The 144,179-nt window shown below is 37.0% G+C and overlaps 1 protein-coding gene across 1 annotated transcript; it reads right to left on the minus strand.

Annotated features, from left to right (window-relative positions):
• Window positions 1-22,725: 22,725 nt before the first annotated feature.
• Window positions 22,726-82,793, minus strand: AHR (aryl hydrocarbon receptor). The gene is made up of 11 exons (XM_040090892.1): window positions 82,680-82,793; window positions 74,856-75,043; window positions 43,804-43,919; window positions 40,238-40,327; window positions 38,333-38,456; window positions 34,009-34,139; window positions 32,971-33,173; window positions 31,247-31,356; window positions 28,495-28,636; window positions 26,445-27,714; window positions 22,726-23,282 (listed from the first exon to the last, which is right to left on the minus strand). The coding sequence occupies exons 1-11, from the start codon at window positions 82,733-82,735 to the stop codon at window positions 23,127-23,129; spliced, it is 2,586 nt and encodes an 861-aa protein (XP_039946826.1). The 5' UTR covers window positions 82,736-82,793; the 3' UTR covers window positions 22,726-23,126.
• Window positions 82,794-144,179: the final 61,386 nt, after the last annotated feature.

Below are 144,179 nucleotides of genomic sequence, written 5' to 3' on the forward strand. Positions count from 1 at the left end.
GCTGAGTGGTGCCCAGGTGCCAACCTCCCCCCACCACAGCCACATCTCCCGGGCAACTTGCCTGGCTACACCTGGCACTGTTCAACCCCACGTACACTGGGGCAGGCACCCCAGATGATGGGCTCTGGGTGTGCCCGGGGCCACATCTGCAGGCACATGGCACATGGAGAGGAGTCTGCCCATAAAGAGAAGCCTGATCCAAGACATGTACAGGAATTCAGAGCTGGAGGAATCAACCTGAGATTACATGTTTTTAAAGATGACAACACGTGGTGAAATACAGACTGAATTTATATGTAGTGAAGTAAAGCACGTACTTTATAACATAATCAAGCAACTATTGCCATGATTTTACACACAGTGGTTCTCACACTATTTCTTTTTTATTGCCTTCTGTTACCTGTAGCCATGCATTGATGTATAACAATGATATATGGGCATAATGAATATTTGGATGGTCTCCTTTATGGCATGTCACTGAAGGGAGCAAAATCAATGTAAAAGAGATAAAAAAGCAAATTAGTCTTAAAGGCTGAAGCTCTAAATCAACCTTGTGGAAAGTGCCAGTTAGATTTATTTGGTGCTTTTACTGCAAAAGTACATGACTGTAGGGACTGGCTTGCATGGGGCAGAATAGCAGGTAAGGCGCACAACCGCACCTTTGCCTTTGCTGTCAAGGTCTGCCTCCACCAACACAACTTTGCTCTGACGTACTAAAGGTCTCTTTTTTAATGTTTCTCTATCTTCCAGCACCCTGGCACCTGCACCGGGGTGGGGAGGCCCTGGCTGTGCGTGGGAGCCAGCAGAACCCTGGAAGACTTCAGAGAAGATGACCTCACAGTAGTGCTTTCAGGCCATGCTGCCAGGCTAGTTCACCCTCTGTTTCACAAGAGCATCCTCCTTCCACTTTCCATGGTGATGTAGAGGTCCAGATCTGTACCACACACTGGTCCAGGCGGGGCCCACATACCCCTACAAACTGGATTCAAACTTAATTCCAGCACCTTTACCAGGAAACATAGTTTTCCTGCAGGCCTGACTAGGAAAGGTAAGTGTAGGTCTAGGCTGAGTTCCCAGATCCTGAAGATAACCGCTGGGTAAACAGAGGTGCTTTTCTGCAGCTCGGGTAAGTGCTTTATCCCAGTCAGCGAGCAGGGGAGCGCTGCCAAGGGGCCCCTCCGCTGTGGCAATGCTCAAAGGGACGTGTCAGTCACGAGTGCGTTCGGCGTGCTTTGCAAATGCCTCTCCAGCCATGGCCCGTCGGGGATTTAGGAAGAGGAATGCCTGTATCCCCAGCTCCCAGCTGCTCAGCCCTGTCAGAAATGGGCCCGTCCTGGTGATGTGCTGAGATGTGAACCCTGGCCCCAGGGAACTGTGGCGAAAGAGGAAAGCATCTCTGGTGTTTATGTGTCCGCAGGCTTCTGCAGCAGCTGCGTGCGCATATTTGAGTGCTGCATTCACCACCCAAATTCTGCTCGAGACCCCCAGTGTGAATCCAGGGTCTGGATCCACTCCTCTTGGGGTGCATTAACTGGCACACAGAGTAATCCCTACTCTTTCTAAAAAGGGTCTTTTCTTCTCTGTCTGCTTATCTTCCTTTGTTTCACCTCTTGTTGACTCCAACCCCTCCCCTGGCCCCTAAACTGGCCCTCCTCTATTGATCTGCAGGTCTGGACCCATCCTGACAGCTCCCAGTCTGTCCTGCAAGCACCTTGTCTGAACCCAGGTTTTCTCTCAGCCTCCCTCTCCAGGGCCTTTCCTGGCTCTGGCCAGGCACCGCAACTGTGGCTGATCTGCCCCAGATTATTCCTCAAACATCTCCCTATTTTCTCTAAGGCTGCAATCAAGATCCTTCTGTGATCCCAGTGACAACAGCTGCTCTTCACCAAAACTGTGGGGCAAACTTTAGTTTCCATAAAAAAAGGATGATTTTATGTGTGAATTGTAGAGAGGGGGTTTGTTGTTTTTTTTTTAAAAAAACACTTCTTTCCTGAAAGTCTTCTCTGTGAAGGGCCCCACAGGTAACACGCGGCAGTGCATTGCATAACCTGGTGCAATTATGTGTTTGCTCTGGTAAACAAACAGGGTGCAGAACCCAGCCATTTCCCAGATTTCATTCTTTCCCCAAATATCTTCACAGAAAAGAATTCACATTTCACTTCGTCTGTTGTTGCAGAGGTTCAAAGCGTTCATACTTGGCATATGGTTTTATTTTATTTAGAGCTTTATTTATCCTTTTTTTCCCTGAGTATAGAAGCCACCATAACAAAACTGTTCTGTAATTCAAATGTAAGTATAACTACATAGTGAAAAAATGAAAAGGGAATTGAAACAAAAAGTAAGTGAACTCAGCACTAAACCACAGCATATTTCCAAATGATACCCCACAGAATTGTTACATTCCCTGTGTGGTGGGATAAGATGAAAAATACCTCCATGAGTGTTTTTCAGCAAAATGACAGCCATGACTATGTAAATATATTTATAGGCATATATAGATATATGTGTATAATGTAAAACTGGCTCATATCCCTTGAACTTTATTCCTCTCTAGAGTATCCTTGTTTACACAGAGGTTATCTTGGATTTATATCAATCTGAATGAGGAAAGGCATACCTACCACTTACAGACAATCAGACCATGATAGTCTCAAATGTAACCTCTGTAACAAGCATGGGTCCATCATTTTTTTTTTTTTCCCTTCTTATACTGAAAGCTTTACTTTGTATTTATCTCTGTTTTGATTTTTTCTTTCAAAGTATATTCTTATGTGGGAAGGATGACTGAGCTAATTTTGACAGCTGTTGAAATTTTCAAAAGACAAAAAATATTTATTATGTAGTATAGCTTTGAACTAAAAAGATAATTATGTCCAAAAATTCATATTTCTGAATTGTTTGGAAACAAACTGTACATGACACAAAAAAAAACCTCCAAACAAGGCTGAATAATAATAATATAGATAAACCCACATTTTAACTTAGATTTTAAAATTTGGGGTAAATCTCTGTGTGAACTCCGTATATTAGAAAGAGAATACTTTTTGGCTAAAGTAACATTAGACATGGGATTTTTTAATGCAGGCTCATATCAGTCATTTACCTGAGCTGTTATTATTCCCTTGAAACTAAATGCTCAATGTAGATTAATAGAATTCTTAACAGTCACAGAAAACACCACTTTCCAATTAGAGAAGAAAAAGTTGACAAAATATGGGAGTGTCATATTTAATCTCATAGAGAACAATGAGTTCTTCAATAAAAAAAAACAGGGAGTATCTGCACTGCAGCAATTTTATATCCCCCATTTAAAATTTAATAATGATCAAACAATTTGCTGTACAGATGCATTCTCATTGCATTAATTGTGGCAGGGTGAACAAGTTCTAATAATATGGTCATTAAAACCCATCATATTTCAGTCCAGAGTTGGAAGGTTCAGGTAGTTAAGTACTGCAAGTCAGTACCTTTCATCTTTTTGTAGCTGGCTGGAGGCAGCCCATGTCAGTAGTAACCCAAAGGTTTTATTGTCCTGAATAAAGATCTACTGGTCTGTGTTCTTGGTGAAATGAATCAAGTTTCAGTTCCATGTGCCAGTACTGCTCCCACTGTCAACAGGGCCTTTGTGGGCTGTCTCAGTGCACCAGCAGGAATTCAGCATTCAGGACTGTGAATTTAGATCTCACCCCTAGGAATATTCACATGAAGGACAGGTTGGGAGAGCTTGCTGTGGGAATGTCTGAAGGAACAGACAGTATGAAAGTCACCCAGGCTAAATTAACATATAAAACATACTAATTGTTTCAAATACTTGTATGTTTTTATTTGACAGGTTGACAGCAGCTACAGACCTGCTGCAGACCTGCTGAGCATCTTTAGAGGCTGCAGGAAATGTGCTTACTCTAAGTCTCACGCTGCATGATCTTAACATCAAACTGCAAAGCGTAGGAAGACTCTGCTCTCGCTGCACCTTCTGCACCCTTTTTTGGTTAGTCTTTTGTAAGAGTTATATTAACACTCAGTGGCAATCTTGTAGTGCTTGTGCCTGAATTTGAACCAGTCAGGAAAAAGTCTGTGCTATATTTAGAGAGAAAGCCTCGCTTTCTTTCTCTATTAGTGTAAATTATTTTGCTCTGAGTCAAGAGCTGCCAGACTCACAGGAAATTATAAATAGGCCTCTGTTTTACATGCAGGAGAAGAAGGCAGGAGGGAAAACCCCTCTGATTTGTTTGTATGAATGGTAGCATATCTCTTTTGCACGGTGCTTGAGGCAGACTCGTTGAGGAGCTGATGTTTCAGTTTTGGAAATGACACTGTAGCATCTAAGCATATCTACAAATCTGGTGGCCAAGAGAGGGATGGCTGATGGGCAGGAGCTGTGCACATTCCAGTGCAAACAGGTACAGGACTGCTGCCTCAGTAAAATATAGTCCTCAACGTGGTGGACTGAAACAATTTTTTCACCCAATCCTGAATCACCCAGGCCTGTGTAGATGTTATTCCTCCTACTGAGAAATTCTCTGTGGGACTGCTCAGGCAATAGCTGAGTAAATGAATTAAATCTGTGAAACTGAAACATATAGTCAATGCCACAGAGTAAATGCAGGTCAGACTCAGGCTGCCTCTTTGAGTAGTCTAGAATAAGAGATATATAAAATCAAATTGGAGTGAGAGGGAATTATTTTATAATTGTTCTGGAACTAATCAGTTAAATTTTTGCACTGCATGTCTGATACTCATTCTCTTCTAGCTTCAGTTTCTGTAAATATCTTCCCAAACAAAACAAGCTTGTATTCCCACAGATCTTGGGATGCTTTCAAAGAATTACTGAAAAACATCACTTGTGGAAAGGACTGCTTATGACCCTCTGCTCTCCAACTTCAGTCTGAATATGACCCTGCAAGATTTTCCCATGTGCTGAGAAAACCAGAAAGTTCTAGAGCAGACTGCAGCTTGCCCTTTTGCTTTTGTCTGTCACATAATGTGCCCTGATGACCAAAGGGGAGGAGGGAGGGGAGGCTATGAAGTTAATTCTGTAAATAATATATATATTGCAAGTATCACAGGTAGGAGTTTTAGAGACTGATTTTTGCTTTTGCCCTTGAACAGTAGTAAAAGAACATTTCGGACAAGAGAATCTACTTGACTACATTCAAAGTTCAAACTGTAATTTTGGAGAGTTGGGAAAGAATAATAATAACTCCAGGTTCAAGAAAAGTAATCTTTTGGAATATGAGCAAAGCCCTGGCAGTCTTGAGAAACATAGAGTTTTAAGAAAATAAGCCAAACTAATATACAAAAATGTTTTGAATGTTGCTTCTCGTGCTACCAAAAAAAGAAAATCAGAGAATCACTTTGCACACAGGACTATGTCACTTTCTATCAAGGAACTGCAAATTGATGAAGACTTTTCACTCTGAAGGCATGAGTCTGAAGATGCTTTTTTATTGTGCCAGCAATTAACTTAACCTTGGGCAAGCATGACTTTGATTATAAGAAAGCTGACTGAGAGGAAATCAGAAAAATTAAAAGGACACAAATTAGAACTGTTCTTGCTGCAAATGAACCAGGTTTTGAAATCTAATGGATTCTAGTTTGTCCATAGTGCTGTGTGCAAACTTGAATTGTTACGTTTCATGTACTTGTAATGGTAGGTAAAAGTTATGTGTTTATTAAAAAAAAAGCTACAAGGCTTAGCCAATATACGATCATCCTAGACAAAATCTGATTCACTTTGGCCCAAGGGCAGAATCACTGAGATAAATCCTACTAAGCGCTAAAATCAGAAAGAATCAAAGCTACAAATCTGGCATGCAAGAGCTTTAATCCAGAAGCACTATATACATTGTATTATAGTTTTGATTTTAATGTACTCATTGCTTGAGGAAAACCCATCTGCTTTACATTATGCCTGCAGTGCAGAGTACATAGATTTCATCACATCTCAGTACAGAATAACAATAAATGGACTGTGAACCATTCTTCAAATATCTTCTTTAGGAATACAATAACTGGTATAATATTTCAAGGTATGAAAACACAAAGAGAATGAAACAGAATAACTGCAAAAATGCACATTGAAAGAATGTTTCAGAAGGTCTTGGTCTTGTTCCCCTTTTATGGTCCATTTTGACAGTTGGCCATCTTCAGCTGTCACTGAAAAGATCAGTTCAAAGCTTTCATTTTATTCTTGCTTTAGAGATACTAAAATAGTAAAACAGTTATTATATTTATAAGATATACTTATCTTCTGCAACATGAAAAGTGCTGGAAATATTCTGTATTTTTTTTTTCTCACAAGAAAGTTATTAGTTAAAACACTAAGGAAAAAATCTACAGAACTTCAGATTTTCAAGAATAGGTTAAGACAGCAAACTTTTCTAGGCTTTAAAAATATCTGGGATTAAAAAAAAGTTGACAGGTTGATTTCCAGAATGGGATTTCCATAACAAAATAATATATAAAAAAATCCCAAAAAAAAACCAACAAAAAACCACAACCAAACAAAAAAGCATGGTGCTCACAAGTGTTTTCCAAAAGAAGTTAGTAATCTGTTTTTACACAGAAGTAAATCTAACTATCTGAAACAGTCAGAAAAGCAGCATAGATGTGATGATGATCATAATGTTACACAAGCTATATAAGTTTGCAAACATTATCTACAGCATAAGGTAACATACATGGTTATTATGGTTATTACCAGCCAGAACAAAGAAAGTTCAAAGGATGAAGTAACAAGGTAGAAGTAAATACCAGTCAACAGCTCAGTTTTCCACTGTTTTGATGAAGAATGTATGCTTGCTCCATGCAGCACAAGGCAATAGTACTATAGCAGGAACTCATCCAGAACAAATGTCAGGTAAGAGCCTGAAACATCAGTAGTATCTAAAGCAGAACTGATCTGGTATTATGGGACTGCATCCTATGAGGAGCAGACCCTCTGTTGCTCCATCACTGTGTGATCTAGATTCTCCTGCTTTGGAGAATAAATGATCATTGCTCAGCCACAGTTAGCCCGGTAATTAGAAAATTTGTCCTATCAGAAAAAGGCAGTGGTGCTTGATAACTGTGTGTGTGGGGTGATATGATCATATTCCTTTACCACCAAAGATCTTGTGCTGGTGACCTGGAAGTCCTTCTCAACTGATATCAGAGAGCCTTCGTGTTTACACTAGACCAGACTCTAACGTCTGAATCACTCTCCTGATTTCAGTTGACTGTACGTTGAGATCTTTGCTGATAATAATAATTAAAGTACTGACATCAGGCACACAAGTGGATGCTAAAATTAGGCTGGTGCTGACTCTACACCCTTTCACTCTGCTGTTGTTTCTGTTGCACTTTTTCAATTGTGTGAGTCAAGACAGAACTATGGTCATGCAGATTAGCCAGCACAGATTGTTCTAATTCATCCATGAATCTGTAAATCAAAAGAAGTTTTAAATGCTCTATAAAATAGTCTCATATGCTGAGGTCTGCATACATAAAATATGAAAACATTTTTTTTAACTCAACTTTAATTAAATGAAATGTATGTATATTTAAGCAGGCAATCTAGAAAGGAGTTACATTTTATCACTGGGGTAATCTCCCGTGCTTTGGGCCAGCCCCATTTCATGATTCAGTGCTTCACAAGTCAGCAACCAGGAGTGCAGGTTCTCCATTTCCATCAAGATCTAGTCATTCTTATGGGAGAAGGTGAGTGGATCATTTTGGAACAAAATCTGCCACTGAAAAGGCAATGAAACAAGTAACCTTTCCATGGGAGCCCACTCATTCTCCGTGCTCAAATCAGAAAGGTCCATCTCTAGCAGCTTTTATGACTGCACCTGACGGTGTCAGGGGAAAATGGACTGGAGCTCTTCTGTGAGTACATCAAAGAAGTTCCATTTCTTTGAGTCTATTTTGATGTATTTGCAAAGACAGAAAAGACAGGAAAAGTATCACAAAAGATGAAATATTAAATGGGACCCCAAGCGAATCTACATTTACATTTGTTACTTTACATTTTATTTTAACCTGGGACTGAAAATTGTTTGGATGCAAGACATCATAGAACCATAGAGCATCTCAAATTGGAAGGGGTCCATAAGGATCATATACCTTAAGCCTTCATTTTTCCTGTTTGTGAACAAAGTACATTTCTTCTGCTGCAGTAAGCAGAGGAAGTGACCATACATTCTAGTTCCCTTTTTGGTACCTAAAAGAAGACTATGAAACTAAATTAAATCATACTAGCACTTTGTCTGGTGTGACATTGTGTATATTCTTTTCTTCCTCAGTGTAATTCACTGTCTTTCAGCATACAGCAGAATCCAATTAAACATAATAAATCATGATAAACATAGCTTCTAGTAGGAAAGGGGGCTTCCCCAAAACAAATCAAAGCAATAGGGAAAGACTATTAAATGGGTCAAGGGGATAAAGCAAAATATTATGCTGTAATTACACTAAATACAAAGAAGGAGTCTGAAGACCTGACCATACCTAGCATCTGTTGCGACCCAGATGTCAAAACATATCTACAGTGTTCTGCAATGTTTAGAGTCTGGCGCAAGTGGTCAGTGGCTCTATGACTTCAAATGACAGACATCCCCAAGCAAAGTATGCAGTACAGAAAAAAATCCCTTAAGTAAATGAGCTTTCTGGAAAATATCATGTTGATTTTTTGGGTAAATCAGACAGTCTTTTATAAAGAAAAATGCAGTAAAACCTTAATGAATGCCTCTGTATTTGGCAAAAAGCCAAAGAAAAATGCTGTGCCACTGCTTTTCAGAGAAAGTGAAGATATTATTCACTTCATGGGTGTGGGATAATTGTTATGTTCTTCTTTGAAGCCAAACTTTTTCAAAGGTAATTTAAAACATCAAGTAAATTGCATGTGCTTTAAAAATAAAATACCTCTTTTATTGACAATACAGACATTTGGCCAGGAGGAAATCTATAAAAGGAGCAGATTTATTGGAAGAAGTGATAGGAGGGTTTTCTGAAGATTAGAACTCCATAAGATACAAATTTTTTTCCGTTGTTGATTCTTACTGCAACGATTCTAACAAGACCATTTCAGTGGTAATTTGGTTCCTACGTATGTATGTGTGTATGTATGTATATATGTATGTGTCTATCTATCTATCCATCTATCTAAAACTGCCTGATTTCCCCCACTATCAGCCCAGACCTTGGTAAAAGCTAGTTCTCAGCCTTATTCACTTCATAGCGGACATTCTCAGTACACTCTTTGAAACCTCTCTGCTCATATTTTAGACTTATTTAAAGCCAAGTCTTCTCTTGGATAGATAGTCTGAATTATTTAATCACTTGTAACCACTAATATGAGGGTTTACATTCTGCACATGTCCCAGGTGAGTCTTTTCACATAGTTCTTGGAATTTTTTGAGTCATAGATCAGTTAGTTTATAAAACTGTGAAGAATCATCCACAGAATTTTTGGCCTGGTTAGCAAGCTTGTCTTTAGCCAATTACCTCATCTGAAAACAGAAAGTCTCTTCAGAATGAGAAACAGGAGATAAGAGGGGATCAGTTATGGCAGAGAGAAGTGGATGCATCAGCTATGAAAAATATCCAGCACTGTTCCAGATAGCTGATACTACCCAGAATATTCTTAAGACATATTCTTAAGGGATCACAATCAGCTTTAAAATACTTTGTTTGAAAAATACTTCTTAAAAAATGTTCTTCCTCCTCACCAGGCCAGAGATCTGAAGAAAAAAGAGTAAGCATAGAAAAGTAAGCTGAGTGCCAGCAGTTCCAGCAGAGCTTAAGTGCTGGGATCACTGCATCTGGCTTTCATGCCTGCCTAAGGCAGCCTGCACTGATTGCTGTAACACCCACTGGTACTAGCAGACAGCTGGCATCCCTGTCACTGTAAAAGCTTTCTGGTGGACTTTCATATCCCCTGTCACAGAGAGGGGAACAGGCAAGTTGCCACTGGTAGCAGCAAATGGATGATTCCCAAGGACTTCTGCTCGCAGAATACTTACAAGCAGGATGCAACTTTGCTGAATGTGTTGGATAATTGATAAAATGAGTTTATATTGAAGGCTGAGCACCAGAGGCCAGAACAGATGCGCTGTCATGGGATCACATTTGGACATAAGTTCTGCGTTTTCCTTAGCGAGAGGAGATTGGCAGTTTCTTGTATGTAAAAGGGTAAGTTGCTTCTGCATTCCAGATTATGTGGTGATACAATTAAGTCTTTCCAATTTTAAAAAGTTTCATTGCAACAACATTGACCAGTTATGAGCACAAATGGACTCTGACCTAGGGGTAGATTAGAAAGACAAGAAGTTGCTAAATTCAGTTTTGCCCTCCTGATTTCCATGTCTGTGAGATGGTGTATAAATCAAACTGATTGCCTATTAACATGTGAAACAAATCCCCATGCTGATCATGTCAGAATGTAAAAGGGATGTTATTTATTAACTTTTCTCCTCCTAAGTGCTTCTCAACAACATGTAGATGCCCCAATATGGTGGTGATTCCTTTATCAGGAATAGCCACCAATCTCCCATGGCCTGCCAGCTGCTTCTGTAAAAGTTGTGGAATTGCTTATGTAGATATTTTGGATAGCCTAAAGCAAAAATGGCACTAGATGTCTGTGTTTCAGTCCTTGTATATCTTCCAGTGTGTCATTTATCAATGTGCATAGGAAATTGAATTTAAGAATTCAGAATTTTGAGATTTATTTGTGCAACCACTAGCTGTGTACACCTGGAGAAATTAGATGGCTGATCTTGATCTTATACCTTAGTCGTGCTTTTGATATTCTGTAAAATACATAATAAAGCTACAATCTAGCATTACATCTGGTAACAGATCTGTTCCATTTTCAACAATGCAGTATTTCAAATAGTCACTTTTCATTACTCTGAGTTAAGAGCAAAATGGATGATGACATTATCGCTGAGCGAGGAGGAAAAGATGCATACCAGTAAGACTGTGTCAGTAGATTGCTAATTGCTGCGTCAGTAGATTGCAAAGGTTTCAATTTCTCAGTGAAGGGCAGGGATTACATTCTTTAAAACTACACAGATGCTGAGGAGAGGCTGAATGGCTGGGGAAGAAATAAAATAGAAAGGATGTACAACACAAAATCTGATTTTTCCACTTGTAGAAAAGATAATCTTCCAAAGGAGTTTAGAAAATAAAATACTTTTTTTGTTCTATTGCTTCAACCTCTTCAAATAGTATATCAAAATTGATGAAAAACATCTGCCAGTAAGTGGCAGGACTGAAATGTGGAAAGATCTGTGGTTTTGTCCTTTTGTCATTATTTCCTACCTTCCCTTCTTTGATGCCAGTATAGCTGTAACACAGGTCAGAAAACTAAGGTTAAACAAACCCCACAGTCAGCGTTTTAGGAGCTATAGACATAAGAGCTTTTCTCTGTTTTGCATGAATGACAATCACCTCCAGCTTCAGAGGCAGTAACTATTCCTGCTGGGATGGGGAAAAAATTAGGAAACCCAGAGGTGACATTCAGAGCAAGAGACTGCAGAATTGTTTTAGGTGTATATGGACAGTACAGTTACTTTTGCAAATATGTTCTGTATTTTTCCACACAAACAGGCAGAAGTGATCTCTATCCTGAGGCACAGAGTTCCTAAGTAAGGTAAGCCACTTCTAAACTCACCTGTCAACTTTAAACGAGATAATTTTCTTACTTTGCAGACTGAATAAATCCACTGTGACTGGGCCTCCAGGTGAGGAAAAAGGGTCAGGGTACAGACACTGACAGGGATAGAGGGAAAGACAGAAACTGAGTGGGTAAATCTATATTTATCTCTTTGTTTTTTTCTCCCATAGGCAAAAAGGATTCCACAAAACATTGTAAGAAATATTTAGAAGTGGCGAACACAGGATTTCCCTGCAGTTTTTTCAAAGAAGCTCAGATAACTTATGCTGCAATTTGACAAGTTCCATAAGGTAAAAGAATATCCTGATCAAAGGAATATGTATGCTCAGCTGCTGTGAAAGCATCTTGATGGTAGCTGAGAACTCCTCCTGCGGGCTGATACGACACACAAAGTCTGTCAGCTAGGGAGGAAACACCTTCCTTTTCCAATTCTTGTGGATGGATTTTGAAATGTTTGTGTGAGTAATTTCCAAGGTTTTGTATGAATGTCAAAAACACATGAAACCAAAAAGAAAAAGAAATTTGGCAGGCAGCTATGAGCCCTTTAAAAGTACACGAGCAAGCATCCACTCTTGAGCTGTGCACACATATTTTTCCCACAGAATGAAAGGCCCCAGTCATGGACAAAGCAGAGTCATGAATAAAAGATCGGAGAAATCCAGTAAGTCATATAAATTGTTTGCAGAGTACAAGCTAGCTCAGTCTAGGTCCGAGTGTCCAACACAATGGCACCTCTAACTCCCAAGGGACCATCACTGGATGTCTTATTACTCCCCAAGCTTCCTTAATATTTTGGCCTTTCTTCCATGGTTTTATCCAGCAGCTCCCTGTTGCATCCTCTTCAGTCAGAACAGATCTCCCTTAACTTTTTATCTCAGTTGTTTGGGAAATGTAGACTGTCAACTTTTCAAAAGTACAAAGAATAAAAGGAATTCTTAGTGGTGGAGAAAGAGACATTGGATAGAGACAGATGGAAAACTCATTTGACATGAGTTTTCGACATAATGTTCAGCAAAATAAAAGCAACATAAATCTGGCATGCATAAAGAATTACCTCATATAAAGAAGGAGGCAAGAGATTTTCCCATACATGTATGCCTCTAATATAATGAACAATCAATTCAAGTAATGTCTCTTTGTCCAGCTCTAATATAATGGACTACATTCACTTTGAGAAAAAACTAAAACAAAACCCTCAAACCTCCTAAAAACCCCAAGCCCCCTAAAAACCCAGCTTGTTGAAAGAAAAGGATTTCAAAACACAATAAAAACAATGGGCTTGTGTTACAAGGGGAGGTTTTTATTATTGAAGAATTATCTTGCCAAGAAAAATATAAGAGCTGGTCACCTGCCACTTCTGCTGAATCATTCTATTTCTTTTTTCTCTTCCTACAAATTATTTTATACCATGGTGTATTGGCAATACCAGTCGCTGAATACATACTGTTCCAATTGACTAAGGGTGATGATCATCAAGAACTATTTTGTCGTGTGCCTCTCTGGAAGGCAGTTTCTTGAGATAACTATATAGAGATTAGAAGGAAGAAATGAAGAGGAGAAAAATATAGGACAAATGAAGGGAAATCCTTCCCACAGGGAGAGCTTCTGTAGGTCTGCTGGGTTCTTGCATTAATGGGAGGTACCACAGTCACCCGAGCCAGACAGTTGAAGCTTTTCTACAATGAGGAATCCTGTTCTGTGAGTGCAAGGAGAGAGATGATATAACAGATCTTTGCATCATTCTGGGATCCATTAGCAATGTTTCTGTTTATTGATGCAGTTGATTGAAGTTAATCAGATTATGCACTTCTGCAACAAGCTCTGCAGTGAACTAGCAATTTTGAAGGTTCCTGACTGATAAGCAGAGATTGAACAGTTTGACCACAAGCTATAGAAAACTATAAGTCATAGTTGTTTATGCAGCTCCCCAGGAAACACTCAGCAGAATGATGATAAGACTTTTCATGAGCAGGGTAAAGAGCACACTATAGCTGTAATTCACAACACTTGACTGTTTTTACTTTCTAGTGCTTAAAAAGCAGGCTTTGATACATTAAGAATCAAAAAAACCCAGAACAGGATGTAATTTATCTTGCAAGGCCAAAAATGTTAGCCTAAAGATCTCTTTAATGTGATCTTAATAGCACTCTGCTGACATTCATCTGATGTGAATGATTTTATTTAGGCAGACTAACAAAAAAAAAAAAAAAAAAAAAAAAAAAAAAAAAAAAAAGGAAAGAAAAGAAAAGAAAAAAAAAGAACAACCAGAAAAACCCACCACCACCAACATTGAAAGCCACGGAGCCTGCACTGTGGTTACAAAAGAGTATGATCCCAGAAGCAGATAAGTAGCTGATTTGCTCCCAAATGTGCAGGATCTCAAAATACATTAATGGTGTGTGAGACTTTTTTAATCTCCAGCCAAGAGTTACTATTTTTTCTCCTTCTGCTACTAGGCAAGATGTGCCTGGACATTTTACAGTGTGTCATAAATTAAAGAACACCAAAGGGACCTTTTGTCTTTATTATAGCAATCTACACTAAAACCACAGTGTGATTTTTTATTGTAAATAGAATAACATATCTGGTTTCTAATTCCAGCAAGCTGAGCAGCTAGTTGTTAAAGTGGCACTGAAAAGGTATTTCATGCATGACTTAAGAAGCTGAGTATAGATAATTGTATCTGAAATTATACCAGTAAAAATATAGTATGGTAAATGAAAGGTCAAATACTAGCTCTTGAGGGATGGAAGAAGGGTCCTTCATCAATCATTGCATACAATTTTTAAAGAAGCGTTTCTCAAGTTTTAGATTACAACTAGGAAGTTATAAAGGTTTCAAAGACATAATTCCTCTAATGTGGGGAGTGACAAGGGAACATGAGTGGGCTGTAATACCTGTCTGGGTATGCCTATCTTAGTCAGAGAATTGCTACCTACCTCTCACTGCTGGCAGTGGCTTGAGTTCTCCTGGGCAGGAGAACTGACTCGGGGCTGCATGAAGATTGACAGCCCAAAATGTTGAGAAAGATTGCTTTGAGGGAAGATGTGACTCAGAAGCAACTGGAAAAGAGAGAGCAGAACTACTGCCAGGTTCTCAGCACGCAGGGGGCAGAGGAGGAAGAGTGATGACAAGGGACAGTCCCAAGAAAGGTGTTCTAGTTGCCGAACCTGCTCTAAGACAGTTAGTTATGGCCTACAAAAAAAAAAAAAATCATCTCCTCTAAAGCAGAATAGGGGGCTGATATGCAACAATTCCGTCCTTTATGCTGCAAAGCAAGAAAAGCTGTTTAAACTGACACACATAAACATGTACGTTAGTTATCTGTGTTATTTGCACTGCTCTGGGCTGCTGTAGCAGGAACCACTCACTCACCAATATGCCACAGGTAAAGATAGCAGCTGCCAGAGCAAGGAATGGAGAGCAATGAGAAGTTGCAAAGAATGGTAGCAAAGAAGTTTGTAAAAGCTACAAAAAGCAGATAAACAACTTAGCAGCTGTTCAAATTGGGTCATGTTACCCAATAGATTTTATCAATTGAGGGCTGCTGCTTAAGTGGTATCTCAAAGTGGATGAGAGTTGACCTAGCAGTTGCCACATCAGAGGAAAACAGATTCTAAAATAGTGTGGTATTTGCTTTAGGCATTAGGTGTTATAAATCATCCTGTTTAACCAACTTATTGGAATTTTCTTTCTCACCCCCCTCCCCCTTCCCCTTTAAATAACAACTGCTGGGTGATCTGCAAGCATGGGAGTGAGCTCATTTGGAATATCGAATAATTCAGATCAGTTACTTCAAGTTCCTGGGCGGAAGCTCCGCCGGTGTATTTGTTGTGAGGATCCACATTTGAAAGCAATCCTTCCCCCTGCCAGCTGAGCCCTGGCAGAAGGCTGGTCCTAGAACCACAAGGCTGTTGCATAAGAGGGAGTCACCAGTCTGACAAGTCTGGTCTAGGAGTTTACAGTTGGCTCTGGTCCCTGTGGTGTGAAGAGCACTTAGCACTGCGGATCTCCCTGCAGTGCCCGTACAGGAGTAAAACCTTGGCAGCAATTCTGAGCCATATTTGTCCTTTGTATATCCTGTTAGTAACGTCAGCTACTGTGCAGTGCTGCTGCAGGAGTCTGGATACCTTGCTCCCTGACGAAACGGGCGACTGCTCCAGCCATGAAGCAACTGTTCTTACTCTACTGACTCCCACAGGCTAAATTCTTCACCTGCCTTTGCCATGTGTCAAAGCAATTCCAAGGCTTTCTCACAGTACATTTCAGCCCTTACTGCAGAAGATACACAGAAGCAGCAGAGACTATAAACTCTACTGATAATATTTAAACAATAAGCTCAAACTGGTCTCATTCTACTGGTACCTATTGAAGCAGGTTCTGTAAGATTTATATGACCCCTGAGAGTGGGCAGGTGTGTCTATTGATACTAAAATACTCTCGTTCTAAAAGTAAATAAAAGCAATGAAAAATGTTCCAGTGGTACATCCACTCAGATCTGGATCTTTTGTCACATATTTCACTTTTGTCCACATTCTAGCAATGGGCATGCTGACTTCAATGCACTTTGAACTTCCACAAGTTTTGAAGTCACAGCTGAGTCAGAAAATCTGTATCTTTCTCATCTGTAGCAAGAAACATTTTAAATGCTAGTTTTAGATATATGCAAAAAAAGGAAGGAATGGAACAAACTTGACTTCACACAGTTATATTTAAGGGGAAGTCAGAGCTTAGAAGCATTTGATGATGTTTATCTACATTCTTTAAACTGATCATTTCCACATTTTTGCTGCTTAATAATAAGATTTGTAGTCGGAAGTTCCTATGGTTGTTATTTTACTTTGCAATATTAAAATTAAAATATGAAGTTAGCAAAATTTTCTTTGCCTGAGAACTTCCTTTTATTTATTTTATTAAGAACTAGTGAGGGGCGGAAAGTAGATTTGAGCCATAAAGCTTAGTATATAAAAGTTTATGTACTGATTATAAGTCTAGGTCTGAAGTTTAACGTCTATCCTTCTTTATACTGAACGAGGTGTCACAGGCTCTTGTTAGCCTTTCAAGTTTTGATTAGATGCCAATATAATTAAAACATTCTTTGGCACACAATCATGTTCCTTCATGATTACAGGCTGCTCTGTGTGTGTGCACATGCAAGTTACACAGCACTGCTACCACCACCCACCAGGGACTCACAAACGCTACACCTTTTTGTTCAGTAATTTTAGGTACCTCTGCAAACAAAGGGCTGTTCTAGTTTTTTATAGTGATTGGCAGTACTGTGAAGTCCTGACCAAGTCTTGTATTTGGAGCTCCACTGGCAGAAAGTCATTCTGCACTTACTCTACAGTTCTGTTTATAATTTGGAAGAGAAACTTGCACCTTCTGTAGAAAAACATCTGAGAGACAGTTATAAACATAATGTTGTTGAGAACTTTTAATATTTGTGCTTTAGAAAACATGAATGTATATCAGTATGGACAGCTAAAATCAAAGAGAATAAACTCTCCAATGAGGCCATTTGTCACATATTTTAACTGCAGAGATCCTTCATCTACTGCAGATGTAAAACCAAGTACAAAGGTCATACTAGTTTTTAATTTTGTTTGCAGACTTTTATGTCTAAACCTCCATCCAAAATTGATTACATTTCTCCCCTCAAGAGCATGAAAAAGATGTTGATGAAGAGCTGAATAAATGCCCTAATTGCTGGGCCATAAACTATCCTGGAAATCCAGCACCACTTCCTGAAGAACCCAGCTCTCTTAAGCGCATGTCCTAGATCCTAGACCAAAGCCTACATCCCTTGCACTCTCACTCTCTCTGTTATTTATTAACTACTTGCTCCAAGTGGAATGGCTTAAAAGGAGAAACTTTTTCATTTCAGGATATCCTACGAACCACTAAGGAGACCATTTCACATCCAAACTCCAAACAAGGTAGAGGATGGAGCTAACTTGTCTTGCTTGCGTGTTAGCTCCTCTTGACAGACTTTCTGGCTGCTTTCTGTTGGACAAATTTTCTCGGTATGTTCTGAAAACACTTACGGTTTGGGCCCCACAGAGACGCAGGAAACACCTGACATGCAACTTTGAGGGCTTGGTAGCCAAGTAGCTCGATATTACCAGGATCTGAGCAGTTACAGAATAATCAAGCCAGCCAAGTAAGGACTCTGATGATTTAAATTTTCCTCTTTAAAATAGTGCAGATTATGATTTAGAAAATAGAAAATAATACAAATACCTTCAAACATCTTTCAAGTCCACTGACAGTGACACCATCCTTTCTCTTCCTATACTTCCCCCTCAAAACTTTACTGACAAGTGTCACAAATTAGTTTCATAGTTTCTTCTAATTTAGCTCTTACTTTTACTAACAAGGAGTTGAGTTCTTCTAGTTCATACCATGTACCAATAGATATTCACTACTCTGTGTTGCGGGAAGCCTGTCTGTCCAGAACAAACAAAAAGGAGAAAATGCAATAAAAAATTTTCATTCTGTAAGAATAGGAGGAACTTTTCCATTTATTATTATTAATATTCCTATTATGGAGTATGAAGGATTCCAATTAGTCCAAACATCCCTCAGGCATCACCTACTTTTTTTATAATTTATTTTTTTAATAATGAAACTTCTAAAACCTATTTTTATAAATTTCAGACATCCAAATGATTAGGATCATATACAGCCTTCAAAATGTGTTAAAATATCTGTTGAATATTAATTTTGAAGTTAATTTAGTAATTAATAGAAGTCATAAGCAGTGTTGCTCATACTTTTATTTGCATCCAGGCCAGATTCAAGAGAAGATAAGAGCCTGTTAGCTTCAGAATAGATTATAAAATAGTTTAAGGTTGAGGGACCTCTCCTTTTCTCAAAGGAGACTAAGCATATATAGCTTTATTTAATACTAATAATGTGTGTTGGACGTTGAATCGAAAAGTCAGGTTAGTAAGAAGAAAACATAAGACTGATCACATCTCTGATTTCATGTATTTGGTTGAATCTTTGAAATTTTTTCACTTAGACACTGATGCTTTAATACTATAGTTCTTCACCTCTCAGGAAGACAAACTTCAAGAGATAAGAAGACTTAGAGAACGTGGGTTCACCAGAAAAATCAATGCACCGGAACTTGCCAGAGTAAAAAAATGGATGTCTCTCTGCACACCTGGCTCAGATTCATTGATAAGCAATCAAAGAGAGCATTGCTTCCTAGAGGGAACAGGAATGAAATAGGTGAAACTAAACAGTGTCCCATGCTGGAAATTACGTGTTTAGATTGTGCAAAGTATACAATGGGGGGAATTTAATTTTTAGTTTAGGATGTCAACTTCTATTTTGGATGTCTAAAGATGTTTTTCTCTTGTATTACTTAGTTAGAAGTATACAAGTGTCAGCTAGTAGGGATGCCTGGGCAGAGAGGAAACAAGGCAGAAAGACAATTAGCTAAATTAATCAATACACAATAAAAATATTAGAAGTAGAATCAGGCTCTTACTCTAGATAGCAGAAGTAACTCTACTTAAAAGGCCAGTTCTCAGATAAACAAAATCACCTGAGAATAAAACAGCTCTCAGTTTAAGCGTGTGAGTGGAAGACATGGTTCCTCACTAGGAAGATCTCCAAAGCAGCTATTTGGAAATCCTTCCCTCTGAAAGAGCCTTGAGTAAGATGATGGCTTCTGCCAACAAATTGCCTGAGTTTTTGATGCAGTACCCTACTGCTAGTTTGGCATCACCATGGTTGTTAACTTTTGTGTTGAATTAGGGCAAAGAAGAAAAAGCTTCATAAATCATAAAGAAAATGTTATTTCTCCAAAGAAAGTATCTCTTTTCCTTCAAACAAAACTAGACATTAAGGTTCTATACTTCTGCGAACGGATTGATACGTGACTTGAAGGCATACTTTTAACGAATGCAACAGACTACAAAGAAAAGGATGAGCAGTGTTGCTTATATTATTGCTTGATTATTTCCAGATGTCACATTATAGATTTGCAGTCTTGTTGAATTATACTTGTACCTTAGCATGTCTATTGTGCAGTGCAAGGAGAGTAAGCAATAGGATTGGCATACAGAGTTCATAGCCTAGCATTGATTCCAGAGGAGACATTTGTCTCAATACATTTTACAGGACAATGGTATAGTTCCAACCAATTAAATTATTGCCCATCATAGCACTAAAAAGAGGAACTATTGTATATTTGGTAAACTGTATAGGGAATTACAGTGAAACCTTTGATTTAGCATTATAATTTAAAAGATTATCATGCAAAGCCAACAGAGCACACAGGAAACAGTAATATTAGCAAATATTATTAGAAATAAACTAATTGTTTTCTTAAGGTCTCTATACCAACATAATGTAAGTACCAATTGCCAGCTACAGATCACAAAAGAGAACATGCTTCTTTTCAGCAGCATCAATGCAGAAATCTGTTTCTGCCTCAGTACTGTTTAACTGTGAATTTACTGTGACTAAGCAATGAATATAAGAGCCTTCCAACTACTAATTGTGGCTTGCTATTTACAAACTTTATTTATAAACTCATTTCCATGCAAGTATAAAATACTAATTCCATGGACAAATACACATTTGTTCACCGCTCTAAATTATATACATTGTATTTGCATCTAATATTCAGAGAAGTGCAAAGTCCACAGTGACGTAAATAACAAGTTTTGTAAACTATTTTAGATGACAAGCTCTCAAAAGATATTAGTAACAATATGATAACGTATTTTTGTATACTGCTGAAATCAAACATTTTTGTAGTAAAAGAACATACATTTCAGCTACATTCAAGTGAATATTTTATTACCATGTATTTTGTCTTACAAAGTTTAGTGGAGATGAGCAAGAGCGCTACAGAACCATACCTTAACACAAGAGGTGTATTGCATGGTATGTGCAGGCATAGCAAAGGAGAGAGAACTGGAAAGAAAAACAAGGTAAGAAAACTTGTACAAAAATGGACAGTAATACTGACTAACACTGGGTTATAATCTTACTTAATACAGACCTGAAGGGTTAATAGAGATCCAAATTCAGAAACACCTGTGCACTGTAGGTACAGTTTGGTGCAGATCAAGAGTGCACTAATACAGTCAATGTTGTACGCATAAGATAATGCACAAAATACGCTGATATGCATATAAACAACTAACTTGTTTACATTAAGTAGGGCAACACAGTTGTAGCACTGCATCCTTGGCACTTAGTGATAGGACAACATGTATTTGGTTTAACTAAATTCATAAACAGGATATATAACGGTTTGTAAGATGGAACACATACATTATCCCTTTTCAACCTTCTGGCTTTACAGCATTTTTCTAATTTTCCAGTTCAAATGCACACATGACACACTAGCTAGATATGGATGATGTTTGAGATGTTGGCTTAAAACATCACCTTCAATTAAAAAAAAAAAGAATCAAGGATTAATTCAAATGATAGTAAGTGAATTTGTTACTATTGTCTTGTGCTGAAAACAAAATCTGAGACATTAAAAAAAAAAAAAAGCAACCTTAATACAAACCCCACAATGTCATTATGGTCTTTTCCTGAATAGCAACTGCTTCCTTAATGTCCCTTTCACATATACTATTTTCACTTAAAAGAACTGCTGAACTTATTAATCTGAAAAGTTGGAACTGTGTTAGAAGTTTGGCCTAATGTATCACATCACACAGAATGGAAGAAAATATGCTCTTCTTCAAAGAAAGCATGTTTCAGCTATAAAAGGATTCTGATTTTAAGTGATTGTCCTTTATTAAACAATATTAACAACTATCTGGAGGGAGCCAATTTACTTATGCCTGTTTCAAACAAACTGGCTAAATTACCATTTTACATTATATATAACAAATGTAATAAAATTGTTCTTAACATATAATGATGTCATACTTTAAAATTAACTGTTTAAAATATTTTACAAAGACATTTTATTATATATGAACTATACAACACACAAGAGTATGAAATATTTTGAACATATACACATTTCTGTATTTTTCACATAGATTATTATTTTGCACCAAACATTGGTGTCTGCAATTTTACAGTCCTCAGATGAAAGCAAAACAAAACCCCAAAACGTTTAGTGGATATGTTTAGTTTGGGTTTTTCCCTGAAAAGTAAACCTATTGCAAGGAGAATTTCTCTAATGATTTTTTTTTTCTTTCCCCAATTTCATATTTTGCACAAAGCTTTTGAAATAGATCAACATGCACAAGAAGAATAACCTCTCTGTTCTTTGCAGTGCAATTTGCCAGGAATAAAACTGAAACCACCAAATTGACCCTTTCCCCACTATTAACATTGAAAATTGCAGCCAATGTCAATGCCAATCACTATTGAGACTCCTTTACCCCTTGTATTGAAAATGCAATCCTTTTCAATATCCATTTTAATGAAAATATTTGCATAGAGCAGCCTTGTATTATTTCTAAAGAACATTATGAGCATTTTAACACAAGATAAGGCACATGTTTTTCAGCATTAATAATCTAAAACTATCCTGAGGATCTGCTCCTCCCCGTCAGCAAAATCTGCTTTTTTAATATACCCTGTATTACCTGAAGAAAGCAGAAAAGCAGTATAGAATAAACTCAAATTCTTTAGCTGAACTAAATTCAGAACAATAACAACTCCTGATAATAGTGTAACAAATCCACAGATGAATTAAGTCACTCTCTAAACAAATAATTGTTAGAGGGAAAGAAACAAAGAAACAGCCAGTAGCACTGTTACCTAAAAGTTCACACACTAGAGATGACATTTATAGTGAGTTTTGCTAAAATAAACTCCCATCAGAAACAAGGTAGCTAAATCGTGAGGCACTTAAGGTTGACATGAAAAGGAGGATGCAAGGGGTCTGTTTCATAGAAAACCTGAAGTTGCATATCATATCCTTGTATTAAGCCTTCTATTAAAGTGCTAGAAATGGAGACTTAAAACAAAAGGATTCAAATATAAAATAAGTGATTACAGAGCTTAGTATGCATTAAAATTAAGTGCTTTTGATTCTTATGAATTTAGAGCTTTTTAATAGTTTTTTAAAAATAAAGTCTGGAAATAATCCATGTGTGTAGTCACCTTCCTTGTGCCATCAATGCTATTTGTAAAGTGCCCAATTATTTTCTAAACAACAAAACCATTTGCCTTATCTTATGTTGTATAGCATGACATAGTCTGCAGTATGTATGCAATCCATACTGCAAGGACACAGTCAGCTTGATGGAAAACAGCACATGCATACTTCTAATCAGAAGATTTAATTCCACCTGTCATTCTAAAAAGCCAGGTCTTGAATTACATGTCCACCCGTATATAGTGCAACCAACCTCATATTCTCAAAATGTAATTTAGCTGTGAAAGTCTGATGCTCAAAGAGACCTATCAAGCTTTTCCTCAGAGCAACCTGACACCCAGACAAAATCACAGATGGAGCTCTAGATCTGAGTCACATAAATCCACTAGATGCCAAATCTGAGAAGGATCTGGGTTCTTTTGGATGATGAAGAGGCTGAAGATGTGTGGCAGTCTGTGCATTACTGATCACATCTAACTGAGAGGGATATGATTCATTTACATTTCCTCCATTGAAACCATTTTGGAACTGGAAGGAAAAAATGAAATATAAATGGTTAGTACAGGAAACCAATTTATTTTTAAGTATTTAAAAATCCTCCTAAAAACACATTGGATGAAATAATCTTAAAATACATTGATTAGCTTTAATTGCTTTTAAAATTATGATTAATGAGAATTTAGTTTGCATAAAAATAGGGACTGAATCATCAGTGAATCTTACCCATGCTGAAGTCAATGGGGGCCCTACTTCTGGCTAAGTGAAGAAATAATTCCATTTTCTAAAGTGCAATACATTTTCTGTTTCTAGAAAGTACAGTCTGAGAACTCCTAATTGTCACATCCAGCTGTTACATTTTAAAAACAACCTATCTACATCTTTCCATGCCTGCAGTGGGATCCAGACATAACAGCTCCTCCAGGAATGCAAATGCAGTCCTATCCCATAAGCTGAAGCATGATGTGTGCAAACCACTGGCTGAAATGTTGCAGGGTGGGCGTTTTGGCAGTCTTCATATTGATAATGCCAAGTAAGAGCAATGAATGGCTTTCATCAGTCTTAACATAACTGTTCAAAGGATTATTTTAATCACCTAATGTAATGCTTCCTGTCATGCTACGGAGTTTATCTACAAAATACTCCATTCAGTCATGCAAAGAAAATACAACAAAGTATTTTAAACATTTCCATCATCTCTTGAGGAGTAGCTTATATCGTAAGTACTCATTCCTTCAAGGTTTGCCTTTAAGAACACATCTTATACATTCATTCATCCATTCATCTATCAAATTACGCTGGGTATTAAATATTCTTTTTTCCTCCCGTGCAAACATTGAAATTTGACTAACTGTGCACAATTCTTCTAACTTTTTAACAAGAAGATTATAGCCATGTAAATCACATTTTCAATCAAAGTTGACACACTTCTAAGAGTATACACAAGGATTATTTCTGACAGAAGCAGATTATTCCAATATTCTTCATTAGAAGATGACCACACTTATAAAATTTTTTAGGAATGCTCTCAACATAGAATTGAATACTTAAGAAGGTTTCTCCCGCTTAATAAAGGAATACCGATCCTACACAAGCAGCCAAATGATCACAGGCTTTTCTGTCCTTCTCCACCATTGAAAGTGATTTTAGATGACACAGGCTATGCCCCTGCCACCATTATAAGGTAGGCAGAAAGTCAAGGCGCATGACCACAATAGACCTTTCTAATTCCGTAGCCTTTTCATGTAGAAATTGATGGGAGTTTGAAGTCTGAAAGATACCAGTCCTGGCTTGTATAACAACATCTGTCCTCTCACCACTGACAGGGATGTCAGTGTGCTGAGCCCAGCCACCAAGACTGCCCTACTTTGGTTTGGCTGTGTGAATATGGGCCAGACAGCACTATCCTATCTCTTTAGTCACACGAGGCTTCTGTTTACGCAGGGCTGACCCCATGCAGCACAGGAATACCCTAACAAAAGGGGCTGAATTTGCCTCCAAACAACTTAAGTGAGGACAATTTTTCACAAAGTGGACTTTGTCCTTTTCCAACAACAAACTAAATGTCCTATTATTATTGCAGCACAGCATTCTAGTAAATATGAAGCAATAGACAGAATTTTTTCAGAGGTGTTGTCTTAGCCATTAAATTTTTATAGACAGATGTGAAGAAAATGCAAGGAAGAAAATTAAAATATAGGGATCATAACAAAAATTAATAAGGAAGTGTAACAACAAAATAATCTGCAAAATAAATGCAACTGAAATTAGCCATTAAAAATAAAGACATGGAATTGCGAATGCAACAGCTGTTCAAAACTGATGCATTACTTTAGTACAGCTTTTGTGAAAAGAGTAGTTCTTTGTTTTTATAAAGACAAACCTGGATGGCTCTGGAGCTGCTCTGCAATCCTATTAAGAAGCACTCAAAAGACTAAACACCGAGCACAGCCAGGCCACGCACAGCCGAGCCGGGCTCAGGTTTGCACAGTGCAGTTTCTCAAAGTCACTTCATGCACTTTCAACCGTGGGCACTCAGGGAAAAGCCGTTCATCTAGCTGAACGGTGCTATATTTTAGGGAAATTTCTGCAATTGCATGCTTTTCAGCAGTGAAGCAGTTTTAAAAAGGGAATGTTTCATACTTGTGTTAAGCATGTAAAAAAATGGATACATTCTAATTGCATTCCTCACCTTTGTCTTGCATAGGTTAAATGCCAATTAATACTTTAATTCTGTAAATGCTTATGCATGTGCAGAAGCATTTGCAGGAACAGTACTTCAGAACATTAACTCCTTGAGCTAAAACAAAAACAAAAATAATTTTGGCTCTATACGTTAGCAGCATTTACAAAAATAAAGAGTTCAACAGAAAGAACTTCAACAAAAGTTATTCAGAATCAGGAACTCGTAATTGAATTATATTTCTAAGTTAATTTTACCAATAAAGAGCAAACAGTGTTTACAACTGTAATCTGTGCTACAGCCAGGATCCTCTCTTCTACGGCTTTTATTGTGCACTTTCCTCAGTGAAAAAGGACCAGCTTAGCTTGCTGTGATTGTAACTTTTTCCAACTCTTTTTTCTTCAGCAGTTGATTTAGACAGCAACTTGAGGAACAAGCTGGCTTTCACTTATAGAAATATATAAAAACTTTTTTCAGTAACATTTTGTATAGGAGTGAAATAGTTCATATTTCAGGCCATTTTTATGATACTATAATCCTTTCACTAGTCCTAAAATTATTGAGGAATCTGAGTAGCTAGACAATACTCACACTTCAAAAACAATTTTTTTTGATCTTTACAACATATTTAATGAAAATGAGTGTGCCAAGCAAACTCAACTCTTCTCTAAACGGTCTATTTGCAAATTCCAAGACTTGGACCAACCTACTTTTCTCCTGTTCCTATCAGGAAAATTACAGGTATAGTTCCACAGACTAGTTCATTCATTCTTGATTAATACTGCGAGAGAGAGATATCAGAGTGCAGGTACACATATGTGTACAAACTTGGCCAAAGGCAACTCTCCTCCTTCTAATGAACAAATAAAGCAAAGACATCCACACACTGCTAAACTGTCCATTCCAAACTCAGAAATTCAGTCATGACAAACTCTGCCTCCCAGCAGTCACTCAAAACAATATAAACTCGATTCAAAATGCAAGCAATGCAGCAGTGCTGTTTACCATACCTTGTTCCCCAATGTTTGTTGTTGCTGATTTGTCATCATAGGATCGTACTGCATTTGATCCACGCAGCTGGGCTGTGCCTCCTGCGTGCACGGGTACATAGAAACAGCGCCTGCATAGCACGTTTGAGGAGGGAGCATAACTGACTCAGAGTTTATCCCACACTCAAGGTTTTCAGGGACTTGCTGCAAACAACTGAGAAAATCCTCAAAGTTGGAAGAAGCAGAGTAGGTTGATACATCAAAACCTGCTGCAGGAAAATCCATTTGAGCAAAATTAGAAAGCTGTGGCATCATTGCTGTGGGTTGCTTGTAAGGAACAAAGTCTTGCCTACACTCATAAGGAGAAGCGTTAACTTCTGATTTGTAGGAGAACTCAGATGTACTGGCATGCATGCCAGGGAACACGTATTGCTGGGGCTGCTGCTGTGAGCAGCTAAGAGGCATGCCAGAGCTCCAATTCGTGAACATTCCATTGACTTGCATATGTTTCATCTTTTGACAGAGCTGCTGTTGCTGCTGCTGTTGTTGCTGTTCCACAAGATGTTTCTGGTGTTGATGAAGTTGATGTGGATCTAAGTCTTGCTGTACCATGCAACCTTCATTCTGGACCAAGGGCTGCTGCTGGTTACAGTCTGAATATAAGAAGTCAGATTTATTTAAGGAATCCTGAACATAAGTCAGGATTTCATCAGTTATGTTGATGTCCCCAATATCATCCACATCAGATAATTCAGTTTTAAAAAACTCCTCATCCTGCTGAATACACTTTAGATCTTCAAAGTCAATACCCAGATTTTTCATAATGCTGTACAAATCACTGGTTTTGTTATCCTGAAAGAGTGCTGCACTGTCTTCAGGAAGTGGAATAGTACTGTCCTGGGAACACTCCATCAACTCCCGTTTGAGAATGCTGTGATTTCCAGCAGGTAGGAGATTGTCTGTCCAGCCACTGCTACCACCACCACCTAGTTCATCCCTACTGTCTGCAAAGAAATTCCTCTCAAAAGAAAGTTTATGTGATGCTGGAGGGCAGAGATAAACAGACTCGTCTTGCCTTAACATGACACCTAGGAGGGAGTTTGGATCCACAGAATCATCATGTAGCGTTGCTTTGGCTCCTTTTCCCACTGTGCTTTTACTCTTCAGTTGAGAGGGGTCCATAAGGCTCGACATAGGGAAAGATACCTCATACAACACAGCCTCACCAGTGGCAAACATGAAGGGCAACTTCATGTTACGCTTCCGTAGATGTTCTGCCCCTTCTTCATCTCTGAAAAAAAAAATCAGATATATAACATGGTACTGCAGTACTGAACAGTTACTCTAATCTTTTTGTCCCCTGGAATTAACATATGCCTATTTGTAGGCATTTTTCAAATTCCTACCTATTCCAGCTCAACTTGGCTGAGTTAAACCAAGAGGCAGATTATGAAATAAGGAGCTTATGACTGTAATACCACATTTACATATTACATTTGTAATTAAATCTAGATAGCATACACCATTTTCTGTGCATTATGGGCTGAGGTGAAAATAAGTGGGCTTTGTTCCATGCATTAACCTTTTCTTGGAATAGCAAGTAAATCAATACTTGAAGTATCTCTCTCCATTTTACAGATACCTTAGCAAAAATTATTTATTCTATTAACTATTTAACAAGGCTGAATTCTATTATTATGCAGAACTTAGTTCTGAACTAAAATTCAGGACTGAATTTCTTTGTTATTTGCTGTTCCTTCTACACAACTGCAATTAGATTTCTCAGGCTTTGCTCATTGGGATTGAATAAGGTGGATGGAATAACTTCATGCTTTTGTTGCTGATCTTGTTCTTATAAGAAATCATATGTCTAAAGTTTTATGCAAAAGGACTATGCCACAGGTTCTAAAATATCAGAATTCTTTACATGTTTGTAAGCAAAGTGAAAGAATTTTGAGTATTTGGAATATAAAGGGTAATAATTTAAAAACAAAAATTCCTTTGTGAATATAAACAGCCTCAAACTAGTTTCAGTTTTTGAAGCATACTACTTTATGAAATGATGACTTACGTAAGAGGTCTTTGCGTGGCAATGATGTAATCTGGTCTTCCATTTTTGTAGACAAGACGTGCATTTGCCTGTACCCAGGCCCATCGATTTTCTTTGGTTAGAAGCCTAAATACAGTCATTCCACTCTCACCTGTCTTCATCACTAAAGAGTAAGCATATTGATTACTGTCCAGCAAACAAAATCATGAAAAACCTGTATATCGTGAAAGGAATCCATCTATAGAGAAATTTTACAAATCTCATGTCCTCAATCACCCAATTTGGTCTGGCACTAATGCATTCCTAGTGAATCAGGATGACTGATCGCTTCAAGATGTCTAACTTACTCATAAAATAGAAGTCAAAACTGCAAGATATCTGCTACAGATTGGCAGCATTCTATATAGGGCTTTGTCCATTATTTCCTCAATAACAGAAATTAATAAATACTAGAACATGTAAATGACAAAAGCCCGAGTTTCTCTTTCCTTCAAAAAGTGACTATAACAATTAGAAAACACATTAGTTCTGAAACCAATTCTTTCACATTTTGACTGGTTTATGCAGAGGTACTTAAAAATACTATGTTTCATTCCAACTACCACTAGCAATGTTTGACAAACGTACTCAATTTTCACAATTTATTTCTGTATTTGGTTTGTGTGGCCAGGTTTTGATAGTGGCAGGGTGGGCTACAGGGGTGGCTTCTGTAAGAAGCTGCTAGAAGTTTCCTCCATTTCCAGCAAAGCAAATCCCTGGCAGATCCAAGCTGGACATGGTGCTGGGCAAGACTGGGACAATTAGAAATTTTGATAATGCCGCTGTGATAACATAAAAGGAAAAAAAAGTTATTGTGCAGATATAATTGTGGCCAGAGAAGAGTGGGTTGAGAATATGTGAGAGGAACAACTCTGGAGACACCAAGGTCAGTGAAGAAGGAAGTGCAGGAGATTCAAGAGCTGAGATTCCCCTGCAGCCTGTGGCGCAGACCATTGTGAAGTGGCTGGGTGCATGCAGCCCATACAGAACCACAGGGATGCAGAGGTCCATCTGCAGTCCATGGAGGACACCCATGCTGGAGCAGGTGGATGCCTTACAGGAGACTGTGTACCCATGGGAGGCCAGTGCTGGATCAGGCTCCCAGCAGAGACTTGCAGACCCATGGAGAGAGGAGCCCATGCTGGAGCAGGTTTCCTGGTGGAAGGTGTTTTTAAGGCCTTATTTTACTTCTCATGATCCTGCTCTGGTTTTGTTAGTAATCAATTCAGTTAATATGCCCAGACGAAGGCTGTTTTGCTTGTGACAGTATTTGGTGAATGATCCTTCCTGATCCTTATCTTAACCCATGAACCCTTCATTATATTTTCTCTCCCTTGTCCACTTGTTGAGGGCAGAGAGAGAGAGATGCTTTGGTGGGTGCTGGTGAGAGGCATTGGTGGGTGCCTAGCCTGCAGCCAGGATCAGCCCACTACAGTAGTTTTGGCACTGAAACCCAGGATCATGAGGATTTTCAAATAAGGATAGTAACCAGGAGAGGTAACAGGCAAAAAGAGCACTAAAAATTGTTAGAAGATAGAATTATCATGGGGAAGTTTTGTTGTAATTGTTGTGAAAGGACAGGGGGTGGATTTTGTGCAAATTGTCCAGTTTTGTTCTGTGTTGTGATATGGTTATCTTGGTTTTTGTGTGGGGAGCTTTAGTTTAGTTTGGCTGGTTTTGTTGTTCTAAGTGAAGGCTGTGTGATGAATGTGGATTTTAAAGATAATTCTTAAATATGTTGATTCTCAGAGGCAAGGGGTGGAAGTAAGACAATTGCTCAAAACCCCTGCATTTCTAGACAGAAAAATTAAAAGAGTGTATTAGGAAAGTCTAAGAATCTAAACAAAAATTCTTGCTATAAAACTTTTTTTCTTTATTTTAATCTTAGCATCAAAAATGTGGCAAAACCGGTTTTAAGACACAGTTTCAAGCCATTCAAGTTTCATCCTCTTCTACTCTGGAACTTTCTTTCTTTACAAAAGAAACAAAACCACTGATAAGCAACAGTGATTGAGCTACACCTGAAACAGAAAATGTGCTTAAATAGGTTGAGAACAACCTGCTTAGGGGCATTATCTAACTGTCTGTGAAGGGATAAAAGAAAAAAAAAATGAACTTTTCAAGAGAGTTCAGTAGAAAAGAAGTACCATAATATTCTGAAGATGATTCTGTAAGTTCCAGAGATAACTACATTATAACTAAGAACAAAGGCAAAAAACAGAGTCCCCTAAATAGTTAAACATCAGATAGCTGATGCTTATTTCCTTAACACTATACTTCTCTCCATAATTTTTACTTAAAGCAACTCAAGCTGCCAAGATTCAAACCCAGAAATGTTTGGATGCTAGCATGTTAAATCTGAGATTAATTTCTGGTAAAAACCAATATCAAAAGAAAATGCTTTATTTAACTTGCTAACAGGAAAGCTATCTTTGGTAGTCTCCTCACCCAAAGAATGTTGTTGAAATAGCGGAAGTTGGGTTGAGCAGAGAAGGAAGTGAGAAGAGCAAGATATGACAGAGACTGGAATATTTATCCTAAAAGGGTCTAAATAGGAATATTAAACATTTCTTCTACCAGTGTAAGTTTTTAGAAGGACAGATAGAACATATGAAATGAACAGTGTTCCTTTTGTTAAGAACCTCTTTTTTTTTCTGTAATTCATATTGCATTTAAACTGAAAAAATACTCCATGCTTTGATTTTTCAGCCTTTCTTTAGGGAATGAAACTTACTTCGGATGTGATTTTCAGCACAATAAAGCATATCAGCTGCATGAATAAACTGGTATCCTGTTCCTCTCATACACAGCTCTGCTTCAGTGTATCCCAGGACAATCTTTCCTCTGGAAGGTAAAATCAAAAAATTGCAATGAATGAATGAACCAACTCACAAAATGAATGTCATGCAAGTTAATTATGGCTAGAACATTTCTGATGCAAGTTTGTTGCTATATCAATTGTATGCGGAAACAGAACAGCTCTAATAAAAATAGAGTCAACAAATCATAAAATTTTAACTAGTCTGCCAGGTTGCCTTCAGTGACTAGGACTGGGTTCACAAAACCATTAGATCATAAAAAAAAAAAGAATGCCTACAGCTGAACTCTCAAATTCCATACTACCGAACATATTCGCTCCTAGCAGGCAGCTCCCATTAGTTCCAAAGAAGGGCCTTTTTTTCTTAGCCCTGTTTCTTATCATTTACCTAGAGGTGCTTGTGTGTAGAATTAAGTAGGGATTTAACTTTAGTCATCTAAAACTTCTTGCCTAAATTAGAACTTTTAATAGCTTAAAGTTCAAACCCAGATGTATTTCAGAACTACATCCCTTTTGCTATTGAGTGGTTTAGGACCCCTGTGTTTGCATTTAAACAAGATATGACTCAGAGGACCACTAGCAAGAGTCATGTTTTACCCTGGCAGCTAAAATTAGAGTACTTTACTAGAGGTTGGAGAGATGGAAACACTTAACAGTATTCACATGACCTCTGATACATGATAAAAAGACATAGACAAAAAGAGACCTAAACAGGACTTGAAACAAAGAAATGGAGATTCAAAGACAAAAGGTAAAAAAGGAGGAAAGCAGGCATGGGGAACAATATAAATAAAACTAAAACATGACAAAAACTAAAAGATTCAAGTGACTAAAAATATCAGAGGAAAGAAACACTTGTGTTAACATTTTGTTAACTTTCACTTGCATAAGCTTAGAAAAATAAAACATTTTGGTCTCTCAGAAGACAAAATACCAAGTAATTCAATTCTATCCTGTAAGTAGGCATGGAAACCCATATGAGAGACTCCACTGACAATGAAAGCATTGTCAGTCAAAAGTAGGAGGGAGAGGAGAAGGAAGGAGGCCAGAGGCTTTTATTTTGATTAAAAAGTATCCTAATGGGCTTCTTGCCATGTTGATGCATAGTAACATTATTTTGATCTAGTTTCCAAATTTTACATAGGGAAAAGAATGGTTTGGAAAAGGGTAAAGTTATAGCACAAAAAAGTGTTTAATTTATTTTGAAGAAAAAAAATTCCATTGTATTTTATACCTATTCAAACTGACAAAGAAATGTGGAATGAAATGAAACACTTGTTTTATCAGTTCTAAAACCAAATTTCAAACCAGATTTAACATGAAAATTTTCTTCCCTAATAAATTAGTATGCTGTCTTTTTGTTTTTCTATTTTATGGTGGTTTTGTGGGTTTTTGCTTTGTTTTTCTAACAATTGAGAGTCAGACAGCAGTATGCCATTTCAAGGAAATAGACTGTGGGAAATCCATTTCTCTTTACTTGACAGCAGGGCTGGAGAGAAAAACCTTAACAGCTTCTAAACAACCATCACTGAAACAGCTGATATACCAAAAGAGTAGCCTGCCTTATATTTCAAATACATACTTGAAACCTATTTCATCGGCAAATTATTAAACAATTACAAAGAATAATTTACACCTACTTTGCGTCACAGCCAGTAGGTGTGAAATCCAGTTTGTGTTTAGTTCTGAAGATGAAGTTTTTGGTTCGTATCTCAAGGATAGATGGTGGCTGCAGGGGAGTAGCTACTGCAAACAGTGCAAGCTGAGGAGACAAAGTAGCACCATCCTTCCCTTTCTTGTTTTGTCCATGGAGAAACTTCAGTCGTCCTTGAAAATTCATAGCCTTAGGATGAGGAAAAAAGTAACTGCTATATGCTGGAGATACTTAAAAGCAAGATATTTCTGTTATGATGCCAAACATGCATTTTTCATTTTTCTTAAAATCCCTCAGATTCAAGCTTTATAGGATGGCATACATGCTATAGCTAACAAGTACAGAACACTGTTATACTCCTGAGTGTGTCACTTTAATATCTACTAATAAACTTACTGAAAAATTAATTAATGGAAAGATTATTGGGAAGATTAAAAACCAAAAAAAACCCCAAACACATAGTATCAAATATCAAGTGGGGCTCCTAATAACCTAATGAAAATATATGCATATAACAATATCATTATTTCTCTTGCAAATTTGTATGTTCAATTTCGCAATTGTAAAGGATTATGTTTTCTAAGATGTCACAAAGAGGGTGATAAACCCATACTTGCTTTGAAATCTAAATAATTGCCTAACAAAAAAATGCATTAAAAAGAGCAAGCACAAACTTTTCCAAACAAGGAAAAACTATGGTCCTCTTAATTATTTTAATTTATTGCATCTTAAGATACTCAACTTGATACAAGAAAATACTCTTGTAATGCTCTTTGATCTACAAATGATGCAGCGCTTTACAAAACTAGTGCTTATTTGCATTTCACTGAGGAAACTGTGTTTTGAGAAATGAGAGAACTTGCACCTGCTTGTGACAGCATCTTAAATGGGAGACTTTCAGCGTCATTAACTGAAACATTGTGGTTCAAACAGCTCATATATCTTTGAAGACTTAAATAAAGTTGCTGCACCTCTTGTTAGGATAATGCAGATTTTCAACTTTTAATTCAACTTCCATACTCACCAGGAATCCAGATGAATTATCCAGGAGACATCGTAACCTACAGATGAAATTCCTTTCCATAAAGGAAGAATTCTCTGGAGGAAGTTGGTCTGGGTTATAATAGGTTGCTGGCTGTGAAAAGCCATTATCTCCTGCAGGAAAGGATTATTTATAAGGATTATTTTTAGAAGAACACCTAGTGAAGGCTATCTATAACAAACAATCTTCCATCTCATAAACAAAGCGTCAGGTCACGACCTGAGCAAGAACAATGTAAACTGGAAACATCCTCAGAACCTATAATGATTCTAACACTGAGGCTAAGCATCAATTCTTCTGATGGGATTATGTGTTACAGGCTATGGTATTTGAAAACTGAATGTAATTTATTTTTAAGGTTTTGTGGGTTTTTTTCTTTGTGGCTTTTATTTGTTTGTGTTTTTAATTTATTCATTCTGTTTAACAGCTTAGATTCTGGACCAGTTGCAAAGAGCAGAGTTCTCAGCAGAGAACGTACCCATATTCCTACAAATGGCAGGACTTGCAAAAAAAACACAGCAGCTACAGGAACGGAGTATTCAAAAACTCAGTAATGGTATCAAACTGTGAAACTTACTCTCCAGACAGCCAGGTGAAAGCAGTAGCAATAAATTAAAATCAGCATCTTTAGGAAACCACCACAAAAAATCAACATTTTTCTCCAATGAAGGCAAAATCACCCTACTAAATAGTGAAAATATTTCTGGGCTCTGCTGATCAAAACATCATATTTACCTCTCCAGGTATACTTGGAGTACTTGCATTTTGGGGGTTGTTTGTTTTAAAAAATACTCAAACCCATGATTATTAGCTAGGATAACAACATGGTATCCTTCCACTTCATCAGGACAAGCATTTGCTGCTAAGTGTTATTTGCAAAATAGGCTTAAACATTTGGAAGATAAAGTAAAACCAGAAGGTAAATCAATAAACTTCTGATAGAATACATATGTTCTACATGAGACTACGTGTACAGAGATAGCAGAGCATGACTTCTCACAGCAAAGTTAGCAAAGCAATCTTGTTTGAAATACATATAAAAGAACCCCAGTCATTCCCTAGAAGTTCATATGTGCAGAAAATTAAGAAAAATCCAGCTTAGAAAGACATTTTATAATAAATAATCTTTAATTTAAAAAAATAGTCCATGTACTCTTAGAGAACTGATTATCAAGTATGGACAAAATAATAATAAAGATTCTAAGATCCCATATTGGCCTTTCAGAGACATGGAGACGAGGTCAGGGAGAGCATGTCACTTAATAACACACCACATTATATTTTCTGAAATATAATTTTGTCTCATGAACAGCTGGAAAAACTTACAGATAGCCTCAGAGGTTAGTACAACAGAAAAAAAAGTCCAAAGGTAAACAAATCATTACCAAAAGCCAGACCAATTTAATCTCCTGTGAATTCAAGGGACTGAATTGGAGCCAAATGAGATTGCTGATTTCTTACCAATAGGCCTTGCAACCTAAGACCGTCCAGATCCTACAGGTATGCTGTGTTATCCAGCTTTTCAGATAAAATCAGGAGATGCCTTTTCTTTTCTTAAAAGAACTGCTATGTAAGGACAAATTTTGCTGAATAAACTTCAAGGTATGAAGAAAAAGAAACCTTTTTCTCTCCTAGTTGGTAGCGTGACAAAAAGGGACAATCTGAAATTACAGCCATCTGAAGAACTGTATTTGTCGGTCACCATTATGAGCAGATGCCACAGGCAAACAAACTCAGGCATTTGTAGTCCAAGACAGTTACCATATAACGTTGAAATTAGAAAATCAGAAACTTCCACACGCATCATATAGATGATTCTCAACAGACAAAGCAAATGTCCTTACTTGCTACTGCTGCAGATTTTTTTATTATAAATTGCTTAATTGATGGTGAGAATTTTCAACACTTCTGAGATGGTGCTTCTCTAAGAAGCTCTCTGAAGAAGTAATGTTTATGAAGAAAGAACATCAAAAAAACAGCTTGCAAGTCCTAAATATTTCAAAAATGCCAACTCTGACCGGGTGCAGATCTAGTACCCAATAAGCAGTGTCAGGGTTTCTGCTGTTATCCTTGGCACTGGTAGGTGTGTGCTTCAGCATTTTTGCCACAGGGGAAACTCAGTGTTATTCTTTTGGTAAATACAAAGATGAAATTTGAAGGTTCAGCAAGTCCAGATGGATCCTGTGGAGTTCCATAGTAAAATGCACATTTCCCAAGAGCGACAAGAGCTGTGGTGAAAGAAGTGGCTCCCAGCAGGAGGGGAACAGAACTCAAAACAAGAGGCAATGGGCTTCAAAACTGAGCCTCCTGAGCTTGTGAAAGCAACACTGCTGCACTTTTCCAGGCAGACAGAAGGCAGAAAGGTTTTACTGCCAGGATCGTGAAGTGACTCACTGTAAGAAGGCAAAGAATCTTACAGAGCATCTACAATCCCTAGAGCAAAACTACCAGTTAACACAACGGGGTTAGAACCCATATCCCTCACGAAGCTCACACTGAATCTCAGCAACACCATGGAGCAACGTGCAGAACATGCAGTGCATTAAGTGCTTGTTTTTAAACTCAAGACCATATGGTTGCGCAACATGCGAAGTTCAAAATATAATCCAGACTTAGTGCCCCAAAGCAGATATTTGGGACTGAAAAATCAGAATTTTGCAAACTTCTCTGGGAACAAGACAAGGACTGAGAGGCATGTCCAGGAAGCATAGTAACAGCTGAGGAAATCAGTGGTCTAGCAGCATACCAGAGTATTGAGTGAGAAATAACCAGTCCAGGCTAACTGAAGCAGAATCAGTTCCCAGATTCGGGACAGAATCTGTGCTTGAGCAAAATTATTTCTATAAATACCTACAAAATGCTAGCTGAATGTATTAAAACAGAAATGGACTAAATTAGCAAAAATGGAGGGGATCCCTATGGTCATAGGATTATCCTATGCTATAAATCTGAATTCAGTATAAAAATACTCAACATCCAAACATTTTAGGCTACTAGAGGCTCAAAAGTCATAATTGAATCATAGAATGGTTTGGGATAGAAGGGACTTTGGAGATCACCTAATTCCAACCCCCCTGCCATGGACAGGGGCACATTTCACTAGACCAGGTTGCTCAAAGCCTCATCCACCTAGGCCCTGAATACTTTCAGGGATAGGGCACAATTAGCAGCTTTTAGCAAGCTAGAAACACAGGATACAAAACAAAGAATTGTTTGTAATCCTACTCAGCACTTCCTGTCATTCAGCCAAATCTGAGGCCAATCCAACCTGGTGTCATACTTTTCAAACAACATTTTTGAAAGTCATATATACTTGCTTAAGGTCCATAGAACACAATTTCACTCTAAAGCAAACGGGATGAAAATCTGGTTTCTGAGAACCATTCTCTGCTGTACTGAACTCTACTATTAACTAGCTGTGCAGCTGTAGAGATTGAGCTAGAGATGATATAATAACATTGACTGCTAAATGAAAAACTGAAATATACTGAGATGTGTTACAAACACAATAACTTTTCTCTATCAAATCACGGCATTTCCACACTCTAATTTGTTTTAAAAATTAAGTTAATTTAAGGTTTATTAAGGAAATGGAGTTTTTATCGATTAATAAACCTTCTGTAATCAAGTCACAATAACAGAAGATTTTACATGTTTAAACAACTGTTTAACATGTTTAAACAACTGTTGTGAAAAGGGAGCATTAAAATGGAGCAGTCATCTCAATGGCTTTGTTGTCATTATGATGCAGGCACATGCTTCCTGTATTACACATAACTACCTGCACCTACACATTTTTGCTCTGATGCACATGCAATGTGCTTCTCCTTAGTTGTTTCTCAATATAGCAATTCACACATCAGCCAGCAACATGCAACAATCCTACTCTAACATGCATAACTTGATCTCAAAGGCTCTTCTATTTAATCTTTTATTTCTCTTCCCCTTTTATCTCCAAGAGATGTGGCAATGAATGCACTATTCCCTACAGTAATACTGTAACTAGCACATTCTTAGACTGACCAGTCTAAGAAACATTGTCACTTATACTCCAAATTAAAGTCTTCCACTTTAAAGTATAATTAGTCTTTTAATGGTGCTGTGCTATGAATAACAGTGCTTATTTAAATTGTAAAAAGATAGTATTTCTTACTGTTATGTGTTCATAGAATTCAAATAAATTTGAAAAATGCTATTTCTTCCTTTATTCTTCTAAAATTATCTAAACTTTTTTACACAGACAAATTAAAAAAGCCCAAAAACCAAACATCTAATCCAACAGGCAAACAATTAATTCTGTTCTCACCTTGTACGCTTGGTCCAGAATCTCCTGACTGGGCAGGATTTAATGCCCAATGTAGCTGTCGTTGAAACTCAGGTCTGTCTTCTGTGTGAATCAGTTCAAATACGCTCTGGTGTATAATATCCGACTAGGAACAAAAGGAGAAAGGTGAGAAAGGAAAACAATAAGAAAATCATATGACAATATGATAGAAATTGTCTGATTGACAACGCTGTTATGGATACAGCAAAATCCATTTGCTCAGGGATAAATACATACAATCACATGCAGGTGGCAAAGCTTCATGAAACAACTTTTAGCAGCACAGAGAACAGCTCAGAGCTGTTTACATGAATGTAAACATGGGAAATAATAATTAAAAAATATTGCCTTAGAAAGAAAAAGTTACATTATGTCAACTATTTCTTTAGTTGCTTTTACCTAAGAAGGCCTAGAAATACTATGCTTAGGTTCTGTTTAAATTATTTAATTTTATATCCTGGTAAATAAAGTACTTGCCAGCTAGTGCTTGACTTGACCCACTCTAGGTGCTACAGGAATACAAAAGATGCTAAAGACCCTGAACCAAACCGCCAAAACTAAACGCAGATTATAAACAGTAGATGTGTTTGCCTGAAAGCTTTATCACTTCTTAAGGATTCACTAAAACATGTAATTATTCCACTATCAACTCTGTGGTTAGGAATGTGATCTAAACGGTAAAGGCTCAACAGCAAGGATCAGTGCTCAAAGGAATTTAAGGGGAAAAAAACCCACTCAAAATATTTAAGAAAAGACTCAGTTGACTGAGAAGAGTTAATACCCCCATTTTTGGCATGTTTCAAAAACCCAACCATTATATAAGCAGAAAATACTTAAATAAAACACAGTTCTAACGTAATTGAGATAGACTGCCAAAAGCAGAAGCCTACATCAAATTTTGCTATGATGAATTTCATCAATATTTTCCAGAATAAATTGCCAGATATGCTAATTTTTGTAACTAAGATCTCACGCCTATATCATGCACTTGATTTACCAGCATTACCTCACAAAAGCTTTGCCCAATTTGTTTTCCAAGCTTTTTTTCCTTTTGTATTCCCCAACACTGAAGGAAATGTGTAACCCCAGGAATGACAATGGGGTTTTCTGAAATATTTTCTTTTACACAAACTTTCCCCAATCAGTTACCTGAAATTATGGAGCAAGCAAGGTTTCCCACTATTTTTAGACAGCAGCTGAATCTATCAATATGCAGTATCCATGGATATACATTGAGAACTTTAACTATCATCTTCATTCTATCATCTTCACATAAAGTAATCCCAGGAGTTTTCTAACAAAGGCACAATTTGCCTCCTATGCCTAAGTCTTTAGTACTCTGGCATCTGGTTTTCAAGCCCAGTGAAGTCAGTCTTAATCAATTGGCACCATAAATAGTAAAAACCAAAATGCTTGGTTTGAAATTAATAATTAAATAAATAAACATGAGCAAGAGAACAAATTCTAGAAATACCAAAATCACTCAGTTGATATTTATAAATCTCAAGGCATATGGAAATAATTTTTCATGAAAGGTTTCTATTAAAATAATTACCTTCCCACTGAATTATGTCTCGCTCAGCATCATAAACTGGGTAACACTACAGTATAAATTTCAAACAGTTGTTCCAGTAAAGAATAATTAAGTGTGAAATTTTCCTATCTTGCCTAACTCAACTTTGAAAATTATATTCCTGTTGTGCTTGGCCTGACATCCTGGCTATGTAAGCTGATTGAAAAGTAATATGGTTTCAAAGTAATTCAACCTAAAGTACCTGAGATTTTTATTACAAAAAAAATTTAAGACCCTAAATATGAATTTAAAATTGATGTCCCCTGAAATTAGGCAAAACCTCTGAAAAAAACCAGAAGAAGACATAAACTTACTTGTTGGAATCCCAAGTAGTCTTGGATAGTAGAAGAGACATAAAAGACCAGAGCATCTGCTGTAACAACTAAAACAAATCCATTTAATGCCTGGGGAAGAAACACAGCAAACTGTCAGCTTCAGAGATAGAACTCCAGATAATTATTGTGGCACTAGCTCAACCTATACTGTAGTCCCCCAACAAAATATGAAGCATGCAAAAGCACATCATTATCTACAGCACAAACGGATGGGTTCCTCATTGCATCTCTCTGCAGTATACATTAAAATGAAGAAAACTGAATCTAATTTTAAAAAAAACGAAACTCCTTTTTTTTAATTCAGTGGAGTAGTCAAACTGTGATGATGACTTTTAAATACTTTTAAACACAAGGGACAGCAGTATGAAGAACTCTAAGTTTATCTAATATCAATCACAGTTCACAATGCTTGTGTGGCTCAAGCCTTGGATATCCCCAGCTGCCCACAGCACAAACGAGAGCCATGTCACAAAACCCAGTCCCAAAATCCATTCTATTCATAGTACAGACAGGCCACTGTGGACAGGAAATCAAGCTATCAAGATCCCCTATATAGTCCAAGAAAACATTTTATAGTTTACTTAAAATAGAAAACCTCTGCAAAAGCAGACTGTTGCAAGTAAACAATGTTTTTGAAGAGATTTCCCCCTCCGTGGAGCAGCAGACCAGGCGGCTCCACACTCAAAGTCACGCAAAGGGCATTTATCTGGACTCCCAATCAATAAGGTCCATGGCAATTGTTGTGATAGCAAACAGTACATTTGTGACTTGGCAGCTCATCTGAAAGGTGCCGATCTACTTCTATGGATTTCAATTAAGATTTAACAAAAGGCAGTCTCTAGGGGCTGGATTGAGTGTATTGTGCCACTTAATTTCCTCAGCTGCATTCAAAGGCAAATTTGGCCAGCATACTCAAAACATTTTTTTAAGAAATCTCTTTATTTATGCAGAATAAGTGTACATAGAAAACGTAAAGTAAGTGAAGGATATCCTATATCTTACTGCAACAAAGTAAAAGTATAAAAATGAAATACATGATTAAATGACTGTGAACTGCTCCAATTTAATGTGTAGATATATTTTATCTACTCTCATAAACAGTTGTTAGCTCTATAAAAACTCCTTATAAGTTTAGTAAATTTTACGTGAATGAAGAATGAGCTGAAAAAAAAAATCAGTAATAATGTGAAATTAAATAGCATAGCCAACCTGAGAAATCTCAAGTGGTTTCACAGAACCCTTGGTTTTGATGAAGCTTGCAGTAATTTCATGGGAGCAGAATGCCGCAGTGGCAGGTGCTCATGTCCTCTGCTGACCCTGTTCTGCAGGGCATTTCACCTCAGCTGGTTGACATAAAAAATCTGCAAGCTGCACAGCATCTAACTTTGTCTCAAATGTTAAAATTGGTAATTCTGGTCCATTTCATACAGAGCTACCTATACGTTCTGTACCTGGAATTCAACCACATTTTGCACTGGCCCTGGTACTCGGTTCATCGTGAACCAGGATTGTTACTGAGATAGTCATATGCATTATTTAAGCCAAAAATTCTGTAAAATACATATATCTGGATATACCAATAAGTGGAAGAAGATTTCTGGCGGAGGTTTTTGCAAAATGCAATCCAAAAATAATTATCTTAACACACATAATGAAATTTTTCAATTAATTTATTATTCTGGAGAACTGAAGATGATATTTGTGCCTCTAAAAATTACTCTCAATGCTCGTAATGAAGTAATTACAAAATTGTTAACCATTGTTGAGAATTAAGTTTTAAAAATTTCTTAGAGGTCATCATTTGTCTTGCACGTCTTATCATAAACTTGCTTGGGCTGTAATAGATTTTGTATTTAAAATAAGAATTTGAAATAATTTAAATAATTTTAAAGGAAAGTTAGCTTCCTTTTAAACAAGGCACTTTTATATATTTGATTTCTGCTTCCACAATATATTGAATTGGCAAGACTGTTTCTATGTTGGAAATTAGACAATTTTCTGTTTGTTAGGAAGCAAGCAAAAACAACTGATGAACAAATAAAAGCAAATACAAACAGGGTGTTTTTGCATTTCACATTGGCAAAACCAAAAAAAAGTAGGGAGATAAAAAAAGGAAAACATTCATCATCAGTTATAATTTGTAATGCAAAAGAGTTCTGAGCCTAAGTGGAAGGGAAGGACTTTATCAATATTTACAACTTACTGATTCCCACTATCTTCTAGAAAATTCCTAATTTCATCAAACCCATGACTTGTTACATAACCTAAGAAACTCTATCTGCATATTCATTCTCATAAATCTTTTCACATACATAAAATATTTACAAAACAAATTCATTTAAGAAATTCAGTTAATTTACTTACTTCCCAAGAGGGATAGAATTTTCAGTAATAACTATATCACCTGCAGTTTTCATACTGGAAAAGAGTTCCCTCATATAACTTCCACTCAGAAGTAATAAAAAAAAACCCTATATTTCAGATGAAACAGACAACTCCAATATAAACCATCTTTTTCAACTTTTCAGGATTTTTTCTGTATAAAAGAAAGTTGTTCACTGGCAGTAACTCCACAAGAGTTCTTTGCCATACTTTATTAGGGTTAGAAAATTAAATACATGTCCTAATTTTTTTAGTTGATTAGAAAACAATTCTCAATTAGCATAAATTTAAAATAATTTTTGTGGTATTCTTAGAACCTGTTTTCATTTCTAGTCTTTGAACACCAGAATTCATCTTTTTCTAAGCAAACAATTGGCTCTGACTGAATGATTTGCCGCTTTTGATAGATACATCAGTGTGAAACCCGTGCAGAAGACAGAATACCAACATATTTCAAATGGAGCTGCAGGTATCCATAAAATTTATTTTTGTGAAACTAGTTAGAACATTTTAATACCTATATTTGTAATTTCTTGAGTTTAATCTGGACTTGGTAGTTTATAATTATGCATATGCTTTGACAATCAAGGACATTAAAACAGGCCAGACAATTAAAAAAAACACCCCACACTTTTTAAATTAAAATTTTCCATGAGTTCATATACAAGTTATTCAAAGTGTTTTAAAATTTGTCCTGAATCTACACTATGTATGTTGAGTTCTTTCAAACCACTGAGAAAGCAGGATATTTCAGCAAGCTCACGGTCTTTGAAGGAGAAATTGTTTCTTTCAGACAATTGGTCACCAAATTTACAGTAAATTAGTAACTTATCTGGCCCTTATAAAAATTGTTCCTTTATATTAACATCTTTATTAACAACAGATGCAAGGAGATGGGAACCCCCCAGTAAATTACTTGGAAACATTGAAGAGGAGCCCATATTCTAACATCCACTCTAAAGTCCTTACTACCAAAAGCTACCAAGTCCTTACTACCAAGAGCTGTTTAATATTACCCTAAAGAAAATGAGGAAAGAATTTCACAATAAGAAAACTTTTTCTATCTCATCACTGAGAATCCAGTATGCTAAACACAGGTGTTTGGGGTGGTTTTTTTTTTTTTAATTTAAATCTTTTTACAATATGTCTATCGCAAAACATACCTGCAATAGGAGTTCGCCTTCCAGGATCTGCATCCCTTCTCCACACTTTCCTGTTCTAGAGGTTTCCTGAATGCCATTTCTTTCTGGTCTGGTAGAGCTAGATGATTTTAATGCAACTACAACAAAGAAAAGGAAAAAAAAATGAGCAATCTTTGAAAAGCTCCCACTAGAATTTTAGGTAATGATCTGCTATTTTGTGTTAGAAAAAAAAAAGGATTTAAATATATATATATATATTATAAATTCAATCTAATGAAACATTTTTGTTTCCACGTCAAACTTTTTCCTTACCTTTAGAATGAACCCCTTAATTTTTTCATCCTTCTCTTTTCTATGTATAACATTTTCACAACAAAATCATTATTGTTGCAATCAACCCAATCCTCATTATTTTAAACCTTTTTTCCTTCTTCTCCTTCTCTTTACTGTAAGATCCACTTCTACTTTGTCACTTTTGTGACAAACAAAGAGCACTTTCGTTTTCATAGGCCATCTTCCCATAACAATACCAACTCTGTGTTAAGGTAGGAAAACACTTGTACTTATTCTTATTCTTTCTAATTTCAGACATCAAATTATAGTTCAACAGACAGATAAGACTGCTCTAGACCTAAAGCTGCCTTCAGGGAAAGGATGGAAAGAAACACGAACCCTAAATACATGCTACATAGCAAAAAATCCCAAGAAAACAACAAAAATAGTGTTTCGAACAAAAAGATGTGGGTATTTTCTGTCATAGTTAAATTTAAACCTTTTAAACAAATAGGCACTCTTTCTACCTTCAGATAAAATACTGTAACAATGAATCATCATTATTCAGATCACAAATATATCTAATTGAAAGAAAAAATTACCCAATGACTAAGAAATGAAGAATCAGACCGTATTGTTATGAAGTTCCCAAATGACATTCCCATCTCTGCATCCTTCTAATAAACAACATGCAGCCAAATAAAACTACATACTCAAGTACTCAGTACTACATACTTTTCACTGCTCAAAAAAGAGGGGGAAAAAAAAAAAGTCTTCAAATCTGAAATTAGTCTGTAGTGTCTAAACAGCTTAAGATTACTTGAGCAATTGTGCATTAAACCTTTATCATAAAACTAAAGGCTACCACCTCCCAACCCCAAAATTTCTATGCTGCAAAGCAAGCGAAATTTTTAATAGAATAAAACCTATAAAAACAACTGCACTTCCATAAAATACAAGTTTCTCATAATGTTGGGATATTCAGCCTAAATTTCAAATGATTTTTCAACTTGCTGAAAACCATCATTTTTCCACTGTTCAGAACTTTAGTCAAGAATCCTGAAGAACTTCTGTTCACTCACCTTTAAATTAAATTAAATTATATTTTACACTACATATAGTAACTGAAAGTTAAATTATGTCTTTCCCATTTTTTAAGCTATCATGGCAGCTAAGAATTTTCAACCCAGACAGTTTTCATTAAAATATACCTCAAAGGCACCATAGGGGAAAAAGGTGTTCTAAAGAGACATTAATTGATTAATCAGATCAGAATGTGTCTAAAGGTTTGCTTTGAAATTAAAACCCTAATGCTCCTCTTTCTACAAGGTAGTCAAAATGTCCTGCAACAGGCCACACAGAGGTAGAGTCACAAATTCATGGGAATAGGTTTTGTATTATTCAAAGGATATATAGAATATTCACCAAACATCCCTGAAGCCAACAGGCAGTAGAAGAAACGTTTTAAAATTTGTATTGTATGATTATTGAAAAAGTCCACATTCAGTGAAAGCTGCAAGTAAAGATGCCTAATCATCCTTGCCATTCTGCAAAATACTGTATGCCATTAAATACAAGTGGGTTGTTTTTTTTTAATAATGTCTGATAGGATAAAATACTGTCAGAGAAATAAAATCTGTCCGAGCTCCTGAGCTCAAACACAGCTGATGCATTGGTGGCTGTATTCCTCATTAATTTCAAGGTGCACAAGAGGTATGTGTGAAGTTGAACATTTTCTTGAATTGGAATCTACAGCTTTTGCAGAAATCAGAATGTGGATGGAATCAAGCTGTTTACAACTAAGGCAAATGGAAAATTGCCAACAATCTGCATTAGTAAAAATGGAAGATACAGTGGGAATTAGAGATGTATATCCATAATTGTGTATATAACGCCTGAAAATTAAAAGAAATAAATCCAAATTTACCTTGTTCTGGCAGATAAATCACAAGCCTGTTAGTGCCTGCTATGAGCCACCCAAATCCCTGGCACTGAACAATCCCAGATACCAGGATGCACGCTTCTGTGCTTCGAAACTGTCAAATTGAAGACTACCAGAAACAAGGAATCTTACAGCATGGGAGCACCACCTTGCTAAGCAGCAATTCTGAACAGACTTAGCCCCACAGTGACACGGCCTCAGAAATACCAGCTAGAGAGATAATAATAGGTAATGGAAAGGAGAACTAAATCTTAAAAAGCATAACTCATCCAAAAGTAATATTACAGTCATCATCGCCTAGCTTAAAATCAGCCATGTCTGTTCTGCTAGTTCTCATAGTCTATCTTACTCGTGTCATCAGACAAAATACTCTCTCAATAGTTCATTACTCTAGAGTTTTTGAATCTCTGTATTAAACAGAATTCATTGTGGGCTATCCCCTCTTGATTTTCCTACACAGGAAATTAAAACATTAATACTCTCACAGAGTAAAGAGGAAAAATCTGTACACATACTCTAGAACATATTCACTATCAAATTACTTCTCAGAATTTCCCATTCATAATTTTAAAACATCAAAAGTAAAGCAAATTTGCTTATAAAAAACCCAAAATCAAATGAGCAAACAAACAAAACAAAACAAAAAACAAACAAACAAACAAACAAAAAAACAACAACAACAAAACCCCCACATCTATTACACAGTTTTAGCAAGAGGGTTGGACTGTAAGCACCTGCTTTCCAAGTAGGTTAATGACTGTCATTTAATCCTATGTCCAGCAATAAGCATTATTTCCACTGCCTAGACTTCTCTGATTTGAAGAACTCAATCTCAAAGACAACTAGACAGTGACATTTAATAGATTTTTCTAGACATAAAAAATATATATTCTGATACATTTGTTTTATGATTGTGAAATGCTTTAGCACCCAAGCCAGCAAATACAAAATACAGTTGCTTTTACATTACACCTACAAAGATAAATTAAATAACAATGGTTACATTAGTATCTACCAGCTTCTTATCTCTGACTTTAACTTTTACCTTCAGGTGATAAGAGACTTACATGGACATACAGTGTGCTTCATTAGACTAACGGTATGGAGTGGGAGGGGGAAAAAAATGTTTGGCATACAACTACTTCTTCAGGTCTGAAACAGAATTCTAGCAATTGTGTTCCAACTACTGCCAAAAGCCATCTTTCATTTTAAAACCATGTAAGAATTCATTAAAAAAATATTTTCAACATGTAAGGACAATAGATACTAGGTGATCTTCCTTCTTTCTAGGGACCAAGTCAGTATAAGAAACTGCATGAGTTATAAGCAGCTTACTGAATCAACTAATAATTCATGATAGATTAATTTCATTAATTATCTGCTGAGATATTCAGAAGGTAATCTGAGGAAAAATATTGAAAAAAATAACTATCCACTGTGTCATTAAATCTCTATGCTGTCCTTCAAGAGATATTCTAGTTCAAGACGAAAAAGGTTTTTTTCACCTTCAAACACCTGATCTCTAGGGTTTATACTTGGGAGGTGTGATCCCTTCAAACTTCAACCCACAACCAGCATCTTCTTCCTTCCAAGCTGTTATTCCTGTTCTCAATAAGAACCTTTGCCATGACTTCCTCTCTTGACAGGCCACTGCTCTGAAGTCCCAGCTCCACTATTTCATCCACTTCAGCTTGCAGAATCAATGACCAAGCACCCATCTGTAGCTATCAGAGCACCTTCAACAGGAATCCTATAAATGACTCCTTATTCTCTTTGCCAGAAATTACAACAGAAGAGAATCACAAAATTGCCACAAGCAAGTGCAAATACACTCTAACTGATGTACCTGAGAGGGCGCTACCTGTACTAATTGTTGCAAAGTCAGTAAAGTAAGTGGAGGTGCAGAAAACTCATCATAAAGTATGTATGTTAGCAACTATCTAGCCAAGTTTCTGATGAGCATTCACACAGAATCCTGATTGAACACATACATGCTTGAACTGTTGAATTTACTATTACTTTAAGAATACAATATAGATAGTTAAATTACTTAAAGACAAAGGCATTCAAAAACTTCCACATCCCCTATTCATGAAAGAAGTGACACACCTACAACATTTATACAAATATTCAAAAGAAATATCAGTAACAATAAAATCAAATAAAAATGCCTTAGACCTCAATGTGACATATCTTATGCAATAGTCAGTTGTCTGACCACAGAATGACAGAGTAGCATCCATCAGTCTGTATCAGGACACTGTCAATATTCACCTCAACCAAACCAAGTTTCTCACACTGTTTTCCTCAAATCCAGAAACTACTAAATTTGGAAAAAACCGTACTTTTTTTTCCAAGTCATCAGAAAGTTTTTTCTGTAAAGTAAATGAGAAAAACAAATAAAAGTGGTGGGGTTTTTTCGGTGTTGAGTGAATGAAGAAGCTTTTCTGACAGCTCAGCTGTGAAGTCTGGAGAGATTTTTCTCCACTGAAACCTGAGCATTCACACACCAAATGTCTTATTATCAAAGGAGTGAAAAAATGTATAGTTAAGCTTTCCATCTCAAAATTCATCTAATCCAGCTACGTGTTATTAGAGTGCTGAATAAAACCATTTCAGCTACTGCTGGCTGAAAAGCTTCACAGAAACCATACCAAAGTTTGATGTGCTTGTAACCTTTTCCTTTTCCTACCTTTTCTTCCCCAAAGAAAAAGCATAGCAAATTGTTTTAGAGGAGTCAGGGTAGCTCACTACCAAGAAGTGTAGAGAACAGAACATCAAGATGCCAAATTTTAAACAGATCTTTTAAAAGCATATTGAGATGTAACAATTTTTTTTAATCTGACTTGAGACAATTTTTATTTTTAAGTGAATAATCTGTTCAAGCCTAAAACTGTATTAAAGCAACACTTGTCTAATACTGCAAGTATATCACTGGCACATCAGTCATACAGTCCTGGAATTTAATCTTAAAGAGCTTCCCAGAAGTGCTTTAAATCAAATCTTGGCACGCTTTCCAAAATCCGGCCAAACAGGTCAAAGTTTGCAGTCAAAGCCAATTGAAACCGTTTCATAACCTTTTCAGTAGATTTATAAATTCTACTTGTCTGTTCTAGATTACTGTACAAAAACAACATTCTCTTGAGCGGGGTGGTCCTGCTCCAGCAACAAATGCTAAGTTTCAACACGAAGGTCACCAGCTAACACAAGACAAGGAGGGCACTACTGAGAAAACAGTAGTTTAATATTAAACTCTTTCCTAAATCATTAACATAAGCTAAACTGTTTATACTGGTGAAAGATCCATTTTAAGTGGGAGAAAGTATTATATATACACACCCATGTATCTACATGCAACCTTATCTATTTCTATTACTTAAGATTATATAAAACATTTTGCACCTGCAATCTCTGACACTGTCAAGGCAAAAATGTTTATTAAAAAAGTTAAGTAACACAAGGAAAAAATGCAATTAATTATTTTTCTAGGAAGATAAAAGATGCATTGACTTTGTATTTTTTAAATAGCTACACTTCTAGACAGCAAAACCATACATTTTAGTAATAAAACTTGTGAAAGATTGCTCAGTTTTCAGAGATACAAGGGAAAATAAATAAAATTTGGTATCATCCTAACTAGTTCTAAAGTCTGTTATGTTATGTTACATGAGGCAAGATTGACTTCTGTGTAGGCTGCACTTACAAGCAAAACGCATTACATATGGGGGGGAAAAGTTTTCACTGTGTTTTGCATCCTTAAATTTTCCATTTCCAACTTTCACATTTATGATTCTGAATAATTGTCAAGATAGATTTACAGTGGGTCTTCTTCCTTACATGTCTGAAGATGAAATAATTTAAGAGCAGTCTTCCTGGCAAACTGAATTATAAATTAAAGTACAGCTTCTAAATTACAGTAAACTGTGGATGGATGGAGCAATGTATAACATGTGTTCTCCATTACTACTGAAACTCCAATATGTAAATACATTAATAAAAATATAAAAAAATACATCACTTTTCTGATGCGCAGAGCAGCATATATAAGCAAATATGAGGGTGAAATTGTACATTTGGTAGTGATTAGTAACAAAGGATACATTTTTCCCCCTTAAGCATTAATGAATGCACCTAATTATGACAGTACTGGAACAGCTTTCAAATAATATATTTTAAAGAGAAAATTTACCAGTTAAAAATACCCAGGAGCTGCCTTTACTTTCCATAAAAAAGCCAAATATAGATTAAAAACTAGTAACAACCAACCTTCAGCCTCAGAAGACATGGTACATTGATTCACAAGCATATTTTCAGCAACTGTGGAAACATATAAATATGTCTACATATTTAGGAAAAGCTACTGAAATATGCCACAGAAGACAGGTATTTCTTGATTTGGCCTCAAAAGAAATTATTCATGGTACAAGAGAGAGAAAATGCCATGAAGCAGCTATCACAAGAGGATAAATCATACCCCCATGAATACTTTCAAAGAAATGTTAGTAGGTTAGAGTTGGTGAAAGAAGAAAAGAAGATACTGAGGGGTCATAAAACTTTTACCAGAGTAAGTTTTAACAAGAGAGGGGGAAAAAAAAAGAAAACATAAATAAATAAATAAATAAATAAATAAATATTTCCACTATTTAAAAAAGAAGAACAGAATGAGGGTAAGTGATCAAGTTCTGGTCATTTCCTGGGCTTTTGAGAATCAATAACTGCTGTACAGATACATATTGCTAACTCATGTTACAAATCTCTAGAAATCAAATATTTCCAGGTGTGCAGATTTTGTGACTGCAACCAGAGCCCAGCAGCGCCACAGACCTGCACTGGATGCGCTACAAGTTCTGTGCATGTGCACCCCTCCATTTCCAGGCATCCAGTACTTTCTTTTTAGCCCAAATTCAAACCAAATAAAATGCATACTCATCAGCTCTACAATCAGACACGGCAGAGAGAGCACAAGTCTACCATCCCGCGAGGATGTCCAAGTATAAAACAAAGTTCACTTAAGGGAGGAAGAAATGTAGGACTTGCCCAAAAATGCTTAAGCTAAGAACAGGAAAAGAAATCTTCATCTCCAAAGCAGATGATTCCAAAGGTTAAAAGTGCTTTAAAACAAAATGTTTCAATAGAAACCGTTAGGAACCCATAGTGGCTGCCAGCAAAGCACCTACTACAATATAGCCATACCTATCTGCCAAACTGTGGGGAAGTATTTATACTTTTGGCATAATCAAGATAAAGAAATTTCAATATTAAGGTTCTACTAAGAATCCTACTTGAAACATTTCAGAGACCATGGATAAAAACAGAACTACAAACCAAAAATAAACCAGTAAATATTCTGTCAGCATTGGACTGAAATTACTCTAGGTACAGCTCCAGAACTTCCCAAGGGCCCCGCTGTACTTACACTTCAGACATGTCTTCATACATATTTTACACTCAACAAGAGAAAAGTGCAGAAGTGGTACACATTACTTCAACTGCTGCAGGAGTCTAAAATAGTCTCTTCATTGCAATCAATATATAACGAATATATGTGAGGAAAAAAAGCAGCACACAACATTTCTCTCAATACCAAGTACCATGATTTCTGAAAGTGTGATAGTTCAGATTCACCTAACAAAACCCATCTAAATTTAAAATGACCTTGTGTTTCCCCTACTGTACAAAAAAAGGTCCAAAGTGAAAAATACTGTTTTTCATTTATCTGTGATCAAATAATATGCTTAAATAATTTAGCATGAAAGCTATTTTTGGCATAAGGAAGTCTGTTGCTTGCCCTTTCAAAATTGACATGCCTGGAGTTCAGATCAGTTCTACTTCGTTTCCAGGTCTATAGCAAGGATATGTTTCCAATGTTCAGAGCTATAAATCATAAAACTGACAAAAACTTGGCAGGACTACCACCTTTTTTTCTTCCTAAACTTCAATCAAATTTCATTGGCCAAGACTCAAAGGGAGGCACAAATTCACCAGAAATTACATTTCTGAATCACAAGATTACTTATAAGATAGTAAATGAGTACACTCATTTATTCTACTGGGGGGGAAAAGGAAATAATCTTTTCTCTAAATCTAATTTTGCTGCTTATTAAAATTTACCAACACTAACAACAAACAAAAGCACAAAAAAACCTTCCAAAAAGTTTCCAAACCCTATGGCTTTTGTTGATAAACCACCATACCCTAGAAATACTGTAGCATAATCTCTTAATTCCCCTTACTTTATGATATTTTATACTAGAACATACTGTTTGAATACATATCTTCTAAAGAACAAGATTATCATTTAAATTTGCAATTTTTTTCATTTATATAATTATTAAACCACATATATGGAAAAATACAAGCACATATCAGCTACTTTTCAAAATATCTTGAAGTTACAAAAGGTGAACCAGCAAGTTGGTAACTTATTTTCTGTTTTACAAGTTGTGTGTTTAGTGGACCACAATTTAAATCCTAGAACTCATTTATAATAAAACAAGGAAATATATTTTAATAGTTGGTTTTACTGAAAAGTTATTGTTCTGCTAAATGCATGATTACATGTTTAAATACTAAACTGGAGGAAGAAAACCACAAATTCTTTCTTTCTAGCACCTGAAACATAGAAAAGCCTGTATGAAACACCTCTAACTCTTTCTGGCATTATTTTTATACCAGCTAAAAGCCTCTTAGAAGAAATTAACCCTAACCTCAGTCTCCTATGGAAAGCTGAATAGGTAACAGCAGGTAAACAGGACAGGAATTAAATCTTACCTAATGAGTTTATGATGGGCTAAATGCATAGCAACTTCCTGAGCCAGAATTTGCACAAGATACTGGGTCTCCGCTGTTATTTTGGAGAAATATCCAAAACTTCATTGTTAAATACCCTAAAAGAACGATGCTTTGACTGCAACTGCCTGCAAAATTGGCAGCTGTCTTTCCCCACAGCTTCGGTCATGGCAGCACTTTAAGACAGCAGAACTCTGCATCCAAAAATGAGGAAGGCAATAGTGAAGAACCTGTGGCTTAGCTATATTTTCCACACAGTAACAGCCACTATTATACTTTTCAAATAAATATAGGATTATAAGATACACTATAGTATATACATGGGGCAGGGTGGGTGGTAGGCAGGCAAGAAAGAGAAAGATTGAGAGGCTGAAGATAATGAGGAAGTTATCAAAAATACACCTAAAGCTGAGAGGAAGAATGGTTTTGTGGTTCTGACATCGTCTTCCTGTGCGTTGTGGTGGAAATCATACAAGCACTGTACACTCCATTTCCTTAACCATGAAACCGGAACAGGAGCACTTCAGCATAACCAGCATTGCAAGGATAAATGTAGTAAAGACTTAAACTTCAGATTCTCTAATTGGGAGAAATTTCAGTGCTCCATATGAAAATCAGATTGGATGACACAAAGCTTAAAGGTTATAACTGCAAAATATTTCAATATCCTATTTCCTGACAATTTTGGTTTGCGATGTTGAACTATAAAGTTTATGAATTAAAGACCTATTAATGGTTACAGTCTCTATATAACAAGCAAGGTAAAAATTTCAATGGCTTCCTATGTAGAAAGAGGGAAAAGGGAAAAAAAGGTCAGAATGGATTTTATCCCAGACACTCTTATTGAAGTCTGTGCTTAGGAGGCCACACAGGACAGAGGTCTGTATTTCTGATCTAGCATCAGAAAACAGAAATAGCAACAGTGAGCGTTATATAACTTATGTTGCTAAGGGTTAGGCTGTGACGCAAAGGAAAACTATATTTTATTCATTACAACCCCAAGGAGGAGGGAAAGAAAAAGGCAAGGAGTGCTGCAAAGAAGGGGAACTGGAGCACACAGACAAACTCTGGAAGAAGAGGACTTGAGGTAACAGGAACCTCTGTCATCTGCTCTCCTCTACAGGCATTCACTCACGGAGGGCCGGTTCTAGTCTGTCCATAAGTAAACCTGATAGAAGCAGTCTGATAAAACCACAGACAAACCATGGGTGTAAGTTTGCCAAGCTCATTCCAATAATTCTAGCATTAGAGAATTTTATATAATAAATATTTTAAAAATTTCAAACTTTAAATATTAAAACACATCCTGGACACAACAAGCATTAACAAAAACTTACTACTGGAACAACTTATTTGCTCATCTTTCAGAAACAGCTGCTCAATTGAGTCAGACATGCATGAACAGTAAGCCTAAAGCAAAACAATATTTTCATTAATATGTTACCAGGTACATCTACCAGTTCTCATAGACAGAACCTTTTCTTCCATACCATAAAATATTTTAGTATATTTTATGGCTTTTAGATTCTAAAATTGATATATAAAATTTTATTTATTACTTTAAAAAAATCACTCCAGTTAATGCTCTATTCACAATAATTCTAAATACAGAAATGATATATCCTTCTCATAGCATAAGCTTTTCAGTAAACCAAAAGGAACACAACACTTTCTAAATATTTTTAATGCTTCCGTTCTACCGTTAATAAACTGCTACAGAAATCAAGTCAGATACTTAAATGCTATTCATTAGATGTCACGACTTAATTGACCCACAGATACCCATAAACACAGAAAACTCCTGCCTTGGTAAGATTGCCCTGGGAGGGCAACCACACACACAAAGAAAGATGAGTGATAGGATAGCATCAAGATTTCAGTTTCTTATTGCAGTTTCATACTTCAGAAGATCTACGCGGCTTGTGTGGACTGACAGAAGGTTTTTGGTTGGAGAGGGGAGGGGTAGGCGGTGTTGAGGGTTTGGGGGTTTTTGTTTGTTTTCTGTTTGTGCTGTGGGGAAATTTAGTTTGTTTTGAAACTGCCTACAAATACAAATATTGTTCTGAGCATCTGACAGCAAAAGGAACCTCTCTGGAGTTGTGACACCGCCTGGCCCTGGAGCTCATAGGTACTACAATACTACAGTACAATTTAAAAGGGATTTCCATCTGCTTCCACATAACTTGGTTCCACAGCTTTACAAGTAAATATGAGACTTTGCTAGATGCTCAGAGAGAACGGCCCCTTTCACCAACTCTTCATTTCACATGCATTCTTTCTTGCTTGGGAATTCCACAAATTTTTATTTCTAAAGAAACTACAACATTGGAAAGGCTGTACATAAGTAATCACCATTTCTCCACAAAATGCTTTTTGAAGCATGTTCAACTTTCACTGCACCTGAAATGCCATTAAAAAGCTAAATCTCAATTATACTTAGTTGGTTTTGTGTGGTGTTTTTTTTTGTTTGTTTTTTGTTGTTGGTTGTTTTTTTTTTTTTTTCCTACTTTCCTCACTGAGATTCTAGTAAGGGTTATTTTGCTTATTTCCCTAGAAATCCTCAAATCGCCAGTGACCATTTTATCATGTCCAGCTTATGTCCTCCCTGTGATAACACTGCCTATTAACTTCAAGAGCTCTTCTCTCTTTTCCTTTGGTATTACCCTGCTGCATTAACAGACAGCAATCATAACCTGTAGCTTGTGTTCTGCCATGCTAAACATGACAAACGCAGACATCTCCTGTAATATGTACTCTCTAGGGCTTCTTTGTTCCTGTGATATTTGTAAGACCCTGAGTTGATTTGACAAACTGAATGACAGATCTCTCAGATCTTCTGGAGAATCTCAGTTGTTTTAAACTGTTTGATAAATGGAATAACCCTGCTCTACAGGAATGTACCCTTCAACACTACCTCCAAGACTGCTTTAAGAGAATCTACCAAAATCTTCAGAAGGGAGAAACAAAAGACGGCTAAGTCCAACTCAATAAAAAGTCTTCCACATCACTCGTTTTAGTCCCAAAAGAAAAGCTGAAATGAGAACAACAACAAGTTTACAAAAATACTTATCAGTATTTATTAACTGTAGCTACTGAAGTGAAAAACATTCTTAATATTTTATTTTAGCCAGTTACTGTCTGGCTCCCAGACTTCTGAAAGCAGTTACATAACAGGAAACATTGTTTTAACGTGGACAATTGCAATAGAGATGGATATGGCTATAGGCCAGAGCACTGTACAGCTCCAGGCGGCCAGATCCATATAAAGGATCTGATACATGAAATGTGGGGTTCAATATCCAACACACTATTTAGAAAACTCTCTGTTTCTCAAAATACCATATGTACTTCAGTTTCCTAAGTTCCACTGTAAGCCCCACCATGCATAGCTGCTGTATCTCCCTCAGGATGGGTAAGAATGGATGAGTAGCTTGGCACCCACTTCACCCTGACCCTAAGTATGGTGTAGAAACTGGATATCTCCTCATATAGCAAAAATCCATATATATATACAGATCTATATATCTTCCCCATATAGCAGAAATCCAGGTTCATCTGACAGCTGATAGCCACTGATTCTTTCACAGGTCTGAAGAAAATTACATAGCTCTTTTTTGCAGTATCAGGATATAAACCCAGGTTTTATTAGTTTCTCTGCTAGAGCTGGTTCCCACTCCTTCCTTTTCCACTGCAGAAGAGGTCTGAAAGCTGGGGGTACAGATGATACCTACACTTCCTGTTGAAAAATAGCTACCATACAGAAAAGAATAAAGAAAGCTTCTCAATCCTGAAAGATCAAATCAAAAAAACATCTGGGACACTGACCAAAAGAGACATCAGTCCCTGATCTAATTCTCATTGAAAAGGGACCACTCTGTTACAGGATAAGTGTTTCATGGGAAATGCATAATCTAGTCCAGAAAACTCAGATCTAGTAAGGTAATAAAGAAAAATCAGAAGTCATGTAAAAGAGAGTTTACTGAATTAATCTTGACAGAACATTTTTTATGTTGTAAAAAGTGTTTTTTATAGGTAAGGCTACAACATCAGTAAGGATATCTGCCCACAGAGTGGACACTGCAAAGGAGAATTGGCAATCACTGATATTGGCTTCCACATAGAAAAGAGAAACAGAAATAAGCTTAGAGCCAAATTTTGATTGCAGTTTTATTTATAATAAAAGGATTAATGTGCACATATTTTCTTGTGAACACCTGCATGATATTAAATTTGTTTTTACAGTTACACAGATTGCTCATGTTGTTACCAAGATAAATGTACTTTGTTTCAAAATTTCAGTTAGAAGTTTGTACCATGCCTTTATCAAACATATTCAGATTCATATTAGAGCAAGCACAAATCAAATATTTTAATGGTGCCATCTGTCTCTTTTTTTTTTTTTTTTTTGTATTCTGCTGCCAAAGCAGCGAAAGATCAAATGAAATAAAATCTAAACATGAGGTTTCATTTACCCTGCCACAAGAAATAATTTTCAAGGTGGCAAAGACAGATCTGTTTGATAATTACGTATTTTCTGCTAAATTGTTCCATATGCTTAGAATATTTGGGTTTTAGCCAAGAAAAAAAAGCAAAATAACTTTTTGTAGTAGAGCAGTTCCTCCCCAAAATACACATCAAGTTATCCTTGTGCAGTTGATTCTTAGGTAAAAAGATTTACATTAAATACTTCTTTCACTATTTTCATCAGGGAAAAAACCCAACACACAGTTACAGAAGTACATGCATTTAGCTTAACAATTTAAAATGTAAGTTAAAATAGTGCAAAACTACTTTGAAATACTCCAGTGACAATTTCACTCAATTGACTCCATCTGCTTTTCTAAGCCATCTGAATTATATATATTCCTTTCACAACTGTCATTAGCGACAAGATATATTTTTATATAAAATAATCCAGTTGCAACTATTCACCATATTTGTTTAATCTTTTAATAGAAACTAAGTTTTGCTTCCATATTTAAGACATTTACTTTAGTTCTAAAATTAATCCATCAAATTGAAGATTAGCTTTGATAAACCAGATTGAGAATCTATTATTAGTTTTAATATGTTAGTGAGGGAGATGCCTATAGGACAGATGAAAAGATGATACGGAGCTCTCTGCAGGATTCAGATGGTGACTGTTAGTGAGAGGAACCCCACTTCCTTCCTGCATCCCAGCCCTTTGTGCAGGAGGATGCGGGAGTGTTTTAATTAGAGTTTATAAATTAGGGCATATTCTGATTATAACTTTTTTCAATTATACTGCTGCTATGAACTGTTTTGTAGAAATCAGTCCACATTGATTCAGGTACAACTTCATACTAATTTCCCTGACCTTACAGTACAAAAGAAGGAAGAGCAACACGAGAATTTTTGGCAAAAGCTATACACATCCCTCTTACTGCCTTGCACATCACCATTTTTGTAACACTACTGCTAATCATAATTTAAGGATTTAATTTTACCATTACTTTTAATACATCACAAACTTATAAAAGGACATAGAATTGTTTCCATTTCTAAGCAGTTTTCACTTCTTTTGGAGAAGAGCCTGAATACAAAAACATTCTGGATATAGTATATTAATTCTGCAGTTCAGCTTCACATATCTGCATTCCAAATGAACATACAGTTGACTGATCCTCATTCTTGTAGCAAAACACAAGTAATAAGATGGCAAGAAAAGCAATGGTTCAAAGAACTGAAGAGTCTGATGTAGAAAGACAAGACAGCCCTCAAACACCTTCCCCCAGCTTGCTTTCCAACCCAAGAGTGGACATGGTTCGCTCCACAGCTTGGATAGTTTTAGCAGCGAACATATTTACCTTTCAGTTATGACAGCTCACAGCATACAGTGTTCAGATAAAACAAACCAAATGATATTTCTTCAACACAGTGAGTACTAAATCACCACAGTTCAACATTCATCACCACTCATCTTCAGCCACGGCTGACAGAGCTCAACAGCTCTTGCAAGTCCAGAGCTTGAATAAAGTTTATAAGAACATATCTAGTAACACATGTAGCTGCATCCTCACAATTTTATAAGCCTCCTTTGCATATATCAAATATTTGCAAATGTGATGGCCAATTATTAAGTGTCACTGAATCCAACATTACATTTAACAAAGAGTAGAAAACTACCATTACTATCTTTGCACTACAAGTTTTAATATTCCGTAACCAGTTCTTAACTCTGAGCCAAACATTCAACTAAAACAGCAAGGCTGTGCAAAGCTATCGGAAAAGTTGATGATTTACGTTATTTTACCAGTTTAGGAAAAGTGAAATGAGTCTATACTGTTTCAGCTTTGTGGTACATATGTATAAACAACTCAGCAAAATAAAGTAAAATTCACGCTGCTAAAAGCATGGTTCCTCAGGTATGTTTAAACTGAAAAATTCAAGTGCAAAAGGAAATTAAAAAGGTATTTTACTAGAGATGACTATACTAATATAGTAGCAGAGGAAGGTACTGACCTGTACAAAGATAAAATAACAGGAGGGATAGACATGGTCTGTTTTGCACAAAGGATATACAACTTCTGAGATTTAACTGATCCTTCTCAGCCTCAGAAAAAGATAGACAAAATTTCCAGGCATTCCTTCTTCAGGACAACTTGGGAAGATAAAAAGTTAATATTTCTATGAATTTTCCTAGTCTACTTCTAGCTCTAGCAACAAACGAAGTTATTTAAAAAGTAGTATCTAATGTATCAGATTTATTTTCCTGCCTTCATGCAAGCTGTGAAAACTATTGATACTTGTCTCCCTTCTCAAACATAACTGGCATAACTTAGGGGTGAATTAAAAATAAACTATATGAAAATCAGTAATGTATTTCTTGTGAAAGGATCTATGGATGTTTAGTCTAGTTAGTACTGTAGTAATTTACAGTTTTTTGCTTTTATGTACCAAATAGCATTTCCATCCTTAGATCCTAGTGCCAACAAAAATCCACTATTTCATTCCAAACATTTAGCAGGATTACATTTTGCATAGATAAATATATAGCTGCCAGCCTTGCAGAATAAATTCAAGTAACAAATACTTTACATCCAATCTGGAATCAACTCACTCTGCAAGCAAACAGCAAAAGCTTTTCTTATAAGCAATTCATTCTGATCAAAAAATAAACAAAAGAATCATAACTGATTGCAATTTTCACTGTTGCATGGCATAAAAATACAAAAATATCAGCTTTTATAAAATATTTTATTATTTGCATATCTTAGTTCCATTTATCTTATGCATGTAACTTTCTTATACAGAACCTTTAAGTGGGGTGACAATTTTTAAATTCGAGTAATGTGTAGTCTGTAATCACATTCAAAAAGTAAACAGCACTATTTCTTTTCAGAGATTTATATAGAAAAGGTGATGCTGCAGCAATGTTGTATTTGAATTTACTGCCTCAGCTAACAATTTACCAGGCTGAGATTAATTTTTGAGTTACTAGAAATTACACAATTATCATTTAATTGTAAATTGCTTAAGGCTATTATTAATGTCTTAAGAGGAAAAGAGTTCAGTGGCCTTAATATAAGTATGAAGCAGCTATCCCATTAGATGGACTTTTTTTCTAGGTTGTGTTTACAAAAGAAAGTGGAATTTTGGGAAACTTGTTAGTGCTTTGGCTCCTACTGATTACAATGATCAATATCAGAAGGAAAACCATCAAGCTATTGAAATACAGAACTGATTGTCTAAACATCTCTCAGATGCTGCCACATGAGCTACATCCTGTTAAGTATTAAGTTTCTAAATAAGGGAGAATTAATTGTCTGGTGTTATATCTTGGAAAGTGATAATCTTGACTACATATCTTCTAGAGAACCTTCCACATACCTCTAAGTCTGAAGTATATCTCTGCACATTAAATAGTATGTTTCACATCTTAAAAATTCCTTGAATGCAGAGTTCAAATTTTTGATGTGAAGAAGGTTCTTAATAGCACCTATTGGATTCTTCCATCAGAGAAGGCAACCAGAAAAGAGAGAATTTGGTCATGACATATAAAAGTCAGTAAACGCCTCTATAATAAAGGCAGGAATTTCCACCAGGGAGTCCTAGAAGGATCTCTGTAAGAATCACGTAGCCGAGCAGACAGTGCCATCAAGAAACTCCAAGTCAAAATATCTGAAAATGTCTGAAATGTAAGTGTATTCTCATTGCTGTACCTTCTTAAGGAAAAAAACCAAAAAACAATTGACCCAATTTCTCAAAAAATCTCTTCCATTTAATTTAATGTGTCTCTACTTTGACATCTACTTTAATACGGTTACAGAGTGGGGCTAGCTAATGCAGAAAAAGAATCTTCAGGATACTTGAAAGATACCCCAAGTATGAAAATATTTACATACAGCATAGATTCCTGTGTTTTATTTTCAACTTGAATGAAAACATGACTCACTTTATCAACACAAACTTGGGGCCCATCACCAAATGCAAAGGGAGACAGATCTTTTCCTGAATGATTTCACTGAGACAAGAGTTTCAAGCAGCACATGGCTTTGAATAGCACTGAAAGAGTCCACACCAGTCATCTTCTCCCAGATGGGTTTAGAGAAGTGTTTTCTGAACAGTTCTAACCATCTAATATTATCTCATTTGAATCTGTCCCCTTCCATTTGATACCGACTTCCCTCCCCATTCATGTTCCTTACTCAGACAAATCCTCTCCAAGAGATTATACAATAATTTACATATGTGTTTCCTGAGAGAGAAGAGACAAACATGAATCTTGTCTAGGATACTTAGGACCTTAAACTAAGAACATAAGGTAAAGGGTTAAAACTGAGGGACAGTCTCAGCTATTTAGGTTAGCCTAACCAGCTTAGTCAGGAGTCAGATATCCTCAGTTAGAGGAAGGCACAAAAGGACAGCAGAGTTTTCTGTCTCTTAATGGAGAAAGACACTATTTGAAGTGCAAGAGCGAGAGCCCTTCCAAAAACCCGTAAGTGTACACAGATGTAGTGGCTCACTTGAGCCATAGTATTCCAGAAAGAAGATGCACTTCACAGCATTAGCTGCTCCTCAGCACTGCTACTTGATCCAATGTATGGGAATGTATGTAAATACGTGCACAAGAAACACATCTCCTTTTCATTACACAAACACAGACTAGCATGGATGTTACAGGTGACATAAAACGGTGGCAAAGTAATTCGAATTTGCAAGGCATGGAATAAAAACACTTGTTAAGGCTCCTCTCAAACAGAGCCATGTTTTCTTGATTTTGTGCAAGCTTTTTGTTGCATTCTTCTCTTTTGGTCTAATTCAGATGGATTCAAATCCTGCAAGAAACAACCCTATAAGACTGAACCAGCATTTTTGCACACAACAGGTAGAACCTAATTCTGTCATTTGTATCTCAAATGCTTCCTTCTCTTTAGTTACAAGAGGCACTGTAAGACTCATTACATTTTTTACATTGTTAGTAATCCAATCCTTTGCCTGAATTATTTTTTCCTATAAAGCTTATAACATTTATTAAAATATTCCACCATTTTCCAGACTTCCTTATTGCTTAATGTAAAATGTTCTTCTTTGTTATTTTAACTATGCTTTTAGACTTCTGATCTGTGTACATTGATTTTATAGCTTTCTCTTTTATGAGATGTCTGTCTCATTTAATTCTCTGATATGCATCCTAATGACTTTGTAAGTGTTCTCTATTTTCATCCAGTCTTGCATGCAATTTCACTTTTTTTTACCCTCTATATTTTAGTGGGAAAACAATTTAAGAAGAGGTCAAAAATACAACTGATCCATATCATGCATTCATGACTTCTCGAAAGTTTGCTGCAATTTTTGACTTCTAACATATCCTAAATCACATTATGATGAGTATGCAGCTCAGAACGATTTGGTGAAGGGTGACAAGCTTGCACACACAGGCCCACTCAGATTTTTTTTTTTTACAATCAAGCCTTTTTATTGTTTTCACAAGTTAGCCTAATTCCTTGGCCTGTCCAGCAAAACCAGATTTTCCTTTTTAAGCCTATTCTCATTAGAGCAAGCACTTTTAATTAAGTAAGCAAAAGTTGTGTCTGAGAAGGAGAGAACCTAGCACAGCATAATACTCAAAAGCCCAGACAATCACCACCTTCTTTTTAAAACATTTTCTCAATCCATATTCCTTTCTGTATCACTAATGCAAAACCATTAAATCAGCAACAGAAACACCCAATCTTCTCTTGAAGTGAAACTGCCTTGCAACCTTTTCTTCCAATGGGGTTTCAGAGAAGCAAATGCCTATTTTGATCTTGAATGATGAAGTGGTTTTAAAATGTTTTCAAAATATACAAATCAGACCAAATGCAACTATAAATCTCATTGGTAGTGTTCTGCTGACCTATTCCTAATTCAGCTCTAACCTGCAAATATCGTAACATCAGCAGTTTTTCCTCAAAAAAATTCTTGATGATCTCTTGACTTTTGAGGTACCAGAAATGTCATGCCTGAAAGATGATATTCTAGTGCTAGACCCACTAAAATGGAAAGCTAGCATGCACATCAGTAGTTTAATGCCTGAGTTCCTAACATCCTTTCTTCCTCTCACCCAGACAAATGTGCAAAATATTGGCTAAATCTCACTCTTCAAGTCACAGCCGCTACTGTCTATAAAATTTACTACTAGCAAACAGCAAATTTGCATTACCAATTACAAAAAAATTAATAAAAGTAATGAATAAAAAATGCTTGCTGCATGCTTAGAGCAAAATACTTTGCAAAATATTGTACAGTAGTTGAACCCTTTTCCCTACAATATCATACCCACGTAGAATATGTTTCTGTTAAAAGCATTAACAATAGCTATGACATTCTTAAATTTGGCTGAAGTAATAACATCGAAGCAATACACTTACTGGTTTTAGAAACATTTTACAGAACGAAGACACTAGATTTTACTAGATTTGCCTGACATATATACCATACTCTGTTTTAAAACACTCACCTAACCCAAGAACTTGAAGTTTAACCAGATTGTGTATGGGATGATTTTCCTCAACTTTCACTGTATACTTTGAGCCATTCCCAAAACGTAGCTCGGAAAGCCCTAAACTGCTTGTTTAAATGGATTGGCGTTTCTCCTGAGACCATTAAAAGGTTAAAAAAAATTAAATATCTGCTGCTAAAGATCTGAAAAACCATTTTACATCACTGAATTGCTCACAACACTGATTAAAACCAACCCAAGCTCTGCTATCCAGGTAGTTGAACTCAGGTTTTAATATGCTATTAGCATTTTTGACGCTGCTTTTTAAAGAAAGAGTTAAGAGCATTATTAAGTGTGGAATGTTAAGTGTTTATGCAGTAGCCTCCCTTAAACGGAGGACATATCCTCAGTTGCTACAAAGCGGTACTTAACACAACACTGTTTTCTTAAGTAGAAGGTAAAACCAACAACCAAGTTGTGTATTTTTTTTTCCTTAAGTGACTGATACTGACCTTATTTCATAGCATGATAATTAATCAGTCCAGAAACACTACACTAAGTCAACATGCGCAAGCCTACAAAAACGAGAGTTCAGTCACTGCATTTGGAAGATTCAAGTCTTTGCTCACACAAACAGTTACACTTCCTATAGCAGATGTTCCCAAAGCATGCTATGCATTAGGAGTCACTGCTCCTGATTTGGGTGAGAATGAAGACAAAATAAAAAAGAATAGAAAAATAAAAATGGAGCTGTAAGTAGTTACAACCACTATGCAATAAATGCTCATTCCCTTAAAGCCTAAAAGCATATGTGTGCATCTTGCTCAAAATACCCCCATCAGGCTTCCAGATTCAGAGAATGTTAAAAGGAAAGCAAAATGAGATTTATATGGGTGTTGAAAGGCAGTTTGCCATTTTTGAAAGCAAGAAGTGGGCAGAAGGTTACAGGACCTTGTAAGTGTAGGATCAGGAATATACTATTATGTGTTTGTCAGAGAGGGTCAAAGGGAATTTCTAAGCTTCTAATGCATCAGTGGTAGTTCTCCTCAACTTAAAGCAGAGTTGAGGAAAAAAAAGCATGACTGCATATGACCTGTATAATGCAGCAGAACAGCAAATAGTGTGCAGTGCTTTTATGGTTAGCCAGTTGCACCTAGTCACCTGATAAAATTTTAGTTCAGATTTTTTATTTTTTTAAACACACGTAAGGAATAAAACTTCACTTTTGCTTTTATCTTGTACTTAGAAACAGAAAAGCAAATCTCAGGAAACATACAATTGTTCAAATTTGTAATCTCTCACTTGGGCTTTGAAGCTTAACAACCGCATACTAAATTGAATACTGCTTGTGGTTTCAAGACTTGGAGGCAATGAACTCTTGTCCCCTAACTATCACAGATGACAGTCACCTGCTGAATCACCAAAACCATATCCTGGCACACACATTTCTTCTGAGCTATTTCCCATTCAGTTGCTTCTCTTGGTACATCTTCTTTGCTTCTTCAGAAAAAAGGTCAGCAAGAGATGCATGCTGGTAAATTGTAACTTATCATCAGATCCACTAATGTGATACCTCTTTAGCCACAAACAGGGGAGGAAAAAGGGTTTCCTAATGTTTTTGAGGGGAGGTTGAAAAAAAAAAAAAAGAAAGTGAAGTCATTTAATTCCTTGTGGAATGAGATCTATGGGAATTTGAACCTTGATTAACAGTTTCCTGTTTGTGAGCCTTTGGTTCCTAAAATCAGAGTTTTCTCTCCCTATGACAAATTTTCAGTATGTTAGAACAAAGCAAAAGCTAATCAAATATTACGTATTGTTTAAGCTGCCATTTGTTAGGATTTTGGACAATAAGTTAATAGCAACTAGAAAATTACAACTAATACCATAGATTTGGGGGTTGTTTTTTTTTAATAAATCGCTAATTCTGAAGTGGTTAAACACTTCTCTCAAGAAAAAAAATCATACTGAAATAACTGTTCCTTTTTATACATCAGTATTAATTTTTTATTATAAAGTCTAGGAATCAAAAGTGGGTTTTAAATTCTCTTTACAGTTTCCAGTTATTTTCTTATCCATCAGTTTCATTAGGGAACTCACCTCACACAAACTTGGACCTGGCACTCAAACACTAACTCAATTTTTTTTTCCCCTACTGAAAAAATGCCTTAACTTTATCTTCACTGAACTGATGGCTCAACAGCAACTTCATAGGATTTTTGCCTCGGGAATATCTCTACCATTTTAACTGAAAAAATGGAAACTGTCAATTATATTCTACACATGAAAGAGGACAGTTTATTCTGCTAGTAAAAGGCAGTGCTGAGTTTTGCAACTACTGCATTAAAAGGTATGGAAGTGGGTTTAGAAGGTTTCTTTACAAGGCCATTCAATTCCAACCCTCGCTATATGAAATATTAATGAATAAGCACTTTCTAACAGAAATATCTCTTATTTAAATTGAGGGAGGAAAACATACATTTCACCAAAACAGATGAAGTTGTATTTTTATACCAATTCATAACTTCTCAGCAATTTAAAAGAAGGTTTCTGAAATGACTGAATTAAAGCAAGGGAATCAAGTGGGCTTTTGGAGGATTGCTTCCTTTCTGGACCAAGACTGTCTTTTCTCTGCTTGGGATATGGGAGATACTCTCGGCTTATTTCACTGCCAGAACCCATGGGCTTTTCTCGTTAAAAGCCACATGCATGTCCTCAGTTTGAACGATGATTCATTCCTTGTCCTTTGCAGAATCTTCTAGTCACCCCCTGAACTTCACAGGTTGTCACTGAGATTGACAGTGACACCTCAGTTGTGCTACACAAATTGGAATGGATTGCTTGGGACAGAACTGGAGAGATCCTCTGGAGAGATGTGGACTCACCAGCTTGGTGATACAAAAACAACATCGAAGACGTCATAAAACTCAAGGGAAACAGTATTAACTGCTCTCCTGCTGTCCACAAAACCAGGTGTCCTACATAAAAGGCAGTCTGCTTGTCAGGCATGATTCACCTCTTGCCTATAGATGAGACAAGTACTATCACCAGATAAAAGCTGAGGAAGAATTTCTTCACTTAACTAAGGCAGTAACTTTTTCACAGCAGTACAGCCATGCTACAAGAAACACTGAGGGATTCAGTACAGCTGATACTCCCAATGCTGAAGGTAATTAATTGCAATGCTTTCTACACAGGGCTTACAGTCAACTAATATAGATCAAGACAAGCAGAGGGAAGGGGAACACTTCAGAAACACATAGGCTAATAAATTCCTAAAAACTCTTAGTCATGGGGCTCAAACCCTTCCTGCATTAAGCCTTGAGTTTTACCTTCAAATGATGATGGGGTGCATGAAGAGGGGGATTTTTTTTCCCATCTACATCACTAGGTATGGGTCATCAGCATTTATGCCACCTGATGACATTCTGACCAGGAATTCATACTGGCATTGCAATCCCTCTGAAGAATCAGCTACAAATGACACAATTAGGTAACTGACCATCAGACCTATTAATAGACTACACCAGTCTACAAAGTTCCCTTTAACTAGGTCAAGAAAGCATATTAACAAAAGCCTTCATTAACAACGTGCTGTATGAACTAGATGCATTTCAACATCCTTTAATGCAATCAAATTAACAGCCTGGTCTCTGGTAAGATATTACACACAGCACCATATAGAACATGACAGTATCACAGCAAAATTCAGAGCAGCTGTGAGGACAAGGAAGAAAGACTTTGTTCTAGGCATGTCTCTTACCATTGTCTGGTAAAAGCAAACCAAACAACAAATGGTACGAGCAAGGAGGAAACGGGGGGGGCTACCCTTATTTTTTCCCTCCAAATAAGTAAAATACAGCATATTAAAAAATGTGGCATAAAGAAAAGAATCAATAAAGGAAAGACATCATCCTTCAGTTTGTAGCTCAGATGGAGACACCAAGTGGAAAAAGGGAATTCACTCACAAAGCTGGTATCTTCTGGTGACCCACAGGAATTGTATGGCTGAAGATGTGACAACAGAGTTTGATGGGGAAGTCAGACTATTTGACCAGTCAGGCAGTGGGCTTACTCCAGTAATCCCTGCTTTATATAATCAGTTAGACTTTGCCTTGAGGGGCCAAGTATGTATATACTTCAACTTATTAGATGTTATACAAGGCCATGCATAAAGTGCGCAGTACTGTGCAATTCAAAAGGCACATGGGTTGAATTTCAAGAGGCAATTATTCAGTGGAAAAAAATGAGCATCTCTTTGTTCAATTAAAAACAGAGTTTAGCATGCATCACTAAGGGCAACTAATTCCTATTTGTAGGTCCCCTTTAATATTCACAGCTGGAAGGCAGCAAACCTACATATTCTTAAGGCAGTTTCAGATAACTACGCATTCTAGTTCTTATAGTTTAGTGCATTTCTCATTTCTAGAACAGATTGGACATGGCACTGATAAGCAGGAACTCCCAAGAGACTTTTCCCAGGAAACATTTATCAATACATTACCTGAAACTTTGAAGAGCACATTTGAAATTCATTATTTTTTACCTCTTTAAAAAGAGGTAACTAATAAATTAAACAATTACAATGACCAAGCTCTGGTAAATAGAATTAGCTTCTAGTTATCTAGCTGGATCTCCAAGACAATTCACAAAGCAATCACTCTTTAAGTAAGTAGTTTATGAAAGCATGTACGCAGCAGAAACTGTTCTAACAGAGATGAAGGTTTTGTTTACTCAGGAAAAACAAACATGTTATAACTGGCTAGAACTGTAAACACCTACGGAGCTCAATCACATATGTCTTATTTCCTGTTTGACTCTATCTGTATTCTGATAAGGCAGACCTAGGGCATTTCTCCCATTGGCAAGCACACATAGGAGGAAACCTGCTGAGTCATAAACAGCAAAGAGAGCAGCAAAAACTATTCCAGTAGATTATTTGTACACATTTTTAACGTGAATTCATACTGAAGCCTTAAATAACTAGGACATATTTCTAAGGTCACAGTCAAGCAAACCATCCTTCTACAAATTCAGATGGATGAATCATGAAGCCCATGGAAGATAGATGTTGAGAGCCCAGTGCAACCTCTAGTTGTAACTCTCCACTCCAACTGGCATTGGAGGAGGGAGCGACAGTTGTGGCAATTTGTGGAACAAAACCAAGAAGCTCCAAATCACATGATCTTTAGGTGCTTCAGTACAGCAATAACGTTAGCAAAGATTACAAGACTTGGAATACACATGGTCAGAGAAGCAGTGATACTTCCTGAGGCTAGGCTTTTTATCTTGCTACCTGTTCTAGGATCTATGTTCTTGAATGTCACACAGCACTGTCAATCTCCAGAACACTGACGTTATCAGAACAGTGTAAATTATATCTTAGGCTCTGCTCTTGCAAAAAAGAGTCAGGAATCCAGAGCAAAGCCTAGAGCAGTATGCTTAAAATTAATTTCCCTACAACAAGCCTACCAAGGAAAAAGAAATGCTCTGCATAGTGGGAAGAGGGCTTTGAGACATTTTACAACAGCTTTGTGGGAAAAGGGAGGCTCCTACACTGAGTCTTCATATGCCTTTGATTAAATAATACACATAGGGCAGAGAAGAAGAGATGACCTTTCATTTCTCTTCCTTGCAAAGGGAGTTCTAACAATGATTAACATCAATCACTGAAATACCAGAATGGAACAGGAAAAGAAAACCCAAAGAACAAATTAACTGTTAGCATTTGTACCTGGTTTCCCCTCTTATACTACAAACACATTAACATTTTAATTTCTCACTTTGTAATATAACAGCATTTTCAATTTTAGATGTTCAGTTTGGGTTATATTAAATCGCATCAATCCATGGGGGTATAGGGGTACCCAGCTGCATCAGATGTGTAATGACACAGCACTCCTAAAAATAAAAGCTAAGATCATGGAAGCATATACATTTCAAGATTTAGAGTGATGTCACAGCTACATGGCTCTAATCATCATTTTTGAAGATCAGAATTTAGGACTTCAAAGCTTAAATCCCTACTTATCATCTGTTACGTAAAATACAGTCTAAAATAGTATGTAGCAGACAGTCCCAAATGGCCAGTGTGAATCTCAGGGGATTGGGAGCAAGGGGGGAGGTTTGGAGAAAAAAAAAAAAAGAAAAAAATAAAAAAATGGAGACAAGCAGTGAAAACAAGCACAGATTAGGAAATAATTTGAATGGTATGGTAGTCTGATACTGAAATAACTATACAATTCTAAGGTTGGCATTTTATATTAATTTTGGATTTGGCTAGAGGAAAGACAGTACAAAAGGAAACAGAGTTGGTTTGAAAAGAAACCCCAACCATCTTTTTTTCCTCCAACTCTCAGACAAGATTCAAAGAATTTCATTCAAAACTGGGAAAATTAATTCATGTGCATGGTATAAAATACCAGATATAGAAAAGGTAATTAGAGAACAATCAAACTATGGGGTATTTTCTACCCTGGGTGTCGAAAAACAGCTCAAGGCAGTCACGAACCATGTAATATTAGCCAGATCCACTAGAAGCTGCTGGCAACAGCAAATTCCTATGCAGCATCCACATAAACACTCAAAAGCAGTCAGTGCAGCCTAACTCCACTGTTCCACAGCGCTTCAGCTTTTCCTGGTGTGGAGGCCAAATATCTAGGTATACAGCAACAGGAGCAGGGAAAGGAGCCAACATGAAAGGGAAGTCACACTTTCAAAAAGTATATGAAGAAAATTGCATTAGACAGACATGGCAGGCAAAGATGCTAATTGTCTAAAATAAAAGCAAGTTAGGACAGAGCTGCTGTATTATCCTGGTCTCACTGGGCTGTGTTTCAATGGTTTTTGTACTTTCAGGTTTCTGTTCCAGAGCACCACCTGAGACTTGGCAAAAATCTATCAATCTTTGTTAGACTGGAAATATGTTGCTGCCCTTCTCAGTGTGACAGAATAAATGCACTGTCTCCAACTTTGCCTGTCTTTCCCATTTCTACATCTTAGCAATACTCTCCAGAACAGGAACCACATGCAGTCTGTTCTCTCCAGTACACAGTATGATAGAACAGTGAGCATGACAGGAAAAATACATTATCAAAAAATACATTTTATGTGATGACAATGACTGCATTGCAAATTCAAGCCATACGACACCAAGGAATGTGTGTTAATTATGTTACAAAGTTAAAGAAAAAAGGCAATGCAAACTTAGTGGAAAAAAAATTTATTTTGTTATTGCTGTGCTTGCCAGAATCACTAGTATCCCACATAAGAAACCAATTCTAAACTAATTTTGAGTGGAAACTTTCTTCTATAAATGCAGAATACTGCCCAATAAGCAAGAGGGGGAAAAAAAAAAAGAAACCCACATACTTTAGACCACAGGAATTCTTAGTGAAATGGATAAAAGGACAATTAATAAGCAACATGTTGAATTTTGTTTCTAATGTATTGATACACACACATAGCACAGCTACTTCATTTTAGATTCTGCAAGCCTCTCCTTTATTTCCAGTATACCTTTAAAAAGAAAAATCATGACCATAACATTAAAAAAAGTGATGACTCATACAAATTCTACTTTTTACCCTTTAATCTGTTTCAATGAAATCCCAAGAACAACAATTATGAAGGCTTTTCTTTACCACAATAAAGTATTTAAGTGATTATCAATTCATCATATAAGGACCAAAGCTAGAAGTAAAAGGGCTTTTTCCTTTAGTATGGATGGGGAACACAGGCTATGCCTAAACGACTATTCAGTCATGCTCCAGATGCTGAGCTCACACTAACCTGCATCCACACAAAGAGCTGTTGTCCAACATTCTACCTTATATTTCTCACTGCTGAATGCATACAGGCAAAATTAATTGAAATAATATCAGGACAATGCACAAAGACACAAAATCTTTACTGATTGTCAGCAGACACCTGCCTGATTCATCCTAGTCTCTTAAAAATAAAAAGCTTGCCTTAAGCCACTTTCAGAAAGTATCTTACATTCATAAAATAAACACTCCAGCAGTGATTTAAGATAACCTGCTTGACTTTGGGGGCTGCTAATCCACTTCAGTACAGCAGGCAGAAGCGCATAGCTGAAAAGCGACACCACCCTAAAACACTTTTTAGCTTTGATTTGCCACACAAGACTTCATAAAGAAACAGACTTGAGACTCACTATTTTAATCCACTACTACAATTTCTTTCTTGAGTCAAGGTCAAATTTGCACACATAAAAGCATGCCAGAGTGCCTGACACGGGCATACAGAAAGCCTGCTGACATCATGTGGAGTTGAGACGAAGCTGATCACACTAAACTGTAGTGTATGTAAAGGGTCACTCAGCAGCACAATAACTTTGTTAACAAAAAACAGCAATCAAAAGCAACTGCTTATCAGAATACAATCACCAACACTAAGATCTTTCGAGGTTGTGGAAGACAAAAATGCATACACCTATTTCCTACAACCTGAAATGTGGCAAGCATGCAAAGGTCTACCATATTTCAGTAGACCCTATGGAAAAACTCACCTGTCTCTAGCTCCAGAGAACATTCTGTAGCACTCTACCATCTTAATAACTAGGGTCAAGTAAAGGTGTTCTTCAGTGCTGTCCTTTTACAAATATATATATAGTGTGTGTGTATATACTTAGCTTTAAAATACTACCCAAAAAACCCCTTATAAACGTTTAAGTGAGGCACATTTATTCAAACTGATGAAACTTTTTGAGATGTCTTTCATGAAACGGTTCTTTTTCTCCCTCCAGACTTCCGCCTTCAGAAAACAGACATTCACTCTAGATTATTTAAAGTTCGAAAAATGCAAGTGTTTTCTTTGAAAAAAATATCTATTGTTACAGCAAAAACTTGGGTTTCCTTTCAAGCAAGATCATACGATTACGCGTTTATATTTTACTTTCCGCAGGAATTTACACACCCCCCATTTGTATCCTGTTATTCATTGAGCGTTTCCCTTTACTTCAGCATGTTGCGTTAATAAAGTGGAGCATTGGCTCAGTCTAGGCACTCAAGGTGACAATCAGTGCTCCCTCTTGCATTTGTCAGATTTATTCCATGGGGTTTTCCGCATATATCCAACTACACAAGACACTCTTTCAAAAAAACCATTCTGAGGAGCACCGCGTAGATAGAGTATGAAAATCAAACATAGGGATTTTCAGGGTTTTTTTGCTAATTATGTTCTTAAAAGTACTAATTTTTTTTTTGGAAGGTGAATTTTACTGAAATAGATTCCATGTTATTAAAGACAACTAAAACAGTAAAACCATCTAATTTTCACTCTTCTGTTGGTCAGACATAAATTGGTTAGTTTTGTTTATTTCACTTAAGTCATCAATGTTGGTCTTTACCTTCAGATGGAGACTGAAACTAACCTGATTTGTAGTCCTACAACACAAAGGCCTGAAAAGAAGTAGCAAAAAACCTTTTTCTGCTAAATAAACTTGTTAAGATGACTTCTGCTGAAGGTATCAATTCTTTTTTTTCCCTGTAGAGAAATCATAGCCTTAAGTCTAAATCATAGCCTTGTCCATTACTTCAGGACCTTCAAGTGCAAATTGGGGGGAAGAGGCAGGAAGAATAAAAATCAAGCAGCTCCATTGCAAAAGAAATTGAGATGAGAAATTATTTTCACTCCATCTCAAATAAGATAAACACTTGCAGTCTTAGAATTATTGCAGAAAACATAATTAAAACAACCATAACAAAACACATTTTATTGAGACTAGAACTTCAATTCACCAAGAGAACAGAGACAAGCAAAATAATTTCTTTTACAGCAGTCTACCTGAGATAACATCTTGCAAAGATTTTCATGAAACTGAGGTGCCAAAAGAACTCACATTTGATGGGAGACAATATTTGCATTTGAAAAAAGCACCGCTAGAAGTATTTGGCCAGGTCTAGCCTTAGAGCTTAGGCTCCATACTAAGAATTGTCCTGAACAAGCACAGAAATCAAGGCACTTAGATATATTCTTCAAACAATAAAACCAAATATAAATTCATAAGCACTAATAAACTGAAGCCAGTTGACACAATAAATGAAAATAAACATTTTGTATTCCTACAGGAAAAAGTGGAACTATTTTAGACAGGTTTCTTGAATCCTTTCATCCATGTTTTGGAGGCTGAGAATTTTAAACTGTTGAGGACAGTGGTTATTCAAATGTCAAAGAAAGTTTAAAAACAACTTGAAATTTAATATCAACTCTATTGCAATCAAGATTCTTTAGCCACAGCTGGTCAATAAGATTTCATATTCAATATATTAACTGTAAAATCTCAGAGACTGGTAAAAGAAAAGGACAATTAATTAAATAATAAGTTGCTTGCTTTATTCCTGCCTTTGAAGAAAGCGCCATGAAGCCAACCAGTGCATCTCACCCTACACAGCAGCTCAGGCAGTGAAGGAGAGAGAGGGACAGGACTCCTTGGCCAGCTCAGAGGTGACCAAGGACACACACTTCTGACCCCATGACTACCCTGAGTGCTGCTGTATTACCCCAGCCAGGACTGGGGTCAGCGCACGCCTGTCCACATAACTGGAGAACCTTAGCTGTCGTTTTAATGCCTCATGTCCTGCATTAATCAGGGCTTGGACATAGGAAAGATTTTGTCTCTATTCTTTACTAGTCACCTTTGCACTGAACTGTAGGAAGGGGCAATATCAATTACTTTGTATCAAAGCAAAGTCATTTTTTGAGGCACCATTAAGCTAAATACAGCTGGATGGGAAGTCGTATGACATATTTCGCAACAGTAATAGTTTTACTAAGGCAATTTTCAGAGGGGGAAAAGAGAAATCTCTTGGGTATCTTTGACAGTCTGATGAAAAGGATTGGAGTACTCATTAAGAGCATTATTACTTCCAAATGCAAAGCTCTGACTGACTGGTGACCTAAGTGAAATATAAGTAGTTACATTTGGTTTCAAGAAAGTGGAAAGCTTACTTTACACAGTTACATTGTATATATTCACACGACTGGAAGTTCCATTTAAATGCAGATAAATTTAACAGTTTTAAGTACTTAAACAGCTGAAATCAACATACAGTATAAACCGAATTTTACAAGCAGCTCAAACCCAAATAAATTCCCAGTGCTTACCATCAAAAAAACTTTTAGCTCTCAGGTAACTGACGCTAAGCCTAAGCACAGACAGCTTATCCAGTTTGGCGATGACATCCTGAGGGAAAGGCAGCAGGCTCGCCAAGCGGTCCAGCTCCGCATTCAAGCGGTCCCTGTGTCTCTTGGATGGATTGGACTTGGCTCCTTCAGCTGGGGACGGCTTTACGCTGTGGCAGAAAAACAAACGCAGTATAAATGCCAGCTCCTTTTCAAAATGAAGGCAAATATTTGCCATACCTAATGTTACACATTGTTTCAAATGCAATGACCAAATGTTTTCCTAGGTTACTTTGTTTCCCATTAAAAAAAAAAAAGAAAAAAAGAAAAAAGAAAAACACCCTAAAACGGTCTAATCTCTCCTCCAATACACATGGTTAAATGAAACTATTTGAGCTACAATGTCTATTTGAACTTTTGAATGAATATTTGAAACCTTTGAGATTCAGCAATTTTTATAAAAAGCTTCCTATGTTTTCAGTCAAATGTCACTTGAATTCTTCCAAATGTTATTATTCCAAATGTACCAAAAACTTTTAGTAATATTTGTGTACAAATAAATTTGACAGTACACTTTTTTTCACTTCAGTAACAACTTCTCACAGATGTCCTTATTTTTTATCGGTTTGGAACAGGCTAGTACTAATTGAATGCAACAAAAGTTTTAGTAACTTTCTAAGCATCCAAAACTATATGAAAAACCACAAGATCTAACTCAGCCAGCATGTAAAATCTTTGTAGCAAACATTGGGAACTCGTCCTTTAAGTCATCTCTCAGTTGAAGGCATTTCATTCGAGTATAGCGTGGCAAAAGCATGCCTTTGTACAGCACAACGAACATTTTTAAAAGCTTTGTGTTACGATTCACATAATGAAGTTTTTGTAAATTTGCTATTTTCCATTCATACCCACCCTGAGCTCCAATTCCAGATACTTGGATACTCACCCTCTCCCACATACACAGAAGTCTGGGAAAAGGTTTAAACCCCCACTCATTTAAATTACAACTAGTCATTACAAGCCAATGCCGAAACTGAATAATTTATCTGCCTAAGACATACTGCATTTTATTCTCTTTATTAAACAGTTTTCTAATTAAAGAGTGACTCATTGTCACTTTTCTAGTACTGCAGTTCTATGCGAGATCTACAGCAGTTATCAATTTGTGCTGCTCTCACAGAAGTGTTGGTTCTGCAAGATGCATCACTCAAAAATATTGAGCAGGAAGACATTCAGCAGCTAATTTCTTCAGTATTTCATTTAGTCTGCTCCCAACTGTCATCCTTACATTAATTATATGATGAGCAATTGCAAAAGCTCCAATAGCTATTTTTGCCACTGCTTAAAGTAAACCATTCAGAAAAGTAATTTCATCTTGTATTCTCAGTCAAATGAGTACTGATAGAATGGACACTTTTATCTTGTTTTTACTTTACATTTCAATTACACCTCTTGTTAGTTTAAATCCAAGCCCTTCTTTTTACAGCCATTGCTTATTCAATTGTCACTTGTCAAAAACTTGCACTTAAGCCTGGCTCCTGCTCCCCAGCACTAGAACTGCCCTTTTCCACATTAAAGGAGCCTTACATGGAGCCTGGAAATGCGAAAGTGCCATAAAGCAAAATGTTGATAACGGACAGAAATATAGCAGCAGGAATTATTTCTCACATGGATTAAGTTAAACTTGCTGCAGAGTAAATATTGTAAATTTGTACTGCTTTAGCCTAAAAACATTTGAAAAGTGGGCAAAACAGTTGAATCAAAAATTAGGAAAATTCTTTCTCCTGAAAAAAAACAAAACAAACCCAGGTGTATATCAATAGCAATGGATGATTAACTATTTGGTTAGATGAGTGCTTCAGTCACAAATCATGACTTTTATACCAGCAGTTCACCATATTCCCAAATGGACATTAAACTTTAAATAATTTAGCAAGACTTTCTTCATATTCTCTTATGCTGGCAGAAAATTAACTTGTACAAGCCATAGGATTAGCAAAACTTAAATATAGCCCTTAAAAAAAAAAAAAAGTTAAAAATCATCAATCATTGACAGTAACATTAAAGGGTATTTCTTAAATATTTTTGTGTATTAGACTGTTTCTAAATGTAGAAACAAAACAATCAATTTCAAGCATTAAGCATGTAACAGTTGTATAACAACCAGTGAACAGCTAACTACCATCAAATCAAAGTGGTATGCTTCTGAAAAGCAGAGGACACCATAGAAACCATTTAACACACACAAACTTTACAAAATAAATCAGCACTAAGTAAAAGGCTTTTTTGTCTTAACAACTGTCCCCTGATTTGCTTTAAACTTGCAAATTGACCAAGTAGTTGAAACTGTGTTCAATTTGCAGTCATCTCATCAGAATGTCAGTTAGATGTGATCATTTTTCTATTTTGCATCTATTTTCTAAAGACTTCTCTTACTTTTAACTAGCTGAAAACATTTCTGAATACTAGTATTTGCATCATAAATCTTGCTACATTCTCTCCCCCAAATCAAACACTGATTATGCCTGATTTTCCCCTTTGTCACCCAGCTAAAAATTCTTATATAAAAATGGATCCTTCAGTGATGAAGGGAATAAGGGCAGAAGTGCCAGGGGCATAAGCAGCAACTTAACCATTTTCCATCCACTTATATAAAACCTCAATGCTAAAGACAGCCCAGCTTCAATGCAGAAAATTATCTTCAAGGCAAATTATGTGCTATGTCAAGATTAAATCCATGTATGTGCTTTATATAAAAGAAAAACAAACAAAAAAGACTAAAAGACGGAATGTATTTAAGCTAATCTTTCCATTCTTAATCTTCTACATTTCATAGGAAATCTGAATTCTCTAATCAAAGGCCAGAGGTCTCTGCACACTCAGTGCCTCTGGACTCATCTACAACCCTTGTTACTCAACAGCTGCAAGACAATTGAGAACACTTAATTCTTGATTTAACAATTTTAAAGGATTTGCCATCACAACACCAGCTGACTGCTGTTTTTACAGGTCTGCTACAGCATACTTTATTAAAAGTTTTCACTATATGTGCTCATCACATGCACTTTCGTAGGCATTAACCCTAAATTTTTAAAAGTGCACAATTACCTGAGTCTTGATTACTATCAAAAGGCCAAATCAAATTTCAATATTGGCATGTTCGTTTATATTATTTTAAAGGGAAAATTTAGCAGTTTCTGAGAAAATGCAAAGTGAGCACAAGTTTATTTTGTTCATAACAACAAAAAAAAAAAGGGGGGGGGGGGGCCGCGGGGAGGGAAAGTAGAAAACCCAACAACCAAGCACTGAAAAGCATGATACATTGGTCACAAGACTGAAGTGTGAAATGAAATCAGAGAATAAAAGAATGTGCAGAAAGAACACCAGAGATGGAAATGTGCTTTTAAAAAACTGGTTTGCTAAAACCCCATAATTATTTGTTCATCAGAACTATCTTACTCCTTAGGAAAGAAGGACATAACAAAAAGCATACAAGTCACCTAACTAATGGATTTAATCTTCTCAGCTTTGAATATTTTTCATCTTATATTTAATAGTGCATGCAATAACATATTTTTTCTTATGCATAGGATTTCATTCAGTGGAGGCCAGGTATATGAAATCAGTTATGACACTAAGCAAGTATTAGAATCCTAAAAAAAAGCCCTTTATTTATTTTAGCAACGGAAAAATACTTCTAAGCATTTATTCTTATTTCCCACACTGAATTTAAGATTACTGAAAATTCACCTGATGATTTCTTTAGAAACAACAGATAAGAATTACAGACTAACAACCTCTTAAAGCTATTGTCAACCAATCTTTAAGGGGCAGAGACCTTTTCCAGTGGCTCTTTCAGCAGAGACTGAAAACAGTCAAAATTCAAACTGCTGAATGGATAAAGTTGTTTTATTATAAAAGCTTCAATCAGTGACATGCTACTCATCTGATGCTGGGCTACTGCTTGTCATCCAGTAGTAAATAGTTCAAGTTGGTTTGGTGCAAGAAGGATTCAACCAGTATGACAGAAACATCCAGAACACCAATCAAGGAAGAAAGTTTGACACTCAGTTTTAACATATTTCACAACTTTCTAAGATAACAAGGCAACATTTCCTGGAAAAAACAACAAAGTTATGTTACTTATAAATAGTCTACTTATATATACTACCACCTTACTTATATATGTATACCTCCAATTGCTGCAGATTCTCTTTCTAAAAAGTATTCTTTTGCAAGAAACATTAACCAAAACCAACCAATCAAAAAAAACCCACCACCAAAAACCTTAAAACAAGTGACTTTTAAGTAGCAATCTACATGCAACATACAGCTACTTCAAGACTGACAAATGTATATATATAAGAAGTTTATTCTACGTAAGACAACAGTCTTACTGGCTCCATTTCAAATATGAGGTGCAAACTGCTTTGTAGCAGTTACTGCTTTACACAAAGGAATATTTCAATGATTATTTTTCTCTTCTGATGAACTTCCTTTTTGAAAGCTTATTCTGGCACTTCTTGTTTGTTTGCCTTGAATGAACACATAAATAGTTCAAATTTTTAAAATTAAAATGTTTCTGCTCTACTTTCTAACACTACTAGGACTACTCATCACTGAAGATCAATCAGTCAAAATTCTGGAGTATTTAATGTCACATATACATTTAAGATAACAAGGAAGAAATCTTTTTTTTTTTTTTTTTTTTAATTTAGTCTACTACATAAACAAAATATTATGCATCTTGCCTCTGCATAGCATGAAATATTTAGAGCTCCCCACCCCATTCCTTGTCTATTACATTTATCCAGTTATACAAAACAATTCCTATCCAAACACTGAAAAGAAAAAAGAATAACAAACCAAATCAGAGCTAATGGCAGAAAGACCTAAAAACTGCGAGTTGGAGCTGTACTTATATAATACCTTTCAACTCACATTAGAATCTATCTGCAGTAAGCCCCACTTCCATAAAACTTGCATTTTTCCCCCTCCAATTAAAATGCTACTATATTAGTCCATAGTAATCACTAGATAAAGAAGACTTGGGAAAAAAGATAAAAAAGGAAAGCAGGGGCCATGCTTTGCTCCCCAAACCTCGGTGGGGAGCAAAACACCCCCAGCCCTGCTGCCACCAGGGGGACTCACAGGGTTTAAACCTTAAAGAGGGAAGAAATTGAAAGACTCCAAGGTATTGAGAAAGTGATTTCTGCAGCATATTACAAGCAATTGCAGTGCACGTGTTTAGAATTTCTTTTTTTTTTTTTTTCTCTTCCCTTACATGACAAGATAACAAGATGAATTGCAGGAACAATTGCCGACTATGTTCCCCTGCAATTGCTTTTCTTTATCAGCTGCAATGCTGTAATTCCCAACTGAATCAAAAAAGCATATTTCAACACTTGGCATAGTCAGACAACAGTCTGTGATTCCCTCTCAAATTCAATTCTCTACAGGGCACATAGTAAAGCCTGGGAGTTGTAAGGAGGAAGTTTCTTAAATTGTTACAGACTTATGACCATGGCTTTCATGGGTTATTTGTACCAGACACAATTTCCCATGTCAACTATTGCATTTTATTTAGACCTTCTTCCATTCCTACAAGCTGTCCACACAAATTGCTAATCATTATGTTCCATTAAGAGGTACATATATGGCAAACAAAACATTAAAACTATCAACAGATATAATCTCTTCTACAAAAGATACTAGTCTACTAGTCCCGGTAATGTACCACCGCTACCTTTTTCTTTTCTCTCTTTTTTCTTTTTTTTCTTTCCTGAATAACTGTGGATTCTACTGAGGGGAGAAAAAGCTGAATTCAAATATATTAAAATGACTGTAGTGTCAAAACTTTATCAGCCAGCACCAAGCACATCTTTCCTCTCTCCTGCAATCACTAAATAAAAAGCTTATTGCCCATCTCAGTTTTTGTTTGTTTTGCCTAAAGGTGTAGTCTGTAAGCAGTTATGTGAGAAATCAGAGCCCTTTGACCCACTTGCAATGTTCTCCAAGGCTGGCCCAACAGAAGCAGCAACCCAAGACCACAAGGTACTTAGATAAGAAAAAAACCCACATGAAGAAAATAAATGTGTTAAAAGCAAGATAAATGCCTTACACAAAAATAATTTCCAGTAACCCAAGCAAGGTAGGTTAATAATCAGCCTCCACTTCAAATACAGGTGAACAAACTATTTCAATAAGAATACTTTTATTTTGAGAAGAAACTTTTCTCTCTTATCCTAAGGCAAAGTCCCTCAATAGATAAATAGTTCTCATTGGTAATAAAGCTTCAAGTTTAACTAATCACAGCAGTTCAGCCAACTTACATAACAAGAAAATACAGGGAAAAGGATTACTTACATAGACACTACAGTAAGGTAAAACAGAAAGGTTTCACATCCTCTAAGCCAAGGCTAACTAAAATTTATTAATAAGCTAGACATTAAGTGACCTCACCCTTTCACAATCACAACCATTTGCCTTTAGGTATTAGTAGGCTACAAATGCCACCAATACATTTAATTTCCTCATAAACAAACACTGATTTCATTCTTAAAAATCCAAATCTACAGTGTGAATTTAAGTAGGTATCTCTACATTTTTATTTGGACATGAATGGTCAAAAAAGCAGGCACTGGTCTTTTCATAATTAATGCATTTTTAGATGGGGAATTAAATATATCTATATATATTCACATTTTTAGACTTTTTTATAATTTGTGGGTTAAAACCCCAAGTTATGTACATGCATCCATTCTAACAACTCCAATCATAAAGAAGCAAGCACTCAAGCAAATTTCTTTCACCCCAAGTCCGAGTTGTCTGCTGTATATCTAAAAGGATATCAGTGACAATATGATTTCATCAAATATTTTTCATTCTCTCTTTTAACACTTTTGTAGCCTTTGTAGTTATTTTACATCTACAAAAGTAGCCCACAGAAAACTGGGATTTTTTGAGCTTCGCTTATTTTTCTTGCAACTCAGCAGTTTACCTTTGCTACTTTTTATGACCCAGAGATTCTTGACTTTCAATTGAAAGTGCAAGTTAAGCATCTCCTCTAGCCTAGAAATTCCCACTCTCATGAGAGCAACCTTTTAGCAAAACATATAAAACCTAGGATGCAAACATAAAGCAGGTGCATCATACAAAATTACTCTGACACGATGCTGTTCCCACAGTTTCAAAAATATAAATTAATGAACAAAAAGCCACCATATAGACAGGCTTTCTTCTTTTTTTCCTCTTTCAACTGGTCTACAGCACTTGGGTTTCTTTTGCTCTGCACAAATAAACGCATCTCATGCGATACCGGAGGATTCGAGAGAAGGGTCCAGCCCTCCCAGGCAGGCCCTAAGCGGTGGGCACCGGCCAAGCCTTTCGGGACTCCGACCCCGCGTTCCCCGCAGAGACACCTGAGCGGGCCGGCGGCCGCGCGGTGCGGGTGCGCAGGGGGGAGCGCGGCGCCCACCCCCGGCGGGGCGAGCGCAGCCACCGCGCGGAGCCGTCACCTCAGATGCCTCCCAATCTAGGTCAGCCGGCTGCGCCGTGCCGCCGGCACCGCTCCCTTCTTCCACCGCCCCGACCCTCCCTTCTTTTTTTTTCGGGATGGGGGGAGGAAAAACCCTAAAAGCAGTAAGAATCCCGCCGGCACCCCGAAGCAGCGACAGTCCCGGCGCCCCTGCACCGCGCCGCCCCCGCCGGGCCCCCGCGGCGCGGCGCGCGGCAGGACGGCGCGCCCCCGGCAAGCCCGGCGCTCCCTCTCCCCTCCTCGCCTCGCCTGCCCGCGGAGCCGCTTACATTTTCTGCACAGGTTTCCGCCGCTTGCGACTGGCGTAGGTGACATTGGGGTTCATCCTGCCGCGGGCGCCGCCGGCCGGGGGCCGCCGCCCCTCGTCCCGGCCGCCGGGAGCGGGCGAGCCCCACCGGCGCCGCAGCTCTCGCCGCGCTCCGCCCGCGGGCCCCGGTCCTACCGCCCGCGGCCGCCCGGAGCTCGCTCGCTCGCAGCGGCGGCGCCTTCCCCGGGCGGGAGAGGACGGGAGGCGGAGGCGCTGCGGGGCGGGTTCCCAGGTGATCGGCGGCGGCTACACCCACTCGCCGCCCCCGGAGGGCACAGGTATGGGGGCGGTCGGGGCTTTCCAGCGCCGCTCGCGCCGCGTCTCCCCGCCGAGGCGACGCCGTCTCCCCGTCGGCTCCTCTGCGGCGGTGGGAGGGTGCGCGGCGGGCTCTGCACCCCGGCGCGGCCGCCGTCTGCTGGCCGAGCGCCTGTCAGAGTGCGCGGCGCCGGGACCGCCCCGCAGCGCCCGGCCCGGCCCCGCGCCCGCTCCCGGCCGGGTCCCGCCCCGCCCGGCTGACAGCCGCCACCGCCCCTCGCCGGGGAGGCCCCTCGCGGCGGCGGAGGGAGCAGGGGCGGCCGCGCCGCCATGTTGGGAAGGTCACGCGAGGAGAGGGAGAACAGGCGCGGCGGCGGGGGGAGCTCCGGGGTGGGAATGGGCGTGGGCATGGGGCGACGGAAATACCCCGAGCATCTGGTGGCTGGGGAGCGATGCGAGCGGGGCTCCCGCGGCCAGTGAGAAAGAAGGTCAGCTCCCAGCGCTCATGTAGCCCCAATACCAGAAAATTAATTGGGGGTGGCGGGGGAATCACAGCGTTCAGGTTGAAGGACAAATGACAGCAGCTCGGTGGCACCGTGAGGTCCGTGTCTGTCACTCCCTCTCCCCCGTTCCCCCCCTCTTCCCGCCTCCGCTGGGCTGACACCGTCACAGCCGCAGGTCGCCCCAGCAGAGAAACCCAAAATAACACGCGAGCGCCCAAAATAGGGAGTTATCGGGGGAGAAGCGGAAAGGCACCGGGCTGCACCAAGGACAAGGACAGCAGGACACCTGGGGACAGAACGGGAATCACGGGGGGGCAAGGTGATCTCGCCAAGCACCGGGAGGACCGGCGAGTCTCGGTGACCGACGCGGCTCATGTCTCGTTAGGTGATGAATCTCTGAGATATTACGCTGACATTTTCGGCTAACACACTTGTTTCAAATAAAAGGACCTCCATGGGAAAGTTACTTCCAAATTGCTGACTAGTAAAACCGTCCGAGGAGAGCCCCGTTGCCGGTCTGACCCGCCATCGCTTCCCCCGCCCGTTCTCTCTCTCCAGTCCCTTTCGCCGCCGCTGCCGCAAACATCAGAGCTCTTCCCTCCCCTGGAATAACCGCAATAAACTTTGTCTCAGCTCTAAACTTGAGAGCCCGGGAGTCGCCTTGTGTAGTAAGCACGGGTCGTTCGCAGTCGCGGCTGAGACGAGGGTCGGGAAGAGCACCCTTCTGTCCCTTTCGGACGCCCCCGCGCCCCACGGGCACGGCCCTGCCCCGCCGCCGGAGCATCTACAGGCAGGGCCCCGGCCCCGCGGCGCTGCGCGGTCCCCGCAGCCACTGCGCCCGGCGGGCGGGGGCCGAGGCAGTGTCCGTGGTGCTGCTCTGGCTGCCCGTCCGCAGGCGCTGGCCGGGCTCTCAGCACCGCACCCGCGGCGGGAGGCTCGCCCCTTCCTTCGCTGCCTACTGGAGCCGCGGTTACATGGGCGTTTCTGCCCCTCTCTGCCGACGGAGGAGATAGCGACGGTCCCGGTGTTGTCGGACGGCAAAAACTCGGGGCTGAGCCCGGCGCTCGCCCCGCGGCCCAGCGGCTTCCCCGGGGCGGTCCTTTGGGTCCCGTGGGGTTCCTTCGGACCGGGCCCACCGAGTCCCTCCCGGGTCCCTCCGCGAGCCCTGGCGGAGGGAATTGGGCGGCATAGTGCGCTTGGTTGTCAGCTTAATTCCTCAGGTTTAACTCCCTGCTATCTTCTGCCAGGGGCCAAGTACACTTGAAGCCACAATAGGCAGATAAAATTAGTTTGACTAAACCTTGACGGTGCTAGTGGGGTTGTCAAATGACAGAGATTTATCAAATGATGTTTTGAAAAAATAAGTCTTCAGAATACAACAGTTTTGAAAAAATATAGGAAGAAGACCTCATGCCTTACGAGGTCAATGCCTTGCAGTCACAGTCCTGCCAATTTTCTGACCTAACATTTTTTGCAGACAATGCCAACTTTTTGGTCCCTTCTTTCCTCTGTCCCTTTCCTCTTCACTCTCATCTCTCTTCATATGATCATGCCAGCATCCTAGAAAAAACAAGTGGATAATACTGTACATGTCTTGCTTCTCTTTTCCAGCTCCTTTCTTCTTTTGATTTTAGTGCTGAAACTGGAAATTCATGCACTTTCTTCACTCTGAACATATCCATCTATGGAAGCACTCAATTTCTTCCAGCCTAAACTTCCCAGTCTCTTTCAGTGTTTTTTTCAGCTTCAGCCTCTTCCTATTCACTGGTTTCTTCCTCTGTTAACACAACTGGACTGTGGTCACTCTGAACAACATACATTGCTGCTCTGCTTTCTTTCTTCTCTTTACTTACATTATATTTGTGTTGAAAGGTTACAGTCATTGTTCAGGACTCCTCTTCTTCTAATTTTTAATTGAATTACTTCCAGTCTTTTATTTATTCACTTTTAGATTGAACAAAGACTTGTTATTCTCCACTGTCCTCAAGATCACAGCTCTTTCTTGATCTCTTGTGCTACCTTGGTAGCATAGAGACATCCATACTTATGCTGTCTTATTTGCTATCTCCAAGTAGCTTCCCATGATGGACTTCATCTCCCAATTCCCTTCTGAGGCCATGGGAATTGCATAGCACTAGTGAGGTACTGTGGTTACTGTTAGCTCCCTAATTTGGAAATAGAGAGCAAGGTAAATTCATGCTGCTAGGCAGAACTTGCATCTTCTGTACATTTGCAATCCAACCCACTGCCTGTTGTTAGAAATCCACTCCAATGAGGCAGCCACCTGTCTAACAGCAAATATGACATTTCAGGGGGTTCAGCACATAGAGAATTGCAGAATGCATGGAGAATGTCCTTATACATCACTGGAACTTACCCACAACTTCTGCAAATGGGTTCTCATCTAACGTTCTTACTGTCTCTTCGTCTATTGCACTGTCTCAGTGTTTCTTTTCCATTTGATAATTTGGGTACAGTAGAGATGTTGCCTCATATTGAGTGTAAAACAAGAAAAACTATACCAGTGGGATTCAACAATCTTAGAATCTCCTTCACAGTATATGGTTTTTGTTGGACTTTTTATTATTTTTTTCTTTTTTGAACTAATATTTTGTCATGCTTAACAGCATGTTTGGTCTTGCAAAGGATGATTGTAGTTATTGTCATGTGGACAATTTTAAAAGGTTTAATTCCTATGGAGATCACTTTCATGCAGATAGTACTCTCATCTCTTCTCATTTTATCTTTAGGCTACTACCCAGGTGTTTTACTAGGTCTAAACTAAAGAACACATATTCCTGAAATAAATTTTCTCAAACCACTAGCAAACACTTTTCTCCTCATACTCAAATCCAACATCTGCACTTATAGATATGGACTGTGGTGCCAATCAATTATGAGATTTTTGAGAAAAATATGTTTATGAATCTAGTGAACTGTGCCTTTCCCTATCCCCAGCATGTGTGAGGTCCAGTATCCAGTATGCCTTGCAGTTATCATCCTCTGAAACTTCCAGAGCTCTTATTTGTCAAGAGTCACACCTGTTGCCCTAACTCCAAAATGACCTGTATAGTTTTGTTCCACACAATTCCACATTCTGCTTGATTTCTGCATCTCCTGCCCTGAACAGTTCCCTCCTAAGCTCTGTCTCCTGTCCCCTCACTCATTTCATAATGTAGGGGTTATTTGGAAGATGGGTTTTCTACTAAACAGACAGAAATTCCTGAGAAAGCTGGAGATTCACAGGGTCACTATGAGACCAAGAATAATCTTGTCATTTGGCAGGAATTTATAAGAATTGTAAACACTGCTTGTTATCTTAGGGTCATCTCTGACTCATTTCTAGTTTTTATCCTACTCTTTCTGTCCGTGGCCAAAATTTTACTTCCGTCAGCTTAATTCTGTGTGCTGACTTGTTCTAGCTGTTTGCAGTGCAAATAACAGAATAAATCTGGGATGGTTATCTGTGATTTCTTTTCTCCTTCCCTGGAGACATAGAAAGAAGATTGGGATTTAAAACTCTGATTTATGCATCTCAGGTTTTATGGATATACAGAACTATTGCTGATTTTGCTGTTAATTCCTGTGTTCTGCTAAGAAGGAATATCTATGGCAAATCAGATTAGTTGCTTCCTACTCATTTCAGGGAAGTAATCATCAGTGGAAGATGAATGGGAGTTAGTGAATCACTATGGATTCTTTGATGACTGGAAGGGTCATACAAACATATCACTGTGAGAAACAAAGATTGTTGAGGGATATTCTGCCCCACTTTTGAAAACTTAGACAGAAGTAATTATATAGACAACAAAGTCAGTAATGAAACTAATATCACAGAAGCCTCATTTGTAGGTACTAAGTGAACTGTCTACAGTTTTAATGGGAAAATGGGATTGACACTAAACTTCCCCCACCCTGCTATTTATATTCTTGTCAACATAGGACAGAACCACCACATTCTTTTTCTTTTCTCCCATTCAGACACCTGCCTTCCCACTCCCACTACACTTGCAGTTGCTTCTGATGTGTTAGTGTTTAAAATCACACCCGGTTTCTCTTGAATATTTAATATTTAATATTGGGGAACATTTCCAGAAGCTGAAGAGCCATATCAAGGATGAAAAATATGAAATGTAATTAGTGTTTGGGCAAGTAGAATATAATCCTCACGCAGTGGCTCCTGCTGGTAGGGGTTGGTTAATAATGCTGTTTTAATTATTTTAAATTCATTGACTTGAACTAATCCAGTGTAATCTATAGTCTTAATTGTTCCAACAGAGCCCTCAAAAATTCTCAAGTAGATGAAAAACACATTTAAAGACTGTGTTCAAGATTTTTTGACTTGGAAAATGTTTGGGAAATTAGTAAGAATCATCTGTAAAGCAGGATCATAATTTTGCTCAGATCCTATGATATATAAACCAAAAAGCATATTGGAGCTCTTAGTACAGGGATAAAGGAACAATGTTATTATAAAATAAGTATAAAAGTTAGTACATTGCTTACTTTTCTCAAGTTTTTTTCTCGTATGCAGAAACAAGTAGAAGAGAACAAATTTATACAGAAACTGCCTCTTTGTTCAAGAGAACTCTTTTAATCTGAAACCAAAAAGTTCTAAAGAGCTATACAGATATAGCAAGCAACTTAAATGAAAGTTGCCTGCATAAAACATTCATCAATCCTCTTTTCCCCACAAGCATTGAAAGTAAATTTTATATTATAGCTAAAATAGTCTTCCATTATTATGGCCAAGGACCAGTGTTTCTGTCCTGAAAAGTAAAGGGCCACTCATTTTAATCCAACATTTTAATCCACTCCCAGTCAAGTACTGGAAGACATAAAGCAGTCAGGGATAACAAGTCATCTCTTCTCAATGACAAGTCAGGATGGCCCAAGAGAACCTCTTAACCAAGATACCAGCAGTTAGACACCAGTATGACTGACAGACACTTCCTCCTCCCCTCCTTCCTTGTTGGTGGAGTAAGTTGATGTTTGTTACAGATATGCAAAGAGTTAGGTCTGCAACTACAAACCTAGTAAGAGAAAAAATACTGGTTTTGCATATATTGTACGATGTTTCCTGCAGTCAAACCACCAGGATCAACAAATACATTATGTTCCCAGGATCCTTCCCTGCCACTAAGGCTCACTGGTACAAAGGAATCAGATCCAGACTATTGTATTTTCTTAGTTTCCAAATTAAGGTGATTGCAAACAAATGGCGAATGGTCACTGGCCTGTGCTAACTCCTGAACCGCCCCTAGGAGTCATGTGGGAAAATGCTGAAGCTGTCTAAAGAATGATTCTAACAATTTAAATCTACCAGTGGTTGTTTTAAAATCCTCAAAGTTCCACAACACTTGTTAAATTCACTAATACAGATTTAACCTCAGAAAACATTTGCAATGCTTTTGGCCATAAATGTTCCAAATAGCCTGTAATCTATGCAGGATGCAGAAGTGAGAAGGTTTTGGTCACAAGAGTAAATCACCATGACAATCAGCAAATGTGGGCAGCATATGATCCAGCTGCACCACAAATACAATCTTCTTGCACCAAGAACTTCTGTTCTCTTATACACAACAAATACATAAAAAGCTGATCATTTTACTTCTGCTTTAAAAACACTTCTGCACTCTACTTATTAACAGGTCTTTGTTGCTAAATTGTCTTATAATTTTAACAAAAACTGTGGTTTGAGAGGCCCTGAATCAAGCTTATAATTACGATGGCTGGCTCAGTAGGCTGCAAATTCTCTTTCTGCTCCCATTAAGAGGAAAGAGTATACCCAAAGTAAGACTAATGAGTAAAAAATTATCTAAATTAGACATGAGAATGTTGTTTCCATGCCAGAGTTTAATTTCTGTGAAAAGAAACTTGAGCTAACTTTAATAAATAAATTTATGGGTCATGCATTTTAATTTAACCTTATTTAACCTTACCATGACTAAGATGAGCTACAGATATTGTATCAATGGCAATTGTATTATTTCTCATTCTAGGGGGACTTTCTATCAAATATAGTGGGTGTACAAAGTGAAGAATATAACAAAAATAGCAAATTGATACACAGATATCTAAATGCCAAAGACCAAGGATAAAACTAATATGAGATCTGTATATTTACACACAGAGATTTCCACAAACATAATCTATAATTAATTATACACAAGAACAAACAAACAAGAAAACCCAAACACAGTGATTTTAAAACCTGATCAGGAAATACCCTGCTTGAGACTAAAACTGATTTGTGTTAGTTTCATTTGAATTATTTTCATTTATATGATATAAAATGCATTCATTCCTTGAGTCCATAGTTCTCTAAAGCATAGTGAGCTAAATCTGTGTTATCCCTAGCAATTAATTGCCCTACTCATCATTTACTGTCTTCTGTCACAAGGAGACTTTATCCTTTCCAGGTAACATGCTCAGGGCTTATTCCTAGAGACTTTTTCTCATTGAGCAATTGTATTTTTATAGGCTTTGTAATTTAAAATTTCCCATCTAGGGTGACTACAATTTTCTGTCATTTCAGCAATTTTTTTTTTTTTTAATTTCATCTCTGACTGAGCCACCTGAGGAAGTGAAGAGAGGAGAGAAGACAATGCATCTATTAGTGCAGGAAAGTAGGGGAACAACTGCCTTTGAAGAATTAAAGCCAGCATGGATCCTGAGGGCTACAACACTACACAGAACAAACAATAACTCTGGAGAAGGGTTAACAGGAACAGATATCTTTTCAGTGGGAAAACTTGAATGCTTTTATCCTGCAAATAGGAGTCACGGCTTGTTATTTCTTCTTAGCATTAATAGAGAACATGCATGTACTGAGAACTGCCCACAAACCACTTTATATATTGTTTGCTTTATCCTTTCTATTTTTTTCCACATTTATCCTGTTAAGTGTCCTAACCAGACTGTGTTTACATGTATCCCTAAGCAAGCCACAACTGTTGCTAGCTACATATCATCTTTATAGTCTCAGTATCTCTGGTTCTCTGAATTGTCTGGCTCACAGACTAACTTTTAGTATTTAACACTTGCTTGTAATGAGTCTTCTCAAAGCCTTCTAATCAGTGTGCTCTGCATGCAAGTTAAATGTTTAGTTTCTCAGTTATAGTAACCTGCATGTTCATTTTCCCAACTAGCTATCTAACATCAACTTCAGAGTAGAGCCTCTGGTATTGTCTGAAAAGTAAGATTTTAGCAATTTCAGCTATTCAGAAACTGTCTCTTAATTTATTTTTTTTTTTTGTTATACACATACGAAAGAACCACAGACCAATGTCTAGCATGTTCTTTAGTAGTTGAGAATGTCCTTTAAATATCTTTGTGTTTACAATAATAAAGATACTGAATAATGAAGATACTGAATTAGAAAACTATGTGTCCAGTGGGAGGGAAAAAAAGAAATAAGCTGTTCTGTTTCTTCTAAGGAATGCTGCCTCATTTATAATTTGTATGTTGGATTTTATATATATATATATATATAACATTGTAAATAAATTACACAATACTGGAGTGGATAAGAGATATCATGGGCATTCTTTGCAATAAAAGGTCTTTTAAAAAGAAGTGTTTGTTTTTAGTGTATGCCTTTAATCTTCTAAAAATGCTCGATTAAACCAACTTTGAAACCTGCACATTACTAAGTTTTTATGTCAGTTTTCTTAGCAATTCTGATAATCTCAGCACAATAGTGTTAGAACTGTTTCTTTAGTGTTTTGCACAAACATTCTTATTATCCTGGCAGTATAATAGATTGCATCAGCAAGACACCATGAGGCTTTAGAAGTTCACCAGTTTCTCTAAATTGTCAATGGATCTATTGTCTAAACTATCTGCCAGAGAATAAAAGTTGCTCATTTCAGGGGTATAAAATACTGCTTGTTATTTCTGAGGGTCTATAACAGAGCCAGTTCACAGCTTCTTTCATAAGGAAGACTTACCAAAAGGGATGTCCTAGAGGCAGCAAAACTCCAGCAAACATTATGTTTTCATGCAGGATTCCTTTTATAGGCATTCACTGAGTCCACACATGGTAAGTTTGAATCTGCTTACAAAGTTAGGGGTGAAGTTTCCCTAGAAATGTGTAGCATGATAGGTGATCCTTCAAAAGTAGCTGATATTCCTTTCAAGGAACACATGACAATATTTTGAAGTAGAGCAGGATTTGAAAAGAAACCAAACAATAAGCACAGAAACTGAGTGAGATGATCTCATCTATGTTAAGAAAGACAAGCCCCTGCATGTTGGTCTATCTGAACCTTTCAGCTTGCCTTAAAGTGGCCTGTGGTCTGCATAATGTCTCAAGGCCAGTGTGATATGTTTTAAGTAGATTTCCAAAGATGAAAAAATGAATTCTTGTTATTTGTTTCTATCTCAAACCTAAAAGTATCAGGAATTGCAGCTGAAGGTCACTTCAGTTATTGAAGGTGTCTTATTGAACAAAATGCAGCAACTCTGCCAAATTTTCTATTTTCTCTTTTGCTTGCTTGCTTCCTGGTAAACATACCTACTAAAAATATAAATAGTTATAATAATATAAAGTGAATTGAGTCTATGGGGCATTCAGTTCCCTAATTCCATCAGATCAGTATATCTGGGATAGTGTTTTGCATGCTAAATTATAAGACAACACTGTGTTATTCTTGGTGCATTTATTCATTCCTTATCTGATAGAAGTAATTAAGCATCTCTATGCAATTCTGAGATATTTAATAACAAAATGTCTTGGGACAATTTATTTGAGTCACAGAAATGTTTAGGTCTTACTTTCTAAAAGTGGGATTCCTATAGTGCTTTTCTAGAAATGCAACCAGAATAGAATAGGAAGATAAAACTGATGAAAAGCAAAGAGAATAAGCACAGCAAATGAGGAAATCCAGAAACAACAATAAGCCAATAGTTAAAGGAGATGGGCATTGAAGAGAAAACTAACAATGGACATGGAGCAACTTGAGACCAAAAAGAGGACATTAAAAAAAAATCTGAAAAAAAGAAACAGAGAAAATTATTGAGTTCCACTAGTAGCTCATAGAAGCATGGAAGCTATTATCTTGTAATAGCTCCTTTAGAAAAGTCACTGTAAGAGCTAGTGACCAATGTGTTGTTACATTAAAAAGAAATTTCACAGAGCTTTTATGCCGGTAGTTAGGGTGGCAGAGAGACACACAGGGAATTCTACAAATTTAACAGAGTATGTATATCTGAGCAACACTATCCAGGTCATTGCCAACATCTAAACTCTATTTAATTTCCTAGGTATGTTGCCTTTCACACTCACGTTCTAGAATTAACCAGTCTGAAAAATGGACAAAGAAAGGGAATGATACGGGAATAATCTTAAGCTTGTCCCCACAGAATCTTCTTGTGTCTCTTTTGGCTCTGCAGAGCATATTCTGAATTTGCAATAACTCTTCCTCAATGAAGCCCCCAGGGAAAGCCACATACAGGGAAACCTCCACCTCCCCCATCACACAATCCTTCTGCAATAAACTGAGAAAAGAAAGCCTTTCTAAAAGGAGACCTGAAAACAAATTTAGTTTGGGGTATTAGTCATCCTGTCAGAACCTCTCCTCAGTAACAATTGTTTCAGCAATCTATGTGCCAGAATGTTATGGCTAGACAATATTTGTTAAAGATGTATTGCCACCCTTGTATAAAATATTTATTTTATTCCCATAACATTCTCAATCAGTAGCAAATATATATTTTGTCATCTCCATTGCTTCAGGCCAAAATTTGAACCAAAGTCATGACAACATTTACGGAAGACACAGTGAGGTAATTATCTTGATCAAGGCAGAACCTGGTTGATACCTATTCCCCCTTGTTTTCCTTCCCTTTGTAACTATACAGATGGAAGAAACAGAATAGAGAAACCTGCCAGTTTAGGATTTTAAGCCTAAAATTGTACAGTTCCTGATGACTGGAAGTATGGTTACCTTAATATCATGGCTGCAGGTGGCTTGAACTGCTTTAATAAAATGAAAATTACAAGGGTTTCAGATATGTTTGTGCCATTTTACTCCTGTTGTGGTTATTGATTCTCTGCTGAGTTTGTTTCTTTAACACTTTCTATCCACAAGCAGCTAAATAGTCACTGCCCTAATATAATTCACACAGGGTGATGAATAGCATTAAATATGAAGATGATGCTCTAGATTGTTTAGGCTAGTGGTGGGCCACCTCCTGTGATCCTCTCCAAACTTATTACAGCTGCATTTTTTATATTTATATTTATATTTATATTTATATTTATATTTATATTTATATTTATATTTATATTTATATTTATATTTATATTTATATTTATATAACCATCATACAGTGATTTATATGTACCTAACATACAGTCAGATAAAACAATAATTTCCTACACCAGGCACCAAGCTATATGCAAACCCAGAGCAGAATTTTGCATGATTCAAATAATGCAATGCTGGTTTAAGCCACAGTGTGTCATGGGGGAGGGAAAGGAAATGGTGTGATATCCTTTTTTGCTGTTGAGTTAATATTATTAAGACTAGGTTTTTCATGGGGATTTTTGGTACTCACATGGTGTAAGAACATCCAGTATTGGTAATATGTGATATATTCATTTATTTGAGGTCCTTTCACACTGATAATATATTCGCATGTATCCAAACAGCAGACATAGTATGTGTTTTCTGAAATACTTGATAAGGGTGACAAAACTTACAGAATAAGCTTTGGACAGTACTCTGTATTCTAAGTCACCTGTGTTTTCTTTATTAAATAAAATATTAATTTGAGTAGCTAGGTCATTTCCATCTATAAAAAAGGTACAGAAATCAGTGTTTTGTCTGGTGGTATTTTCCAATCCCTTCAATCTATTTAGCTTAACAGATGTATGGAGGCACACAGATGGAAACAATCTTTTTCAAGCTTGATGCTCAAGCAAATAATCAGGACAGTGATCTGGTGACACTATCCCTCATGTTCTTTGTAACTGAAACTATTGCAATGGTTTATATTGGAAGAAAAAGAGTATTATTTTTTTTGACAATTATGGATTTTGTGTTGTTTATCTAATATCCAACCTATGTCATTCCCAGAAATCACTCCAGTTCAAAAGAAGTAGCTGTTCTACTCAACTCTTCTTCTGTTGGAATCGATGGTTCATCCAAAATGCAGGTGCTGTTACTGAGCCTGAGTGCAGGTGGTGGCTGCATTCTGTGATGGAATAAGATGAGCTGCAATTCAATATCATTTTCTCACTATCTTTATTTCCTGTACTGTTTACACTGGAAGACGAAACATCAGTAGGGAGGAAAGTCAGTGTGTGCTGTGCATCAGGGTAGCTGACCTGCAGGATCAGTTACAAACAGCTCAAGACTGTTAATCTAAATGCAGTCCAGGAAGAGATATTAATGAATATAACTTCAACAGAAGATAGTCAGTGAAGATTACTTTTGCAATATCGTTATACTTTTGTAAGGAGTGATAGGATTCAAAATAAATCTCTGAAGGTGCTCCTTGGTTTGATGAGCAGCCACCTGTACTGCCAGATGTACAGAACCTCAGGCTTTTCTACCTTTCAAGTCTGTATTCTGCAATCTAGTCACTCCGACCAGCAGTCAGGTAGCAAACATTCAGCATGGCTCACTCAGGAATTTCAGCTGCGATTTGGACCCTACAGGACTTTCCTGGAGGGAACTTGTCACAGCGTGTTTGTGCTGACACAGGGGTTTAGAAACAAAGTAATTTATATTACTTTTTGCAAGGTAAAAAGCCTTTGGGAAAATAAATAAATAAATAAATAAATAAATAAATAAATAAATCCTCTTTGTGAGCAAATCCCTCCACTGAAAAGAAAACAAACAAACAAAAAAAAAATCATCCTGTTGTTTTGAACTGATATCAATGGCACATTTTTGATAACTTCTCTATCTTTTCTAGTTTCCGGCTGTTTTCGGGATTTTTGATATTTGTGGTTTCCCCTGATTGGGGATTACAAACTTATCTATATTTTATTCCTGCCAAGCACCCTTATCTCAATCTACCCAATACTCAAACACTTTTCTTTATAGCGTTGAAGAGGTAGAGAGAATTTGTACCAGTATCATTATTGTACCTTTGTATCTCACTTTTTAAAGTCTTCCTTTATTTCTTTCTTTTATTTAATGCCTTGCTGTTGAGCAGACAGGCAGCAATACAAAGCCAAACACATTAGTCATTGAAAGTACCTCCCTCACCCTTCATCAGAATCTGTTTTGTTTCTTCTACAGCTGTATCTTACACAAAGACACATTCATGAAATCACACACAACTTTGATTATTTTGAAGGCCCGGAGAAAACAAGGAACAGGAGGAAAACAAGCAAAAAGTTCAGAAGTAGGAATATCTTTAATTTCTTTCATACTGAAATTAAATTATATTCTTCAAGAAAATGTTCAGAATGACTAAACCAAATATTTGGAAAGCGACATGAGATGTAATGAAAACAAGTACTTTTTTAAAATACTTCTTCTGAAAATGCTTGCATGCAGTTTTACCTACAGTGACACTTACTGTGTTAGTAGACAAACACAGAGGTTGAAATTAGTAGTTATATATCATTCTGATTTGTTAACACAATGGAAAATTGCAGGTTTATTGTGTAAGTTGAGATCTGTTTTTAAATATAGACTCTTATTTTTCAAGAGGTGAAAAAGAAAGGTGGGAGAGAATAAGAAAATTATTTATTTAGGTTGAATAGAAACAGCAAAAATTCAAACTGGATAGAAAAAATGAGCACTTCCGCATCTCCAAGTTTATTCTACAAAAGAAAATTGTTTAATTTCAGCATGGGTTAAAGTTTCCAGCCTTTGGAGTAAACACTTTAAAAAGCTCTGCAATCTTTTTATTCTTTTTTCAATGTCAACTGAAACAAAGTCAAATTCTCAGTGGATTTTCTGACATAAGTGAATCTCAGACATAAATAAACTGCTGGGATCTAGCTCTACGTAAAATTATTATAAATTTGCTTTTTGCCATGAGTTTATGCAGTACCATGCACAATGACTACAACACAATTCAGGCTCAGAGTTTGAATGGAACCTCAGGCAATTTCCCATGTGCTATTTATTCCACATGAAGCTATCCAGATTAAATAAATAGACATCAGTTTATATTCTGCATGCCAATTAATACACAGATTTTAATTATCCTAAGAACCTGGGCCTTGAAAGGTCAGAATTAAATTGAACGTCCGGCCTGAAATCAAGCAGTTATGGAATACCGTACGTTCCTTAATATACCATATTACAAATACAAACACGATTAACAACAATACAGGTAATAATATCAAAGCCCAATAGCAAAATATTGATACAGTTACCAAATTTCTTCTGAAGGGCTGTTGTTACTGTCTGGAAAACAATACAAAACAGTAGAGTTCCCAGGGAGTTGTTAAGGGAAGTTGTTTCTCTTATGCAGTTATGTCTCAAGCAAGCATATGGATAAAAACAGCACTAATTTTAAAAACTATTAAGCAGGTCCTGAAGCATAAGTATACTGCACAAACCCTGGCTAGGCAAAACACTAAGTCACGCCTGTTTTCTTTCATTCCATATTTTTCATCCTAGATGGAAACAAAGTCAACATTCTCTCTCAGTCTGAATAAACCCCTCAGGAATCAGGTGTTTCAAGCTCAACAGAGGCAAAGAGAAAGAATGAGGGTGGAGAGTTGTTGTAAACAACCACAAGAGGAAATTCACATCTATTGTTTCAAGCACTGTAGCAAGCTTTTAAAAACTTCTCTAACAGTAAGCTAAGATTCACAAATCCATATCACTTTAGTCTTAAGGGAAGTTCCGATGGCTCTGGTTCTGCAAGCAGAACTGTTATTAACAGCTGTTTGTTCACTGCAGTTTGTGAAGAAGAAAAGAGAACATTATTAATGTCAATGTGAATTATTTTTATGTATGGTGCAGCCAACTAGTTACAAAATAAAATGTTACAGAAATGAAAAGAGACAAAAGTCCTAAAATATAGTGTTTAGGTAGTGTTATCGTCGTGGAATCAGGCTATGTGGTGGGAATGGGCCAATAAATATTAATAGAGATAAATAAAACAATAGATAGTATTAAATAAATATAGTATAATGTCAATAAATTGGAAGGAGCAGCCTGGAAACAGCACACAAACTGTTTGCAAAATCAAGGAGAACTGATCTAATGCTTGGAGGCAATGAAGTCGAAGAGAGGTTAATCTGATCATGCAGCAATCCTTATGACCTCTTTATGGTGATAGGATCATTCCTCTTAAGTGGAATTAAAACTTATGGAGGAATAAATATGCTAAACTGTGCTGAGATGAAAATGACTACCAAATTATATATTGCTGAAAATAGCTGTGATGTGAAGGCTTCCCATGAGGCAGCACTTGCATCATTGCATCACTACCTGCTTCGGAAGGCAAGGTGCTGATTTTGAATAACCTGCTTCTGCAGGATGTTGATTTACCCAGTGTTGCTCCATTAATTCAGCAGTTTTTTCTGTTCTCCAGCAGTTTGCAGATCACAATGAGGCACTTATATTTTACATTTGCTTCAACTCAAAATAATGTTAAAGAAATATCCACCAGCTTCCATTCATGACAGGTCTAATTTTGGTAGACTTATATTAGTTAATGTTGTTATATTTTTTGTATCACAATTCATACAGAGACCTGGATGTTTCAATAAAAATTTAAACTAAGATGCCTATCATTGAACATTTTGTAAGAAATCCAACAAATCCAGATTTTCTGATACAGATTGTGGGCATACTATTTTGCGTAATGTGTATAAACACTGAAATAAGGTTATAAAGCTCAATCTGCTTTCCTACTTTGAAACATCTGGAAGTCAAAAGACATTTTTAAAGCGACAGCAAATGAACTGAATAAAAGGGAAAATAGATTTAATGAAAATGCTTAAGAAAATACTTTTCTTTAATGGCAAAGTAGTGCTGTTAACAACATTCACTTCAAGCTTTTACCTCATTGCAATTGTGTCTTCCTTTGGACACGAGTAATCAAATTGCCTCAGTATAATTTAATTCTTTTGGGCATAATAAGCTTAATGCTTTATATAGCAGTGCTAAACCTAACAACTGTAGAGAGTCCTGTAAACGCGAAGAGCAATTCGTCATTGTATAACCCATCGTGCGCAATTGCCCCAGTTTAGACAAAGCCGTAAATTACTGCAAGAAAGACTTCAGAGGTGTCAACACCTGGCATAACACAGAACTATTTGTGCAAGAGAATTTTCTAGCCACTAAAACATACCTACAAAGAATGGATGCTCTTTGTTTTCATTTTGCAAGATGCAACATTATAACAGAGTGTTCACTACACTCTACACACACAAAATGTTCAGATGCAGTTTCAGAAATATTTAAATTAAAATGAGTTATCAATTACTTGACAATAATTGCCCTCAAATATTTCCTCACACTCTTTCCAGCTGTGAAAATTTCTGAGTAATAATGATTTCTGGGAGCAAAATGGGGGAAGGAAGACACCTCATATCAGACTCTTTTTATTGGAATGCTCAAGGCTATGTCTGTAGTTGATATGTGGCATATAAAAACAAAATATCAGTAGGTCTGATTATCTCTTTTTTTAAACCTCAGGTAACCTCGGAGTATATAGACAAATCTCCTATGGAAAAGCAGCCAACCCTTTATTTAAAATCTAGAAAAAAAAATTTATATAAAATATAAATTTGAAGTTTTTCTTAACCATAAGGATCAATATTTTAATTAATATCATATGATTAAATTAGCTATTTCTTTTGTAGTATAGCTACTATTATTAAGATACATTCATAGTATCTTTTATATGCAAATTTCTTTTCCTAAAATGTTTTCCTGAATTTCCTTAAATTGAGAGTCCCCTCTCCTCAACTACTATAAAACATCAGTTTTGGTAGAACTATATAAAATATCAATTATAAAAAAAACCTTGCTTTTTATGCTAAGTGTAGACATAGTATTTGGGTTATTAGAAACAACGGTACAATGTGTATTACAGTTCACCCTCCATCGCATTTGCTGTTGGTTTTTTTTAAATTAAAAAATGTCTTCAAAACCAAACCAAAACAAACAACCCCCCAACAAACAAACAAATGTTACCCTGGTTTTTCTGAGTTTCTTTATTAGACTTTTGATTTTCATAAATGAAGTTAGATCTTTTAGTTACTGTAGAATATTAGAGCAGTTTTTCTACCTTTCCCACAGATGTAACATAAACAAATCCTTTGTTTTTCATTCTCTGTCCTTTGTTTGCATATTTCTAACCTGAAAACAATTGTAACTGACAATTCGTCTGGCTACTGAGGCAGAGGGGTGGAAACCCCCAAAAGCCAATCTTCTGCTAGACCCACAAATGTATAAAAAGTAAAAAAATAAATAAAGGGGCTCTCTTCTCTCTGCTCTTTCAGCTGGGAGCTAGATCAGAAGAACCTCTGCGAAAATCTCTTCTCTGCGTGTGATTTCTTTGTGTGTCTTGGTGACAAACAAACAAACTTGCTTTTTTTTTCCTATACAAGAGAAAATACCAGAGTTCTGAATAGACCCCAGCTTTTCAGGACTTGGTGCCATGTTGTATGCATATAATTTTGTGTGCATGTGAATTATCTTGCAGAAATATGAAACTCATTTGTATGCTTGCCATGGTTATGCAACTCACTGAACTGACATTTGAAAAATACATGCAGCTCATACTTTCTCCAGCTTTGGGGAAACTTTCTAGATTCCCACAAGTCCCAAAAGAAGGAACCTATGAAGACCTTTTGATTTGCCTAAGGGGGTGTGACCAGCTTCAACCACTTCTCATCTCCGAGCAAGACACGAGTTGTCTCTCCTCTGTTGCTTTTGCAGCAATTGGACAATACATTTAATACCCAGGGGAAATATTGAGCTTCAAGGTGCTTCCACCGAGAGAAGCAAAGAAATGGATCTCTCTTTGCATTATACACTTGGGGAGATACTGAATGAAGGCATGAACCAAATTACAGTCCTAGGACCACTGTAAGGGTGTAAGGATAATGTCATGCATAAGGGTGTCAGCTCTCTTGAAGATTAAGGAAAAAGGTAAACGAAGCAAAGACTTGCATAATATTGAAAAATTGCCTCTTCTTCAAAGAGGCACTGTCCTACTTTAGAAGTGATGATAATGCCTCTGTATTTCATGTACATAGTTTTTCATGTCAAACAAATACTTCTAATCATTCTAAGACTTCAGTTTTCTTAACTGTTTTATTCAACAAAGAGTAGAATTTTTTTTATAAAAATGAGGTTATAAATAGTCATGTCTCCATTCAACTTGACACACATGTTCATTCAATCATTTTTACCAAAACAAGGGAAACCAAACAAGGATTTGGGGAAAAAAAATGAAAAGAGGAAGAATAGTGAGGTAAAGTGTTTCCTGGACTTTGTCAGACTTCTTTATTCTCAGAATTTCTTCATCTTTTTCACACAGATCTGCACAGAAACACACTGACTGTGCTGACAAGCCCACTCAGTTCAGGTTTACTTCCTTTTTCCATTTAAGATAATAAAAATGGTAACAAGAATAGCAAAGATGTTGCAGTCTAGTAGCTTCACAAGAAATTGAACCACTATTAGTATGTAAAAAAAAAAAAAAATTAACAGTGCAGTTTTCAATTATAGCTGTATTTTTTTCTTAACTTTGAAAAGATCTGTACTATTGCTTCACAAGTTGTACATGAAAAACATTTTCAAAAAAACATATTTTTTTTAAAGCAGCAAGATAAAAAAGCTATTTAAAGATGGAAAATTAAGAACCAAACCTGAGATTCAAACACTCTCAGGATTTTCACACATTCAAATCCAGACATGAAAACATCTGTATGTCTACTGGCTCTGACCTAAAAACTCACACCAAAAATCCTGGTGGCTTTTTGGCTGAGGCCTGTCTGTATTTAATAATCCTTATTATAGGTTTGGGAATCTAAAAACTAACCTTTTTTCTTTAAGGAGATCTTTTTACGGTTGTGAATGAAAGCAGTACCTCCATTCAGGAAGATAGATCATATATACACTGACCTTTGAGAGAGAAAAAAAAAAAATTAGAATTTGATTTATTGTAAAATAAACCAACATCTACATGTGGACTTACACTCCTAGATGGGGATGGATTTCAAAATACTCTCAGGAGTTTCTCCAGCAGATGAAATGTCCTAATGAGCATGTCATTTATCTTGTCTATCATGCCTGGTAACATGTTAGAAAGAAAACATTATTTCTTTAGCCACCACCCAAGAACATTCTGTATTTTCTTAAGAAACTATACTAATAGCAGGTAAATTCTCTTCTTATCATTTGTGTCTAAAACAGTTGGATGTAGTTGACCTGCAGGGATGGCATGGAGAAGACCGAACACCTGTAACCATCCTTTTAGCACTGATGTAACTGCACCCTAAAGCAGAAGAGTAAGCAAATAAACAAAGGAACTATATTTGATCATTTTATTTATAAAGAGAGAGGGCTGGTTATAGATTAGATTATCCAAATTTATGTTAATGTATTGCATCAGATAAAAAAAAAATCTATGTTAACTCCAAATAAATTTACACTAGGAAGTCTCCTCTAAAGTTAATTGAAATGCAGGAAAAAGAATAATAATAGTTTTGGCAACCTCTACCTTGATCCTTATTTTAGGGATTATTCAATGATTTACCTAACACAGGTGTGTATGTACATCATCTATGGATTTCTGTACAGGCTTTTACTAAATGAATACTGTCAAATATTATATTTTGGCCTTTATTCCATCTTTATGGGTTGTTCCCGTGACTGGAACAATGGGAGGGATGGCCAGCTCCTCAGCATCTTGCTTTAATCATCTCTTCTCAAGAGAAAGCAGCTCCCTGCAAATCAGAAGTGTTCACTCCTCAGGTGCTTTCCCACAAAATCCTTCGGATGGGAGGCTTAAAATAAGCCCTTAAAGGGATCAGATTGTGCTCCTGGGGAGCAGTTGCTTTTGTGTCCTCTTCTTTTTCTGAGAAAAGGATCAGCAAAACATCTGCTGTAGGATATGAAGTAGTTAGAAAAAATAGGCTTTTTAAAGACCTAAATAAGAATATGGGAGATGAATGCTAGAAAATTGATAAGCAGTATAAATATCCTACTTGAATGTAGTTTTTCAAACTACCAAGGATACTTCCATCACATCTACCACTATTACATATACAAAAATATAATAAATTGTGGCTTACTGCAAGGAAGACAATAAAAAATTTGACATTTATAGTCATTTGAGAAACCCTAAGTCTTCCTTCTTATGTAATTCTCGACAGAATAAACATAGAGTGCTATGGAATAAGATCACCCATGACCATGTAATTGAAGGCAGTATCGTAACAGATATAGACAAATGCAGCCAAACACCACTGGTGACTTCTCCTGCACTATAGAGTTTGTCCTCTACACTCAGTAGTGCATAGCATTTTACACTAAGCAGTCCTATCTTCATATTTTTTCAGTTCTATGACTTATAATGTGTAGGATAGCCCTCAAGTTGTCACCTCTAAGATACCTTGGCTATGGAGAAATTTTCAAACTGTGTTGTAGTTTTATAGATTTTTCATCCTCTGAGATAAAATGCTAAAGGGCCTGATAGAGTAGCCAAGGAAGTCATTTCCAGGAACCATCCCTACAGTATCATATAGGTTTAAATAATTTCTGAGGAAAAAATAATAAAAGAACCTTACTTAGGATGTAAAAGAAGCTCTTGAAATGTAGGTGTCAAAGATTATGAAAGCCACACTCTAGCTCTGCAACAAGTTCTGGCTTCCACAATTACCTACTGCTGCTAAGATTTGGTTGCTCAGCCTTAGAAATTCCAGGAAAAATACATGAGAAAGGGATTGAGAAAGGGATGAGAATTCTTTGAAAGTTTTGTGACAGTAGTCACTGATGCCTGGACTGTTTCCAGTAACAACTGCCTTGAGGTAACAGCACCATCAGCAGATATGAAGTCCAAAATTTAGAAATTAGTTTGGCATAGAAATCCGTGATTTTGAGGAAAGGAGCCAGCTGAAGAGTACTTAATGCATCTGGCGTCTGGTGAATAGCTGCTCCGTACAGCATGGAAGGATATTTTAGGAAAAGATTTGAAACAAACTGGAAACAAGTAGCTTTAAACAAGCCTTCTGGGGACTGAGAAAGATTCTGTGTTGATAACAATATGGAAAAGATAAAACATGAGGCTCTTGGGAAAAGGGTGAACCACAAAAAAGGCATGACTTATAATATGACTGAACCATATATGACTGAATACAACCCCAAATATCATTTTCCAAAACCTTAATTTGCAGATAAGCTAAAAGCACATTTGTCTTAAAAATGAAAATAACTGAGATTATGAATATAAAATTAATTACATGGCAAGTAAAATAAATGCTCTTTTTTATTTTCTAGAAATACTAATATTAATCTGCCAGTTCTTAAAACATGCCATTTTCAATTTGAGTGAGAAACATGGAACTGGGATCTACATTAATAGAACAGCTTTGAATAATGATTTTAAAGAGGGTTTTGTCTAGTGTTAGATGAAAGAAGGCTGTGAAAAAACTAATATTCTTTAAGCCCAAATGGGATTAAGGCAGCAATATGATGCAATTTGGTTATTCTTTCCAACAAGAAGCTGAAAGCATTTGGTTTTCACTGCCATAATAGAATCACTCTTTTTCTAAACATTTTTTAATTTTGATGGGATATCCAATATACATTATGTGGATCAGCTTAAAGGCAGTTATGTTTGATTATTTTCCTCTCTTTGTTTATTATGTTCCTACAGATATTTTAAATAAAAAGATCTCTGCAACTCTAAGGCGAACAGATTGAAAAGCTGTAATTAGCTCTAGACACAGGCGACTCTAAATAAATACAAATACAAAAGTCTTGAGCCAAATTTGAGTATGATGATTAAATTATTCTAAGAACCATTACTTAAGCATCATCAGCAATGCCAGGAGCAAATTATAAATTGGAAACACAATTTTATATTTTCCCAGCTGCAGGCAATGAAAATTTCCACAGGCTGACCTGCTTGTAATTGTGCACTCTTAAATCTCTGTTAGAGAGCCTTTGACCTCAGGCAAGTGACTAGACCCACAATTCCCTTTTCTAAGTCCTGTGGCCACATTGGTTTTGGGCTGCTTCTGCCACCACACTCTAAGAGGAGATGCACTTACCAAATGAATCTGTAAGGCTCCTTTGGCCCTTAGCAGGAACAAGTCTCTACTTTCTTTCATTCCAGGTCTTTCTTCAGCTCAGCCTCTGGTTTTAGTGTTAGTCTTTTAACCATATGATCACCCATTTTCTTGAGCTCATCATGAAAATGTCTGCTTCACTCATCAGCGGGCTCTGAGCCTTAGCACATCAACATTTCCCTGCATGTTTGCACTGGGTAGGTGTTAATGCTCATCTCAAAAGTTCTACCAAAAAGAGAAGGTGTTATTTCTATTTTGTCAGATCACAAGTGAGTGGCTTCACATAGACAAGAAACAAAAAAAAATCAAAAGAGAATGACGATGTGGGACACAGTCTTGTTCAGTCATTTCCCAAATCTGTTACTTCTGTACAGGCTGAAGAAACTTAAAGGTCTCTGAAGTGCAAACATTTTCTAGTGGCAACGAAAAATTTTGCCTTGGGACATTACAGTATAAAGGGCCAGGTCAAAAGGCTCAGAGAGCAGAGCAGAGCTTTTTGCTACTTTCAAGTTGTCAGGTTTAGTTTGTGCTAAAAGGCACTGTGGTCCCTGATGAAAGGTAAGAAGCTGTTTAGACCTCACAGAGAAAAGAAACTACCCTTCACTGAGATCCATGAGATGCTTCCTGCAGTGAGAATCTTTCATAGTCCAGAGACATTGTTTACCTGCCCTTGCTCACAGGGAAGCTCCTTGTGCTGGGGACTCCATTGGTTCCCGGAGAGGAAAGTCAGACCTCTCCTTCATGTGCCAGAAATTTACTTAAGTGTTGAGGGAATTCTTCCTTCACCTCTCCAATTACTCCTAGTTTTACCAGACTTGATAAATAAGAGCAGCATTTGTTTCTGAAGTTTACTTCTTCAAACAAACAAACAAAACCACAAAAACAAAACAAACAAAAAAACCAAAAACCAAACCAAAAAAAAAAAAAAAAAAAAAAATTGAGGGGACAAGGTGGTTATTATTGTTACTTTAAAATCTGTACTTGAGTGGAAGTATAGCGAGCAGAAATTGTTAATCTTTAAGGCAGATTTGCATTCAGTGACATGGTGTTGACATTGAGGTCTGCTATATTGCAGCAAAGCACTTTTGTTTTGTGTTGACATTTCAATTTTACATTCTTGGCAGGCTCTAAAATGTCTCTAAAAGGGTGGCTGACACCACCACCCTCCCCTTTCTTTTTTATATACCCCTGCCACTGCCCAGTGTGAATTTAGCTGGATATATTTTGGACCAAAGCAGCCTAGAAATGCTCTGTTACTCTTGTGTTCTGCTCCTCCCTCTAATTTAGGCAGGGGTTGTTCCCCTACCATTTTTGGCAGAGTGAAACACTCAGGTACATCAGCCCACAAGTGAAAATTTCTGCCGTTTCTTGACATTTATACCACAGAGATATTAAACCACTTGATAGACATGTTCTTCCTATATTTGTTAATCAGATACAGTGACAGAAATCCAACCACAACTGAAGAGTCTTGTTTTTATTTCAATACCAGGTATTCACAGATACAATCAAATAGTGAAATATAGATCTGAAACTGCATCAATTGTTTCTGAAGGTGACAAAATCTTCAGTGTAATTTCTCCTCCCACTATATTTTTCTGGACTCCTCTGTTTAAGAGGCTTTTTGTCTCCACACAGAGACACTAATGAATCACTTCCTTCACAACCAGCCCCATATCTATTAAAAAAAAAAAAAAAAAAAAAAAAAAAAAAAAAAAAAAAAAGAGGAATAACTGGAGTGTTAGCGACTATGTTACCAGCAACTGAGTACTATGCAGCTGTTTGCTCACCACCCCCTGCCCTTGGTGGGATGGGAAGGAGAATCAGAAATAATGTAATACCTGTGGGTTAAGATAAGAACAGCCCAATAATTGAAATAAAATAGAATATTATAATAACACGATAGGAATTATAGTAATGGAAAGGGAGATAACATTTAGAGAGAGAGAAATAAAACCCAAGAAAGATAAGTGATGCACAATACAATTGCTCACCAGTTGCTGACCAATGCCCAGCTCACCCCTGAGCAGCTATCAGCTACTCTGAGCCAACTCCCCACAATTTATGTACTAGGAATGATTTTCTGTGGTACAGAACATCCCTTTGGCTGGTTCAAGCCAGCTGTCCTGGCCACGGTCCCTCTCAGTTTATGGTGCGCCTGCTTAACAGCAGAGCATGAGACACTGAAACGCCTTGACTAAGAGCAGGCACTATTTAGCAGCAACTAAATCTGAGTGTGTTATCTCCATCATCCTCACACTGAATGAAAAAAGCACAACACAGTAGTGCCAGTTACTCGGAAGAAAATTAACTCTACCCCAGCTGAAACCAAAACTAGTTTCTACAAAAATGAGAAGCAAACAAACAAACAAACAAACAAACAGAAAAAAAAAAAAAAAAAAAAAGACTTCTCAAAATTTCACCAGCTACGTGGGTTCCATAAAGGGCTTTGAATCAGGTCACAGTTGCATATAGACACAGCGTAAGTTGTGCTGATCAGACTATCAGTTCCCTATCCAAGGGAGCCTCCCTGTTAGAGAGCATCTGACCACTTCCATGAAAGAGCAATCCCATTGAGGTAAGAGGAATATGTGATTGTCAAGCTTAGCTCATCTTATTAAAATGTCAGAGAACAGGGGAACACCCACTTTCACTCTATGACTGCTTTCTTAAAGCATTTCAAATCAAAACCATTCTTTTAGTTCTGGTTAATATCCAGAAAACATATAGGATCCACTTATAAATTTTGCAAAATTGAGCTCCATTTCTAACTATGAAAAAAGAAAGAAATCCAAAGAATAGTAGTTAGAGAAAGTCGTGATAAAACACCACTGAGGAAAGTTATAACCAATGATGGAATAGTATTTCTTAGAATCACAGCTGAATACTTCAGTCTTTGAATATCATGTTGCTTATCAAGCATAATGCATATTTCTGCTTTTCATAGTAGGAAGCAGCCAGAGGAAAAAAAAAGAAAAATCAGTCTAGAAGGAGATAAAACATCTGTTAGATTAACTACTTAGCTGTGGGAATACATTTTTCCATGTTTCAAAGAACCAGCCAAGGTGAACGTGGACATTTTAATATGCCATATTCTCTACAGTCTAGAGTGCAGTTTTATTTCAATAATTAAGGAATGAAGCTGAGCTCTTCTATGGACAAGTGAGTATACTATGTGTCACATTGATTTTAAAAACTTATTTAAAAGAGTAAAGGACTGTTTTCAGACACTCATTTTTTCTCTCTCTTCTTGTTAAAGAAGTGTAACTTTTTCCCATGTTGCAAAACATTATCATGATATTGGGGAAAATTTATTTTCAGTTCTGTTTTATATATTTAGCATGGAGAGCATGTACACCTGAGGCATTCAGGGTAGGAGGGATTGTGAAGACCTGTGAAATTTCTGTTAAGTGTGTGAGGCTGAAGAAACAGGAAAAGGGGAAGGCTGCGTATGAAATTACCTATGTAAGTTGACAGGATGAGTATTTATTTATCTAGAGTGATGTATGTGGCAAATATTGCAACATTATCCCTCTGGTCTTGATAATTGCAGTGGAGCTGCTTGGAAAACCTAACAAAGCAGATGAAATCCTGGCCTTAATGTCTGCTGAACAATAGTTATATACTGAAAAAATTATAATGTACTAGGAATTAGCACACTACTTATTTTTTTTCTGAGAATTCACACAATCTTGATCACATGAAGGGTTTGAAGGAGGCCACTCCTCTGGGAGCTATCCCTGTTGAGAAAGGGAGCAGAGAAGCATAGGGATGCAAAAGTGTGGATTTCCACTCTAAATATATGAACTCTACTTGGAATCTTGAGATTTGCCAACTGTAGTAGGGAGCTCCTGTCAATGAGTACTCATGTTGTAACATGATAGACAGTTCCCACTTCGGCCTGATGAACTACAACTGGATAAGAAAACCTCTCTGCTCTTAAGACTTAAAATTAATTTCCGGTTGAACAAGTATTTCTTGGTAGTGTAAGGAGGTTTTGCTCTATGCAATAGAAATAATAATAGATTTTATGGAGTATCAATTTTGATTATAAAATGTTAAATTATAGAAATAGTCTTCCTGCAATGAGAATGATGTATGCATCTACAACCTGGAAATTATGCAAACAACATTCATATAAATATCACATGACACCTTTCTTTCTAAGCAGGAAAAATATTTGATCATATTACTAGGGCATAATGTGCCAACAGTGCAACTGGGAGAATAGTGTTGTTACTTGTCTTGTGACAAGTCTGTTCTTACTGGAGGTGGTTATAAAGAATACATATTTCATCCACACACCACAATCTATCTACATTTCAGCAGATGTTTTCTCACAGCAGAAATTTTGGAAACAAAAAGTCAGTCTTCTTAACCACAAGATATGAATCACACTACCGTAGCATGGAAACCAAGATGATGTGTATTCAGAAATAACAAATAAAATCAAAGATAGAAGCCTATTGTGATAGCTATAATTCTCAAGAATTTCTAGTGGAAATCTTTGTTTGCTTTATGAACAAATTAAGTTCTATAGTTTACTTATGAATGACACCGATTAAATTTTTCTGTCTCTGAGTGTTTTTACTCTATATTTAATGTCTTATATTAAATTATGTTTCAGTGAGTTTTATGGGCATGAGAAGTTACTTGCATTTAAATTTTACAAGAATTAAAAGTAGAATTGATTTTCATTTCTTTAATCCTTCTATCACTTTTTTTTTTTTTTTTTCTGTACCATGCTCTAGATTATCATTCTTTCCTTCTTACAGAACTACAGTTTCATCATTCCAGGACTGAGTCATGTTCTGATTCTCTCCTGACCATCAGGTGCCTCAGAATTAAGAAATAATAATTAAAAAATCTAAGTTTCTGGGAGTCTTTATTTTACATAAGGTTTATTGCATCCCAGTTGTTACTTCTGCAAAAGGATGTAACCTCGCAGGGAGATGTCTGACCCAGGTCTAACCCAGCGATGTCTACTCTGTGCTACGACACAAACAACAAACGCAGCCCCAGTGTCACTGCAGCGTGGTTTGCTGGAGAGATGCTGGATCAGCCTTTGCTCTGCTGGGACATGTGGCTTTCCCAGCAGCTGTAGAGCTGGCTTCAGTACAGAGCTCTGCTGAGGGCACTGCACCTCACTCAAAATGTTCTCCACTTCCTTTGCTTTTTCACTGTGTTCAACACTTCCCTTTCTTCCCCTTCACCAATACGCTTATCAGGGACTGCTGTCCTTGAACACACATACTTTTTCTCAATACTCCTAGTAGTTGCTCAATATTAGCATTGTTTTAATGTCTGTATTGTAACTATGGCATAGATAGATGGGTGAGGAGAGAGGAGAGAGACAAGGCACTCTAGGAGAGGAATCTCAAATGTAGAGTAAGTTTGGTGTGCCTTGTCCTCATGAAGGAATTGTAAACCTGACCTACTTGGAGTTCTCATCTTACCTCCCACGGGCAGCTAAACTCTAACACGTCTGAATATTATATTATATAGACATTTTTATAAGGCTGAAAAAGACAGATCAGCCTGTCACAAAAATAAATGTATAGATGTCAAACCTCCTCAAACAGATGCATTTTGTTAGCAGTCAGACAAGATTCATGCAAAGGAAATTCATTCACCCTATCAGAATTATTAGAAAAAGCTCTACTGTATCTATAGTTTGTTCCAGATTGATCTGTAGTTTCATCTTATCACAAATTTTGAGATTTTGGCCTCTGAAATAGAGGGCAGTTTGGCATAACAAAAAATATGTTTACCCCCCTTTTCCCAGCTCTTCTTAAGCAACCCTGAATTATCTTGCTTTTAAAGACTGAATTACATAATACGCATGAATATATTTTTAAAAATCCTAATTGAAATTTTAAAAATTAAATTAACACTAATATTCTTTATTAGTTTATTATACAGCAGGGCAGAAACCATGCCAATAAATAAAACTGAATGCAACAGAACTCTGCCTTCAGCTAAAGTTGAGATTATTAATGCATGCAGACAGGTCAAATACTGTTGTGGTTTCACATCAGTTTCTTCTGTTTTACTTCCAGATTTTTGAGAGCTTCCCTTAGGTAAGGAAGACATCTGTTTATGTCTGAAAACAATAGATATGCTCGAGCTGGAATGTGGAGGAGGTTTCTCTTCACAAAACAAGCACAGCACTCTCCTGGCAGGCTTGCCAGAGGGCACAACATAACTAAGAATATGAACTGCTCCACTTACCATCTCTATACAAACACAAGGTTTTTCTCCAAACATGCCCTTGATGATACCAGAGAACGTATCAGAAGCCAGCACTAGAATATTCCCATTTATTTCCTGACACTGGGATAAACATATCCATCTAACTCACTAAAGTGGGTTACTTCCTGTGCAGTATCATTCAGATTATTATAGTGCAAAACCCAAATAATAATAAAGAGGCAATGTGCCATATCAGCAATAAACTTATGCATGAACAGAGACAAATACTGACCAACTTACAGTAGGAAAGCTTTAGTCCCAATTTTTCATTAAGTTAGTGTTTAGCCTTAAATATCTACAGTTATTCATGCAATTAAGATGTAGTACATAGAAATGAAATAGGTATACATCAACATTTTTTTAAAAAATTAGCTGAGGTTTAAAGAATCAATCATAAAAAAGTTACATTTGCACTACTAGTACTAGATCAGTTAGAGATAATGCCTTGCAATGATGTATTTCCTTCAAGCCATGGTGAGAATAGAAAAATACATTTCTGGTGCATTATTAAGAAAACATATTGTATAATTAATAAAGAATCATGAGTCACATTCTGGGAACAGCATTAAAGGAATTTTGGGACATGGTATTTGAAAAAATAGAATTTGGGAAGTCCTGTGATAGTGTGGAGATGCATTTCTTAATCATCCAGGAAAGCGATTTTAAGAGGAGGGGAAATAGTGCTTTCTTTTAGTAAAAATGAATCATAGAAGTGCTGGAATCTGACAATCAAAATGAAATCTCACCAAATTATACAAGTAACTAACATTATAGCTCTGAGACATAAGGAAACCACAGGATTCTGGCAAGTGTTTGCTCAAGAAATCTTGGAGCAGTTAGTAAAGATATAAAACACAGAACAATTAGACTGTTTCCACTTTTTTTACCATTGAAGACTTAACAGTTTAGCAGATAATTCTGGTGAGAAAATTACTGCTTTTCTATTCATGCATGTTTCAGTGTATATTGGTATATGTTTACATGCTTATACATACATTTTCCTTTAAGATTTCAAATAATGTAGTTGAGAAACCAACAGTGAATAGAACTCATTTTAATTCATATGCTTATTTCAGATGCAGCTTCAGCAGAAGTTTTGGGTAGTGGTCCCTGCTTCCAGGAATGGTTTTGATTATTTTTAGTGATGATCTAATATGAAGGCATACATCAATATGATTTAACATAAATGCATATGTGGCATTTCAGTTATGTCCCTTAGCAGATAAATTGTTTCTGGCTGGGATGGAGTTAATTTTCCCATAGCAGCCCTCACAGTGCTGTGCTCTCATTGACAGCACACCAGTGTTTGCACTTCTGCTGAGAGGAGCTCGCACATCCCCCGCACATCAGCAGGCTGGTGATGGGCAAGATCTTGGGAGACAGTATAGCCAGGGCAGCTGACCCAAACTGACCAATGTTACTCCATAATATTCCATACCATGTGTCTTCTCAGCAATAGAAGGTAAAAGAAAAGAGGAGGGGAGTAGAAGAGTGAGGCCAGGGGTGATTTGTTGTTTATGTAATTTTTCTTCTGGAGCAACTACTACATGTACTGAAGCCCTGCTTCCTGGGAAGTGGCAAGACATCCCCTGATGATGGGAAGCAGAGAATAAAATGTTTTTGTTTCCTGTGCATGACCCTTGCATTGTTTTATTAAATTGCCCTTCTCTTGACCCATGAGATTTTTTCCACCTTATTTTCTCCCCACCCCATCCAAATGAGGGGACTGAGAGAGCAGGTTCAGTTCTCTCCAGTTTGAAGAGCCCAGTACTACCCACTTCCTATGGCACTATCAACCTTCATCAGACTTAACTTCATATTATTCTTCTCAGATTTTCCTGCAAGACTTTGATAAAGCAGCTATTTCCAGGACAACCACTGTAAGAGAATGTTCTCAAATTCTGGAAATGCTGGTCAGGGGGGAAAGATCTGGCAGTTCTGAAACTTTTAATCTACAGATGTCGTATTCAAAGTCTGGCAGTTCCTGAAATGAATGAATTAAAATTAAAGTTATCAGATCTTATTTTCAACATCATTCAGACAGATCAGCCCTACTTTATTATGAAGTGATAAGAAGGCTAGTCCAGCTTGTATTGAGGAAGAGGAACCAGATCCTATGCCATAATTTCACACTTCTCTAATTTGCTTCAAAAGAAAGGAAAATCAGATTATGTTCTGTTCCTTCTTCTCCAGCTAAATTAAAATCCTTCCCTGAGACTTGTTCATCTACCAGAAGGTCAATAGTAACAAGTAGCAGTAAAAGCACATTTAATAAAGAGTACTTTTTTATTAATAAAAACTAAAGAATGTTATAAATTAAGTAGAAACTTTAAAGACAAATGTAAAAGAATGCATAACTTACCTTCTCATCTTCCTTTTCCATTCTGTTTTTTAAAATCTATTTCCCTGAAATTTTCATCTGTCTCTGTCTCAGATTCTAACTCTATTACAAAAAACTCTTAGTGTGCCTTTTGTTTTTTCCTCTAGTTATCTTTTTTCCACCTTCTAGCAGAAAGATGAAAGGCAGGTAGTTTGTCTGCAGAGTCTCCAGACTGATGAGAAGAAAGAGACACTGTGCACAGAGGAAGTTTTGGCACTACTAAAGAAAACATCCAAGCATTGTGTTTCTCAATTAAGCAATTATTATTTGAAACAACTCATTGATCAGGGCATACATTTGAGATATAGGAATGAGAAAGTGACAAGCTGTATATTACGTTAAAGGAGAATTTTTGCACAGAAGGGAAGAAAAATATATATTTACTTGGGAGTAAGAACCAGGAAATTATAATCACACCTTTATAATCTTCCAGAACAGTAGTACTCAGTCTTTAAGAGGAAGCTTGAGTGTGTTTTGTTTTAGTTATTTTGTAATTATATTCTTCTTAATATTTGAAACATTCATTGTTAAAGAGATAAAAATTTGCTTTCTGAAAGCTAAACACATTGATACAGTGCTTTGTTGAGCCTTTTATGTAGTTTGAGGTGCAATAGACATGTATGTGCTTTTGTCTTTTGATAGAACTTCAGCCCAAAATATAGAAATAACTGAAGTCAGATTGCTCCTGCAGGTAAAGTGAATAGGTCCTGACATGAACAACAGAAACAGACAACCCAAATTACTTTCAAGAATAATGCTTTTTTATCTAAAATGAGTATTCCACCTGTTTTGGGGGGGTTTTTTTGGGTTTGTTTGTTTGTTTGTTTTTTGGGGTTTTTTTGGGTTTTGTTTTTGGTTTTTTTTGGGGGGGGGTTGTTGGTGTTTTTTTGTTTGTTTGTTTTGGTTTGGTTTTTATTTGGTTTGGTTTGGTTTGGTTTGGTTTGGTTTGGTTTGGTTTGGTTTGGTTTGGTTTGGTTTGGTTTTGGTTTTGGTTTTGGTTTTGGTTTTTTGTTTTTGTGGGTTTTTTTTTTTCCTTTTGTTTTAAGACTGACTCTTCATTTGAAGAGAAATTTTCTTTTCTGAAGGGGAAATATAAAGAATGGGAACTGATATCAAGAGACAACAAGATTTACAAGTGTATCCAAGAGACACAAGTACACAGTGTCTTGGGTGAGGGGTGATTGGAAAAAAAAGGAAAAATAAGTTATTTAGAGTTAGTTATTTTCTACATTTTCATCAGTGACAATCTCTCCATAATAGTTGACATTAATTCCTTTCATAACAAGTCCCCAAAACCCTCAAACATAAGAAAAATTATTTCCAGTTCCTCTGTTTCCTTTCATATCTCAGAAGGGAACCTGAGGTATAACACAACAGGTAGTTAAAGAAAAAACTAATAGAAACTAAAGTTTACCATCTTGCTGTGCAAACCAGCCTGAGACTTCAGTGAAGCTCCTGGCAAAGCCCAGGATGTTTCCACTGGCAGCTGAATGCAGGTATTGGCTGGGACCAGCTACCGCAAACATTCACCTATTTGCTCTTTTGCTCCAGCGATCAGCAGTCAATGCAGGTAATTCTGTTCACACTAAACCCTTTTCACAGATTAATTCATGGCCTAAATAGCTCTGCTTATTCCACTTCACGTGATTGCAGGAAATGCCATTCCTCCTCTTTTTTTTTTTTTTTTTTTCCCCTCTGTAAATTATTTTTAATTTTTTGCATTCCAGGCAACATAACATATGCTCAGTCAAAAGGTGACTTCTTGGGGATCCCCTCCATGCCTTACTACAGCTGTCCTTCCAGCCAAATCTCCTTCTCCAATCTATATTCTTTCCCTCTAACTTCCCATTGCTGCCAGTATGCTCTACCATTTTTCAAAGGTGCAGTGGAGTATTATGGAAGTGTTGTTCAAGAGCTATATTTACCACATAATACTAATGTTTATTAGCTATAAATCCCATGGCAGATTTATGAAATATAGTTTTGTGAGACACCACAACTTTCCAAAACATAAGCATTCTTCAAAAACTATGGGCTAAATATATTTTCTTCATTCTTTCTTCAGTTAATAGTAAAAAAATGAAGATAAGGCAGATGACCTAATCTTTGCTTTCTTACATGAGTGGCATGAAACAGTCTTTGCCTCCCCAAATCTACTATCATCAAGAATTTAAAAGAAGAGAGTAAATGCTCACAATTGCAATATTCCATTGACAGAATTCCACCAGGCTTCTTTCCTTTATGTCTGTCACAGAATAAAGGCTCTTCTGAAAACATCTCTGCTGCCTCTGCTGCCTTACATTAATGCCAGTGTAAATGCCCTGGGTGTCTGTCTCTCATCTGGTCATTAACTGTACTAATTAAAACAGATTCAAAATGAGTATTTAAGGACTGCTCTATAAAACAAGTAACTCCATGGTTTCAGATGAAGGGTCTTAGTTTAAAAGTTTGGACATCAATTGTGAAGGAAAATAGAAAGAATAAGGAAGAAACTCTTCTGCAGGTGAGTTTCTCTACCATCAAGTCATTGTCATTTTCAACCCAGGACTCTCTGAATGCACTACTTCAATACATACACATAGATAATGCACAGCAAACAGGCCAACACCCTGTACAGAATTTTGTGAAAGTTCACGCAGTGAGATGATCACATGCATTATAACACGTTGCTGGCTCATTGTTAGTATGAGAGAAAATAGTTTGCCTTCAACTTATAATGGGTTATCTCATTGGCAAAAAGAAAGAAAAATAACCATGAAGTCATAACAAATTATCTCCACCTGTGACACTGATGAAGTTCTGAGCTGGCCAGGTGAAACTGTAGAGGTTGAAACTGTAAAATAAAAATATCTGTCTGGAAAAGGCTGTGTATTGAGACACAGGACTTTCTTTGATGAAGATAAACAAGAGGGCAATGTTCAGTTATGATTCCCGTAAAGAAATATGAGTCAAATGACTGTAGTGTATTTTGTAGCTGGAGGGAAAGGTGGGGGTGTGTGTGGGGAGAGGAGGAGACAAATAGACATCTTCTGTCTGAGTCTGGAATCTATGAGAAACAAGAAGTTCCTCTCCTGAATAAGTTTCTCTTTTTAATAACTTCCTAAACTCCCAAGGTATACTTTTTATTTTGCTCCTTAACTAAGGAAGTAGAAGAAAAAAAATTGAGAAAAATAATTGCTCAACCTCACAATGGAGAGACTATGTCTGGTTTGGAGAGGGGTCAGATTAGTCTGTGAAAGCAGAAACTTGGTAATTGTGAAATTCAAATGTCAGTATAAGCATTTACTATATTTGAAAACATGTAGACACTGGATACATATGTTTGGGTTTGTTTATCAAAACTTACAGAGTTTTTCTCACCAAAGATCTGGAATCGGCGCAAATTTACTTCAGTGTGGATTGGGGCAACCATGGGCTCCCCTGCTTGTTTCAGATGGACTACAGGCATGTTGAGATAGTGTCAATCAGTCCCACTCGCTGTGTGCAGTTTCAGGGACTATCTTAATGTGGAATCAGTCTTCTAACTCACAACCTAAGTTTAGTTCTGTCTTTTTACAGTTTTATTTACCTGTGGTGAATTTATCTGTGGTGGAGGGGACTCCACCAACCCAGGTCCTTCATTTCCTATAGAGTCACTAGATAGAAGGATAAATATTTGGAGACTGAGAAAGGAAAATCCAGTCCATTTACCACAGAAGGTTCCATCTCTTTGGATGCACAGGCAATTTATAAAATCTTCTGCAGTTAATTTTGGACAAAAATCTAGTTCTACTGAGGGTACAAGGGACTGAAAAAAATGTTAGAAAAATCAGTCTTTTCATGGGTAAACTGACCTAGCTTTCTTTTGACAAGCTTATCTTCTAATCTGACTCAGTAAATGTGAGATAGTTCTTACACCTCAAATTCTTTGGGATATCATCTGGGATACTGCTGCTGATAAAAATAAAGACAGAGTCTACAGCATAAACAGGCATTAGTTTTTTTGGCTAGGGTTCTGCTCTGTGAAGATTTAGTAGGTAACTGTAGCACATGGAAGAATTACCTGCATTTGGGAGAACTAAGCCCAGTCCATGAAAAGCACCCAGTGAAGCTGCATTGATGTAATCTTTAGAGTGGCTGAAGCCTATGAGACATGTAAAGCTATGCTGCGTAGCTGTATAGCAGTATATATTAGGAACCAGGGAAAGTATAACCAGTGGACCATAGCCTTTCTTACTCTATCTTTGAGTCAACACTACTGCATTTATACCAGTAATTTCAAGCACAGGGTTGCCTGGCCCTTTACCAATAATTAAGGGCTTCAGTTTTCCAAATGGTTATAGAGGTTTTATTTTAAGTCTGATACTGCAAAAATCAAACTGGAGAAGAGCTTTCTCTCAAGACAAGCATAGAGTCAATCTTGGTCTAACTGGGCTACAAGTTGCACATATTCTTATGTTAAAAATTTCCTAGTTGTTACTGACAACACCATGAACTGGCATGATGTGGATTACATTGTGCTTTTGACTGTACAATCTCAACATTCAAATACATATTTACAGGTGGGAAAAAAATTTGGAAGTTTTGGGTTTCAATTTTCACCTCTGCAGAGAGATTTATTGACTTATTGACACAGTTGACTATTGATTTATTGACACTATTCAATGTAATAGGTAGGGAAGAAGAAGCTACTCAGCTCCATTAAAGACATAAAAAACTTTGATTTACTTAAAAACATTGATTTCCAAGTTGGCAGGCATTTCATGAGACAGGAAGAGAGTAATAGCTAAGAACATTTTGTCCTTGCCTTGAAAGCTTTTGCTGGAAGCTAAGTTTTATGATTTAATTCAACTTAGAAAGGAAATGGTATGGAGTGACCCAACAAGACCTTTCACAGTTGAATGTGCTTCTATAATTTAAGACATGCACCAGAAAATGCAAAAATTAAAAAAAAAAAAAAGAAAAAAAAGAAGAAGTGGTGGTGCTGTTCCCAAGATAATAGCCTACACATTAACTTAAACCTACTCCTTTATTCTGCCCTAAGATGGCAGCCAGAACTCGCTTTGAATTTGTTAATTTTCTTTTAACCAGAGACAAACATTTCACAAGGCATTTGTTAGAGCATAGATGATAAAAAAATATATAAATCAGTCAAACATGCAGCACAGTGCTTCTCTTCTGAGGAAATTTCTCTCAGTAGAAATGTAAACATTAATACAGAGCACATAGTGTTGTGAGTCAATAAAGCCACGCTTCATTTTCATCATAGCCATTATACTGTCACTTTGTCATTGTCCTACACAATCCTAATGGGTTTTTTCCTTTATCATTTTCTTAGTGTAACTCCAGTGGACTGTAAGCTCAGGAGTACTGAAATGTATGCAACAATCATCACAGAGACCTGGCTAGATTATAACACCAGACCATTGCAAATTCAATGCAATCATTTAATAGTAGAAATCAAAGCTACAGGAAATATAATTGTCAATAAATATAAACATTGCTGTACATATATGTATCTAGAAATGCCCAGATGGCAAACCTGCAGGATAAATTTCTTCACTTGCTTTACCAATATTTGCCAGGCTCTCCCTGGTCCTGCCTGCTCAAAGAGCAGTTTGTCATATAGAACAGAATAAACAAAGCAAATGGAGAGTAAAGCTTCTGACACCAGTGGATGTGGTCTCTATCTGGTTCTGTCTGGTGTGACAAGGTACCAGAACCTGAACCTAGTCCTATTCACTGAATTCCTGCAGAAATTCAGAATCAATGCAGAATAAACTTTATGTGTACCTTTATGGTAAATATTTCAATTCATGTAATTCAGTTCGTTCAAAACTGACAATCTGAACTCTGACATGGTTCTGGAAACTTCTGTTTGAAACAATTTCAGTGCTGATACTGAAGACCATGTATGATGAACCCATGTGTGTAAATGTATATATACATGTAGTCTAATTAGACAATTTTATTTCTCCCTTTAACAGCCAAATATTTCCTTCAATTGCGGCATCCCTTTTTAACTTTGAGGGAGCTCCCAGTTTCTCAGATTAGCAAGTTTATCACTTTATTTTTATTGGCTATCAAAATGCATATATTTATTCAGAGTAAAAGCTACTGTAGTTAATTTTCCAGCACAATATGCTGTATAGTGTTGTGCTTAAAGAGAGCAAGTTCTTGTAAATTTTGTGAGAGAAATCCAGAACTCCTGAACTCTGCTGAACTTAGTGGTTTTGATGCTAGCCACGAAGATGTTGTCCTTCTACCCTCATCCTCTCTTGTTCTACAAAGAATTTGAACAGTCGTTAAGTCTGACTTTAGCCAAAAGAAACAATAAATGCTGGTTGGTAAAATTTCCTGTTTTCATGGTCTTAGGAAGCCTAATGGCAATCAGATCCTTACCACACACTTTTGAAAGCTGTGAAGTGTTCACCTCCATCCATCATTTTAAAACTGTCATAATTTTAGAGTCTGGAAAGAAAAGCCAAAAAAACAGAAGCAGAACTCTATTAGTGATTCATTGGTGATTCAGAGTGTCTCATTTATTCCCTATTTCTCACCAAGGGAACTTGACACCCACTTCCTATCTCACCATTATTACAACCATGAGCATCAAGCCACAATATTGTTTTGTTGCCATTTATGATTGCTAAATGCCCGTTTCTAAAAAAAAATCTGCTAAAAAATAAGTTTTCTTAATACCTTCATTAGGTTCTACAGATTAAACCTATCAATGGCCAGCTAGAAAGCACACAAGAAGAGGAAGATAAGGTCTGTGGATCTGCAGCTTCCAATCCGTCTTCTGCGATACTTTTAAATTGGTTCATCTCAGTCATTTGAACCTTGGTACACTCTGAATCTTGAATTGTGTAAGGAGGTTTATGGGGTGTTACTGAAATACTTTCTTGACTTCTGAAACCATCTCAACAAGAAATGAGCTAGAATTGGAGATACTTGAAAGTGTTTTTCTGGTTTGTAAAAACTGGTTTTGGTTTGGTTTGGTTGTTTTGCCCTTCGATTTTTTTTGTGGTTTTGGTTTTTTTTTATTTTTCTGTGTGTTTTTAATGTGTTTTACATTCAAAATAGATTTGATTGATCTTTTTCACTATTTTCAATGAACTGCAAACTTCCTTATCCTATTCTCTGGCAGTGAGACTGGCATTCTTGTCACCAGATATGTCTGCTCTGAGGATAGGAAAATGAAATGACCTCCAATACATTTTAACTGAAATTTTTCAGGCTTGAACAATAGAATTCCAAAGAAAACAACTTGCTGAAGATTTTATGTCCTGATATGTAAAGATAATTCATATTTTGTCCTATATTTTCTGACTTTAAATCAGTTTACCTGAAATTTAACTGACATTTTTTTCAGTCCCTTGTACCCTCAGTAGAAATGCTTTACAAAGTCCCACATATATTTTCGACCCACCTGTGGAATCACTCAGTGATCTCCTTCCCCTTCCTCAGACAGCTCTCTTTCTATCACTGTAGAAGAAAAAAGTTTGAAGAACATCAGGTTTTTTAATAAACAATAAAAAAATACTATTAAATAATAAAATAAACAACAAAAAAATTAAAATAAAAGTATTTTAAGTAACATAGCATTTACCTTATCATAGCATTGCAAGATTTCTTTGGAAGTTTGCTTACCAGAAGTCCTGTTCTCACTGGGGCCTAAGCTTTACAAATTGCTGGAGAGATCTGCATTGGGATAATTTCCTTATCACACAGAGAAAATTTGTCTCTTTTGATATCAACATAGAATGAATCCAAGAAAAGCATGGAAGGGGGAGAAAACTCCACACCCTGCTACCAAGGGTACTTATTCCAAACTAAGATTTTAGAAATTCTACACTGAAAGCGAATGCTTTTTTGAATTCAGAGTCACCTCAGGCAAAAGTCTTTGTTTCAAGATGAGAAAAGTAATAAAAATCTGCATCTTCAAGTAACAGAGTAAATTCTATTCCCCAGGCTAATCTGTGCCCTGTGTCATACTTTCACGAGAAATGCAACTTCCCAATATTTTTTTTTTTAATTTCTCTTTGCCAAACCAAAAGCTTTTGGTTTGTTTATGCTGTGTTTTGGCAGAAAGAAGTCTTGACAAACCTGGCCCAGTGTCAAGCATGGTGGCCTTGGTCCATAAAAGCACTTGCATTCTTAGCTCTAGACAAAGACTTAAATATTATTCTTTCAGCTACTTGAAATTATGTAGTGTTCCTTTAACATCAGAGGTGTAATAAGATAGCAACCTAATAAGAATATATTCTAATGCAAACATGCTATGAGTTAAAATAGCCATGTTCTAGGAACTCATTGAGATTATAGTGTTTTGGTTTAATTTGTCAAAAACAATTAGAAAATAACTGGAAAAATGTTTTTTGAACTTTCTGTTTCTGCAAAGCTGTGCAAATAAAAGTTATTTGTAGTCATATGCATATACACATCTATACATGGAAATAGAAGAGATTTTAACAAAATGTTTCAAGGTTACTTTTGCTTCCAGCGTTTCTCACCTGAGAAAATAAATATCTCCCACATTGTTGGGATTTAAGTACATTTGAGATAAAGCCATATAATCATGAATAATAAAGTCATACACAAACATATAATAAGACAATAACCAAGAGCAGAGAGATAACAAAAAAGAAAAATTCCTCGTAAACCTAGCATTTGTTGTTAGATGCTCTGCAATATGAGAAATAAAATTAGATGGTCAATTTATACTCTTCAGGGTATAATATAGTCTATTTCTGGGGCCAGAATATATTTTTACTGACTTTTTAATGGAATACATAACTGGCTAGGGCCAATGACTGAAGCTGGAGTCCACTTCCAAGGTGCTGATGCAGAACACCTCACTCCCCACAGCTCATATTTCCATGGCCTACAGCACACGCCAGAGTATTCCTTTAACCTGTCAGGAAGCTGAGGCAGAGAGGTGATTTGACCATCCCCAGAGTAGATTAAAGGCTCTGTGGCAAGAATGCAGAGCCAGTGGCTCTCAGCCAGCTTCTGGCTGCCACATCCAGGAGCCTGAGGTCTCAGCTGGGTTGATGCTGGCAACCGGAGGAGAGTGTGCGACACATTGGCAATGGCTTGGTGTGAGAGACCAGGCTGGAGCAGAGTCATGAGCCTTTAGTGACTTGGAGAGAAACACAGGAAGGAAATACAGACTTCAAAGGCCCATTATACTGCCCAACCAGCAAGAAGGAACCTAATTATAACTGAGAATGTGGCCAGCAGGGTCAATGGTCCAGCTGGAAGCCAAGCTCTGTTTGCTTCATGTTAAAGGTCCCTTGAAGTTCCTGTTGTGTCAAATGTCAAGCATATTTCTTAGCAAAATTTTAACTAGTTCACATGAAGTAAACAATAAAAATCTTATTGATTTCAGTGAGACCAGAATTTGACTGTAATCCATGACCTGAGAACACTTCTCACAGTAGATAAGGATTCCATTTTATATCAGGTTACTTGCAAACTTTCACAGTAATGTCTTCTGAAGGAAGGTATTTGTACCCACAAAAAATAAAGGATTATACTAGGTCTAGTACTTTAGAGAGACTAGACTGCACTCTTTTGAGTCTTCTCTGTAATATTTTCATGCCCAGAAGGGAGGGTGAACAGCATTGCTGTTGTGAAATTTTCCTTCGGTTACCGCTAGAAAGAACGCCTTGGGGTTTTTTCCACTTTCAAAGCATCAGGTTTTGTAAGCTCAGTTTAAAACCATGAAAGAATGTATTTCTTTTAGGCTGACTAAGGCAAAAAAATTCTGTGTTAGGGAGGATTTATTTACAATGTTACAACGTGACATTTGTTTTAAAGCAGTTAAATGATCAAATGTTTAAGAGGCTTTAACCATGTGATTATTATGTGTCATCATTATACTGTAATGTCTTTCTCCATATCTAAATTTTTGGGGAGTCAGGGCGAGTAAAGAATATTAAAATTTTGGTAAATTTTATGTTCTATAGAAATACCTGGTGGCTGCAGTGAGACATAGCAGTCCTTCACCTGAGTTTTTTCTTGAAAGAAGAGATGCATCTTTGGTCCCTCGGCATCTTCTCAAATTCTCATTTTCAGGAACATTTACTTTTAGATTTTTCTTATGTAGACCTATCAATTCAACAACAATCTGCACCACCCCTGAAAACAGGAGGGCTGATGCTCTCCTGCATGCCAGCTGCAGTCTTCATGTGTCTGGAACTAGGTCAGGGATTCAGTCTGCTGAGAAGTGATTTGGTGAAAGCAAAGACAAAACAAATCCAGCAACCTGCACTGTGGCTGGGTGAAAGCAGCTGTACAGCTCCAATTGTAGCAGAGACAGTGTTCACTGAAATCTAGGGTGGCCTTGGAACTTCCATTGTATATTCAGAGGTCCAGGCTGCCACCCGGCCAGAAACCACCTCTGACTTCATCAGGGGCCTAAATGAAGGATTTTTTCTGGATTCCTGGGTGGACAGACATCTACCTCAGCCTGGAACCAAATAATATTGTTGCAGAAGCATTCATGTTTCTACCTGCTACAGATCTCCACTTTTACACATATCTGAAATGTTTTGTAACTTTGAAATATTTCAGACAATGGTGAATAACACCACTTTATTTCCCTGATCTATTTTCGCCCCAAAAGGAAAAGAAAAATAAAACAATAGTCAGATATTGTCAGGGTTTCCCAGGTAAAATTATGTTGTGTTGTTCATTGTTACATAATCACAGTTGAAATGCTTTTTTTTTTCTTTGGTTACTAAATTCATGCTTTGAACTCCAAGTGTTGGTATGCACTTAAGTCAGAAAAATATCAAAAGTTCAGTGCTGGAAGGCATGTCTCCCTTTTCAGGCAGTGCTCAGGTCTTGAACTTCAGAAAAAAAAATCTTTGTTTTTCTAATACTGCCGTGACTACACCTGCAGCTGTCATGAGATCTATATCCAATAGCCTAAAAGGCATTTTGAGATGAGTAAGTTTCAATTTTCAATGGGCAAGAAATAGCTTAGTGTGTTTTGTTAATTCCATTTAACCTCCATACACTTTCCCTTTTTCTCTTACAGTACCAAAAAGAATGTCAGCACTATCATTTCTGATACAGCATATGAACTCTTGTTATAGAACTTTGTGTGGAACTTTTTTTTGTACTTCTTTACTGTTTTATGCCAGAGCTAAAATGATTCAAAAACACCTATTAATGCAACATGTACTGGAATAAAGAGATATTTAAGGGCTGCTTTACTAAATACTAAATCAGAAAAAAAAGTAAAATATAGCTTAATTATTTGTTTCAAACGTTATTTTATTCTGGATGTGGCTGAAACTATTGCTTTTATGAAAATGTATTGTATGTTGTACACATAACAACATCTACTTTTTCTGTATACTACACCTACTCATTCTAGACGACAGCTATAAGCAGCCACTGCTTTGTTTTCAAATCATGCTTTTCTCTTTTTTTTTTTTTACTTTTTTTTAAATAAAAGGATGTGTTATCAAAGAATTTTGAGCTATCAAAAGGGCTGAGTACATGAACATTGTACTTTATCCAAAAAATGACTCCTCCAGGAATAAAAATTCTCAGCACTCTAACAGTAAGGGGGTGGGTTAAATCATTCTGGGATTAAAGTACTGTTCACAGAGGGTCACTGTCAAACACTTCACAGCAATTTATTTTTGCCTGATGTCACCCTTATTTATGTTAAACTAATAAAATTCTTATTTGGTGGTGATACATGATCTCAGCGTAATGTATCTTCATACAGACCAGCTGCTTTGATTGCTAAGAGAATTGTGTGAATGTGGCTTGGCCACATGCAGTCGCTGTTGAATGATTGGCTGTTCTGATAATGTTGGATTTGATTGATTCTTTTTAACTGAAACCTTTAATTTCAGTCAGAAAACTTAGAAAAAACAAGGGATTGTCAGTAGTGAAATTTCCCACCAGTAAGGTTACTATCTTTCCAGAAATATTTTGATTTTTTTTTCATTTTTTATTTTTATATATCTTTAAGTGCGATATAAATTTACATGCATCTTTTAAAAATGCGTGAAACTATACCTTGCTTTTTTATATTTCAATCATCTTTGCAAAACTCAAAAAGTGTTAAAAAAAAAACAAACACAGAACAGAAATGCATATTTAATCTTTATTTTTTAAAGGTCTAAAAGAAATAATGTGTTTGGGTTGTGAGAACTAGAAGTAGAGATATAGTTCAGCTTGAGTTTCAGGAAAAATTAAAAGAGAATTTTTTCATCAGCTAACAGAAAAGAGTCACTGCTTTTCTTAAATTAATGGATCTGTATTGAATCACCAGACCAAGAGAACAGGAAAGGTTGTTAAGGCCCGGTGGTGCTAAAGGACTGCAAGAAAAAGTACCATCAAATACAGCTTTAAGCCATCCCTTGCAAAAGAACATAACTTATTTCAGCTAATTCTCTAGTCAAAATGAATTTTCAAACTAATATATCAGAGTTTTAAAGAAACCTCACTGAACTGTGCAGAAATATCCTTTTTGAACATTGCTGCTGGTTATGACCATGGATGTTGGAATTAGCTAGTCAGAGAATAACTGTGCCCTCTCTATCCTAAACATGCACCCACCAGGCAGCCCCAGAAATCACAGCCCACTGAAGCTCTCTAATACTTTATTTGTATGATACTTTCAAGAGCAATTTGAAGGTCTAACTGCAATTGTAGTGATATCTTCAGTGCACACTGGGATAGCTTCTTCCCACATGGCAGACCATTTTCACCCTTGTATCCATATTATGAATACATTCTTTTTTGTTTTTAAAATAATGGCTTCCCTAAAAAAAAGGTAAATGAGCAAATTGTTCTGCAACGGCTGACCGACATCAGGCAACACAAATAAGATCTTTTAACTTCAAAGACGTAAAGTCCTTTTTAAATTGCTATGCTGAAGAGATTAGATTTATACGTATCTCATTTTCCTCAGTCTTCTAACTGAATTAGTAATTGAGAACAATCTTCCCATTTCACTCAAGTGAAATTATCTTGGGTAACACTGCCCTAGAGTACAGCTGTATTTAGGTTAGGTAGTGGCTGAATATTTTTTCATGGTAACTAAATCCCTATAGCCAGCAGACATTACTGTAGGATTTAACAAAGATTAAACTTCTAGGATCCTGCCAAAAGCAATAATTAAACTAACTAGGATCTGCTTATATAAACAACTGTCATTTTATTTTAACCAGGACTTTTGCCTTTTAGTAGTGTCAAACAGAATAATCTTCTGGGAGACTTGGCTTTCAAGATGTTCCCTTTAGTAACTGTAGCTTTTATGAGAGAAAAGATGTCATTTTAGTACAACACGTCATTTGCATAGTCTACCTATACTAAGAGGAAAGTATAAATTGTTGAGAATTAATTACTGAGTTAATGATAAATCAAATTTTGAACTAATAAAATCTTGAATTTGCCATGAAGTAAAAGACTTTTCATGTAATGAAAACATTGGAAACGTAAGAAGTAAAAGGAATATTTATAACGACAATGAAAATAGCAAGCTGTGTAAGAGCAAGAAAAAGCAGTGAGTGTAACCTGTACTGCAACTGTCTGCATCCTGAGCGCTCAGGGCACCAAAACTCTTGCCCTGTAAGAAGCTGTAAGTCGTCTACATCCAATTGCTGTTGCTTATAACCTTCAGTGACAACTGCTTATTTCTCCAGGATGAAGCCTGGGAGAGCAGATTCCGGGGCAGCAGAAGGTTTAGCCTGTTGAGGAGAATAGGATAATGGACTCCTGGGAGGTCCTTGCTCCTCCCTCCTTTCCTCTCCCCTTGATGTCCCAACTATGCCACACATGTAGGAACACAGCCTGGGACTGCCCCAAGCCAGCCCTGAGAGTGAGATGGACAGATGGGGACACAGTCCCAAACTTCCCTCTGAATGTAGGAATGGCAACCAGGCTCCTGAAACTCAGAGCATGTCCACACACCAGGAGCTCCTCAGCTACTACACTGTGACAGTAGACATTACTCAAATCTCTTTCTGGCTTCTCTAAAGACTTATATTATGGGGCTGCAGATGCTGGGCCCCTTGTGCTTCTCCAATTTGGAGCCCCGAATCCTGACTGTGTCGTCCTGGAGGTTGCAATGAGCTCCTATCCAAGTGCTCCATGGCCAGGACTCCCAGTTTTATGAACTTAGTGGGTACTAATAGGAATTCTAGGATGTGGCCCATGACCTGTTACTTTTAACATGTGTTTCATTTATGTCTCTACTTTTTATTGCATTATTTTGGCAGAAAAAGAAGGAAAAAATTGTGTCAGTCTGCTGAAAATCCATTCTTAGCCACTGGCAAACCCAACACTTATTTTTCATTCTCCTCCAAGTCCTGTTTGAAGGACAAAGGTTTTAACTCTATTTTCCTATCCTTTAAGTAAATTAAAAACATTGTATTAAAAACAATGCCAGCAATGTTTTCCCTAATAGACAGATAGGCCTACAGAGTTTATTTGTGTAATTAAAGGCAGACTGGTCTTTAAAAGCTAACAATTTCCACAGAGTCTGAGAGTCTCTCATTGAATTAAGACAAAGAAGTAGATACATTCCATGCCCTCTTTGCTGAGGACCTGTGCTTAAAAGTCAGTGCCAAGTTTCTAGGAAACCCTGAAAGAGTATTAAAAGTCCCTCCAGTTCTCAGGATGCACATTATCCCAAGCCATTTTAAATCTGATTGATTTAGTTAAAATTCTGGCTGCTGAAAACCACACTCTGAGGAACAAGAAGAGAAAGGTGTACAGGAAGAACTACCAGCAGAAGGGTGCGAGAAATTTGAAAGTAAAGCAACCACTAAGTACTTTTACAAAGACTATATTCTGGAATCCTGCCAGAGAAATTAGCAACATTTTAGACCCCCACATCACGAATGCTTTTACAGCCTTAGAGAGATTTACAAATGTAAGCATGCAAAACAAGGAAAAATATACCCTTTTGTATGTCTTCTTACAGAGTTGATTGCCCGATTGCCCTTTTTATTTTAAAATCAATTATCCATAGAATAAAGGCGGATAATTGACCCCATATACACTGGTCATGAGTATTATCTCCCCTCCTGGAATCTGTGCCCAATCTGACACAAGAATGTCCCCCTGTCAGAAACGGAGACTTGAAGGCTGATCTCTCAACAGAGAGATATGAGGATTGGGCTACACTTGGAGTTTTGTTGATTCTGGCATGCAGTGACCACATCTGTCTGTCACCAGTTCTCACAGCTATACAAGTATACAGAATTGGGCAGAGCAGATAAGTTTATTTGAGAAGTGTAGGCATTTGTGTGGGTTAGGAAGACAGCTCTGCAGTATTGATGTAGTGAAGCATTAATGGTGCTTTTTTCTTCTTTGAGTACATCTCTGTGCCTAGAGCTTCTGACTCTGCTATTCCCACTCTTATTTGTCTATGTTTCAAAAGCTTTATATCACTAAATTGATTGTTTAATATTTATTTTCCATGTACAGCATTCCAGACAGCACAGTTAGCTTGGGCTATGTCTTACTCAAACCAATTTTCTAAAAATAAGGCAGCTGTGGAAAAGGGTCATCAAATCCCGGGTGTAGTTAACCAGGACCAATACACTGAATGCTTTGTGACAGACAGAACTCTGATAAGTTTTCTGAAGAAAAGTCAGGGTAGGGAATCCACAGTCGGTTAAGTTCTTTCTACCATATTTGTTACTGGCATAGAAGAAAGAGGTTTATAAACAGGGAAGAATTTTCTGGGTTACGGAAAGAGCTGTATCTGTAACAGAGAATTTTGTTTTTTCCCTGGAGCATGTTTAGAATCTCTTAGGACAAAGGAGAAACTGCATTTCTGTAGCTCATTGCCCCATCTTCTTTTGAAAATATTGAAAAAAAATTAAATCTGTAGACACTGACTGCCTCTTAGGACTGCCATTACAGATTTAAAGACAACTGAAGGTCCACCCTTCCTGCAAACACAAGCAGATACTTTCAGAAATATTCTTTTGGCATAGGGATTGCAGCACACAATAGTGTTCATTTAGACCTCACTCAATAGTAAAACTCGGTTAAAGCATGGATAATTTCTTCAGTGCCGAGACATTCTGGGGCAGTCAACACACATGACTGCAATTGTACTGTCCCTGTAACACAGGCATACTGTAGTTCTGCCACTGTGATCTCATTAAATAACTTCTTATACAGTTGAGGTCTGCAGCTAGAGGCTGAGTGCAAGGAGCAGCTCTTGCTGACAAGTGGAAATGACCACAGTTCTATTCAGAATCTTAGCAAAACTGGAAAAAAACCACAATCATATGACAGCATGAAGCATTGCATACTGGTGATCATGTCACTGTTGGAATGCTAAAGGAACTTACAAAGACCAGCAAAACATCACAAATGCAGGATGTAACAAATACTCTGGGTTCAAGAAGAATCATCAAGCCTGTGGTCTGCTGATCTGAGAATTTTGTTGTCAGCATCCCAGCAGACCAAGCTGCAGGAGAAGACTGACACAATTCCACCACTTCAGCCTCAGCAGGTGAACATTTATTTATGTATTCCCTGAACCTGGAGATGTTACATTCCCAAGGGACATTCATATTTTGATTTATGAAAATACCATGTTATGGTATAAAGACCAGAATTTAGCCATACAGATAGCAGTACTGCTAGTCTGCACAGTTCTCACCCTCCTTTGCAGGGATCACAGAGATTAACAGCTGCAGTAATTTCTCACAAAATGACCAATCTGAGCAGGACTGTGAACTGAAATCATCAGAGGATTCAAAACACAGGTGAAGCCCAGTGAGTGAGCCAAAGGAGAAGGAGGTTAAAATTACAGGAAGCACCAGAGAAGCATATTTCTATTTCATGTTGAACGGTCTTTATATCAGGAACTTGTGATACTTCTTTATCCAGAAGATTTTATAATTGTGGAAACTGTCAACCTAGTTAGTGTCGGCTTCTCTGCTTGATGTCATTCCTACCAACTTCTTGCAGAATATGTGGGGCACCTTGTGGCATGATGGATCTCCCTCTACAGCATGTTATAGCCGTAGAATTCTTGAAGTGCAGGTAAACTATTACCAGGAAAAGATAACGTGGAAGTCACCTGGCTTGCCTACCTTGAGTTACTCTTTAATAAAACTGACTTGGAAACAGCTTGTACCATCTCATCAACAGCCTCTTCTGTTTTGTTGATTTCTGAAAGCGAACATAATCTGAAAGTGCTGGAATGGTCCACGGAAAAGAAAAATAAAGCAAAAAAAACCCCACATAACATTAGGATGTTCAGTTTTTAAAAGAAATAAATAAAGCCCCATGCTCCAGTTCTGAACCTTTCAAGTTTTTCCAGTTTCAGTATTAAAAAATAGAGTTTTGAGTTTTGTTAGTTATAATACTAATGGAAAATAAGGACCATTCCATTAAGGTGTCAAAGAAGTTTTTTTCTACTTAAAAAAGGTATTTTTTCACTTTCAGATTACCCAACTTATGTTTCTTTTAAAGCCAACTTCGTTTTCATTCAAATCAGTACACTGTTCCAGCCTTTTGATTTTCCTTGATTTAAGCAGCAGTTCTCCTTGAACTATACTATATTTGCAGAAGGCAAATGGGAAAGTGTCTATACATAAATCCTACACAAAGATTGAAAAGTTTTCCTCTAAGTGCCTTTCAGTCTTTCATGTAATCACCACTCTCTGGGTAGACATGTCTAGAGGAACTGACATCTTCTAAACTTGAAATAAACTTAAAACAATTACAGTAATTTAATCACTTAAGAAGTATACCTTATTTATCAGCACCATTTAGAACTTGATAAAATCATGGAAAGTGAATGAATGCTGACCCTACTCACTTTCTTATGATCAATGTAATAAAAAGAAATTCTGGTAAGAGAAGACACATGGGACTTGTTGAGTGACAGAGAGCCTTTGTTAGCCGCTACAGGCTGTAGCTGTCTGTATGATGGCACCATGAGGGAAAACAAAAGCTTTCTAAAGTAAAATTGCAAGTTATTTTGAAACCTGGAGCCATTTCATACTTGCATTTGGAGGAAGATGATCAGTCCTGGGCATGTAAATATGCCCCAATTTATTTTAAAATACAGTAAGGATGTAAGGAGTATGTTTTAGGATTAGGAACTTTGTTTTTGCAGCAGTTTCAGAGCACCTTTTAATAATTTGAAAGAATATTTCTAATGTTAGCTATGTCTGGCACCGTGGTACTGCCAGGTCTCATATTTCAAGTATATTATGGTTGCCAAACACATGTGCAAGTTAAGGATTCCAGCAATGGATCTAAGGTTAATTTCTTCTTTTTTCACATTCATGGTTTTGGTGTTTTGTTTTTTTTTTTCCTTGCCTAATCCTCAGAATCCAAACATCAACTTTAATTTTGATTTTTTTTTAATATGTTTTCATTGAGTTGAAATACATAATACTTTCTTTTAAATGCTTAACCTATTATCACTAATGTAATAAAGTCCATTCTTTGTGCATAGGGGATGTACAGTTTACACAAGCTAAACCAGAAGTTTGCATAAATGTCATGAAAATATTTTCTTGTTTTGCAAATATGTAACGCAATCACTGTTTATATTGTACTTAAGGTGCTCTGAAAAGTAACCCAGTTGTCATATTTGAACCAATGTGAGGAGGGGAGAAAGGAGTGCTAACAGGGGCCTTGCAGAAAGACTTCTGTCAGGTGCAATTTGTTTAGCAAAATGAGTAGTAGCAAAATACTCACAGAGAGCCAAGCCCAGGGTTCCTTTCCTTGTCTTAATTGAGGGAACTAATACAGGGGCCAAGGGTGCCTTGAGCTTTCCTAAGTGTGTGACAGCTGCCACGAAAAGGAGCTTGAATGAAAACAGGCCACCAAATATTGGCTGCACCAGTTTCACCAAGATTGAAGCTTGTAAGAAAGTTCCAGTTTGGGCTCTGAAAAAAAAGAGACATAGTGGGGAAAAAAATAGGGAAATTCAAACAACTGTAAGCTTATTTGACCAGAACTAATATTTAATGAAGAGGCGAAGTATGAAGATTATGAGGTATAGAAGAGAAAATTATATCATTTTAATACAAAAACCTCAGGTATCTACTACTTTTAAATTAAGATGAACAGCTCTACATCTGTGCTGGACTTGAAATAAACCAGGGTTTATAGGAATCTGTTTAAAACTTCATGTTTAACTGCTGATCAACAGCTTGCCCCACAACAGAGATGCCTAATGAACAGATAACTATGTTGGACTACATATATTTATTTTTATATATATATATATATATATATATATATATATATATATGAACATATTTAAGTCATTTGCTAAGAAAAATAAAATAAAATTTTATGAAAGAGGTGCAGAGACAGCTGAAGGGCCAAATTCTGTTCTTAGTTACAAGTACACAATTTCAAATTCATGTACTTGCATGTCAGCTGAGAACAGATGCAGAGAGAAAAACAGATTTGGGCAGAATTTGATCCGTCTTCCTCAGCAGATTCTTGGATTTCTAAAATCTGGTTTTGCGTTTCTTTCACTGAGTGAGATCTGCCTGCACATTCAATGCATTTTGGCTCAAAAATTAATGTTATTAATTAGTTTTAGCTTCATTAAACACTACCTTTAATGCTGAGTAATTCTGGATAAAATGGAGAAGGATTAAAGGATCTCTAAATCACAGTGGGTCAATTGCTGCTGTGATCTGTACTAGCAGAAATAAAATTATTTCTCCAGACATGCACAACATTACAAACTATGGGTCAAATAAGCAATATGTTGGCCTTCAATTAAGAGACACCTTCAATCTAAAGTGACACCATTAAACTATTTCAGTACGTAGTTAGATAAAACAATGTGAGGAGTTTTGTATTACATATTTTGGGCAAGTGCTTCCCATTATTTTTGATAAATTTACAGCATTCTCATCTTTGATAGCCCTGGGAGTTCAACAATGTTGTGGATGTTGCACTGTGCAGGTTATAGCTCAAGGATAAATTACACTTTCCAAATATAAGAAAGGAGACCCCCTGTGGATGATGTAAAGACTCATGCATGCATTCTGGTCCTTAAATGAGAAGCATCCACTTAGTTAAAGATCTTCATGTATTCGACCAAAGGGATTGATCACTTGACTATCAAGGCTGTTGTGTTTGCTTTCCCCTACAGGATTCTATAGACATGAGTTTATGAATGTTAACATCAAAATTAATTTTGCAAGGAATTATATCACTTCCTTGTATATAAGGGAAGTTTCGTTTCTCATTGGAAGCATCAAGTTCTAAGTTGTTTGCTCAAAAGCACTGACATATTTTACAACCTAGATTATTATTTCTTCGTGTAAAAAAAAAAAAATTTTTTTGCACATCATGCCTACCTTTATTCTTAACAAAAGAGGAATATCCTCAAAGAGTACAAAGTAGTCATGTAAAGGAGTATTCTCTTTTCTTATTTAAAATTGTTTTGGCCTGAGTCAGATGTTTTAAAAAATATATATCAAAGAGAAAACACAAAAAAGGATGCACCTTCAATAAATTTTTATCATGCCTGACTGCTCATTATCTTCTCCTTTCTTAATATTATGACCAGGCTAATAGTCCTTCAGTGAGAAACAGAATTATCCATATCTTAGAAAAGGATACTGCTCTGAGTCCAGTTTTCAGTGGATTAGCATTCCTGTGGCAAGTTGAAAAATAATTAAGGAGGGGAAAAAAAAAACACCGAATGTATACTTAAACTTATGACCCAAATCTAGGCCAGACATACTTTTTGGTATGCAGATCTGGCATGCCATACTGAGATTCTTTCTCTTTTAACCTCTGCTGAAGACACCACATGTTCCTACATGACCTGGATTAGAAAGATTTTTATAGAGATTATGTCATTCAGTTTTGCCTATCACAATACAGGACAATGGCCACCAAATCTTTGAATCTGAGGCCTTTCCCTTTTATACCATCCTGAGGAATGTTATCTCCTATTGATCACAAAAAGAAAGAGCATGTTGAGCTGCAAAAGCCTTGGATCTGGCATCTTATCCTCATATTCTAATACACTATTCATTAATATTGCCATGAACTATTTTTAAAGATAGAATAACAGCACTTAACAGGCTTGTAGAAAAACTTCAACTTACAAGTATTAATTTATCTTCTTGTTATTATCAGACACCACAGAAAAGTCCCTTAAAGAGACCATTCTTTCAGACTCCTTGTTTCATGAGACTACTTACCACGGGGTAAATACCTCAATAACAGAGAATAAACGCCCAAAGCATCCTCAGTATTAGCAAGTTGCCAGTAAAAGACAGAAACAATTATGCAGGGGGCTATGATTCAGAGCCACTGACTCCATTGTAACAATGTCTTGTTTATCATTTCAACATAGATCATAGTCCAATTCCAAGACAAATTTCCAAAAACTATCAGAATATCCAAGCAGGCATTAAGAGTAACAACATTAAAGAATATGCAGAGGGTTTGTAGTGGTCACTCACACCCATTTGCTGTGTTTTATGGGACTCGGTGACCTTTTTTAGGACATTTCAAGTCGCCCTGACTGGGCTGAGCCTATTTGCTGTAATTTAGTATCTTGTAGTTCTGACCAGTTATGTTTGTTTTCGAGACAAAAAGCATTTATTCCAATAGATGTGTGTATAATATAAGCAGTGCTGTTTCTTCCTGTACTTACCAAGATTCTGAGGATGAATTTGACATTTTTGGTCATTGTGACAACCTCAAAATGGCTATGTGCACAGAAGCCACAATCTCTCAACAGTGTAGGACTTTGGCAGCGAATAGCTGCAGACAAAATGCAAGTGCAATCATGTGAAAAATGAAGAGCTCTTTCAGCAGGCTACGTGTCTTCAGAAGAAGGAGCTACTTATTTCTGCACCCTTTTCACCTCCTAAGCAGAGTTTCTTGCAGAACTCACTGTATCCCCACAATTAACAAGATATGCATGTTATTTACTGTAATTACTCATGAGGTTTCCTCCTTATCTGCCTTCTCTGTTGAATGTAATTAGCCAGTAATAATTTCTGAATAATAACTGCTTACTAATATAATAAGAAATACCAGGAATGGAATTTTCAAAGGAGAGTGAGGAAGTCAACTCCCATTGAGGGTTGTGTTTTTAAAGGAAAGAGTTCACACGCAATTGCTTTTATGGAGTATTACTCACTAATTAGCAGCAAACTGCATAGCAGATTCCACAATTAATGGAACTGGCTGGTAGCTGAAGCATAATTTTCATCAGAGTAATAGATTATTAATCTTAAGGGAGAAAATTACTTCCTTTGTTTCCTTTTTCATTAACAAAGAATCAGATGGTTGGAGAAAAAAATATATATTTCTAACTGCAGTTGAAGCTGGTATTTTGCTCTACTTAAAACTTAATATGAACAGGGGAATTGTTAGTCTTTCCCTGGTTAATTCCTTCCATTGTTAAAGTGGGCTTTCAAAATGCTAAACATTGTTGCAATGACTGTCAGTTTCACAGACCTGGTAGGATCAAAGCTCATTCATATATTCCTGCTAGTCCTAGATGCCCAAATACATCAAGGCTTCAAGTCTCTAAGCATAGGCATAAGGCATCATTTTAGACATCCCTGAGCATCTAATACATTAGCCCAGGGCTTATAAGATGACAAAGGACAGCCTGAAAGGCCTTCCAGCCTTCAGGAAAAAATGGGATCTACTGAATATTTTCAGATGACATCAGACATCCACTGATCTCATCTGAAAAAATAGCAAGAGAATATAGGTTCTCATTTTAGTGAAAGTGAGAAGGTAGACTTTGCTTAAGACCCTGAAACTACAAGCTGTAAAACAGAAATAGTTTTCTGGTCTGTGCTACTTTTGGTTTAGTCACTTCTGTATATTTTCTGAAGGTGCTTGAATATTCTGTCTTCCCAAGAAGTTCAAAATATCTGTGTAAGTTTCATTGGAGTAATCAAATTATTCAACTGAAATTCTCCTCAACTCCTCTTATGTTTAATCTAAAATGGCTTGCAAGGACTCAGACATCCTTAAGCCAACACATTTCTGATTTCTGTTGGAGCAAAATCTGCATCACTTTGAATTACATTCTGCTTCTCATAGGCTTCAGATGGCATATGAGAAACTGAAAATGGCCTTGTCACCTCCTTGTCCTTCACAGCCATGCCATTTAATCTGGTAAGAATGTACCTTCTTGCCTTTTCAAACATTGGTGTTTCCAACGACCATCTTTTCTGTGTTTCCATGAATTTATTTGTTACACAAGCTGATGATCAAGCTATTTCACTTCATTTATATGAAAAAATTTAAAAATTTTCTATAAGATAGCCACCATAATTACTCCACATATCTTCAGTCTACTAATATAGAACTGTCCATAAAAAAATAACTGACTACAGCTGTGGTTAAAGAAGTGTGTAAAATGTGCCTCAATTCTCACTTCTTGGGAATTCCCTTCAAAACAAATGTTGGAAGCAGGGCTCCCAGCTAAGAATGTTTTAAAAAGCACCAGAAGTTTTTGCAGGGAGTCAATTATTATACAAATTATAGGAAAAACCTTTTTAAAAATCCAGACAAAAAACAAATGTCTTGAAAAGGTGGTAATGGAACCTTTGTGGAAGGTTCTATGCAAATGTCTTACCTCCTTCTGAAGAGACAAGCTTTTGCAAGAAACATCTGTGCCCAAATTGTGAACTGCTAACTGAAACTCTTGATTCTTTTCTTTTGCCAACACCAAAGTCCCTGGACATACATAATTGCTGTATTGCATGAGCTACAGACATGCTTACACACCTGCAAACCTTTGTTTGAGCAATGCTTTTAGAACATGACTTAAAAATACTCCTATGACAACGAAACTTCTGCATTTGTTTACTGTCTGGTTGTTCTCTTCATCATTTGAAGATTCCCAACAAGCCTGGCCTGAAAGCAACTTTATTCTCTTTCAGGGAAGAGTGGGAAAAAGTTAATGATGAATAACTACATTGTTTAGAATCTGATATTCTCAAGCAAATAAAGTCTTCAGGAAAACAAGCAGCAAATATTCAAGTTTTCAGTGTCTTTACAACATCATTGAAGTGATATGTAATATCAAAAGAAATCGCTTTCGGTAAATTGGCAATGGCACCCAGTGAAACTTATATAACTGTCTGGGTTCAGAAGAATACTTGTTTGAATGCCAGTGCTTTCCCAGATTGTGTCAGACACTCCTTTCATAACTGTAAAAAAAAAAAACAAAAAACCCAGTGCCTTTCCCATCAACTGAAAATAAGCTGATATTCTTAATCTTTTCATTAATGCTAGATAACAGGGAGCTACAGAGAAGAGTAGCTGAACTTAGTGTTATCTGTTGAAAGAGTCTGCTGTTCCAGTTCCAGAGCTTAACAAGATCACAAAATAGAATCTGAAACAAGGAGGAGCCCAGCATGTCAAGAGTCATCTATGGTACAATTAATTTCATGCAATCCTTTCAACAGCTATGCTGCTAAAGACAGGCCAGCCATGTTGCATTTTAAAGGGGCTATTTTTGTAGAACAGTGTTGCCCAAAGCATTTCCTGTTCTTATCACTCCTACAGCAATGTCTGGAGTTCATTACCAGTAGCTCCTATTTTCAATAGTCAATCTTTTGCAAAAGATGCTCATTCATATTTCTTCCCTTTCCCTACCAATTTGCCTTTGGAATTATCTGATAATACATCACTGTTACACTGATTCACTTAGGAAACAGAGACCTATTCACATCTCAAGAAAAATTGTTGAACAAAAGGCAAATTCTTAGACCACCCACTAGAAACTTCTGCACCTTGTATGTACATAAAAATTCAAAATCTTGAAAGAATTCATTTGCATTTTATTAGTCAATGTTTGTCAAGTAAGTGATTAAGTATTCATGTTGAGAAGTCAGACTATTCATGTTTTTTGTTTCTCTTTTATTGAAAAGTATATACTAAGAACATTTGGTAACAATTTTGTGTGTATTTGTTCTACGCTGCTGGTCCTTATGTGACGGTTGTTATGAGCCTGTGGAATTTTCTTGCTTAAATATGGTATCAAAAAAATAAAAAAATACAAATGTAACACATTTTAGAAACTTCAAGGATAAAACTAAATTTATAGAAAATCTCTTAAATGTGTAGACAAGGGTAAACTAATGAAAGAAACCCTGTGATATGATAGGGTAAACCAAGATGTCTCTTTCAGGAGACAAATTCTTAGAGTCCTTTTGATGGGACATAATAAACTGAAGTCCTGAAGTGGTTACGGGAAACCTGGAGCAAAATGGGGGGAAAAAAATTGTTTACCTTGGAAACTGAAGTTCAGCAAGCAGTACAAGCACATGCCTATCTTTAAGAACAAAACAAATCCTTTAGAGAGAAATTCTGCCTTCACTGAAGTTGCATTTCATATTTCTCGGAGATTCACCAGCGGTCAAAACTCTGCTCTTGTCCATTAATTTCAGATACATGCATAAACTGCCCCCATGTCTCAGCCAGCAGACTTTGCCAGCAAGATTTTTCAAGGACAAATTTTACAGAGGAGTTTTGCAAACTTGTGGGAATTATATGCCTGCTTCCCTACTCCTCCGGTGGCAAAGGCATTGACACAGGGAAGTGGTATTCACATAGATTCTATGAGGAATATCATTTTCATGACAGAACCAAGGGAGAGGGACCGTTTTCTTAGTTACTTGATCAAAAGTAACGGCCTTGGGAGAATGTGTATCTCTGCACTAGTTTTACAGATTTCTACTTCATCCAGTGAACTAAAAATCTGATAGCTTCACCTCCACTGTCTGGCCACCACACATCCACCCTATGCCAGCATCTGCAGGAACAATTGCACCAGACTATGTGCCAAGCCATTCCAGCAAGCTAAAATATGAGCAAGCAAATCACTTTTTTTTTTTCCTTTTGGCAGAGGCATTTTCTGATGGTTTAATGAGATTAAACTAAACGGAGTGGAAATGCTGCTAAGGAGAAGCAGAATTGTCTTGACCGAGGTAGAGTGGCACCACAGCAGTCATCATTGGCTTGGTCATGTAATTCAAGCTCTGAATTAATGACTAAGATACTAAAAAAAATGAATGCAGCATGTAATTCAAGTCTGATACATAGAAACTTGATCTAAGATTTTGTATTTATTATTGGAGGGAAAAAAAATGCAAAAAACCTACACAGTGTAAAAATTAAGACTTGTAAGACTTCAGTGTCATACAGACTTACACACACTTATGTGTCTCTTTGTATTGTAAATGAAACTCCCAGGAGTGTATCACATAATAAGAGAAATCTTGCCTTAAAAGCCAGATATAGCACACAAGAATATGTGAGTTAGCATGACATACTTCTAAATGATGATCAAAGAGTGGGTAAAAATAGCACATTAACTAATTTTGAGGATTTGAATTTTACAGTGAAAGACTTTTTAAATATTGCCAATAATTAAAAACAAAGGAAAAGCTCATAAATAAATGGAAGTCATGTATGCATGAAATGCACAGTGTTCAGAAGTGACTGATCTTGTGTGAATCAGTTATTGCTGGGTTAAGAACACAGTAATTGCTTCCTAAAATAATTTAGCTAAATGCATGTTTTGTCAGTAATGGGCAAGCTGTTACTGGAAGTAGGCATAAATGTACCACTATTTGTATGCTTTATAAAATCTGGAGAAATGCTGCATTCAGGAATTCCCCAACATTGGCTCTGCAATCTGAACTTCTGAGTCAGATTTTGACTTCTTTTGTATTCATTCAGTACTTGATTAAACCAAGTCAGCTTAACAGAAAAGCATGATTTTTACTGTGCAGGATTGCAGGGAGGCTTTATTCTGTCTGTTTTCAAGGCAGTGGGCTCAGCACATTGCAAAGCAGAAAGCTGACACAGCCCAGTATCTGCTTCCCTCAGCTGCTTCAGCCTCAGTGTGACTATCTGAAAGCTGAGTGCTCTGCCACACCTTCAGCACACACGGACAGGAGCCTGGGAGAAACGAAAGGGAAGACAAGATGCCCAAGTTAAGAAGCTGTTTTCACGAGACTATATTATCAAAGGGTAGGGCCTAAGGGCAGAGCCCTCCCCTTGTCTCTACATACATCATAGCCTAACACTCACTGTGCCAGCCAAAAAATAAATGAACCTCCCTCCTTCGTGCCAGTTCAGTTTCAGTCCGCTCCTGGATCTACTTCAGCATGAGGCCCTACACATGTTGATGTTGACACAAGGCTGGGAGAGGTGCAGAGGAGCAGGAGGGCAGCGTTGCCTTTTCCAGGGGCATTTTATTGGACATCCAAGTTTTGATCACACTGATTTTCCTGCGGGAACAAGCCTCAGCCCAGAATTTCCTCTCCTGGCTGTTGTCATTGAACAACCCAGTCACACAAGTGAGAAAAGGATTAAGTGTATCTAATCTCTGTCCACTCATAGCAGTGAGTGGAAAAATCCATAATGTCTTCTTTTGTAAGAGAGTTATGAATATTTATATTGCTGTAGACTAGTGTAGTTAAACCACAGCACAAAAATCATATTTTTCATGCAACACATTAGGATATGTCACACTTGCACCCAAATTAGTATATGTCAAGAAATTGGGGGTTTGTGTTATTTTTACTTCAAACCAGTGGTTGCCAAATATCTTCCAAGAAAAAGTATATCTTAGCAAAAGGAGTTTGACATTTTTTCAGAGCTTATTCCAAAACAAATTCTTAGCACGGAGGCCAGTAAAAAAATGAAAAAAAGCTAAAAAGCCGTGGTCTTAGACACTTCAAAGTAATCTAGACTCAAATTGCAATAGCCTGTAACAACTCTGGTACTCTAAATGTGACAAGAATTACGTCCTGCATCTTCAGGCATGTTGCAGGACAGATATATTATGAGACAGTATTTAAACCACTGCTTTGTATTCTTAAGGATGCGTGACCTAAAATGTACGCTTCAACTTTTGCCCAAACCGCTGTGTTTTTTACACAGCTTGTGTCTGATAACACTAATCAACTAAGGATCATAAAAATCTACCAGGTTTTAACCTCAACAAACTGTCATGAATGAGGCAGAAGATACGGATTTGTAACAGAAGTCTAAACTGGGAAAATTTGTGCCTTTTTCTCTCCATAATTTTTGATCCCTATCTGGTTGAAAACTTATTTTATGTCAAATTCCTATTTCTACTTGCTTGTCACTTTCTCTGGATTATTAATACAGGGCCATGAACCCACATACTGGGTTCATCACATCGGTGATTTTTTGAGTGCCAGTCTGAATGCCAAGGTTTTTGAAAACCTTGAAAGAAAACCAGTCTGCTATCAAATTTAGGCATGAATTCATCTTTTGCTGCATGTCATCATTTCCATTTGTAAAATTATGAGAATTACTGAGAGGACGTGTTGCGTAGCATATAGAAACTTCTTCTATTTAATTAGTTTCTACTGAATACATTTTTTCCTTATGAGCCATTCCATTAGTTCATGGCCCAGACTACTGACCATGTGAGGTGACTAATACAAAAGGCAAACTTGAATTTAAGTAAATCAACACACTAAGAAAGTACAGAGGAAAAATACCTACTGGCAGAGGTCTTGTATTTGGAAGCTGATTTTCCCAATTCAGTTTGGAACAGTGTTGGAAATGAGCTTCAAAGTAGCAAGACAAGTACAAAATGTTGAAAAGCATTAGTTTATACAGCAATTCTTACTGGGCTTTGCCCTTCAGTCATGCCTCTGAGAAAACAAATTGAATTTCCTGATTTCAAATGGCGAACTCTGCTATTACATACTTTGTGATTTCAAAGAGCATCTGTCATCGCACAAAGACAAATACATTTCTTAGAGAAACATCTGGTGCTTTTTTAAACAAGCCTCAGGCCAGGTCTGCACAATGAATGAAATATGTACTATAGATAGAGTGTTATTTAGTGGTGCTTTTCATTTAATCAACTGTGTGTGGAATGCTTGTATTGTCTTAACTATCTCTGAAATATTGGCTTTCCTACCACTTTAGGCAATTGTTGCCTTTTAAAAATTAAATGCAAAATTATGCTTTGAGTCTAACAACAAAAAGTGGTAAACCTACTCCACTTGATTTCCTAGCTCCTTGCAGGATATCTGTGGGAAAAGCAGTAGATGTTCACACACCTCTAAGAAGACAAGTGTTTAGTCTTTGTACTTTGGGGGAAAAAAAGAAAAAAAAAAATCTCTTCTTTTGGCTGTCTGAATTTACAATAGAGAAATTATACATTCAAACCCACCCCTCAACTAAGCTAATCAAAAATCTGTAGTGTAGCTCAGAAAAGAATACAGAAGAGTTAATCAGCATAGAAGTAACCTTGAAGCCCCATGTCTCAGTTTTTATTGCTTTCTTGGGCACTTTTTGCTGTGATGGAGTTAAGTCACCTACTAGCACATTTGTTGCCTTCTGATGAAGTACCTCAAACTCATTTGTGGCGTTCCACTTATGTTAAAATTCAGGGCAATGAAGGCTGGGCAGAGTTCCTTGATTTCTCTCTGTGGTTAGGGTTTGCCATGTCTAGTGACTGACCATGTCTTTCACAGTTAATACATAACTGTAAATACATAAGGCTGAGGGGAAACTGCTCTTAATATGAAAGCCAAAAGGAGAGGAGAGGAGAGGAGAGGAGAGGAGAGGAGAGGAGAGGAGAGGAGAGGAGAGGAGAGGACGTAGGAGAGGAGAGGAGAGGAGAGGAGAGGAGAGGATGAGGAGGAGGGACTCTGAGGAGAGGAGAGGCGAGGAGGAGAGGAGAGGAGAGGAGAGGAGAGGAGAGGAGAGGAGAGGAGGAGAGGAGAGGAGAGGAGAGGAGAGGAGAGGAGAGGAGAGGAGAGGAGAGGAGAGGAGAGGAGAGGAGAGGAGAGGAGAGGAGAGGAGAGGAGAGGAGAGGAGGAGAGGAGAGGAGAGGAGAGGAGAGGAGAGGAGAGGAGAGGAGAGGAGAGGAGAGGAGAGGAGAGGAGAGGAGAGGAGAGGAGACTTCTCACTTTTCTTGAAATGAAGGCGCTGTGCTTTGCTTTTGATTCTCTGTATTGCCCTTGTTGTGTTATTCTACACTGATTCAAACATTTTTAAAGACTAGTTTCTAAATGTGATGGTGTGTGTCTCTTTGGACTCGCACTACCTGGAACAGGACACACTCATAAGCAGATTTGGCCAATCCTTTTACCTTGCCCTTCTTTCACCATAAGGAAAAGGACAGCATTTCATCTGTATCCTCTACATTCACATCCTGCTTTTAGGTGAATGGTTCAGCAGGCAAAAATGCAACCAGTACACTAATGTAAATATACTGCATACACTTAGTGGACAAGGAACCAAAATAGCAAGTATGCATAAATAGATAAGTCATAAAGCACTAAAAAAAACACTGAAAGGCCGAATAAAGCTTAGTGTATGTCTGCATTCAAAATAAAACAAAACAAAAAGGACAAACAAGACCTCAGAATGCACAAACAAATAATTGGAACTCAGCTACAAAGATCTATTGCTAGGCAATGAAACATTCTTCCCACTGAAGTGTCTTTTGCAATACTGTCTGCAAATTAAATCTTCTAAGCCAATCCTTGTTCTCATTAAGGATGAGTGTCAACTAAGAAAGTAATTTTGGAGTGCATGAGAACTATCATGCTTAAAAGCATAAAATATTTTCAGAATAACAGGAGTCAGTAAGAAATGTACATGGATGGAAAATTATTCCTTTCAAGCTCTTGTACAATTTTGTCCATATTTTTCTAAGTCAAGTGAAAATCATAACTGTTGGGCTGAAGATGGGATGTACAGAATAGTTATCTGAATCATGAAGTTTAAGAGCTTTTTTATCCTCTACAAGCAGGAAAAAAAAAAAAAATAATGTAGTAGACATCATATATTTCTTTTGAGCTAAACTCTTTGTGTTAG

This window comes from Hirundo rustica, chromosome 1 (genome assembly GCF_015227805.2).
Source record: "Hirundo rustica isolate bHirRus1 chromosome 1, bHirRus1.pri.v3, whole genome shotgun sequence".
In the NCBI taxonomy this organism is placed as follows: domain Eukaryota; kingdom Metazoa; phylum Chordata; class Aves; order Passeriformes; family Hirundinidae; genus Hirundo; species Hirundo rustica.

Excerpts from the sequence above, each read along its gene's own strand:
- AHR (XM_040090892.1), bottom strand. The coding sequence starts at position 82,735 with ATGAACCCCAATGTCACCTACGCCAGTCGCAAGCGGCGGAAACCTGTG. Across the intron at positions 40,328-43,803 it reads AAGGCGAACTCCTATTGCAG|GCATTAAATGGATTTGTTTT; the intron begins GTATGTTTTGCG and ends TTTCTTCCCCAG. Across the intron at positions 28,637-31,246 it reads TGCTGAAAATCACATCCGAA|TGATGAAGACAGGTGAGAGT; the intron begins GTAAGTTTCATT and ends CTTACTCTTTAG.